At 38.5% G+C, this 144179-nt stretch overlaps 1 protein-coding gene and 2 long non-coding RNA genes across 6 annotated transcripts; 1 reads left to right on the top strand and 2 right to left on the bottom strand.

The window, feature by feature from the left end:
- Nucleotides 1–465: 465 nt before the first annotated feature.
- LOC120479380 (uncharacterized) lies at nucleotides 466–45553 on the bottom strand. Of its 4 annotated transcripts, XR_016145538.1 has the most exons (8): nucleotides 45440–45553; nucleotides 31005–31227; nucleotides 22872–23019; nucleotides 14033–14150; nucleotides 10108–10689; nucleotides 9913–9973; nucleotides 7572–9489; nucleotides 466–1805 (listed from the first exon to the last, which is right to left on the bottom strand). It is a non-coding gene; the product is annotated as an uncharacterized LOC120479380 (long non-coding RNA). The 4 variants fall into 4 exon arrangements; XR_016145537.1 differs by lacking the exons at nucleotides 22872–23019; nucleotides 31005–31227; nucleotides 45440–45553 and having other exon boundaries at nucleotides 7572–7656; nucleotides 14033–17348; XR_016145536.1 differs by lacking the exons at nucleotides 22872–23019; nucleotides 31005–31227; nucleotides 45440–45553 and having other exon boundaries at nucleotides 14033–17348.
- A 4722-nt stretch (nucleotides 45554–50275) lies between these two features.
- LOC148977159 (uncharacterized) lies at nucleotides 50276–58869 on the bottom strand. The gene is made up of 3 exons (XR_016145649.1): nucleotides 58679–58869; nucleotides 58397–58543; nucleotides 50276–51263 (listed from the first exon to the last, which is right to left on the bottom strand). It is a non-coding gene; the product is annotated as an uncharacterized LOC148977159 (long non-coding RNA).
- A 45838-nt stretch (nucleotides 58870–104707) lies between these two features.
- Nucleotides 104708–111041, top strand: osr1 (odd-skipped related transcription factor 1). The gene is made up of 3 exons (XM_039671670.2): nucleotides 104708–104952; nucleotides 108673–109353; nucleotides 110089–111041. Exons 2-3 carry the CDS (start codon nucleotides 108692–108694, stop codon nucleotides 110219–110221), a joined length of 795 nt encoding a protein of 264 aa, XP_039527604.1. The 5' UTR covers nucleotides 104708–104952; nucleotides 108673–108691; the 3' UTR covers nucleotides 110222–111041.
- The last annotated feature ends 33138 nt before the right edge of the window (nucleotides 111042–144179 follow it).

Genomic DNA, 144179 nt, shown 5'->3' on the forward strand with positions numbered 1-144179 from the left:
TACCAACTATTCATGTCCCTGCTGCACCTCCAGAAGAAGTGAGTGTAAAATTTTATCAGCCTTTATTTTAATCTCTGCAAATCGCTTGCACGCTTCATGATGAATGCAGCTAAGGTTTAGACTTGGGTACATTACGGCATGTTTTCCAAATACGAAGTTCTCAATATGTACGTATCTTGATCTTTCTCGTCAAGGCAACACTCCACGTGCGTTATGTCAAAACGCCTGAGGAACAGAGGGGGAGTGAGCGAAGCTCATTATCATTTAAAGGCATATGCACTGAAACGGTGTGGTAAAAACAGAGCTGTTTTTGACCAGGTAAAATGAGTGTTATCTTAAAATACTAATGAGAATTTTTAATAAAAGAATATTACAAACGTTTCATTTAGACCCTAAAGAATCAAATTATCTTGTAATAAAATGGCATTATATGACTCCTTTAAGAACATAACGAAGTTTCACCAGCCAATATATAATAATCTTTTTTATAGTGTTTTTTATTTGAACTGTGCCAAATGTTGCAATAGCGGACAGACACTTGATAGAAGCTGCCAACGGAATTGCAAAAAAAGAAATGCAATTTACCTGCAGAGGCGTGCCAGCCTGTCAGCAAATATGTGCAGACACACAGCAGACACACATTGTTCACTGATGAAAAGGGTATTGTCTGGTTTCTGAAAGACAGTGTTGTCTAATGGTTTGTGTTTCCTTGACTTTGGAATGAGACTTGAAGCTTCCTGATACACCCATTACATTACACTATTCTGAATGCACCTGTTTAAGACAAATGACATTGAAGCGGAAAAGTCATACTCAACAAATTGCAAACCAATCCTAATTTTAAAAGGTTTTTAGAAAAAAAAATGTCAATTTCTGTTTGTAAACTTTACTCTAAAGCAGTGGAATCAACCAGGGTCCAGGGCCCCCTAGGGGACCTTAGCAAACTTCCAAGATGTTTTAAGGTGACCTCAAATTATTTATTTAAATCCAAAACAAAATTTAAAATAAGCTAAAACAATTAAAAATCAAGATGTTTCTTATTTTCATTCATGTCCAAACTTCTGGAATTCTAAAAACAAATTAAAGTAATTTTAATTATAACTATTGTAGTTACTTATTTTAATCTTTCAATTTGTTGTGAACAGTGGGAGCATCGGAATCAAAAAAGACTTAATACACCATTGTTAGGCTGACTTCTGCAAATTCTGTCAATTTTTTTTTTTTGTTGAGAATTCCAACCAGCCCAACACAGCAACCGTGACTCAACCAATGGCATGAGTTTAGGGTGGGGCCAACCATTTGATTGACCAATGGCAAAAGGGGTGGGTGGGTGGGAAACTTGTTTGAAAACAATCATTTTTGCAGGTCTGTTTGGTGTCGAAACCACATACTTAATCTCTTGCACACACACATTGTTTCACTACATCAATATAAACTCTGCTTCTGGTCTCCCTTCTTCATTTCTAACCAAGAAATTGTTGAGTAAAAAAGTCAACACTCTACCTAAATTCTTCATTTATTTTCTCTGCTGGAACTCTGTTATCCAATCTCTTATTCGCTTTTCTTTCATCCAGCGTTGTTCTCTTGGGTGGAATCGGCATGTCCTTGTCAAAGTCTCTTTCCTTCTCTCCTCTCTTGCCCTCTTTGTCTCTCGCAGTGTCCTGAGGTGGTAGAACAGTAGGCCGTGTAGCAGCGCAGTAGGAACAGTTTGTGTTGAGCTCTCCGAGCTGTAGTTCTTTTATTCTTCTGTTTTTCATTTCACTTTATTTTCGTTCCCTTCATCATATTTCCCTGGGAAAGCAGGCCTGAGGGAACAGATGGAAAGACATGTTAAAGAAAAACGTTCACTTATTCGTCTTGAGTACCAGGTTCACAAGAGACCAAAGATTGTTCTGTGCCTGATTATAAATGATAGAAAAATGATTTACTGTGCATCTCATTTTAAAAGGGATGGTTCACTCCGAAAATTAGACTGGTCATCATTTACTAACCCTCATGTAGTTTCAAACCAGCATACTTTCTTCTGTGGAAGACACTCGCAAATTACATTGATAACACTTTAGAATACTGTTCCTTCATTAATAAATAACTACACAGAAACAAATGAGTAACACAGTATTATCATTCTAGTGACTTAACTAACTAGGACCTCTGATTAACAAATTAGTAAGTAATAGCGCTCAGTTAAATGCGGTAGTTCACAGTTAGCTAATCAGTAACTAGATTTGTTTCAAACCTCCCAGAGAACTACAGGTTTATAATTAACATGAATAATGCATAATTTATAATAAATGGTAATGCTAACCCAGTAGTAATGACTCAAGTGTTAATACATCCTTCTAAAATAACTACTAATTATTTGGATACTGTAAGTATTCTAAAGTATTAAAATTAATAGTTCACCCAAAAAAGAAAATAAGCTCATGACTTACTCACCCTGAAGCCAACATAGGTGTATATGACATTCTTTTTTTCAGACGAATATAATCAGAGTTCTCTTACGAGAGGTTTTCTCGTATTGCATAAGTACGGAGCCCCCCTAGTCCCACTTTGGCAAAAAAATAAATAAATAAATAATTATAACTATCTTGTGGCCTCAAGATAGTAACTCGTGGCCTCAAGATACTATCTCGTGGCCTCAAGATACTAACTCTTGGCCTCAAGATACTAACTCGTGGCCTCAAGATACTAACTCGTGGCCTCAAGATACTATCTCGTGGCCTCAGTGGCCTCACGAGTTACTATCTTGAGGCCATGAGTTAGTATCTTGAGGCCACGAGTTACTACCTTGAGGCCACGAGTTACTATCTTGAGGCCACAAGTTACTATCTTGAGGCCACGAGATAGTATCTTGAGGCCACGAGTTACTATCTTGAGGCCACGAGTTACTATCTTGAGGCCACGAGTTACTATCTTGAGGCCACGAGTTACTATCTTGAGGCCACGAGTTACTATCTTGAGGCCACGAGTTACTATCTTGAGGCCACGAGATAGTTATAATTATTTTTTTTTTGCCAAAGTGGGACTAGGGGGGCTCTGTACATAAGTTAGCTTATGCTAGAGGAAAAATTCATCTTTTCGAGATATTGAAGCCAAAAAATTATCCTTATTTTTGTATTCATTGTCAATGCAGTGCAGCAGCTAGCAGACTTAGAGCAGGCAGTCTATCGTGCTCATAGGCTGCCCTGCGGGAAATGCAGCAGCCTACCACTGAGGCACGATGTGATGTCACGTCCAATGAAGGGCGCTTGTGCCTTCACACCGTCATATCCCGCCAGTATGAGCGTGGCTTAGCGTATATAAGTAGGGCTCGGAGGCTGATCCTCTGTTTTTCATCTCTTCAGCGAAGCTCTTCGCATCGCTGGATCCGAGAGAAGCCGAATCACCTTCTGAAGAAGCGAATAGCCAGCCTAGGATAGCCTTGGTCACCACCGCCTTCAGCCATCTGTGCGAGCCACGCTATCCGGCGATGTATCCTTGGCTCATCTCGAGACCTTCTACACCGAGGCTGTCACTCCGTCCTTTGCTGGTCCGTGCAGGAAGAAGTGCCGTTCCCAAAGGCCTCCGGAACCTGTGGCCAAAGCGAAACGCTCGCCGGAGTCCTTCCCTCGAGGTTCGTCCTCGCCTTCTCCACCCCCATTCATTGGTGCGCAGCCGCCGGCTTCAGCCCCTCGCTGTCGTCGCATGGAGCCCGCGCCTAACAGACTCAACGGCTGCGGATGGTCATGGTGTCCTTTGGGCATCAGGGCTCATTCTACTAGAGGCATGGCCTCATCGTGGGCATGGTCCAGTGGACACATCGATGGCTGTGCTTCAGATCTTCTTCATGAGTGGGACGAGACCTTTTCCTTTGCGCTACCAAGTCCGCAGCACAGGCTATAGGGAAATGCATTGTTGCATTGAAACGCAAATGGACTGTTACAGAGAGGCACCTCTAGATGATGCTTGCTGACATGAGGGAATTTGAAAGCACCACATTTCTCAACATGGCGCTCTCCCCCACTGGTCCCTTCGGCCCAGCGGTGAACGGGATCGTCGACCTCTTCTCCGAAGTACAGAAGACCACGCAGGCCATGAACTTGTTCCTGCCGCGACGCTCTAGTTCCACTGCAGGCTGCTAACATGACCAACTTCCTGCACGAGCCACTTCACAGCGTCCAGCTCAGCCTAGCCAGCTTTCGCAATGACGCCAGCAGATAGTTCTGAACACTGGCTGGTCATGTATTTTGGATATTTTTTTTTACCCAAAAAAAGCTACGGACTGCAGCTTTAATTCATGTCTTTTAAATTATATTACGGAATCTAAAAATGGTCAAATTAAAGATTTCACTTTCTATTTGTCAGTTTGACTTTGCTAGCAGGCTATATGCTTAAACTACTAGCTTAGCATAGTGCTAACTGTTAAAAAAAGCTCTTTTGATTGGCTTGAACAACATATACTCTAAGGCTCCAGTCAACAGAATCAATTTTCAACACCTGCTATTGAACGGTTCCTCGCGCCATTTTGGCACAAATTCTAAAAAAAAATAAAGTTTTAGCCCACATCTCCAAGCTGTGTTTATAGATTTAAGAGGTGTTCACTACATGATACAAAACTGGACCATACGTTAATTTCCTCTGTAATACCATCCCTCTTTTTGGAAAGTCTGAGTCAGACAGGAGTGTGCAAATGTCGACATGCATGTTTTAGACTTTCATATGTTTTCAATCGCACAAACATGATTATGTGTCTGACATATCACTGCTCTAGCCTGTGTTTCATTCCCACCTATTTATCAAATATCAGGCCCTGGTAACCTGGTATCCATGACGACCCGATTGTCACGGTGATTGCATCTGTTCAATTAGTTGTGGTTCATTACTGAGGGATCTCAGCCACGGGACTGAAACAGACCTGATTAGAGCTGAGAAAGGAGGGCCAAAGCTCTGCTGTACAGGGAGAGATGGGCAAGAGACCCCCAGGAGACTCACTCCATCAAGGACACAACAAGGTCAACAGGAGGTTCTCAGCTCAATCATAGACTGTCATCTCCTCTGAACGTCAATGGTGTAATCAGTGAAGGCAGCATCAAACTATCCTCACAGAACAGAGTCATGATGGCCATGTTGTAATTTAATACCTAGTATGCAGCTACTAAACTTTGCCATTTGACCCTGAAAGTGGGTGCACAAGCAAGGGAAGTTCCAGCACACGTCATCATCGATTTTATTGCTTGACAGGCTCTAGATAGGCTACAACCAACACAGTCTGTTAATTTCTTGCCCTCTCTCTCTCACACACACACACACACACGCGCCCACGAACACACGCGTTCCAATTGCCCCAATGAAGGGGTAATGAAAGGGATTCGTTAACTTGTGTTATTTCAAATTGTTTGACTAAAAATACATTTGGCTAATAACCAGAGATTTGAGACTCTAACATTTTCACCGTAGTTTCTAGACAGCTGTTTGCAATGTTGTTGTGACGTGACCGTTATGATGCTATTATCATAAAAAAAAAAATCAACTCAAGTTTGATTATATTGATTTAAATATATCATTTTAATAAATATGTATTGATTCATAATATACATTATTTAATACTGATGAAATGGATGGATACATTTATTAATTTATACTGTGTGAGTCAGGTGTTGTCTGTGTTTTATATGCAGAACTGTTTGCTTGCAAAAGTGTGTTGGAACGAACAAAATGTGGATGATTTCAGGCCTGAATCATTTTTCCCCTCATACTGGATTTCTCAGGAGATTAAACTTTTTTAACCGTCTATTTTATATGACTTAACACTGACCTTACTGTTCCGTCAACTTCTATCTTAAATATTTTCCCTAAATCTGTATTTCCAGTTTGGTCTCATTATTTTTGATCTTGGCAATACATTGCGAACTGTTCACAGCACACATAAATGTTGAGAGGAATCATAATCCAGAGTTTACATTAATTGGAATGGACAATGAAAAACAGAAACCTGTTATTATCATTGTACACGTGTGTATGATGGGGAAAAAAAACACATAGATGAAATCCACCATCAGGTTCTTGACAAAGTCATGACAAATCAATGTCTGCTTTGCAAAATCAATATTGACAGTTCTCAAATTTACACTCATCACCACTCTGTATGGTAGGGTGTGTTTCAGCTCCCTGCGGTAGAGCTTCAGTAAAAACAATAATAATGTCTTAAACAAAGGCTCTACTGTAAGTGTGTGAAACCTGCTCATCTGCTCTCTCCAAACTGCTGCCATGCTGTCCATCAAATCCTTGAGTTTATCTTAAGTAAACTCCATTACTCTTACTCACTGAAAAAAAAAGTCTCTCAGAAATTACTATAAATGAATTACAAAGAAACAGCAAGTAACACGTTGAATAACACAGACTGAACAAAAAAAGACAGAATAGTATTTCTTGTAAAATTTACTCCAATGACCTTTGTTTTATTAACACTTTGAATTTTATTACAAATGTAACTTAACTCTAGGTAGCGAATTACATAACGCAAGTAAGCTATTCAGACAATTTTTTTTTGTCTAAAATAAATGACTTTGTTTTCCCATTTATTGACTGACAGCTCTCCTGTCCGTCCCCATTTTGAGAAATAGCTAGAGGTGCAAAAGCATTGTGTAAGAATGATGGTTGTTTTCAGTATTCCTCAAAATCAATAAAGACGGTGAAATGCAAACTCAGAATAACACGCAAACCAAATAAAGCATTAAAATAACCCATATAATTTATGAATGAATTCAATCTCACTTTATTAACCTTACAGGTGTGAATTTGTATTTCCTACTTTGAATTTGGACTTTGGTTACAGCAACAATTAGTTACTTTTCTTGGGATTAATGCAATTATGTAATGCGTTACTTTTAAAAGGTACTTTTCCCAACATTACTTAAGGGATAGTTCATACCAAAATGAAAATTCTGTCATTAATTACTCACCCTCATGTCGTTCCAAACCCACAAGACATTGGTTCATCTTCGGAACACAAATTAAAATATTTTTGATGAAATCCGAGAGCTTTCTGATCCCTCCATAGACATTGCAACTTTGAAGGCCCAGAAATGTAGTAAAGACATCGTTAAAATTCCATGTCATTCTCCTATGCTGTTGACATAATGTAAACAGCGCAGCGCCATGTTGCTAGAATGTTACAGTGAGTTGTTTAACCGATCAATCAAAAATGGTCATAGATAAATTACCTCATTAAATATGAATGTGCAATGTAAAATGTCGACAGTGTTTACATTCAGCATCTATGGGAAGCGGTTAAAAAGAGGACGCAACTGTACTGGAGTTATGAAGGCATTATTATTTTTGTAGCATCTTTGAATATAATTAAAACAAACAGAACAGATATTTTGCGTACTGTACATCCATATTCAAATGAGAATGTTAACGTGTGTGGAATATCGAAAACCTGACAATCCAGGATTAATTAGGCCTACTAACTCACGACAAATTGAACAGTGTGAAACATATTAGGCTAATGTTAAAATTAAGAAACATCTTCTGATATTACTCTAAAGGAACCTATTCAAAACTTTTTGTCAAATGTTGTGGTGAATTACCTGTTTATTCCAGCAGAGGTCCTCGTAAGAATAATAACTTTATGAGAGCTCGAACATCCATCCCACGAAGTGATGACAAGCATACCTGCAACATTACATCTTTTCATAGTGTCATCGTTTTTTCTTTTCTTTAAACTACTTCTCTTTCCCTATCTCTCCATTTCCCCCCAATAATTCTCTCTTGGCCTTCATGTTTACGCTCTCTTTCTTTCTGTAGGCCTGTCTTTCCCTCTTTCTTTTGTTCGGTGCCCTTGCCAGATTGGGATTACTCTGCGATGTTATCTGAGTACTTGGGGTTTGTTCTGTTGTAATCTGGTTCTTTGCAGTAAGGTAAAAAGCAGAAATGTTTTCCCATAAATCAAAAATAGCATCCATCTGGGTCCGTCTCACTAACTCGTTCACTCTCTTTCCCCTCCCCTCCCCTCACATATCACATTTTTGTGGATAAAATCTCAAAACAAAAATCAAAACAAATCAAAACAAATCTCAATGAAATTAGTCTAGTGCGGCAGGCCGAGTCTGAGATGACTCTGAGGCTTCTGATTAGAGCTCCATCTGAAACTGTACATTATTCACATTTTCCATGATCCTATCAACAAAAACAACTCAGGACTCATGATGTCTGCGTCTCTTGTGACCAGAGATGAGATTTCTCAATCACCTACACCCTGCAGCTATGCCAAAACTGCGGAAGACATCAAAAGTTCAGCGCAAGATTTCCAGAAGTTGAGGCCGTCCAGGGAACAGGAAGTCAAAGGCTTCCACTGTGATGTCAGCGATAGAGAGATAGATAGATAGAGGAAAAGATGGAGAAAGCGGAGCGAAGGTCGGAGGCTTTCTCCCTGTTGTCTGATGGAAAACAATGAGAGTCTGCATTCGGCTGAGGTCAGTCATTTGTTTTAACAAGGGATTTCACTAATCTCAGAATTGAGTCTGATTAATACTACAATCTGAATGCTTCACTCCTCTGAAAATCATATTTCCAAGTCTCTCAGGAAAATAAGCTATGACTAAAACTCCAGAGGAGAGCACGATAACGAGAAAAGGAACAATTTAACAAGATTACGGCAGTATTAGAGGTCCAGCAGTGACAAGAAAAACAGGAACAGTAACACGTTCAGTTTCTTCTTAATGGGTTTCAACAGACGACGCCAAGTAGTTCTTCAGCTGGAGCTCTCTGGTTTCAGTGAAAGCCAATCAGTTTAGGTTCAAATCAGAGCTTTTTGATCAAAATTGTTGTCTCAGACAGTTTCACTGTACTTGAGGCCTGAACACCCAAATGTTCAGCCAAATACTCCCTTAGAGCAATGAAAGAAACCCATCCTCCTCCCAAACTGCTTAGTAACAAGGCCTGTCTATCAGTTTGTTCTGATTCGGCAGTCATAAAAAAAAGGTTCATTATTATTATTTTTTTAAATCAAAGTTTTTTTTTTACAGCTAGACATGCTGAATCAATAGACACAGAGAGATTTAATACAATATATTAATCAGTGTTAGGGAAAGTTACTCTTAAAAGAAATGCATGAAAATATTTAATTACTCTGAAAAAAGTAACTTTTTTATGGTAAGTAATGTGTTGCGTTACTTTTTCTCACTTGGGCTGGGCTTGCTTGTCTGTTTTTAATAACAAAAAAATAAAAACAAAATTTTTGGCAAATGTACTCAAATTTAATGTTTATCTAAAGTATTTTTTGCTTTGTATGGTTGAATTAGATCATCAACGGACAGCAGACAATGGTTAATAAAGTGATATTAAAAACAAATTATATTATACATTATATTACCAAATTTAATTATTTCTGGTTTGTACAAGTTTGCATTGCACTGTTTTCATTAATTTTGAGTGATACACATACAGCATACACAACGCCTCTGCACAGACTCCTGATTTCTCTCAACGTGGGGGCAGGAGAGGTGTCTATAATTGGGAAAACATAACTTTCATTACTTATTTTAAAAAAGTAACTTATTGTAAATTAAAAAGTAATGTTACAGTTACTTGAAAAAAAGTAATCTGATTACATAACTCATGCTATCTGCATTACCCCCAACTCAGAGTTTGATAAACAAGAAGTTAATATTGAGCAAAATGTTGCTTTAAAAAATATTACCAGCTTACTCCAGCCATCACACATAAGTGGTATTCCTGAATGAATCAGTGTTTTTGAAATGGTTTATTGAATGATTAACTCACATAAAAATAAAAAAAAAACATCACTTGGTAAATTAAAGACTGACTGACTGATTAATACAGTGAAAACAGTAATATTGTGAAATATTATTAACTCTTTTTAAAGGGATGGTTCACTTTGAAATTAATTTTTGATATGTTTCAGCTTACCTCAAGGGCATCCAAGATGTAGGTGTCTTTGTTACCACAGTATTTTCAACCCTAGGTTCACCTAAAAAAGCAGCCACAGAGAAGTCAAAATTAAACACGATTTAATGACTCGTAAATGTCAGTACACATTGATGGCCTAAGACACGAAACGAGCAGTTTGTGTGAGAAAACGAACAGTATTTATATTGTTTTTACCTTGTGTAACCACAGCCATGTCCAACTGATCTGAAGGCACGGGCGCTTCGGTCTGCGCATGCGCCGGAAGTCATCGCTTGCGCGTGTACGTCACTCATTGTTTACACAGAGATTTCGGAAGTTTTACCTTTAACTGTGAAGATCTAAACATATTTACTGTAGATATACAGGAAATCGCAATGAAAGACGATTTCGATATATCTAAATATGTTTAGTGACAGTCTTTGAGCCCAAACCTTTGAGTGGCATCGTAATGCATGTTACAGTAAGTTCAGGCACAGGTTCCTCTGTATCTACTGGAAGTTTTTCAGAAACAGACTCCCAGAGTGTGCAGTTCTTTTTCTTCTTCTGATAACCATTTGAAGATGAGTGATGAGCTTTCCCACACTGCAGTGGTTTATCAGAAACTTCAGCCAACTGGGTCTTTGTTCTTCTGTATGTGGGTGGGTGGGTGGGTGGTTGTGAGTCTCTAGCCAAATAAGACTTCATTCCTCTCTCCACTAACCGTCATTTTTATTTCTCCCTCACTAGGGATTCCCAGCGTTGCCAAACCATCCCGCTGCGAAAACATCTCCAGTCCGTCTACATAAATACAAACAGAAAATAGTTTACTTTATGATTTAGAAAGGTAACCAGATACAAGGACTCATCTTTCTGAAATTTTGCTCTGCTGATAGCAGTTGGCATGCGCATATCACTTTGTGCGATTGTAGGGTAATCAAGAAAATGTTTAGATGTTCATATTGCTGAAGTTAAGATATTTCAAAGCTGGAGCTAAAATCATCCAAAGAGTTTGAATAACATAGATAATGAAATGCAGAATGCTTTTAAAAAAGAATATATATATATATATATATATATATATATAGCTGGTGACGGCACCCTCAATGATCTGTCCAATTAGATGGCTAAATTGTTCCCACATTGAGACTGAAATGCGAATGGTCTGCCTTTCAGGGACAGAACTAATGAGCTTCGCTGGGTTACCACAGTGTTAGAGCTGAGGCGGCAGATATTACTGTACAGCTCTCCTCTAATCTGATCCATTAACTCTGTACACACCGACAATGTGAGTGTGCAGGAAGCCATGGACCTAATGAGGAATCTCAGTATGTATGTGTGTGTGTGTGACTGTGGGTTGGCAAGCGGCAGTGTACACCTCGAAAACTCCAAACAATCAACAACAAAATCTCCTTGACTTGATTAACCACAAAAATTCTCCAAAATACCAAAGTGAAACTGGAAAACAGAGAAAGATAGAATGAATGAGAGAGAAAGAGCTCCCAATGGCACAAACAGAGAACATTCCAGACTCAGGTGAGCGCTATGATGATACCTGTCTGAAACAGTGGAAAAACACGGACTGCATCTGAAATCACCATCTATACTCTCACTCACTATTCCATATTATTCACTACTAATATACCGAAGTCCACTTGAAGGAGTGAATGAAAACGAGTAAGTGAACTTAGACACTGTGGATACCAGCTTCGGCTAGACCCTCACCCTCACAGTGCATTGGTCCATTGGTCATACACTTATCATTGCGGTGCATTGTGGATTTAATGAGCGCACATGGTAACTTCCACTACAACATTACAAATGGTTGCCCTATAAGAGTATAAGGACGATTTCTGAAACAGCGTAAAACCGGTGTCTCTGCTGAAAAAATACCCCAAGTAAAGCTGTTTGCTGATCTCGGCTTGGTAGATTTTAGTTGTTTCACCAGAAAGTGGAGTTATGGAATTTAAATTAAAAATTCAGCGCAGTCTCATCCCAAGACGTCATTTAACTGACGTCTTGGGACGTCTTTTGACCATACGTCAACATCCGCCTTTTTAGGGTTCCCTTTAACGTCAATGAAGTTATCGGATCCTAACACTACCCCAGACCTAAACCTACCCCGTCACCTAACTGACGTTAAAGGTAAAGCGTCAGTTGTATGACGGCCCGGGATCGTCATGTAACCGACGTTTAAAGATGAACTGAACTGAAAAATATCGACGTTGAAAACGTGTTGTTTATGACAATTAAAAGTAAATTACACTAAACATTTAAAAAAAATATATATTAATATAGCTTTTTTAAGCAACGCAAAATTGCGCTTGTTAGCGCTGGCAGTTCCGATGACGTCACTGGCATGGTAGGACCCGCGGAACGCCATAGACAACAGCTGTAGGTCCTGTACACAGACGAAAATGAGCGCTTTTAACGGCATGGATTACGCATTTGAGCCCGTGAGGAACAGGCCGGTAGTGTCTAACTACCACCACATGGAGGACGATCAGTTTCAGGCTTCACTTGCAGTACAGGATCGTTTGGGGGAAAGTGACTGTGGGCGCGAGCGCTGTGGAGCATAGACACTGAACGGAGACGATCTGTTGCAGAGAGGTCAACATGGACATTTATTGATCGGCGAAAAATGCATCACCATGCACCGTTCATTTCGGATGCTGTTCGGTGAGAGAAACGTGTTGAAGGAGGCTATGCTGTCTCTAATGGATGTCCGAGCTGAGACGCTGGACCGCCCCATAAGTAACTAGCAGGGTATTTTACGAATAGGTGACGGCTGGGCTAACTTGTTAGACTTTTCTCAGATTGTTTAGATTAAAGTCCCCGTGAAATCAAAATTGAACCTATTTACTTTGTTAGCGCATATTACTAGTCTTGTGGTGAACAATTAATCCGTGCAAGTAAAAATATATTAAAAAAATGTTTTACCTTGGTAATCTTTAATCAAAATCTGAAAAGTTACTTCCGGTCTGGAACGGTTTCGTTTTCTGATGACGTAGGTTTCACAACTTGGGTGGGGAAACGCTTAACCACTCCCCTCAAACCGTTAGTTTGCTATGAGCGAGAGATGGAGAGGAGGAGCGCTAGAGTAAAACCCTGCCCTCTGTTCAATATTCCGTTTCACTTGGAAATACGTCACAGCACTGGAGAAAAATCGTTTGCAACTTCCGGTTCACGGGGACTTTAACAGCGGACTGGCAGTTCACTCTATGGGCGAGGGTGCATTTAGGAAGGAGAATCCCATTCTTTACAGTGAACTATAAATCAGGGATCTTTTCCCCCTCACCCGAATATCAAGGATTCGAGTAACGTTAACGTGATGCATTGAACTTGTAACTTGTGTAAATAAAACATTTCATGCATTGTCAGACGTTTCATGTACTCATTGACGAAAGTACACATCTCTAAATAGTGTGTCGCTAAAAAATCTGTTTCCTCAGCCATGTCAGCGCACCTCAGACTGTTTACAAGCTACGGCTGTTCTGCTGGTGCGGGTAGGCAACGGAGTGGCTTACCATGCCAGTGACGTAGTCGAACGTTGAAATCCAACATGGCGGCGCCCGTGTAACAAAAACAACACTTTCAATGTACCATTTTATCCCTTTTAACAAATTCTGCCATTTTAAAAATTGTACCAATGAGAATAAATAAAATACATCTGTTATATCACCTTTTCTCAAATTTCAGTTCAGTTCATCTTTAAGGGTACCCTAAAAAGGCGTATGTTGACGTATGGTCAAAAGACGTCCCAATACGTCAGTTATATGACTTCTTGGGATGAGACTGAGTTAAAAAATTACAAGTAAAAAAACAACAACAACTTAAACGAATCATTCACAATATTTCCATTTCATGCTGACCTTAAAGATGTAAATGAACTAGTACCGAGCTCTTACCATACTTGGTAAATGCTTGCCACCGTTACTATGTAAGATTTGCCTGTTTTGAAGGCAGCTCTGCACATTCAGAATGACATGCTGCTTCAGAAATGCAGAATGCTTTTTTCCCCACTTGTGGAGGGAAATCAGATCAGTCTAATCAGAGGGTGATTGCACACTTGGCCCTGATTCCCTTCACACTTAATACAGCCACCTTTACTCAGTCACCCCTTGAAAACGACTGTGCACATTACCTGAGGAGTTATTTCACCCTCGCCCACCACTGGGCTGCTCTGCAGATTTGTAGCTCTTGGTACCACTCCAAACAGACCGGGAGTGATAACGCTGCCGCAGCAAGCCTCTGTTTATTTCCTGTGAAAACAGTGAAGTGGGGGTCAGTGGAATGCGAACCAGTGTCCGAGCTTGCACCAGTAAAGCAAACATGCTCCAGATTTTAAAGCCAACATACTTGCAGGCCAGGGCTGGTGTTTTTCTTTGCACCTTAACCGAGCAGCAAATCAGTCCAGAGCTACTGCTAGCAGCTGCAATCTGTGGTCGCTTATCAGCCGATCCAGCCGCCTGGAGCACCAAGGTTCCTCCATGCACTTAAACAGCGTTAACGTCAGCCTTAATTCTTGGTACGATGATTGTAACTCCTCCTAAGGTTGACCTTACGTGACCATGTGCTAAATACATCTGGTTTATTGTTTCTTGTCTTATGTCTAAACATAGTCAATTAATCAGGCATAGTTTGATATACTGTGTGGTGTGCATCTGCTGCATGGTTTGTCAAAACATTTAACCAAGATTGATATATATTTATTGAGCATCAGCGTCAGTTCTGGCAGGCAAAGTAGTCACGATGCTTCTAACGCTATTGGCCGACAACACGGTCTCATCAGCTCATCTCATCTGCATCAGCGCATCTGCTGTTCATCTCCCCTCGGTGCTAATGATCACGATCAAATCAGGGCGTTCTATTTAAGCAGATTCAGTTTGCTCCCAACTGATTGTTGCTCGCTCTCTGCAACCCTTGTTGTGTATAACGCGGCATTTGCTATTCTGTCATTGTTGCTGCTCTGTTCATATGGGGGAATAGTTCAACTTTCCCAGTCCTAAACTGTGAGCGTTCCCTAATGCTGCTGCCCTCTGACTCTCTGATAGTTCATGGTGCTCACGAAAGGTCAGAGGACTCAGGGGCGGACTGGGACCAAAAAGTGGCCCTGGACTTTTTGGCCCACAGCAGCCCACCAAATCCCAAATCATAGCACATTGGCCCAGAAATGTGCAGAATATTTTTTAACACCACTTATAGCATAAAAATATAACACAATAGAAAAAAATGCTGTTTAAAATAAACAGAGGAACTTTAAGACACAACATTATTATTATAAAACTATCAAGACATTAAATCAGCTAGTCAGGGGGAACTAGAGCCATCAGAGCCTGTTGAACTGCTACTCTTCGTGCCAAATGTATAATCTGTTAATCTGAATCATTTCACAGCATCTACCTCTAACTGTACGTTCACACCGCCGCCAACTTGAGCTTCCAAAGCGGCATGAAATCATTCATTTTCAATGGAAGCTGGCTTTTCTCAGCTGCAAGGAGAATCAAATCCAAAGGAAGGACTGATGTAAAGAGAAGTTCGATGAAAAGGATCAATCACTCTCTCTGTAAATTAAGCTTGGAACACAGTTTTTGTGCATCGGCCGACTAAGTTTTCTCAGTCTGTTCCGTACCATCGGCTGAAATTGGTCACTGTCGGCTTTTTTCGGCCGATTCGCTGTTCAGCTTAGTGAACGAGTCAGTGCACTGCACGAGAATAATAGCAAAACAGCGAGCAAAAAAGTTAAAACAGCCCAGATAGAAGGCTGTTCTAATGTTACGTCAGATTACCCGAGTGTTCCTTGGTGAATATTAACATGAGAGTAGTGGAATAAAGAAAAGGTGTTTGGCAGGATTGATATTCAGAACGGTAAGCATGCGCTGCTTTGTTTACAGTGTGTATCTGCAGCCACCAGCGTTGGTTTCTCTTTTTGAATGACGAATATAGACGATTACGACGTGAAGCGATGCCTTCACTGACGAGATGGAAAAATCAAAGAACACCCTATCTGATCTCGGCTTATATAGGGATAAGCCACGCCAATTTCGACGGAATATGACACACAAGGGCGCCCGGGCCCTCATTAGCCCCTTTTCCACCAAAGCATTTTGAGAGCCGGTTTGGAGCCGGTGCCTGCGCGCGAACCAGTTCTTTGTGTTTCGACAGCCAAAGAACCGGTTCTCGGCCAGGACAATTGGTTCCAAAGCGGCACCAACTCTTTGCTGGACTAGAACGTTCTTTTACTACGTCATGCTTACGTCGGGAGCTGGGGCGGGTTTAGATGTGTTCTAAACATCTTTTCTGACCATAATAAAGGAGAAACATTTGCAGAAACACGATGGAGTCCGTCTTTGTAATTGTTATGCTTGAAGTTAACGCAAGCGTTTCTATTTTTGTAACTTTTTTATTGAAGACATTATAAGCAAAGAAGAAAAGTCACAATATAGAACAAATAAATGGAAAGAAAAAGACACAATTACAGGGGTACATAACTTATCCGAAAAAATTACATATCAAACGAAAAGATTAAAAGACTTACATATTTCAATTGTTTTTAAAGCTTTCTTGGTATACGAGTTAGAGATAATCCGAAAGTAATGATGTACTTGGAAGCGTTTCTAGCTAAGACGTATGGTGAAGTACACAGTGACGTAACGACATCGTTCCCTGGGCGCTCTAGTCACTGGAAAAACAAATAGGTTCTGAAGCGGTTCGCAAGTTGAACCAACTCCGAACCAACTTTGAACCAGCACCAGTTCCGAACCAGTTCTTTTTTTGGTGGAAAAGGGGTAATTGGTGCTTACGCCATGACCAGTCCACAGGTTGCAGCATTTGTCACAGAGCGACCAATAGGCACGCGAGCTGCCTCGCCTAGCTCTACTCTGTGCAGCAATGCGTTTTACATATTCGTTCGGGTCACTTGACGTCAATGTAGCTATGCGCCGTCATCTTTATGACCGACAGTCTCAGTAATGTCTGCAACATGTTGTGCAGTTAGCTGCACAAACAGCCTCATTGTTTTTTTTATTGTGCAATTAAATAATTTATTGACTATTGCGACAGGCCTAATCCAGATTAATGACAGCTAGCCGTGAGCCGTTACTAACAGCTGGCAAGCTACCAGCTGTTAGCCACTTAACTAGCTAACAATCCTACCTGGTCAGAGCAAACCACCTTTTCCTTCAAGCGATCCCCACTAGCCTATGGGGAGGGGTTATGCACAATTCATCATGGAAGGAAAATTGGGGCAAGACTTAAGTTTGAACAATGACACTTTTCTTTTAGAGCTGCTGTACAGTCGAATGAACTATGTTTTGCATCATTGAATAATTTTCCTGTTATCACTGTAAATCTGGATTGTTTAAAGTGCTGTATAAATAAGGGTGACTTGAATTGACTCCTCTCTATGATATACTATTACCTTGATATGTTAAAGGGTTATTTCACCCAAAAATGAAAATTCTGTGAGTATTTACTCACCCTCATGTTGTTCCAAACCTCTATGTGTTTATTTGTTCTTCTATACACAAAGGAAGATATTTGGAAGAATGTTGTAATCAAACAGATCTCAATCCCCATTGACTACCATAGTATGTATTTTTTCCTACTATGGTAGTCAATGGGGATTGAGATCTGTTTGATTACAACATTCTTCCAAATATCTTCCTTTGTGTTCAGCAGAACAAATAAACTCATAGAGGTTTGGAACAACTTGAGGGCGAGTAAATACTGACATAATTTTCATTTTTGGGTGAACTAACCTTTTAATAACAATAATAAAATATTAATAAGCAGTAAACCTATTGACTTAAATTATTATTTTAGGAAATAATAACAGAGATAATATCAAACTAATTCTAATACTAATTTCTTTCTTTTAATTTGACTTTTTTTCATTATGATATCAGGATGGCTGTATCACCCAAAATTAGTTTTACTTGTTTACACAAATGTCAAGATTAAATTTAATTTAGAAATAAATAACATGCTCTTCATATAAGAGGTTGTCTAGTCAATATTTACGTTAATTGCCTTTTTAATTTATTCTTGAATAAATGAATGTATAGGAAAACAAACAAGTGTCAAGTCACTGACCAAGACACATGTAGAGAAAAAAGCCTTGGTTAAAATGCTAACTGTTACATTGCCAGAAATGGGCCGAACTTCTGATATCACTCCTGAAATATCTCTAATAATAATAAAAACGTTAACTATGCTCCTTCATGGTGCCAAACAAATCATTAAAAGCTGTAAGTTTGAGATGGAGTCTCATGTAGCGGCTGCAGGACTTTTGGGACTTCATATCCTGTACTGAAATACAGTAACATTAACATACATGTTAACACAGTTTACAAGGCAATAACCTCCCTCAAGGGAACCAGTGACCCTGCCTACAGACTAAATCTATTAAAGCTCAGGAACAAACTGCTTTTGAACACAGCACACACTCGTAAAACAGACCACAGTTCTTAGTTTCTCAATAGAGGTTACGACTTTGTGTGGATTTGCTACAAATATGCATGACCTTTCCTCCCTCGGCATACTTACTGCTAACGTGAGAGCCTTCACAATATACCTTCTGCTCTGTTTAGTTTCAAAATTAATACAAACTTCTTGGAGCTTGTCCTGTGGTAACCCAAAAAATATTTGTGAGAGTATCATGTATCGTGGGTCTATCTCAAATATGACTCGATTTCCTTTGGCTTCGGATCTGCGCAGAGGGTTTATTTGGGTGAAGGTGCAGAGAACGAGCGAACGGAGAATCAAAAACGTGTTCACACATGGACAATGAACTTGAGGTGGGAGTCATGGGAAACTCAGAGATGAAGCAGAGAGTCTTCACATTTTGTGTGAGGCAGCAAAAATAGCCACAAACGAACCAAACGAATTGTGGTAGAATGCAGCTGATTCAGACATCGGATAATTCAGGCCTTATGGTGGATGTGGAGACGATTAGACACAGCGGAAATTACGAGTGTAGGAAGATTCGGCGTTTGTCATCATTCCCTGTGTGGTTGGGACAACACAGCTAGGTAACCAAATAAAACAACAGCATGTTCAAGATCTGCATTATGTCAGACGGAAAGTGAGTGACCCTCCAATAGCCCTTAACTGAAATTAAATCTTTCATTAGCGGAGCGTAGGTGCCAAAACCTGCCTCATTCTCACACAGGAGGGCAAGTCTTTGTGGTCACAGGGAAATGCCTTTCCAATGTCTCAAATCCCCCACATGCCATGAGCCAAACCTAAACCACAGCAGTGAGAAGGGAGCAGCGCTGTCTGGTGAAATCAGGGAGCCTCCAGTGCCAAGAGCTGCCATTACGCTCAGCTACTGTCGGCAAAAGCGATACCTCGTCAAGACCGCGTGGGTGGACCAAAATCACATGAGGTTTAGTACATCGACGCCTACACATACAGTACACACACCACTGCCTGTGTAATGTCAGGCCAGATTTAGGTCCCACTCTTTTAATGTCCCTGGGCATAAAGGGTCAGAGCAAGTACAGTTCTGTGAAGGCACTTAACATCTGCATTGCCTCTAATTCCAAAAAAGCCAAAGGGAGGGGTGAAGCAATTCTGCTCCTCGTGTCAAGCCAAAATCATCATCATCATTGGGCAGAACTTAGTGGAGTCAGAGCCACAGAAACAGGGCTGTTCTTATCCTAAAAGGTCAAAGGTGACTTGTTTAAGTCAATTCTAATTTGCAGTGCATTTGTAGTGTTTTCAAATGGGTTGCTATAGCGTCACCTACTCTAACCTCAAGTCAAACCTCTGAAAATCAGCCGATGCGAGTGCTGTAGGCAACTTTCGTCTGCAATAATCTGTGGTGGTGTTGAGCTGCTCCACTTATATGCTGCGAATTACACTGCAGATCCAAATATGGAGGTCTAATACATCTGTTTGGCATGTTTGTGTGCGTAGTCTCAAGAAAGAAAGTAACGTTTACTGCCCAACATCAGCCTTCTTGTCTCAAGGCAAGGAAATTTTATGTCTCCTGACTGGGTCAATAACAAATGGGATTTATTAATCCCGGTCTAGCAACTGGACTTCACACAGCCAAGGTGTCTTTATCAAACCCAGGCTATCTTTCTCAGCAGGTTCTGGTTTTAGACCAGACGTCTGACGGCAAAAAGGATTTGGGAGGCATCGAAACTCACATTTCTCAAAGCCGAAAGCCATTACCTGTTCCAGCAACACCTGTTCTGCAGTCCTCCTCTTGTCTTTTTTCATCCCTCCGCCCCCTCCTGCAACAGGTCCTTGTAAACAAAGTGCTGAAATCTCTCAGGGGGTTGAGTATTTTTACAAGCCAGCACATTGTGATGAATATATCAAAGCTCTACTGGAGGCTGCACAGGCTTTTATGGGCTAATAAATTAGTTCGGGCCCTGCTGGGGAACACACTGCTGCCCAGGGCCTAACCACAGAAGAGACCTGGCACAATATGACAAGCTAAGGGGAAACAGAATAGCGGATAACCGCGAGGAGCGTTGTTGGCCAGGTAGGAGATGCTTTCTCTTGTACAGGTGGGCTTTGTGCTGCTATGGGCTGTTTGGACTTATTGAAAACTGGCAATCCACAGAAAATGTAATCATCGTTTTTACTGGTATTAAACATTGCATGGTTGTAACTATAGTGGCCAAACACACCGCAATAAATAAATAATTTTTGTTTAATATTCTAAACTATTTCAATGGAACACTAATTAAAATGTTTGTGCTTGTGAAGAGTATCAATGAGTCCTCTACCACACAAATTTAAAATAAAAATAAAATACTTCTTGTAGTTTAACTGTTCCAACAGCATATGGGCAGTAAATCTCATTCACACTGATAATAAGCGCTGTTTTAGAAAATTGTACATGTGTGCCCAAGCGGTGGTTGTGTAGCATCTCATTTAAAGTGTGCTCAGAACAGAGCATACTCTACTGATGAAACACCAGCTCATTTGGCCGGCAGATGTTTGTAGGTTTCTCTCTCACATAAACTAACGCAAACAAAGCCGAACAATTAAACACAATGTACTTTCTGTTGGTCTGAAAATGGGTCAGCACTTCTCTAAACAAACAAAAAAAAAATCTTCCCCTTTTAAAATGTTGTGTGTTCTTCATCAGACAGAAAATAACACAGCTATGACCTAATTAATGTCTTCTGACATCAACCAACTGTCTTAGACCATTTCTTGTTAGCATTCCCCAGCTGTTGTTTTTTATGGATATACATAGTCACTTATAAACTTTGCATACGGATGGACATCATACAGAGCTGAGCAGGCTACAGGTGTTTATCTCAAAGAGGATTCAACAGGATTGCTTCTTTGATACTTAGCATAAACAAACAGAGCCATATAACAAAATGACGCACTGCAAATCCCAAAAGACAGAAAAAAAAAGAATCATTTTAGGAAAAAAGATTCCTATTTTTCGGCCAGTTCACACAGAAATGATTTTTGTCCTCCAATTTTTAAAATAGTTTTTCTATGTTAATGTAACGTATCAGCTAGTACAGTAAGAGCTTGCGCAGGTAAAGCCCACAAAAGTTCTAGTGATTGATATAATATAAAATTTGAAGGGACAAAAAAAAAAAATGTGTAAATGCTTTTATATTAATTTCCCTCGAGAAAGAGCAGAATGCTGATTTTTCTTGTCTCAGTGCAAATGCATTGAAAAATAAGAGTGCATCTCGATCAGTTCCCTACAGTAGTTCCCTATAGTTTGTGAATCAGTAGGCTATATCGTGTGCACAAATTCAGCCACTCGTAAGAACAGTAATTAGCCTGGATTACTATACATTAGGACAGTGATGGGGACATGACAACATCCTTGTTGTTCAATGTCACTGTTGGTATTTAAGAACAAGAACTTGTAATTATCTGGCACTGGTTTTGTTTTAATCGTATTATTATGATAAATACATTGATTGTTACATCCATAGATATCCATAATAAAGGCTAGATGTCTCGTCCACGCTGCTGGCCAATGGAGGTCGAAGTCTGCGCCTGGTGGCCATCTTGTCACAGGCAGCTCGCTCACTCATAACATTGCGTTTTAATGGCGCATGTACTTTTTAAATAACCATAACTTTTCAATTCTTTTCAAAAACTTTTCAACTTCTCAATTTTCTACTGATTTTCACAAGGTTTGGTTTGTTTTAAACATCAGAGATGTAGTTATGACACTGCATACGTATAATAAGTTTATAAATAAATAATCATCCAGAATTATAGCCAAGTTAATACCGTTTGTAAGAAACCAAACCGTTTGTAAATCTGTCAAGATTTCAACGAGATAAGAGTATTTGTGTTATATCAATCACACATCTTACATCAGTTTGCCTGTGACAAGATGGCCGCCGGTGATGATGCGTTTCTCCTGTATACATGGAATTGCAATTTCCCGATGTAAACAGCGATGCGCGGTTAGGTCAAAAGTGTCAGTTGTATGACGTCTTGGGATGAGACTGCGCTGGTTTTTGAACATGAGAGCTAGTCACGTTGGACAGCAAATTTTTAATTGATTGACATTAATGTAAATGTAAGAATCAGCCAACTTCAAACAGTTCCTTCCTCAGCTTTAGCCTGTTTGGATCGCAGTCATTTTAAATAGGTAAGTGGTGAATCACATCATTTGCTTATAGCCTGATATCCTGTATAGACTCGCTAAGGGAAGCGCCGTGATTTAGACTCTTAAATAAAAATACACAATGGAAAATGCAATGTTTACCTTTCAGCCAGCAGGTGCAGGGGCACAAAATACCTCCTGTTCAACAACAGCCGTGAGAATGAAGTTTCCATTGTAACTGATTGTTATTAGCCACAAATCTCTCCTTATTGCAAACACACACACACACACACACACACACACACACACACCTCTATCTAATGAAATCCACCTTTAATCAACTGCAGCTGCACATCTTATTAAACAAACCATGATCTGACTCAGGCTGTTTAGTGCTGTTAACACCAATCTCACATATATCTTTTACCTCTGGGCCATGCCGGAGTGCTGCTCGGCTCCCTAAATCACCCGCCCAGTGGTGCCAGCTCTCCTCCTGCTAAGAGAACAGATTAACTCAGACGCACCTGGTTCTCCTGAAGAACCACAGAAGGTGTTAAAGCTGCAGGAGTCTTTGTCTGAAAGAGACAGAGAGAGAAAAAAGAGTGGGATAGAAGAATCATTTAAAGACAGCCATATTAATGAACAGGTGCAAACTGAAAATTAAAGCAAGGTGTGTTGTTCCCCTTGTAAAGAGTTTTTATAGCTGGGTATTGCATATGTCCCAGCTTCAGATATGAGAGTAGCATATTTTCCAGTCTCTGTAACTCAGTGGTTTCTCATTCCTCTCAAATGTTGATTCTCAAATTTATCTGCTTACACTTACATTTATGAACAATGTATTGTTAAAATCTACCTCACTACGGAATGAATTGACATGCTTTTAACATTTTGTTAATGAAATTTTCCTGCATCACCTCCTCAACTTAAATCGATTTGTTTTTACTTTTATTCACCAAGGATGCATTAAATTGATCAAAAATTACAGTAAAGACATTTATAATGTTACAAACGAGTTCTCTTTTTAAATAATGTTCTTTTTAGCTTGTCATTCAAAGAATCCTCCACAAAAATATTAAGCAAAATATTTTTTTAAACATTGATGATATATTAAAACATTTATTGAAATCAAGTTCAGTGTTGGTGTCACAGGAATACATCATATTTTAAAATAGACTAAAATAGATTTTTTTTTTAAATTGTAATAATATTCACAATATTCATTTGTGTGTGTGTGTTTTTTTTTTAAATCAAATACATGCATTCTTGGTGAACAAGACATCTTTCAAAAAAATGTAAAAATCTTCTGAATGGAATAGTGGAAACTTAATTAACACAGGCTTCCATTGGTTATACATGATAGGCCTACTGTTTTTTTTTTCTTCTTTTTTTGTAGATGAAGATGAAAAACCATGTTTCATGTTATGTCAAATTAAGCAAAAATAATCCCCGGATTCATTTATACCAGTTCTGCCATTTAACATACTTTTACATGATCGCAAATCAAATTATAATTCAGCCGTGGAATTGCCTAACCTCAAAATTCACCTCGGGAGGTTGTTTGTGATTTCACACCTGTAGCTCATTTCTAATGGGTTTAAATTATGCTGCTACAATGTGTTACAAGTTTCAACACTCTTCACTTTTAAGTAGTGGAAGAATGAATCAGCCACAGAGCTGAAGCTGAGCTCTTTTAGGCCTCATCTGCAACAGTCTAATCAAGAATTTGAGAACAATGCTGTGAGGATGTTAATGAGATAAACATCCTTGAGAAGAAATGGAAAGGTCCAGCTTGAGTCCTGAAAAACTGGATTTGCGTTCTATTCCACTGTAATAAAGATGGAGGTGTTTCCACAGGGTTATACACTCAAACCATAAGACATATTTTCAGCAAATAAGACATAGTCAATATGCAACCTTATACCCAGTCAATCAACAACATACTATGTTCTATCTGCGTTCACAATTGATTTTTTGTGGGGGAAAATCAAACATTATATAGGCTAATGTGAAACTCAAATTAGCACAGCAGAAAGTTCTGCAGAAATGACAGGAAATGCGTTTACTGGAAATAAAATAATAAATGAGGTTTACTGTGAAGAGATGACTAGGGGTTTACATGTGTCACCACCCGCTGAGAGCCCATGCAGAGAAGAAGCAAAGACCCTGGTCCAAATGCTCTCTCTCTCTCTCTCTCTTCAGCTCTGCTTGTGGAAAATGGACCATTCGTCACGCTCATTGCTGCATTTGGAAATAACAGGGTATTTTTCCTCTCGTTGCTACTGTTGGATGAAATCTTTTGGGCATGTTGAACATCCCATGGGTGTTTGGATTTTTTATGCCTCCTTAAATTCTGGAGACTGACTGACTTCTCTTCCCCAAGCCAATATATGTATGTATATGTATGTATATATGTTACACAAAAGATAGATTGATATTTTTTTTCTTCAATTTTCCAAATGATTGTTTTACTGATATTTTGATTAATTTGACTATCTTGTACATTAATTATTAATAAGTATTATTCAAAAATCATTTACAGAGCACTCCAAGTCATGCCAGCAAAAAAAAAAAAGGAATTACCACCCATATCAAATAACTATCCCATCCAACAACTGACACACATGCAAAGCTCTGGCAGGGTTACAAATCAGCTGTCATTCAATCTGAGCCATTTGGAATTCCGCTAAGCATGCTTTGGAAAAGATGACAAACTGTCACACGACATTAGACGAATTAAAAGCCAACTGAAGCGTTCGACTAACTCTGAACAGTACTGACCAACTGGCATAAGTGATTTACCACAGTCTCTCGGTCTGATTTGGACATGTGTATCAAATCAAGACATTTAATACCTCAAAATGCTATTGATCATTGGGTAACTTGAGTAGAATAACTTGGCCTGCTCCTTTCTTCTGATTTAATAATAGCTATAGACTGTAATTAATACCAGGCTGGGATGAGATGGCACTGCGGGACAGAAGAAGATGAGGAGATGTTTTAATGACGACTCGAACGAACTGCATCTCGCACTCATCACGTTTAAAGATCTAACCTTGATCTAATCCTCCTGGATTAAAGATTTGATTTTATCCACTAGGGGGCACTGGAATATTGCTCAGGCCTCGAAATAACATCCATATGCCCATCACTACACATGACACATCCATTTCCACTAAAACCACTGAGAGGCAGACAGAGGGAGTGAGGGAGATGTCTTAGAGAGCCATAAATGCAACACTGCGTGTAAAAATGCGAAACACCTGTGAGCAACATGCTTAGCGCTGCGACCTGCCAGGATGTGATCAAACATGGCAGACCATGAGCTAACTGTAAGATGTAAGAGGCGAGTGAAAGCACCCTTGCCCCTCCTCACTCTCTTTTTATGAAGGCAGAAATGAGGGGTGTCCAAAAACATTAAACCGGCAGAAATCCTTTCGCAGCAAGCAGGTTATTTATATGTCTGATGTGATGTCATGAATGAACATCACTTTCTTTCTCTCAGTTTATAATGTAATCCGTTTCCCCGAGGATTTGAGCTACATGCTGGATCTTTAAAAGTAGCACTCAAAACTGCTTCAGATGAAGGATAGTAATAATAATCACATGCTATTTTGGAAGTAACAAGCATAAATAAATTTGATTCCTTCCAAAAGCCTCTGAAGGATGTTGAATTCATATTTCTTCTGTCTCACCTCAAGAAACCCTCCCATTTTTGTGACTTCAATGCAAGAAAAGAGAACGAACGAACGAAAGAAAGAGAGCTCGTAACTCACAGAGAGAGACGAAGAGATTACTCTAACATGTGTCTTCCCTTCATCTCTCCATTCCTCAGAATACTGCTGTTTCCCATCCAAGCACAGCTGCACACATTTACAGTTATATATATATAGAGAGAGAGAGAGAAAGAGAGAGAGATGGGGAAGTACCACACTCGTTTAGTGATCCAATCTTTCCTCTCTCTTGTGCCGTCTCTGTTGAGGGACTTCCCAAAAGAATTTTTTGGAGAAGTGGACACATGACGGTCAACAGAGTAGAGGAAAACGTCTAACTTGCTTTTGATTTACTTGTTCTGTTCGTGTTTAAAATGATCATTCACATACAAAGTAAGCACATACGATGGCTTCGGATCTATAGTGCGTGTGTGTTACTAAAGCATTCTGTCTCCAAGCAGCTGCAGCCAATAGACACTTTTCAAAGAGACTTTTGTTTTACATATCTGCTTTTCTTTTAACTATAGAATTTGAAAGGAACAGTTCAACCAAATAATGTAGTTCCAAACCCGAATGACTTTCACTTATATTTTCCACGCAACTACAATTTTTAAACACTTCTTTCCATGCAAATAATGTAATGTCTCGAGACTTCCATGCTTGAAAAAGAACACAAAACCCCATACAAGTATCATAACAGTATAGTCCACTTGACTTCATTTTGAAGCCATATGATTGTTTTGTGTGTAAAACAAAATCTTCACTGAAAGTCTTGATATCCATCTTTACACATACATTAGAGTTCATGAAATGTCCAATTCGTGAATGAATCTTTCTTTTCAGATTTTACCCAAACTCTAAACTTCTTCCATCCGTCAATTCAAATTTTTCTGTGTAACATTAAATGTATACAGTATATTTTATTGTGCATATAATGAAAGTTAATGGTCACCAAAACGGTTGGTTAAAATATCTATTTTTGTGTTAAGAAACAAAATCAAACTGGTCTGGAACAAAATCAGTAAATGAAGACGGAATTTTCAAAAGTCAATTTTAACTCACAAATTCAATTATCTGGTAACAGTTTCTTACTTTAAGCTATTGATTTGAATACTTGAAATATATGCACAGCACCCCTGGCCTCTCAAACAGCTTGTGAGTACATTTTTGTTTTCTTTTTCATGGTTTATTGCACTTAAACAGTCAAATACACACAGCATTATGTCAAAATGCCCTTCTTTGCAAGCATTTAGGTAAACTCAGTCAGTTTTGAAATATACATTTGTGAGAAAGAAAATCATTTTTTTTTGGAACAGTGTATTGGTGCATAAGCTCTTAAAGCCTAATAAACCTGCTATCTGTTAGCAGACCTGCTTCTGTCTATCAGAGAACAAAAGACAAAGAGAAAGTCAACATTTGCTCTTTACTGAATAAATGATGTAACTTTGATTTTAAGTTTTAATCTGTATTTATTTTTTACAATTAAGACTATGCAGTGTTATTTCCAACACATTCTCATCCTTTGGCATCATATAGGTGACGCCATATGACATTTCGTCGAAATACTACGCACATGGCACCCTCAATATAACATGCACTGTTATGAGTAGGTTTAGGTCTGGAGTAGTGTCTGTGTCTCATATTGATTCTAAAGGATGCCGCTCACCTGTATGACACCTTGGGTTCTGCGTGTTATATTGACGATAAAGGGTGCCATGGGTGTAGTATTTCGACGAAATGTCATATGGCGTCACCTATATGACGCCAAAGGATGAGAACGGGCTCGTTATTTCACATTTGACTAGTATTTCTTACATCAACAATATAAAATGTTGAAAAACTTGATCATGGGGTCTTAAAAATGTGGCAGTCATGGCACAAGATGCTAAAAACAGCAAGATGAGATTCAGTGGCCAAAGGTGTCTGTCTGATGCATGTGTACATTAGTAGTACAGACAAAACACATGACATCACATCTTCAAAACACATCTTCATTAAAATCCAGTTAATTGCTCATATGGACAATATGAATCTGACTCATAACATTTCACTATCTTATTCCCCTCTCTTCTCCATATCTTGCACTTAAATGTCCAGTTGTAAAATAAGAAATGTTCAAACAAGACCTTCACCCTCAGGTGCAGTTCTAGAGAAGAAAATCTCACATGTGTTGAGTAACTTAGAGTCAGGCTTTTGTCAGACAGACCTGGAGTCTTTACACTTTTACTGAAAGATAGTGGATGTAGCATTAGCGCCAGCCAGCTTCAATAGCGCTAAAGCACCTCTGTTCAGACAGCTGCACTTAAAGGATCAATTCTAATCTCTACATAAACTCCTTTCTCTTCCATACCCATCCAGTTTCGATTTGACACAACAAAAACGTCGCTTCTCATTACCACTGAGGTGCCAAACCTGGTTTTACAAGGTGAGCAAAGAGATTATGTGAATTTTCCAACAGCTTAAAACAACTCAATTGAGGCATTTCACGACCTCTTCACCCACGTTCTCTAGTTTAGGATCTGGATATCCATGGATTCGGTCACTCCCCAGAGATCTGTGGGCGATTCTAAACTGTTATTTTCCTCACTCCACCACCAGAAGAGAACGCAGAGCTGCCGTAACCGCTTGGGGTTTGGTTGGAGGCCTGGGTGGGATAGAGATGTCAGGACAAGAGATGCAGAGCAGTCCAGGGACCTGCTTGTTCCTGTGGTTTTGGGAAGTGAAGTGAGAACTGCCTGGCTCTACTGCTTGTGGATTTGGCAAATTGATTGTTGAAATATTTCGAACAGCAAAGCATCACAGATGCTGTTATCGTTTTACATGAGAAGTTTAGCAGAAGGTCAAAACCCTGTATGACCTCGAATGTTGCATTTATATGTCAACATGTCGGATGAATGAACTGTTTAGTTTTGGCGTTTACAAACTAATTTTCTGTTATTTATATTGAATAATAAAATGTGTGACATAAATCGGATGAGGGATGTCAGTTTTTTTTTTCCTTGTCCACAACCAGACTGATTTCGGTCTGACTAAAACATTCACATTTTTAAAAGGCCATTAATTGGTTTAGCTGGAATGAAATTATAGTTTGAGAGTGTGAGCATGACAGACATTTTTTTGTCTTGAAAAATGATGTGTGGTATATAAATCGGATGAGTTATCTCCGGTTTGTCGACTTAGCAAAAACGGTAACACTTTACAATACGGGTGCACTAATATGCGTTAATTCATGCTTAACTAATGCACAGATAATCACGAGTTAATGTATAACTAATGAAGAACTAAACTATTAATTAATGATTACTGCATCAGCAACTAATAAAGAGTCTATATGATTAATAGATTAAGTAATACATGAATTGCTATTAATTCAATGTGTCATTGTGTATTAATTCCTTAATAACATATTTTATTAACTAATAGTGTAAATTAATGTGTTAGTTACCACAATTAGTCAAAGCTATGCACTTCAACTTCAAGTTGTCTGCTTTAATTAATCATTAGCTAATGATTTGCAAAGGTATCATTATGTTATGACTTTACTTGTTGAGGCACATCATTATTAACTAGTCATTTAGTAATTGTAGTAATTTGCACATGAATTTGCACTAACAATGAAGTAATTAATCATGTATTAATGCATATTAGTGTACCTGTCATATTATCTGGAAGTTGAAATACAAAGCTTTGGCTCATTCTGGTAATTAACATTAATTAACACTATTAGTTAAAAAGGAGTTATTATCAAATTAATCCAAAATTACATATTAAAAACATTAGTTCCTAATGCGGTAATCAATCACTAAGGAATAGCTAAGATAATCATTAGTTACACATTAATTCAGTGTTATATGTGCATTAGTTAAACATGAATTAATGCTTATTAGTGCACCCGTATTGTAAAGTGTTACCGCAAAAACAGGACTGATTTCAGTAGGACTAAAGCATTTACATTTTCAAAAAGACGATTAATTGCTTTAGTCTGACTAAAATCTAACTTTTAACGTGCATGATAACACACTTAATTTGAAAGTCCAAGTCTATTTGACATGCTGTTGTACAATGCCTCTTGTTTTTGACCATTACTCGTCGTTTACAGGCTTACACCATCTTCCGAAACACAGACACACACACACCCATAACACTAGCACTCTCAAACCTCAGAGATGTCTCACTGTTCTAATGCACGTTAAAAACACATGTCCGCTGAGCCCGAGGGAGGATGACAGCAGATCTTAGTGATGTAATGTAAAGGATTTCCTGTCTCCTTAGAATTAATGAACATGCTAATTTTTCTAGGATTGAATCACACTAATATTAGGTCACCAACACAGTCACACTCATAAACAAATAACTATCACCCTAACATGGCTTACATTAACTACTCTGCATGCTCCACAGTCATTTTCTCTCTCTCTCAGAAGTCAAACTGCTTTGGGGAATCACACCCACAATGTTTCAAAACAACAACAACAGCAGTCCCTGTACTAGACCCCAGAGGCTTGTGCCAGAGTGTCTCATAAACGTGAACCTGCCTTTGAGGACGGGGCCAAATAATTCCACCAAAGCGAATGCAGAGATCTACTGCACCTCCAGCTTTCTCATTACGATGCAATTTAGACACTCAATGCCACAATCATTCTACCAGGGGGTGGAAAGAGACTGATTTAAACTAGAGGAAAGGAAGCATTACAAAGACGCTGGTAAAGATGAGTCAAGTGCATCAGTTCTATCAAAAGCATTTCGCTGTATTTTACAGGCATGAGTGATCTAACTGATGTGTACTACTTTTACACATCTGTCTGAGGACTAATGAGGTCCTAACACTCAGCATGCAAATGCAAAATCACCTCTTGCATCAGGAGACTGGAGTTTGATCTCACAGAGGCAATCCATTTCCCCCCCGCAGGCAGGCTGGCGCTTTTCATGTGGGATTGCTCAGCATAGTCGCTGTCATTCTGCACTCTTTTTGTTCTTGGCACGGCTTTGCTTTTCCCCTCAGGTCAGAACTGGAGTCCTTACTGTTCTCCGCCTATTCACAGTTAACTTTGCCGTGGCGTCTATTCACAGGATCTGTAATTTAAAATGAAAACACTTAAGAATAGCTTACGGTTCACCCGCGGCCCTCTGTAGTGTCACATGAAAACAATTGCCATTTTTTTACGGTTCCCCAGTAGAATTATTAATTAATTAGCTCTTTTTCTTGTTTTCGATTATTACAGTTTCTGGAAAATAACGTCAAAGTAAAAGGATGAAAGAAATGGCAGCCTTTAAAAGAGCCAAATGTAAAAGTTTATGTGGATCAGAGCTGCTGTGATGATATTAATAGGCAGAAGAGAAGAAAGAAAACGAGAAGGATAGAATGAATCCTGCTGTTGGGGCTGTGTTCAATGCCAAACAGTGAAATAAAATTGAAAATAAATACATAAAAAGGTACACAGGCAAAATACACCCCTATTAAAGCATAACGAATGAGCCTATTAGACGTGTATTGTAGCTTTTTTCTTAATCAAAATATTCTCATAGATTCACCTGTTCATGTTTATTATAGGACTTTGAAATATTTCCGCAAGTCAAAAGGTCATGGTTCGGCTTTTTAGCATGCTGGCAGATGCCGTAACTGTTCCATTAGGGTCCAAACACTTTTCTCCACCATTGAAGAATTTACAACACTATCCCACGACCAATTCGTACGAATTCGACGCATGATTAAAAAGAGTCTAATTCGTACGACCTCACTCGTACTAATTCGTACGATTTGTCTAAACCCACGTGATGGTTACAGTAGGTTTAGGGGCGGGGTAAGGGGTAGGTCATTCGTACGAATTCATACGAATTGGCCAATTCGTAAAATATGTACAACTTAGCAAAATCGTATTAATTCGTACGAGTGAGGTCGTATTAATTGTTACGAATTAGCCACTTTTTAATCATTCGTCGAAATCACTATGTAAACATTTGGTGTAAGTGAGACTTAAAAAATAACTTCATATTTTCATTCAGCAAGGAATGAATGTGATTAATTAATTAATTAATTAATTGACAGCTCTGCCATGGAACAGAAGAAAAGACTTCCGTGGATAAAGCAACAGGTTTAGCCTATTTAATGGCGAAATTCAAAAACAAACTGAGCAGGTGAGTCGATCAGAGACAACTGAGCATAGAAACTTAATTCACGAGTTCACACATACATATAATTAGAGTAAAGGATGTGTACGTATTTTGCATGCTGTCCGAGGGGAAGCCTCCGAGCTCGGAATTTGGCTTGAATCCAGAGTACTCCCCCTTCCCAGGTTTGGGATAGGACTAGTAAGTGAGGAGATGGGGTGGAGGATGGATGCTGGAAAACTGACACAGAACAGTGGTAAAACCTGCTGTATATAACACTTGATGTAAATTGAGTTGACTGGACGAGCTCCTCCCATAATGATTTGATTAATTATCTGAACGTGCTTTTAATAAAACATCATCTTGACAAACAGTCTTGTGAAAGGGGGCAGGTAAGCAATGGGCTGAATATCAGATGGGGCTGAGGAAGGAGAAGAATCGAATATTACAATGCATTCTCATTTTAGGGCATCATCTAACTGACACTTTTGACCATACGTCTAAATCCGACGCACATGGCAACCTTTAGCGTCAGTTAGATTAGGTAGGTTTATGTCTGGGGTTGGGTTAGACCACTAGGAGGCGCATCTCATATTGACGCTAAAGGGTGCCATGTGCGTCGGATGTTGACGCATGGTCAAAAGCGTCAGTTAGATGATGCCTTGGGATGAGAACGGGCTGAGGATTACTGTAGGTAAATTCAATGTAGCCAGGCAATTGAGCAGTAACACACTGTAGTGGTTGACGACCAGACGCTGAGTGTATGTGTCTGTTGTTTATGAGTGTGTATGTGTCTATTGGTGTGTTTATGAGTGGTATGAGGTGCAACAGGCGACGGTGATCATGTGGGAGGTGTTATGGGATCTGGAGCTGAAGGTGTAGCTGAGTCTGTGACAACCTCACAATCAATATTTGGTAACACTTTATTTCGGATTGTCCACTTTAGACATTCTACTAACAATAAGTAACTTTGCCGCAACATGTCAACTAATTGTCATAAGAGTATTAATAGACTGTCTGCAATCAATCAATCAATCAACACTTTATTTTTACGTAACATTCTACTGAATAAGTCATTACAAGTCAAATTATTCCACTAACCCGAACCCTAACGCCTAACCTACCAGTCTACTCATAGTCTACTACAGTCTACTAATACTCTAATGAGAGTTATTTGACATGTAGTGGAAAAGTTACTTATGGTTAGTAATATGTATAAATGACTAACAACAGGGAGATGTACCATACACACACACACACACACACACACACGTATCTTATATATATAAATATACATATGTGCTATTGGACGTCATCAGGGGTGATGGGTTTTTTAAATACATCTCGTCATCACACTCCACCCTGTTTAACATTTCTCCCTTTGACCACAAGTTGTTCAGATTAAGAAACACAGCACCACACATTTCCAGCTGAGACAGTGCACACATATTTCTGTAATTACGGAAAATTACAAAGGTTTAAATCATGGTTCACGAACAAAGTTTAGCAACTCCCCAACGAACGAAAGAATAACACCTTTTTAAACACACGCAAAGACACACCTCCAGTGAGAGCTGAGGAATAACACCTCAAGGTTTCTTCACTCTAAACTCCCAGCGGAGACATCAGAGTTCATCACCGTGGTTACACACACACAGGGTTGAGGGCGACAGAAAACACACTTCTCCACAGCTTGGAGATGGACGACCCTCAGGAGTGCTGTTATGACGTTTTAACTACAGTCAGGCATCTGGCATTGATGTGAGATTGGTGGTGATAAGGACTGATCCAGTGTAAGGCAATACACACACACACACTGGGAGATGCTTCAGACTCAGAGATGATTATTTGGTCATTGAAAGGGGGAAGATTGCAAGATCTCTGGTTGATATATAAACACACATCATGAAGAGCTGTACCCATAATGTGATTGATTTATTTTGTCCCAAGAATATATTACTTACACTTACTCTGAAAGACTTCATTTAGCTGACAAATGACCAGAAACATGGAGCACATCTAACCACTATCAACAATGTGTAACGGAATACAAATGTGAACTTATTTCAATGACAGATGTGGGAGAAAGTCGAATTGGCAGAATACAAACGGTTGCATCACAATTTTCTCATTCCCATATCACCCACACAAGGACACTTATTCAAGACTTGGTAAAACCTGAAAGTCAAAGAAAGAAAACATCAATATTGTTTATTTTCTTCAGACAATACACTCAATATTACTCAATGCCTATTATTAAATACTACATTGTGGTGGTAATACCGTAAATTAGTCCTACCTGTTGCGACATTCCCTACTCTGCCTTCTCCTAAAGGCCCACTGAAATTTCTTGAAATGCACAGCATTATTTAATGTGTTGATGTAATTTCAACTGAAACAGGAAGACAGTGCAGCCCCTCCCCTTTTTTAATAGTGTTTAGTTTATATCACAGCTCAGCATTGTCCATTTAACTATAGGCTATGTAAAATCTACATATTCCCAACGAAATGATTGTTTAATGTAAAACATGTTGAAGATTAGCGAACAGGCTGTTGATCAATAAATGATAAGCTATTTCATCACAAAAGCTGTTTATTCAGTGTAGTGAGGCCTCTCCTCCATTGACGTCCATTAAAAACGGCCACTTGTCTCCTTCCCTGCGTAATGCCAAAACTTTAGATTTAGCCGTTATGCTTTTTTGGCTGAAGGTTGCAGGCTTGACTTCCAGTGGCTTTGCATGAAGGTAAGGTCTTACGGATTTATGAATGACCTGCTCATTTTAAAATCTTTCCGGTCTATTTTCTATGGCATTGCTTACTCTTTGTCAGCGATGCCATAGAAATATTCCCAGTAGGGCTGTCAGTTAAACGCGTTATTAACTGCGTTAACGCAAACTAATTTTAACGGCGTTATTTTTTTTCTTGTTCTGGCATGTGCGGCGCTGCACTATGAAACCCATTCATTTCAATGGCTTGTGCCACACGAGGATGTTTTGTTGCGCAAGCAGATCTAGCTAGACCGGAAACAAAACAACAGGTATGACGCACACACTTGTTTGGATTTGCGAGCAGCCAAATACTTGTTTTTTTTGTTGTTGTTTTTTAGATGTTTTGCTGTCTTTTATAAAATTTGTATGTTTGTATGTAGGTTGAAGTAACTTAAATTGCCCTGTAAAGGGATAAATAAAGATTTTACTACTACTATTACTAACGCTACGGGTAACACTTTAGAATACGGTTCCTTCGTTAATGAATAACTACACAAGAACTAATGAGTAACACAATATTAACAATCTAGTAACTATTATTAACTAACAAGAAACTCTGATTAACGAACTAGTAAGTAATAGCGCACAGACGAAAGTGGTAGTTCACTATTAAGTAATCAATAACTACTATTTTTTAATACTTCCCAGAGACTACTGAAAAAGTTTATTAACAATCTAGTAACTACTATTAACTAAAAGAAACTCTTATTAACGAATTAGTAAGTAATAGCTCACAGATGAAAGTGTTACTAGATACTTCTGTGGGAATTACTAATTATTTGGATTCGTATTATAAAGTGAAGATCATTGGAACTAACTAGTAATTACTCAAATGTTACTAAAGACATTTTCTAAAAGTATACTAAAGTTCACCAAAAATCTCAAACATTTACACAAATCATGACTAGATCATGTAGTAACACTTGAGTAATTACTAGTTAAGTATCTAGTAACACTTTCATCTGTGAGCTATTACTTACTAATTCGTTTATAAGAGTTTCTTTTAGTTAATAGTAGTTACTAGATTGTTAATAAACTTTTTCAGTAGTCTCTGGGAAGTATTAAAAAATAGTAGTTATTGATTACTTAATAGTGAACTACCACTTTCGTCTGTGCGCTATTACTTACTAGTTCGTTAATTAGAGTTTCTTGTTAGTTAATAATAGTTACTATATTGTTAATATTGTGTTACTCATTAGTTCTTGTGTAGTTATTCATTAACGAAGGAACCGTATTCTAAAGTGTTACCACGCTACGTTTTGAGTGGATGGCGAGCACGAGACACCGAAATGGATGCAGATTCTAAATTGAAATTTTACTTTTAAAAGTTGCTAAATGGTTCCATTGACAAGACTAGATCGTACCTTTTGGGGAGCCAAGACATCTGGACCATAAGTCATTTGTTTGCGCATCACTTGTTGCGTTGCGTATCTGATTCACTAAAAGAACTGACTCAAAGAGTCATTTGTTTGTGCTCTTTCCCATGCAGCCAACTAGGACAATTCGGTAGAAACATGTATTCTCTTATCATTTATTTCCTGTACTAACACAGTCTCATCCCAAGACGTCATATAACTGACGCTTTTGACCGTACGTCAACATCCGCCTTTTTAGGGTACCCTTAAACGTCAGTTAGATGACGATCCTGGGGCGTCATCCAATTGACGTTTTACCTTTAACGTCAGTTAGGTGACGGGGTAGGTTTATGTCTGGGGTAGGGTTAGGATTAGATAACGTCATCTAACCGACGTTTAAGGGTACCCTAAAACGGCGGATGTTGACGAATGGTCAAAAGCGTCAGTTGTATGACGTCTTGGGATGAGACTGCGCTGCCTGTACACAGTCTTGTGCCCATATCAGATTCGATTTGAACTACAATCTATTATAGACTAGAAAGAAAAATACATAAAGTAGCCTACTTGCGAATATGGGTTCATGAAAACTCAGCAAGGGCTGAATTCATTCCAGGATGTCCCATATGCCAGTCAGAAAGAAAAAAAGATCAAAAGAGATCTTTTTTATTGCCTTCAAATCTAATGAAATAATTGCATTCCCATGGGCTATTTTAAATGCAGAATATTATTTGAATGAGAGAGGGTGTGTGGAAATCTGTTTGGTAAAAAAAAAAAAACGTCAAGGATGTTTGTGTTGCATTGTTCAGCTTTTGGGTCACTGGAGAGTGATTGTAGTGTAACATATGTTTGATTGGGGGCTTTAATCATTACATGAACCACTTCACCTTTTAGCTTGCCAGTGTTTGTAAATTGTGCCAATGCATTTTGATTGGAAATACTAACCATGCAAGTGCTTAGAATGTGTTTCTGCAAGCTGAGAGTGATTTATCTGGCGTATTGGAATTTGATTTGTAGATCTGCTTAGAACATAAATGCAATCTAAATGTAGAGGTGTTTCTTCAACTATGGGCATTTTTGGCCCTGTAGACAGACTCTTATCGACACTTTTCAAACGTATAGTTTATTTATCCTCCAACAATGGATGTACATAGTACATCACAGGAAAATTCTGATATTCTCATTTATCCTTCTCTATTTGAAAAGTAGCAGGAGGACACGGCCAATACACTGGTTAAAATGGCAGATTTCTCTGGATTTAAACATTGTTTGGGATAATGTAAGTATAGATGTAAGTCAACAAAATATATAACATTGTTTTAGTGAGTTTTGAATATTTTGTTGAATATATTGTGCCTTTAATGTAGATCATGCAGACTATTTGGAAAGACTGGGTTGCAAAAGAATACCGTCCTGGGTTGTGAAAATAGGAGTGAAATCTACTGGGACTTTTAATATGAGCTGTAAAGTAAACATGAGTATCAACGATCAAAATGAAAATAAGCTGTTTGGTGTTTTTTTTCCGTAATTGGTGAATCTGCAGGCAGGCCCTACCGACTGCAAATATTTGGTTCTTGGTGCTTTGGTTCCAAAATCACGCTGCGCTGGAACGGCCGCCAAACAGTGTTATGAAGGGTCGTTGCTTTTTCACCCAGGAAACGCTGATGGAAACACTTAGCGCCTGGCTGATCACGGCTCTAGTTTACAGTTTGTGACAAAAAGGGCCAAGAGGAAAAACAACTCTAAACACTTCATCACAGTGGCGTCCCAACAATAACTAGACCTCCTCTCGCCGTGCCATTCCCCCGAGAGCATTCGACCCGGGTGTTCCTCTCTCGCTTATCCTGAAGTGAACAAATGCGCCTTTTGGGAAACCAACGTTTCAGCGCACTTCTAATTTAGGGAGCACACCGTAAATTACAGCCTCTGCGAAGAGAGAAAGAGGGTGCAAAGCTTCAGCCTTATCTTTCAGGCATTTTGAATTACTATCAGAAGCAGGTTCCAGAGTATTGTTCTCAGGGTAGGTGAATCCCACTGAGGGACGCTGCTCCACGCCTGCAGAGCCAGCGCAGTGCACAGATTGTTCAAGATCCCTGAATAAAAACAGATGTGTGTCTGCTCTGCGGCCTGACGGGCAATCCAAATAATTCTCCGTAATCTGTACGTCCAACATCCTTCACGCAGGGCCTTGACATCTGGCTTGGCAGCTGAGCCACAGACTCCATTCAAATGCACGGACACATTGCTTTCCAACGCAGATTAGCTTTACGTCTAAAGCATAAACTTTTATTCATCTATTTGTCTTGCGGGGATATCCCTAAAGTGTCATTACTTTAGTTGTAAAGTTTCTGCTTGACAAGTTCTTCTTTTCCAATGAGAAATGAGGAAAATTGTTCTTGAATGGGACTTATCAAGGACATTTTGGCACAAACTCAAGCAACTTGTTTACCCGCCAGCCTGACGGAGGGCAGCAAGGGAAGGAAAGCACATAGCGTAGGTTACCCGGGTCCCAAGAGGAATAATTATCCAACACCGGTGGTATTACCAGTATGATTGGTTAGAGATTTGTGGAGAAACAGCCACCACAGAGGGGGACGGGTGGAGCGAGTCAGTCCAAAGACAAATGTCTTCGATTAACTCTTGCTAAGCACAGACCGAATGAGGTCACAAGTGCATCATGAAGTCCCTTGTCCAAGGGGGAATTCTCATCTGACTGGTGGCGATCACTCTTCAGCTAGACCTCTGTTTCACACTCTTCAACTAAGGAAGGTCCTCCAGAATTTGAGTTCAAGCCAGAGGTAAACCTAAAATAAACTTTCCTGGCAGCCAATATCAGTGTTTTGTCTTAGAGCAGATACAAGCAAGCATTATAATGATTTCCTTATTTGGAAAGGCACAGTGATTCAGTGCTTTTCCCAAATGCATACATTTTTATGGACACCCCATAGCATGCTTTAGCATGATAAATATTCCGATGAGTAGGAGCCTGGAGATGTAATTAAAAATTACAGAAAAATGTCAGCTGTGTTACATCACCATGCATGTGGTTTAAAACAGTAGGCGTGATGTGGAAAGAGTAGTATGTCCTTAGTATTAGAATTCATAAAATAGTAAGCAAAAGGTACCCAGTGAGATCGGACACTCGAATCCCATGAGGTTACAGGAGAGGATTTGCGAATGACAGTCAAGACATTCATTTTAGAACACACACTTTTAATAGTCGCAAAGTACTTACTCCTAGTACCTTCTCAGAAGCCCCTTTCACACAACGCGTTGATCCAGGGAAATTGCCGGGAAATTGCCAGAACGCCTTCCGTGTGAACGCAAACACGACCCGGGATTGATACCAGCATCGGGGGACCTAGTAACATTGCCGGAATCAGTCCCGGAACGTGCGCTGTGTGAACAAAAGCCAGGACCAATGCCGTAAGGGGTGTGTCATAGTGTTGACACTCGTGACATCGCGTGACTCTGTTGCTCTTAGAAGAAAGTTTGTGTTCGTCATCAACAAAGAAAGGACGATCAAATGTCTGCAAACTGGAACGAAGCAGAGACCAGGAGCTCCTCACTATCCGCGCTGAAGCTGAGATCGTTCACCAGCTTTGTGGAACGGTATGCGGCTGTACATGTTTTCGACACATACGTTACACATCTCATCCTGACGTCATGTGTCTTTCCGGGATCTTTTCGGATTGTGTGTGAACGCACTCACAGATTCTGGCAAATCACTGGCAGTGTGAATCAACCGAAATCAAACATTCTCGGGACAAATGCCGGGTGACATAATCCGTGTATTTTCCGGAATCTCTGTGTGAAAGGGGCTACAGAGTATCCGATTTTGAATGGAGTCATCATTTATTAGTGAGTCAAGTCAATAACTCAAACGTAAAACGTAAGTTACTCAATATTAATCTCTTGTATGTTGAATTGTTGTATAAAAGCAATGCCTTCGCTACCTTCCTTTTTTCCCCTCCAAACATCAGCACTATGCTTGTGTGATGTTGGTTAAATCCCATGTTACATTTTGAAACGTTAATGTTTTAAACCTTATTAACAACTAATATTTTAAGTTTCCAAGAATCTCTTGAGCTCCTTTTTCTTCTTTAAGGCTTGTAGTATAGTCATAATTTTATGAATCACTTCTGCTTTAATCCCTTCCCTGCCCACATCCAATTCTATCCGAACACAGATACAGATCATTTTGGGATTGCAACAGGTACAGATTCACGGAGAGATAACGGCTCGGCTGCACAGCCCTTGTATTCATTTCACAGAGCTTGTATACTGACATAATCAGGGTTTTCTCGCCGCAAGGCAGCGCTGTCCTCTGTTGGCCAGAGTGAGTCATCAAGCGGAGGTCAGCAGTGTCAGTTTGGAGAGGACAGGCCGAGCATGGGGAGCTCATGTTAGAGGTCCGTTCCACCCTTGGCAGGCCGCAGTGCGCCACCACAGAGCTGGCTGCAACTCCAGCTCATTTCCTCATAACTGAACTACATTAATACACATTTCAGCACCTTCCCTCTGCCTGTCAGGCCTGATGAATTACTAAAGCTAGCTTATCAGATAACATGAAAAATGAAAAACAGTCACATTAGCTGTGTTTTCTTTGAGATTTACTATTTTTCTCAGACCCAGAAATGCTATAATGAGCCATTATGAAAGTTTTCCCCTCAGGAGGAAAGCAATTCCTTATTGGGGATAAAACTTAGTGACCTAACATGTTTCCAACCATGCTGTGTGCCTACAGCAAATATAATATCCATAAGAAACACTGTCATTGTCCTACAATCGCAATGCTTTTCGTGATAAAGTTTGACATTTGTTCCCTAAACTTTCACGATGACCCCTTTTGTGTTCTGCACGGGCTCGAGTAAAACACACACCTCGAGTTGACCCAGGTGTAGCATTTTTAGGGCAACGCTTGGCTGCTGTACAAATCAGGTGGATGGTTAACCGTCGGGCTGACTGATTGGATGAGACAGGTGGCATCTGCTACAAATTTTCCCAGCTTGAAAACGTTCATGCAAAGGTAGCCTGGAAGCACAGACTCTGACAGAATGGGCTGTGTGTTTTGAACGCGATCCAAAGAAACAGAAACTTTGCGTTCTGGTTTTGGGGTTACAACTGTGCTTGGTATGATTTGCCCCCACAGCTGAGTACAAGTCAAAGTATGTATAAAACATCTTTTATAACCTGATCATTAAGGAGCCAAGTCACATTCTGGCTCATATACAGACTTGTGATGTGCATTTCTCAAATCGCACAACAAATCGCATCTAAAATGAGGTTAGAACGCACTAACAAAACTATGCTGATATCCAGAATTACAATTGCAAGATTATTGAAACAAAGTTTTTGATTGTCTGCAGGTGTCTCACTTTAAACATCCTGCACCTGATCTAACCAGACCCTTACAGTCTGCCAGAACGGACCTGATTTAGAATTCACGGACACAGAGTTAAACACCAGAGATTTTCCATGGAATTGCAGGAGTCTGACGACTCTCTGTGAGAAACCCAGGTGTCTGTTCTCTGCGTCCACACAGTGCCTACTGTATGTTGAGGGAGCGGTGACACAGAACAGGGGCCACGGGAAACACTAGGACATGGCTGAGGGATACTGTTAACTGCATGTGTATCCAAACTGACTGACACAGATCGTAATTTTTTTGTGCGCGGCCCAAAAAATGTTTGTTTTACAAATGTAAATTCTTGCTTCTTTTGGCTACATTCATAATTGTTCCATCATTTTGAATCTGTTGCAACCTGTTTTCTTGCTATATACATTTTTAACACAATGGGCTCTATGCACGGCGTTATTTCCGGTGAAGCATTAGGGATGCTCGATAACTTCCGCCGATCATAGAGTCCAATGCAATACCGAGAATTTATATTGAATTTTATACTCCATGGTTATACTAATGAAACGTTAGTCACAAAAACAGATAAAACAGACACCCCTCGTTGTGTTTATGCTTCTTTTTAAAATTATATTAAATAAACATAACTATATATAAAATTACATCTAAACGTATGTACGTTTCGTTTCAAAGACGGGAGGACAGTAAATATTGAAGACTCTGCCATAATCCCGTTTTCTCCGGTTTTCCTCCGCTTTAATCTACACAACCGGAAATGGTCGAGCATCCTTACGTCAAATGCGGAACTTATGCGTGCATATAGCCCATTACTTTAGTCACAAATCCCACTCGTTTTTCAAATTCATTTAAATTTCTTTTTAATATGTGACCAAAACTGGTTCATGATGCACAATTGCAGTCTTAACAGCTGGACAGTTTAACATGCAAAAGTTCATTTTCAAAATTATATCTCTTCAAACGATTTTGACACTCTGTCCAACATTCACATCATGCGAAATCCTGAGGTGATTTCACATTGAAAATGATTAAGGAATTGCCTGCAGGGAAAGGTCTCACTGAATAACAGCATTTTATGTGCATTCACCCCCCTTGAAATTGACTGCACACAATTCTACTCAGTAAATACGCTTCCTGGACTCTGGCTAATTTCATAATTGGTGGAAATGATGCATGTCACAAGATGCAATATTTGCCTCCAACATAAAGCTTTTAACATAAACATGATTCGTTGATGAACTGCCCTACTTTTTTTTTTTTTAATGAGTTCATGTGATCTCAGTGGTAGCCACATTTATTTTAAACAGACAAAATGGTCTCAGCTGCACCCAGTTAAGTAGATTGATGCGTTATATATTATAGTAAATAGTATAATGAGTATGTTAGGAGCCTGGAGATGTCATTAAAAACCACAGAATAATGTCAGATTTTTTTTTAATAACAATGAAAAAGTAAAATATTTTTATTGCTCAATTCACTGAAAAATGCTATTGATAAATGAAAGACCTGGCAGCAAAATGTTGCTAAAAAGACCCCGCTGATTGTTATAAATTTAGGGGCTGTTTACATGAGAGAGATGTCCCCTACTTGGCTCAATCAAGACGGTTGTCGTGCTGGTCCACTGGGGAGGCCACACAGTAGTTGCAGCCGTTGTGTGTGCTGACGCGCCAAGTAAACTACAGCTATTAACGCCGGACAGAAAGAGATTCAAATGACTGTATGGAAAGAAGCATAAATGGATGGAGAAGCATAGGTTACTGTAAAGCTACGTCTTAGTTTGTGCTTATCTTGGCGAAAACAGAGTACAAATCACTTTTGTTTTAACATCTACTCTCGTGTAATTGAAATCACAACATCGAATGTACATCGGTAAAAACAATTTTTAAAAACGTAAAAGTTTTTTTTATTCATTTATACATTTTGGCCATTCATTTACACGTTTTGGGTGGCTGAAAAAGCAAACTTTTGAAAACAGGTTTCATAATGCAAAAAGTTTTTTAAAAGGTCTCTGTGTAAACAACAAAATCTTAAAAAAAAAAAATTATGATGTCATGCACATGTATTACGTTAAATGTATAGAGTTTCATCGTCATCTATTGGCCTACGCAGCGTTTTTAGTCGTTTTCGCAGATGTGTGTGAATGGGACTCATTTTGACAATGGTGTTGTCGGTACGATGAAAACTCAAGGAAAAACTTCTCAGTTTTAAGCGTATGCCTATCGTTGTCGTGTAAACGTAGTCCTACCCTCAGTGGAGACAGAAAAGAGCTTTTGAGAGTCACAGTCACACACATACAAGTAAAAGAATCAACGGTGTTCGGCAGCCCATTCACATCCCAAGGTGTCATCTAACTGACGCTTTTGACCATGCGTCAACATCCGACGCACACCCTTTAGCGTCAATGTGAGACGCGCCTCCTAGTGGTCTAACCCTAACCCTACCCCATGGTCCTCAAGGTACAGCTTTGCTGGGCAGGGCACGTCTCCAGGATGGAGAACCACTGCCTACCTAAGATCGTGTTGTAAGGGGAACTGTCTTCTGGTTACCGCAACATCTGGGCATCGGCACAAATGCAAAGACTCCCTGAAGAAGTCCCTCAACGCTTGCTACATCGATCACAGTCAGTGGCCAGCACAAGCAGCTGATCGTGACTCCTGGCGGCGCACAGCCCATCAAGCCACCTCCCTCAGTGAAGATACCATCAGGGCCAGTATGGAGGACAAAAGAAGAAGAAGGAAGAACCGCGTCCCCCCAGAACCCATCCTGGATCAGACCTTAACCTGCAGCCTTTGTGACAGGACTTGCCAGTCCCGCATAGGCCTCGTCAGCCACCAGCGTGCCTGTAGTAGACATGGGTGTCCTTGTTCGTTCACAAAGCCAAGCCATGGACTCCTTTAAGGCCTGATTGGAGAGCGGTCCTGTGTTTGCACATGGTGTGGATTCACCTATATGCTCAATTACCTGGTTTCGTGTCCTCCTTCCCACTCATTTTTAAATCAGCCAGCCAAAATCTGCAATCAATTTCAGTCCGCTGTGATTGGCGTGCGGGTGAAGTAGCTGGAATTAGGCCCCAGTTTAAATGATTAATGTTTTTCTAAGGCCCTGTGTGTATATGTGAGCATGTATTTTTGTGGATGCATGTGTAGAGCAGCCAGGCAGAGTGGGAGGCATCTGCTCTGATATTGGGAATGTCCGCATTACACAAAGACGCCCAGAGAGTCTTACTGAACTCTAATAAAGTCTCGGGAGAGACTCATTACCTGCACTCACCCCGAACTGCCCTCCACTGGAGAATGAGAGAGCCAGCTTCAGAAAAACAATTGACCATACACACACACACATACATATGTGCATGCCAACACAAATACACACACAGAGACGAACATGTTAAATTTACCTCTCACGAGTGGGATGTACGTCATTATATGCTTGAAGCACATTTATTGATTTACAGTGGTTGGCAATTACAACAGCCATGTATAATTTTGAAGTAAGTGGTGTAGCTCCTCGCCACGTGTTTGCCTGAATATTACAAACCTGCCAGTGGTGTACAAAGAATATTTGTTTTTTTTACTAAAACGGTACATGAACGTAAACTTAAAAATAAGCACTGTGTTGCAAAGAAGAGTTAAAATCAAATCAAAAACATTAGATGTAACCGAATATGCATGATGCCTTACCTGACAGCAGTATTTCAGAAAGTCACGGGAAAGCCTGCAGTAAGATTGTGACATTTTGCTTCCATGTGTAAACATTAATCCCATCAGCTCTTGCCCACAGGTGCAGCTGGACAGTTTCCTGGCGGGTAGAGGAATAAGGTAATGTTTCTATGGAGAGTGTTAAGATGACAGCGCTAAGCTGTAAAACATTTACGCTTGATTATATTGCAGAACTAGAAACCTGATACAACGGTTTCTCTGGAGCTGTTTGTATACAAAAACATTTATGCAAGTCGGATTTCCCAGTTGTATCATTATTCAAATGGAGTCACAGTCCCTTTTTAGCATTCTATGTTCACACACATTATCAGCCCGAGGGCATTTCTGTAAAGGTGTAAAGGGTCAGGATTGTGTTGCCCTTAAACATTATTATACTTTTACAGGATAGTCATGGGAGCAGTTTCCTTATGTAAAACATGTTTATTGTTATTCCTTATGTTTGCTACCTCTGTTCAAATTCAATTTAAAACAAGGAATTTAATTATAGTGTTATACATGTACTGTGTATGATATCCTTTGTTTTGTTCAGTGTTCACTGACCTTTTGAACCTTTGTTTTTAGAGAAGCTAATCAGGGTTGTTTTCCCCATACAACGACGCAACTCGCTGCTTCACTACCATAGTATGGTGCATCACGAAGAAATCAACTTGCTACTCACAACTGTTTCCTGAATCCGTATTGTCGCACATTGATAGTTCAACCATGTTGGTTAACAGTGTTGTGCAAGTTACTTCCAAACTGTAATACATTAGGTATTACTTGTTACTGTTATTTAAAAGTAATTCATTACCTTACAATATTACTGTCCCAGAATTGTAATGCGTTACATTACTCATGTATTACTTTTGAGTTACTTTCACCAAAATAAATAAGTAGAACTTAACTTTGGGGCTATAACGATATGCAATATGAAACCGAAATCGCGATTCGCCACACGACTCAGATCCACGAACCTACAGAATCGCGACACACCTCTTCCAACTCCAGCGTTATTCTCCTTACCGTCCAGATCCAATGCTGCCTTATCTTTAAATTAGGCTATTAGTATTATTTGAAGTTAACATTATAAAATACGTAGACCTACACCACAAAACTAGTTGAGGATAAATTATTTAAAATTGGGGAAGTCCAGCATTATGGACATGACATTTGCAGTCAAAACTTGAAATAAAAATTCTCAGAAAATACATGTATTGAAACGTATAGGCTACTTCCTTAAAGGACTCCAGACATTAGACTAATATCAGTCTATGTTTTATTTTTAATATTAGGGAAAAGACACACATTCATGCGTGACAAAAAAATAGGAGGCAAAATATATTTTTTGTAATTCTGTTAATTACACTGCGCAAATCGGATGAGGAAGGGTTGGCTCTCCAGTCTCCATAGAACTTAAAATATTCATTTTATTTTAGTTTTCGTGTTCGCATTTATGAGGAAAAAACAATGTTACAGACGCGACCACTCTGGCACTGGCACTAAAAGACTGCTTTAAAACTTTCACATAGTCTGTTGCCTTTAAGAAGTAAAAGCAGACAATACACTGTAATACAAGCCTCACTGAACATGTAACGAGTAAAATATTACTGAAAATTGATTAGTAATGCCTTACACTACTGCGTTACAGCAAAAAGTAATATGTTACTGTAATGTATTACTTTTGCAATGCGTTACTCCCAACACTGTTGGTTAATGATGTCACTTTATGAGATGAGATTGAAGATGTTTTGCTATAAACATCATCTGAGGACTATCTCATATTTTTTCTGTTATTTGCTTTATTTTCAGATTCAATCTCATTCTTATACACACTAGAGCACTTCAAAAACGGTGCTTTAAAGTAGTAGTCCACTTTAAAAAAAAACTTTTGCTCATAATTTACTCATCGTCTGGAATCGTCTGAACTAATCCATAAGAACCATAACCATAAGAAGTATTTTCATTGACCGGATTACAAATGGACAATGCTAAATACAGGTGTAAATGTGGTCTAAAACATTGAGCTTTTCCACTTTAGACCACTTCCAGAGATAGTTGAAAACGCATTCGACAGGTTGCTTTTGTAGTGTAAATGCTCATGTGGATGAATGTGTTCGAACAGCCACAGAAGACTCTCTACCTACTGATGTAACATTAAACATTATCGGAAGCGCGCTAGCCAGACGGGATTTAAACTTTGTCGACTGAAGACCCAAGTTTGGTTTGAAGATTGAAAAAGTATTGAGCACAATGTTTTTCTCACCATTCCTGATTTCGAACACATACTCACACTCACAGCGTTCAGCATGATCTTGTGGCTATCAGAGCAGAAACTAAAGATATATATACACCCATAGACCCTGCCCTTAAAGATATCAGGACAGGTGTAAATGTGTGTCTCCCTCGTCTACTTGTGATCCGATCAAACAAAGTGTTGCATCCTAATACCATGTGTAAGGGCCTAAATCAACTACTGACTCCACGGTGTTTACAGATGTCTGCAAAGGAATAGCGCATTTCTTCCATGAATAATCAATGTTTGTCTTTGACTTTTACTGTGTAAGACCAGAGTTGGCATGTATGAGGTCACACTTGGGTCATATGGGACAAAGATCTGGTCTCTCTCTGCCTCTCTCTCATATGCTTTATGCACACAGAAGCCTATGACTTCAAAGTGGGCACTTTATAAGCCTAATAAAGTTTTATATGAATTTACAGACCAAAACCTATGTCTTTGAATCACCATAATAACAACGAACAAATCATCCAAAATAATTAGCATGCTTCTCTGAGCCACAGAACATTTAGGACATTGTCCCTGTGAGGTTTATTTATCATGCAAACGTTGTGGTGCTCACTTCTAACAGTGGCCTGACATCAATTATAGAGCGCTCCACAACATTGACTTTAAGAGCTCATATCACTGCTCTGGACCGTATTTCAAATCTAAAATAGCTGCCATGATATTTAATGAATAAGACTTGGAGTAGTCCAACAGTTAGGCCTATTTTATTAACGTCATTATTTGTAAACCTGAAATTGGTCCCAGTTTCTGATCTTGTTTTACTGTGCTGATTGTGTTTCAGCCCCTGGAGACATAATGCCCGTTCCCTTAATCCAACCCACAAATAAAACCAGAATCACAAACACACACAAGGTTATAAATACACATCACATTCCCTTTGCTTGCTGGGGGACCTTACAATAATCACTGATAAAACTATAAACTCTAAAATACTCCTCATAGCGCTAACCATCGCCAAGAAAACTATCCTCATGAACTGGAAAACCAGAAATAAATTACACATTAACATTTGGAAAAATCTTATTACAGACTTCATTGCAATGGAACTCGCATCTCCCCTTCATAATTACACATCTGAAACTGACCTCTACCGTCCAACACTTTCTGACCTCTTACAGCTATGAATCCCTTCTCTGTTCTTAACTCAGACTATAACCAACCCACGAATATTTGTGTATTTGTGCATTTTAGTTGTTCGAACTTGTTTTTGTCATCATTGTTATTGCTATCTTTACTGTCACTGTTATGATTACTATTTTCACTTTTATTTAATTTTTTGTTGTTTCATTGTTGTAATTGCTGTTGTTGCTGTCTTTTGCTCTCACCGTTGTGATCACCACTGCCATCATCATTGTCATTCATTATTATTATTATTACTACTACTATTATTATTATTATTATTATTATTATTATCATCATCAATATTGCCATTGTCAATGCTGTAGAATTAGAATGTAGAACTAGAATTAAGCGTCATTGTCATCACTAATGCAATAACTTCCCCCTTATCTCTTCATGGGTTTTTAATGCACCACAACATAGAAAAGGGAAAAAAAAAAAAAAAAAAAAAAAAAGAAAAAAAAAAAAAGAATAAGTATATTTGGATAAACATCGCAAACACCAAGGCAGGCAAGACAGGCGAGAAGTAGTTTCAACGGGACAGCATCTCTGGCCCAATTTGAGACATTCTCGCACTGTACTCCCTCTTTTAATGCACTTTAGACATTGCACATAACACACACACAAAAAAAAAGAAAAATATAGAAAAGATAGGGACTGATGAGATGTGGGGGAAGGTTGTCTTATATTATATTATATTATATTATTATATTATATTATTATATTATCATATTTTGTACAGGATTGACAATGGCAATTGTTACATAGGAGGAAGGATGGAAATAAAAATCTACAAAAACAATATGGGCAGTATGGTGGTAGTGGGGAGTGATGGTAATGACAATGGTAATAAATAATAAATGGTTACTTTGTGTACACACGCATACACATACCCACGCTCATACACGCTCACTTACACACTTAGATCAAACACTTAAATCACTCTTGCCACTGCTGGAATTATGGATTTACAAGATTGCTCACTACTGCACTATGTTGGTTTGTTTGTATGTATGTCTGACTGTTAAATAAAAAAAAAAAAAAAAAAAAAAAAAGATTCATAAAGAATAAAAAAAAAAAAAAATAAAAAAAAAAAAAAAAAAAAATAAATACACATCAGAATGTTTGGGTAATTTACAGAGTTTGTTTAATGCAACATTTGATCTCCACATTTTTTGAAAGGCAGTCTTGCATTAAATATGGCAAATGCATACTGTACACAAGCTGCATCATGACTCAAAGGGTCTCTATGCAATTCTCAGTGTACTTTATAAAGTGATGACAAATATTTCCATATTTAAATGGATATATGTAAATTAATCAAAATTATAAACACACGCACAGACGTGGCTTAAGTTTGCATTATTTTTGATGGGGACATTCCATGGACGTAATGATTTTTATACTGTACAACAGGGTTCCTCGAATCCAGCCCTAGATAGCCACTGTCCTGCAGATTTTTAGCTCAAACCATGATCAAACTCACTTACCTGAAATTTTCTAGAAACTAGGGTTGGAACATATTCTTGAGTGGCCCGAAAGGACCATATTTGACGAACCCTGCTGTACAAACTATGTTCTATCCTCTAATTAACTCACGTGTGCATCCTAAACTTGACACTTTCATCTATAGTTTTAGCTATAATTTCACAGGCTATTGGTCTCATTCACTAATACCTTCTAAAAATATTAATTTATTGAAATGTTAATAAAAAATACTTTTTAAAATCGAAATAATATTTCATAATCTTAATGAACCTAAATGCTTGAACAGTAGTAATAAAGCATAAACATAATCCATACATGAATTAGCTCTTATTTGTATATAAATATTAGTGTTAAACTTCTTCTCCCCTCTATTTGCGCCAATGCAACCCAATCCTACTGGCGACGGACGATGTTGATATTATGATAACTAGGCTGTTAATTATATGACCTCACCGGTTCATGAATTAGGGAGGGGTTTTTCAGACAAGAACCTCCATTTTTCTGTTATCATAGTCTTGGATTGCTCTGAAACAGGAGAGGATCTTATCGAGAATATATTACCGAACTGGGACACAACCTCCCAGGTCAAAGGAGATATGTTTGTGGCCCAGGAGTGCATGTGTGTCTATGTGTGTGTGTGTGTGCGCGCATGTGCACGTGTTTCGATTTGGGTCCGCTGGTCAGTTTAATGCATCTGGATGTAATCTTGCCCTTTGCTATAGGTTTACTCTTCACAGGTTAAAGTGAAACCAGTGTTTCACCTCATAAAACGTTATGGCGTTTCAAACAACTCGCCTCATAAAACGCTGCAGGGTCTCCCAAGGACACCTTTCTGCCTGGCGCTCGTTTTTCAGCCTGAGATCTATGCCCATCTCGCCTTTCGCAGATCAAGACCTAGGAATCAGAGAAGAAGGGAAGGGGCAAAAAAGAGTGGCTATCAATCAGGGGGTTGGAAATCAGGAAATAGGTAGGTCTGTTCTTTGGGAGAGAAACACAAACCACATGTGGCAGCAGCAGAAGCGGGAGCAAAGCAACAGGATTAATGCTGTTGGTGAAAATGAGATCAGGTCACTCAAAGCTTCTGGTTCGATGGGAACCTACTGAACATAGACTCGCGACGTCCTCAGCCCAAACCCACGCACATGAACAAATCTAAATCAACACAACCTCACGGGCATTCTCACACCGTGACTAACTAACACGAAGATTAGTCATCATCTCCTGCGCAGACACACTTGAACACACGCACTTAATGTTTTGAGTGACCTCGTGATCCTGTTGTCCCTCTTCGTAGTATTTATTAGGTGCTTGGGCTTGGATGTACGTGTAGAGTTGATAAAAGCATCTGGACTCATATTGGGGTTAAGACCCGAGGGATTGAAGTGGGTGTTTTCAGCTGGACCGTTCTGAATTGTTCTTTTAGTGTCTGCGCAGCAATGTTGTACCTCCCCACCCAAGCGCGCTTCGGCCAGCCAAACTACTGTCTTGTGAAATGTGTAGCATATTTTGTGAGCTTACGTAAACCATAGGAGAGATACTTTTTGGAAATAACATGCAATTTACTGCAGGTGAAAAAATTATTTAAGAAAGGACAAAGAATCTATAAGCATTCCAGATTTGATCTGCCAAGCTCCAGGGAATGCAGTCATTCGGAAAAGCAAGTTCAGCTTCCAACTCGCACACCATTCTGATGAACTGACAAACACGACACCGGGAGCTTAGTGTGACGAAATTAAGCATCAGACCGCGGCGCACGGAGCTTGTGATTCCGTCCGTTGAGCGCAGTGGCGGAAATCAGCACTATTTCTTCACAACCGAGTCTTGTTTGTTTTACATGCATCTGTGTTTGTTTAGTGAGTTTTCGTTGTAAGTGCGGACAGAGAGACGATTAGCTAGGGGCATTTTCTTGGCCGTTTTTCTGATATGGACAATGGAGAACTTTACTCACTCTGTCTCTCTCTTCCTCACAAAACAAAAGCAGTCAAGAGTCTTAACAATTGGGATAGAAACTCTATAAAGTCTTTTTTTATATGGTATTAAAAGCTGTCTTTTGTGATCTGATCACATGTGGCCAAACAAGACACATTTTTTTTTTTCAAAAGTCTCTTATGGTCACCAAGGCTGCATTAAAAGAAAATGTAAAACCAGTAATATTGTGAAATATTTAAAATAACCAATTTCTATTGTAAAATTTTCAGTCACACATTTAGAGTCTTCAATGTCACGCGATACTTTAGAAATCATTATATGCTGATTTGGTGCTAAAAAATTCTAATCATTAGCTACATGTTACAAATAGTTATGTTTAATATTTTGTGTGAAAAAAAAAATCTAAATTCTTTAAAAAGGCTCAAAAGACATTTGTCACATTAAAATGTTACTGTCTCCAAACTTTTGAATGGTAATGTTCAACACACATGTTTAACCGAATAAGAGTCATGCTACTACTCCTTGGGCAACTGTTAAATGCAAATGTAATTAAATTACTCATTTTAAATCTGAACTGTTGCTCTAATGCAATCAACCAAAAATAACCATCATAAAGTTCTTTCATTCCTCATTAGCTCAAGTTCATCGGGAGTTACCGATATTGCTGATGGAAAACAGAGAAATTAAGACTACTGATCTTTTTTTTAAAGAAATGAATTCAAACTATTAGTGAACACATATTTAGATAAATCATATTAGATTTTATTTCGGCCTAGCTGAGTGAGACTTACAAGTTCACTGTCAGACTGATTGTGTTTGTTCTCAGAGCATCTGGCTAAAATTAAAAACCATTAGAGAATGCTATGAACATTTAACCTGCATTTATTTATTTACTCATTTGATGTCTGCCATTACAATTTAGACAATCAAATTTATGAAAACCGAGAATAAAACCCACAATATTTGGCAATCCCAAAGTCTTGAAACTTGCCAAAAAGAAAGAAGCTGAACTTGTCTGACACCGTATGAACAATACCTATGCAATTGTGTTTGGAATTTTCCAATGAAAACACCTAGTTGTGCTTCATTCTTCCTTCTTTTCTAAACCAGAGCGCACTGCATTTCCCAGCATTCCTCAGAGGGGTGTTCATCCTGAACCACAGCCCAGTTGCATTATTGGGTGAAAATAGCCCTCTGGAGAAATTTAAGCGACTGATTGCTAAATCACGCCCTTTATATTTGATCTTAAAGCAATATATGTGCATATGGTTTGATTTAAGAGGCATGGGTGGTCCGGCATATATATATATATATATATATATATATATATATTTATTCAAATTTACTGTAAGTAATTGTACATTAAAGTATTGCTGGGTGTCTATTCACTCCAGGTGGCTGTGGGGGCTTTGGAATCGTTCAGAATAAAATAATAAGGTTACATAATCATATAAGCTTTCAACACCTGCAGTTTGCACAACTGAACTGGAAGATTTAAATAATGACATTTAACATTTTTATAGAATGGTTTCTAATGCCCACTGCAATAAAGTCTAGCCTGATTACATTTCAATTTGAAACACCTGCGGTTCTCAAACTGACTTTTGGATGCTTTTATCCAATTTGGATGCTATTTGTATCAACTTTGCAATTTCCAACCAGTTGTTGAGTCCATACTGGCATGAAACAAAAGCATGGCTGGAGGTTTGTGGTGGTCTGACTTAAAAGTGCTGACGTAATAAACACTTCATTGCATAAGACTACAGATGGCAGGCGATTCTGTGAAATCACCTGTTAATTGGAAGCCCGCTTACACTTTACACACTAAAAGCTGCAGTCCGTGGCTTTTTTGGGGTTAAAAATGATCCAAAATACACATTTGAGAAAATACATAACCAGCCAGTGTTCAGAACTATCTGCTTGCCTTCATAGCGGTAAGCTTGTAATGTTTATAATTCTAGTGGTACTGGTGGATTTCCGTGGGAGATTCGACTCGAGCATGTCTTTGCGTCATCACATCTGCACACATAAAGAAGAGTCTCAGCTAGAAGGCTATATTGAGTCATTACGTCACATCTGTACATATTATTAAGAGTCTCGGCTAGTCGGCTATATTGAGTCATTACGTCACATATGTACACATAAAGAAGAGTCTCCGCTAGTCAGCTATATTGCGAGTGAGGATGTTGTAGGTGGAGATTTATAGCCTTTTCTCACAGCACTTGATATAAATAAACTAATCAATTTGATGGCGGATCCAGAAAGGTTCAAACGACAATCACCAGTGACAACAGATTCACCCGCTGTTAAATGCAAAAGACTTCATTCGGACTTCGGAGTGGCTAAAGAAAAAAAAAAGATTGCAACTGGACCAATGCGAAAACAAGGATATAAATATTGGAAGGACATTACATGTAGTCACGCAATGCTGACATTGAACAAAAAAAAAAGAACAAAAGTGGATGTTACGGTAACGCTTCCTTTTACAGTACAGTACTTACAGTATACATACAGTGTACTTAGCTAGAAAGTACTCGCTAATATAAGGTAAGTACATGGAACAGGGGTAGGTTCAAGGCTAGTACTAGTTATTACCCAGTAATTGTAGTTACTAAAGTACATAGTATTTACATGGGTAACTACTGGACTGTAAAAGGAAGCGTTACCGATGTTACTTACCCAGATAGCAAACTGACATTGAATCAATGTGGAAATATGACATCGAAACAACGTTGATCTGACATTGTTTTGCTCATCGAATTAACGTTGAACCAACGTCAGATGCGTCATTCTTTCAAAACTAACGGAAAATCAACTTGAAATCAACGCGTTGTTTCAACGTTATGAAAGCAAACCAATTTTCGATTTCATTTAGCTTTGAAGAATGCCGCGTCTGACGTTGGTTCAACGTTAATTCGATGAGCAAATCAACGTTGTTTCAATGTCATGAGAGACGTCGTTTCCACGTTGATTCAATGTCAGTTTGCTGTCTGGGTACATGACATTTTCCGCAGAAAATTCTTATGTTGCTCATATACTTACAAGTTTTCCAACAAGTGTGGCATTAATTTATACATGGACATGTTGATGAATGATGGCCTTTCAAATTAAAAGCTATATTAAGTTTATCAAACGACGAGAACACTTTTTGTGCGCCAAAAACAACAAAAACAACGACTTTATTTCAACTATTCGTTCATTTCTCTCTCTGCCTCGAGTCAGGTTGCTAATTTAATAGCATAAGCTTCTGTTATTGTACGTCACACGCATCACACACATGACCAGCGTCGGCCAATAGTGAGCCTTCGTGTGACGTAGCTCTACGCTATCACACTACGTTAACTGACTACAGGCCCATAGAGAAGGAAGAACATATTTGAAATAAAGTCGTTATTTTTGTTTGTTTTGGCGCACAAAAAGTATTCTCGTCGTTTGATAAACTTAAGATTGAGCCACTGTAGTCACTTGGACTATTTTAACGATGTCTTTAATGACTTTTAGATGCCAGAAAGTGTCATTCCCTCAAGAAGCCTATGGACTAGTATGCAGGAGCGATCTTAATATCTAAAATATCTTAATTTGTGTTCCGAAGATGAACAAAGGTCTTACGGGGTTGGAACAACATGAGGGTGAGTAAATACTGACAGAATTTTCATTTTTGGGTGAACTAACCCTTTAAACATAGAAACATCTTCAAACAATAGTCAAATCAATTCAAGTTTGTATATGACTTTTCACAATACATGTTGTTTCAAAGCAGCTTTACAAAAATATATTGTAACAAAAAGGTGGAGTAGTAGCATCTATTGACTTTTATGTAATTAAAGAGCACCTATCATGGATTTTTGAAAATGACTGTTCATGTAGTGTGGACTATAGCTCTAAAGGAATGAAAACATCTTGCAAAGATTTATACCTGAAAGTGCACCTTATATAAAGTTATTGTTTATGAACTGTATACAACACTTGACAAACTATAATCCATGGTTATGGGCGTTCCGTTGCCGACAGTCTCTACCTACGGTTTACAAATAACAACTGACTAGGTCATTTGACCAATCGCCACAGATTCGCGTCACTCAAAGGAGGTGTTTGGGAAAATGAATCATCGAACGAATCATTTGGGAGTCGTTGAGCAAATCAGGTAAAAATAAATGCGTATTATAAGACAAATAATGTGTTTTTTTTTATCCTTGCATGCACGTTAAACTGTTTTTGGGAACTCCCAAAACAAAAATAGGAACATTTCAAATGCTTTAAGCATTCAAAAGTTGCTTGCTGTTCTGTTGTTAAACCGCGCAGTATACTGTACATCTTCTGTAACAACTAGTCGTTGTTTTGCACAATTTTACCCTCAATATGCAAACCCAATTTTTTTTTTTACATGTCTTGATGTGAAAATATTCCAACACCAGTCAATTTACAGCTGTCAATCAAACGCTGGTTCTTTGCTGTAATGAAAATCTGATATGGAACACATCAATTGTCTTCTACGCCAGCAATGATTCCACTATTAGATTATTTGCTTAAATGCATGTTTGTTGTATAACAGAGTTTAAGATGATGTCATTTTGTTCTGTGATTGGCAGTCAGAGAAATTCCGATATGGAACCCATTAAATCGCTGGCGTCTTTTGCGCTCAGCGGACTCCCGTATGTTTCAGCGTTTCATTTGCCTCTTTTTTTCTCCTACTCATTTTTAGCCTTTGTAGTGGTTGTCTTTCTCAAGGACAGGAATATAACTCTTGGAAAAATATATTTTGGCAGCTTAGGAATAGTCAGGACAGAAAAAAAGAGCATAATGTGACGCACTGAATTTGCGATGGGATTCTCGCCAAACGCATTGTCGCAAATGCGTTTAGTCTTCAAATGTACAGTTATGGATATAATGTGGACCTTTATGCTATCATTGGGATTATCATCCTGTCCGCTTTTAGAGTGGGTAATACCACAACAATCATTTCATCATCTGTGGATGCTCACACAGGAAATGATGTAATAGTGAAAGGCTTAAGACAACATATGAGCTTGTGCTTCCCTGGCAGTTACGATAACCAGTCTCATCAGAAACCACAGGATATTAAATCAGGATAATTAAGTGTCATGAGTTGTAATAATTTTGTTATAGGTTATAAAGTGTCAAGATGAGGATATACAGATACAAACACTGCGACCAGAGAAAAGGCTTCCGCAGATCCCACTGAGAAACCTGCAAACAGCCTTAATCCTGGAATCTGCTATATCAAATCACTTAACGTCCCGAGAGTGGGAAATATCTGTCAGTACGATCAACAGGAGTTTGATCGATCGCTCTGTTTCTCTCCTTCCAAACTCATAGAGAAGCAATTGATGGCTGTCCGTTTCTAGAGAGCCCTCTTAGATTTGTTGCACTTTCCCTATGCAACGCTTTGGGTTTTAACACCAAAGCGTCGGCCCTTGAATAAAAGGGAGATTTATAACCTTGCGCTTCACTATGTGGACTGCATAGCACGCACTTTCCTCTCGCTGTTTCCCTCTAAGTGGTAATAGTTTTTCCTCCATGCTGATGTGTGTGATGGGGACAGCAGGAGACCAGAAGACGCAAAACGCTGTCTGATCTGGACAAAACATTACAGCAGTGCAGCCCTCGTTGATGGATGCATTATTTGTTAAGCGCAGACTTTGAACGTGGGTCTGCAGGAAGATGAAAAGTCACGCTTGGGTGCCAGCATGCAGGAGCGACCAATCAAAACAAACACACGCGTCCAAACATAATCACTAACCATGATTTGTTCATGTTCAGGATGCTTAGCGATATCTGACTCGGAATATCTGCAGGTCATTTGAAAGATGAAGTGTCTTTAAAGATGCTAATTCAATGGACACATGTAGCAGCATGGAAATGTAATGCAAACCTAAAGCAGGTTCTGGTGCGTGTTAGAGGGGCTGTGGGTAGTATGTTTATGTAGGGGTCTTTCGGAGTTCTTAAAAGCAAAGTGGCATGTTTATGTACACGTTTCATGCGTATTTACATATGCTCAGACACACGCAGAGTTTTGAGCGTTCCTGTTGTGCTGTGGTCTGTCAGACCTGTGATTTACATTAAAGTCAATCACTCACTCTGAAGGGCTTCTGCCTGTAGCTCCCTGCTGATGTTCAACAGTGGCAGTATTACATTCTTTATGATGGAGGCCCCCTCTTTCTCTGTCTTCTGTCTCTCTCTCTCGCTCTTCTTCGAGCCAGCCTCCGTCTTCTCCATTTGCAACACTGTAAAATGGAGGGATGGAAACGATTATAGAAGAGAGAAGAAAAAAGACAGGCAGATGGGGATTCCAGCGATCTCTTTGGAATAGATAAATAGATTTTGAAATCATTCACAAATGATGTGCAAAATGTGCTCACCATCTGCTACAACCAGCGCTGAGAAAACCCTGCTCTCCCATCACACACTTTTTTTTCCCTGCTCTTTCTTTCATTCTCGCCTTTTCTCCTTCCTCTCTTCGAATTTGTCATTTTATAGCCATCGCGGCTGTGTCGCAGGTGTCATTTCTAGTGACTGTTCCAGGAGGCAGACTCACAGAAAGAGGGCTGGATTTCTGACTAGTAGTTTAGAAACAGGCTTTAGTGCAAGAAGGAAGAGAGAGAGAGAGAGAGAGAGAGAGAGAGAGAGAGAGAGAGAGAGAGAGAGAGAGAGAGAGAGAGAGAGTAATGTATGACACAAACCCCATTGCGTGAACAGTGTGAAATGAACATCCTGATTGTGTGGGTGTCATGCAAACCTCATTTCCCAGGGAGCATTGAGGGAAGCAAATGAAACACCTGATGGTGCTGGAATGGGATGTACGTAAGACCAGTGGGGCAATTAGAATAAATAAAGTCAGTCTTTCAGTTATTCTCCATCTATTCTAGGGAGAGATTTAATGGAAGAAACAGGGTGACCAGATTAATCTATATAAATAAATGCACATGTAATGCGAAATGTCAAGTGGGAGCTTGTGTCATTATTATACATGCAGTTTTAGACTAAAATAATTAATTTGAACTGCAAAAAAGTAAAGATCTACAGTGTTTATGTTTTTGAGTGTATTAAGGTGCGTCCACACCATGTTGAATTTACTGTAATAATTATATGAGATTCCGATTTGTAGTGTTTATGTCCTCGTAGAGCTCAGAATTACAGCTTGTAAACTTGGGAATTTCCTGAGAACTCCAACTTGTATCATGTGACCGCTGTTCGTTTGGGAGTGCAGGGACTCGTTCACAGGACGTTCACGTGAACGGCAGGACGGTGTATTGATATGCCTGACCATCGAAGGCGAATCTCAAGAATGGCCTGTGATTGGGTATTATCTGATTCTGAAATAAGGCATCTTTCAGATCGAGAGAGATAAACCAGTACCTCAGGCGAACGTGCACAAGGATTTTCCTGGTCGTAAGCATTGTGAATGATCTTTTCACAGGAACTTTTTCAAAATGTCTCAGATCTAAAATAGGTCTGAGGGCTCCGACCTTCTTGGGAACAAGAAAATAACGACTGTGAAAGCCTGACTCACTCAGAGAAGGAGTTCTATGGTTGTAACCAAACGCGACGCACTGTTTGAATGCTGAACGGAGAATGACTGCAGCCGCAGCGAAGGGAAAAGTTTATATTCATTTTAAGTCATTAAAATATAGACGAGCTAGTAGTATAGCTAAATAATCAACACTTTGCACTACGTTTGCCTCGCACTATGCGAACTATACTTGTTGATGATATGACGACAGATGAATCTTCAGAACTGATGGCCTTGAGTCTTCCGCTCTTACACACGCCACTCAAACTGTAACTGTTCCGTTGCTCAGACCAAAAGATGTAACACACGCAATAACTAAGAGCTAAAATGTTATTTCAACGCATTCCTAGGGTATCATATAGCGATGCTTTTAAAATTATGTCTGTATCCAACGCACAAGGCACCCTTTAGAGTCAATATAACATGCACAGAGATTTGTTTGGTTATGGGTAGGTTTAGGTCTGGGGTAGGGTTAGGGTTAGACCACTAGGAGGCGCCTTCTGGCCCATTTACAGTATATATATATATATATATATATATGCGTCTCATGTTGACGCTAAAAGGGTGCCATGTGCATTGGATGTAGACGTAATGTCAAAAGCATCAGTATACATTATGACGTCTTTGGATGAGAACCTGCTGGTTATTTACTGAATTATCGTACCGAAATCTCTGTCAGCATGGGACCTCTTCGAACGCTGGCATTCCTTTTTCCAACTCCCAACTTTTTTAGTCCCGCCCTCTCCTCTCATTTACCAGTGCACCCGCATGCAAGTCATTGATTGGCTGAGTCCATTTCCAAGTTCTTGTGTGCGATTGGTTGAGAATATTCTGGGGTAGGTTTCTTCATGTTTTCGTAGGAGCTACATATCAAAAAATATGTGCACACTCTGGGTGTACTCCTACACAAGACCCCTCTTTTCCCACTCACTCTGAGCCACAATATACAAGCCCTTTTTACCAGCTCTGACTGGGCCGAATAAACTCAATATCCTTAGGCATTTAATGAGCTTTTCCTGGTCTGCTTCGCTCCCATAGATGATCTGACATAGTGAGGGGAAAAGGAAGCTGGCATCATCCCACCAAAATCGAGGAGAAAAAAATGAGAGAGGAAAGGAAGAAGAAAAGAAAAACAAAAGTAGTCAGGATCTGATTAGTAACACTTACATGGCTAAATGAATCCCAGTAACATATCTGCCTCAACCACACATGCTTTCCATAACCCCCATAAACGTGCTGAGAAAGAAATGGACGGGAAGATAAAAATAAGTTGTTATCTTTTACTAAAAATAACATCAACGTCCGAATCATGTGGACACAGAAGAGATTACTCAACCTAATTTCTTATTTTGAGAGATTGTTGTATATTTATTTATCCGCATTTATAAAATTGCCCTTTCTGTTTCTTACATATTCTAATGAAACACAAAAGATCTTTCCTTCAGATTTTAGTAAAAGGTGTGACTTCATATAGAAACAAAAAAACGATGTAATTGCTCAAACCATGTACTAATGCAAAACCACAAGTTAGCAAGAGCCTTTTCTTACACCAACATCACCTTGAAATAAAAACAGGACACATCTGCCACATCTCCACATGTCTGAGTAGAAACAAGATGGAAACAAGACATTTTACCCACACACATACTCACGCAGAACTCTGGTACTTGTGTGATTGACATTTTTAACCCTAACAATAACAGATGACTGTAACTTGAAAAATGGCAATTAGAAGAAAATGTAGAACAGATGAGGAGGAAAAGAAAGAGAGAGAGAGAGTGAAATACACACATCCAGCGAGAGAAAAAGAGAATTCCTCCTTTGAATATAGACTCCGAGATGAATGTGAAGGACACAGAGATTATCCTGTGCTATTGTTCCAGAAAATAACTCAATCATGCTGTTGAAGTCTCTCAGGACACAGCCAAATACGGAGAAGAGTTGCCACCAGCATTTCTACAGAGGCAACCCTCCTCAATAATGTGTGTGGTCATATTCGTGATTCAGAGAAATGACAACCAAGGCCACATAAAGTAAATAAACCTAAATCAAAGAGTTAAAAGCTGCTGTTGGTTTCGGCAACTTATACATCCAGCGGTCTGAGCTTTAGAGATGAGAGATGTGCTCCAAACACGATTAAATAACGTCCACTGTTTATGACCACACATTACAGTGTTTACTCTTTTGAACAGTACACCCGCTCACACCTGCGGCCTTCAGCGCAGGGACTCCAGCATACGATAATGCGTATCAGATGTGCCATGGACACTTTCAGAATGAACCGGACTGCAAACGCTTCCAAAAGCTGTCTGGTCTGGTGCACCTTGTTACTGCTTCAAATTAGAAAAGAAACACATCGTGTTATTTCCTTCCTTAAAATGAAACATTTGCTGCTGCCCTTGGTTCTACGATGAAGTCAATGCACGAAAATACTTTTCCAATGAGATCTATCCAAAGCCTGTTGACATACCGGATGAAACTGTGGACGAAATAATGGGCACAGAGTGTTGTGTGAATGTTTTTAGAGGGAATGAGTGTCTGTACAGAATGTACAACAAACAGATTTTGTATGTTTGTGTAGCCTACATCAAACTGTGAACAGAACTGGGCTTGTAAGTGTGTTTGAGTATGTGTGTAGCTCTTAACACTGCAATGCTGATTGGTGTTGAAAGTAGCCCGGCAGAATCAGTTCAGTAAACTGTTTCCATTTGGAGCCCGGGCCTGTAACACAAACCTTCCTCACCATGCCTCCTTCTCTCCATCCTTTCGTCCTGTTTTCCTTAATATGTAAATATAATCTCTCTACAGCTGCTGCTTGGACATTTTAAATGAAGGGAAAGTACTTTTCTTTACTGTTGATCAAAGTATCAAGCTAACTGCATCTGACCCCCAGGTAGGTAGAATGGATTTTTCACCACTTTCTTTCTTGGCCCAATCCCAGTCATCTTGTCAAGGGACTATGTTTCGCTCTCTGCTCTTATTTTAAAAGCCATTGCTACTGGCACAAAGAGAGCAAAAAGTTTCCATCTTTATTTCATTGAGGTAAAATTAGATGAAAGTCATCTTTTTCCCGCCCGAAAAAGGAGAGTTACAGCATGTAATTTATGACTTCATTATGTTGGTGTTGTACCACTTTGAGCAGAGAAGAATTATAATAATATTCTATGAAAGCGAACTGATCTAAGTAATGATGAAACGCGTGCTTCCTCACCACACACATTCTCGCTGAAGTGGAATCTGGATCCTTTTTCCCACGAAAAGCGCAAGAGAAAAGCTGTTTCTCATAAAGAGAGACTTCACACAAGAAAAACATACGGGAATTGTCATCAGCACTACCAAGCTAGACTCTGCAGGGTTGACCTGCCCTGGGTGGCAAGTGTCACCAAATGCCAATCAGAGGGACTTTCCCTGCATCTGCGGTCAGCAGCTTCAATGGTGTTTACAAGTGTATTTTGAGGAGAAATGAATAAAGAGTATAATTCATTCATTCAAGTTTCTTCACTGTCTGTTTCATATTCCGCGTCTTCTAATCCACAACTAAGCAAAGACAAGCTCTCAGTACCAGACTATAAAACTCATACCAATAACTAGTTGCAGTTAGATCTTCCATTTTCATTAGATAATAAACATTCTTTCATGTAAAATCAATAAACATCAACATGTATCACTATACAACATAAATCATAGAAGGTGATTTTGCTAAACAACTGCACCAGTTTTCCACGTTGCCTTTACAGGAATACATTACAATCTAAAATATTGAAATAACAGGTATTTTAAATTGATTGCGATTTCACTTTTCAATTATAAATAGTGTGTAAAGTTGCTGTTGGTGCATGAACAGTATCTGCAAAGTTGCTGCGCTGAAAGTTCAACGTAAGCGATATTGTCTTTTAAAAATCAGGAAGTTTAATGCCTACAAAAACTTCTTGAATGGGACTACAACGAGATACTTCCCGGGTTTTATACATAATTAAAACTAATACATTTACATCAACCCTCCCTCCGGAATACGCAAAAAAGGGGGCATGGCCATATTTCTGCAGCTTTGTCGAAGAGGAAGAGTTATATTGGAGAGCTGTAGCCATGCCGTCAAAAGTGTGTTATTTTCACCCAGCTGTCAGGTTTTCTGTGTTAGGGTTAGGCTAGATTCCCCTTAATATTTACTAGGTTTTGTGTTAATAGATCAAGTTTACATACATGGGTCTAAAATGACCCATCTATACAAGCGTGATAAAACAAAATAATAAAGAAAACTTTTTGTTAAAATAACCAATGCCACAGTTGTTTGTGATGGCACAAGGCCATCGCCGCTAGATAGGCCATCGCCACTGGTTACACTGTTCATTTGTTACTTATTAGTTATTTTTCTTGAACCTTAATTAGTATAAATAGTAGTCGTTCTTCAGGAGGTATGACAGAATTCATTAGCCCTTGTATACAGTCAGTCACAATATCTATTTTTGAGTACAGTAAAACAGTAAGTGAAACATATTACAACTGCGAGTTTTGTTTAAATCATTGAGGTCTACTTTGCTGCTTATCATAAAGATGAGCTGATTACAGTTCAAAACACAGTATATGTTTAGTCCTTTCTGAAATTAGAAATTACCAGCTCTCAATTACCCCATATGAAAGCATGGTTAATACTGTCCCATGCGAATTACATGCCATAAAAGAAGAAAAAAGGAAGGGGAAAAAAAGCACAGAGAACAGAAAAGACAGTGAAAAAAGGGTAAGGAAAAAGAAAAAAGAAAAAAACACAAAGCAAAAGAGGAGAAACTTGGCACCTCAGCCACACACTGTCATGTAGGCAGGCTGACATCATCATTGTAAAATTGGGAGGCCGGTTTCGTCTTTCCTGCAGATGTGGAAGCCTGATCACATTCCGTGGGCCTGTGCCACTTTTCATCAACATCCCTCCTTCACCCCTCCCTCCTGTGAGGAGACACCAGCAGAGGGTTGTGGGTATGTCTTTGTGTGTTTGGGGGATACGTTGAAAGAAACAAAATAACACAAAAATGTGTGTTTGTGTGAATAAAAGAGTAAAAGGGAAACTTAAGGTTAGTACTAGATGTGATGGAACTTCCCCAAAATCTTTCAGCGTGTTGGCATCCCTCAGGGATCCAGCTTGGGTCCTCTGCACTTTAGTCTCTTCTGGTGTCCAGCACAGAGCTTGTATTCCCCAGGCCTGGCCCCCGAGCTGCCCCCTGGGCCTCCACCTGGGCCTGATTGGATCCTGCTGCTGCAGAAAGCCTTGATTTACGAGAGCGGAGCGCCAAGCCTCAGACACACAGCTGTGTGTCGGCAGGAAAGGGAAGTTGTGCATCACGCGGTGTGTGTTTTATGGGGGAGAGTCACGCCCTGATGAACCAAAGAGCACAAAATCAGACTCCATGATTGACAGGTGTCAGGGTGGCATCTCATATGAGCTGTTGCAATGTGGGACAGTTTTCAGCAAAAGACTGACTTTTCTTATGTCAGCAAAATGGATAATTTTAATATCAATGGATAATATCAAGATTTGTATGGATGAAAGTATCATGAAAACATACTGCAACTTTTGAACTCTGGTTCCAACTCAAAAAATAAATAAACTGTCCGCACACTTGAATCCTTTAAGCAAATTTAATAGCCAAGCTTTCGGTCACAAAACCATCCTCAGGGCAGAACTCTGGTTTCAAAACAAACTCCACGGTCCAAAAAAAAAAAAAAAAAATTACTGAAACTAAGCTAAAAAAACGCACCTAATTATCATTGATTCAGTGAATGATTGTCACTTGTTGTCACTTAAAAGTACAATATGTAAGAATTTTGTAATAAAACATCCAAAATTCACTTGCAGAGTGTGATATATTTCCTGCAGTTGTGTACTTACAATTTCCCAAAACAAAAGTCTGCAAAGATTTTTTATTTCAGAGAAATTCCAATTTTAAATAAGTGGCTGTCCTGGAAAAAAAAAAAAATGTCGCCTGTCATTGACGCAATATTCGCTCTATCCACGGTTTCCGTTCATACTGCCATAGCGACAGACGTGGACAACTGCATATTGCGTAACGTTTAGCGGCACGCATTTCTTTATCTTTCAAACATAGACCATGGCAAGCAGACTTTGGGACAAATTTGAAAAATTATACGAGTAAAATCTGACAAAACCTGTTCTGTTCCTGGCAGCAAACCACTGTATTTCGGTTCACATACATCTCAAAGGCACAGCAGCACAAAACAGCTTGTTTAATTCTAAGTATCTGAATGAAGGTTGAAAAAACAATTTGACCTTTTATAGTACATACGCACCAACAAACATTTGAAATGTTCCATATAACATTAAAATCAAACTGTTTGGATAGTTATAATGATCAAACAAATGCATACTTTTACCGTTTCATTTCTAAAGCCCTGCAAACTTCTTTGACACAAATACAGCCAAAGTATTTTGCGGTGACATACAGGTTTCATCTGACACATTGATCTGTACAGCATATGCTCCTTCAGACCAGGAGCAAGTGGGACGCACGTCCAGCAGAACCAATCCATTCGGTCAGGCCCTTTCAAATCCATTTCCTAATCGCATATCCCACAATTTCAACACATTGTCCACGTGCAGTTTCCGAGACAAGGGCTTCTTTAGCACAGCTAAACCTGCACGGATCATCATCCCCATATTTCACCGTGAGTTATGAGCCATGCTCATCTTAACATATTTTAAATATTCCACATGGATCTCAGTACTACGGTATGGCAAATTTAAAATTCATTCAATTTGGTGTGGTATTTTTGAGTCCCCATTGAGAGCTTCAGAAGCTCTGACTGATTCAGAGAATTAGAACGAACATGTCACTGCCAGTAAAAGTGCGTTCACGTCAAGACTGGGTTATGCATTAAACATGCATGCGAGCAGTTTTTCCTCTTTCCTGCAATAAAATCAATTAGCCATACGTTATAAATCTAAAGATTGACACACGATGCAGAAATAAACTTTCCATGTACAGGGACCCTTAAAGTCAAAAATCTAGCCTGCGCCCGAGACACATGTTTCAGTACTTCTCCGAGTGTCAGATAAAGAGTTTGTCTGGAATACTCTTCGGATGACTTACGAGCTCAGCAGTTTCCTTTCCTCCATGAGAGCTGTTGGCAAAATTTGCCCCGTGTTGCTAATCCGAAGCCAGCTTGTCACTTATAACTGCTCAGATTAAGATTTGGTAGGGGAAGTTTGATCCAAGCCAGCACGCAGGAACAATGGGCCTTCAAAGTTTCCTCCCTCAGTCTCTCTTCCACAGTATTTATGATGCTCAAATGTGAAGTAATTGGATAGGCAGAAGAAATACGATGTGCTCTGTCAATAGAAAAGTACGATGCATCGAAAGCTGTTGGAAAACTTCAGGACTCTATCTTTTAGCCCGGTGTAATAATGTGTTTCATCGTCCGCATTCTGATCCACACATCCTTCATGTGGTGAACCAGAGAACACTCCCGTGAGCCCCCCGAAAGATTAAGTCAGAGTCAAAGTAAGTCTTAAGTGGAGATGAGTCTAGTGGACATGAACCGTCCTCCAGAGTCAAATTCAAGAATATCATTCTGCAATAAGTCCTGGCTCCACACTTATTTGACTAATTCATAAAACTGCTGGATTCTCAGTAGAGCAGTGCCGGGTTGTGAAGAAGGGCCTGCATCTTGGGGGTTTCAGTTAAAGTTTGGCTTTTTGCATGCTGCCTAACCATAGCCATAGGCCCATCAGTGAGAGAAAAGCAGCAGAATCCACTGTGGGCTTCCCGTGGGAGACGGGAAACAAGTTCAAGATTGCGTCGTGAGCGGCGCTCGCTTCTCTTCACGAATCACTGCTGTTGTCGTTCAGGTCGTTTCTCAGGAAGCGCTATCCAGATGGGAGCTGGAAAATCACCTCTGTTATTATACTCTGAGTCTCTCCATGTTGTTCTCAGTATAAATACCGCTGTGTAAGACTAACACAAATCTTAAGAGGAAACTTACCTGTCTAAGAGTTTCGATCCACATATGCAATAAAGAAGTCCTACTTAGTGCTGTCTGCGGTGCTGAAACCTAATATGCATCAATGGCCATTGGCCTTTTTTTTTTTTTTTCGCCCGAGACACAAATCCTTCACTGTCAGAAAAAAATTGTACGAAAGCTGTCACTGGGGCGGTACCTTTTCAAAAAGTTATACTTTTGTACCTAAAGGGTGCATATTGGTACCATAATTGTACATATATGTACCATGAAGGTACCAATATGCACCCTTTAGGTACATACAAAAGTGTACCTTTTGAAAAGTGACAGCTTTCGTACCTTTTTTTCTGAGAGTGTTCTATAAACATTTATTTGGCATTAAACAACAACAACTTTATGCACACCAACAACATCTCATGGACATACACTCTGATTAAACAATTGAAAAACTGGTTCTTGGCTGTTGAAAATTCCACTTTGCCATCAGAAGAATAATTTACATTTAAAAAAATATTCAAGTAGAATGTATTAAATTGTAAGCATAAAAGAGTTGGTGAGCATAAGAGACTTATATTCATAAATAATAAAAAATCTGTTACAATACAATAAGATAAAACTTAAAAATACAACTTTTAAACAAGGCCTAAATTCTCTCAATCTCTGTTCAACAGTGGTAAACACCAGCAGTTTCCTTTAAATCCGTAAATCTATGGTGTAATTTCTTAAACTTGTTAATAGTCAACGCATTCTCACCCCAAGGCGTCACCTTTGACCATGCTTCAATTTTTGACGTTTTAGGCGCCCTTTAGCGTCACTTACATGACGCGATCCTACGGCGTCATCTAACTGACGCTAAAGGAAAGCGTCAGTAAGAGGACGCGGTTAGGTTTAGGTGTGGGGTGGGGGTAGGGTACACGCGATAGGGCGTCATCTAACTGACGCTAAAGGGCGCCTAAAGCGTCAGATATTGAAGCATGTCCAAATGCTTCCCAAGGCGTCAGTTAAGTGACGCCTTGGGGGTGAGAATGGGCTGTAATAGTACAACTGATATGCCAGTTCACCCCACAATTGCTCTGAAAACTAAAACAAACACATTAAAACAATATAATGTAATGTAGTCTAAACATCATAAACAAATAAGCTAAATTATAAATTACATTTATAGTCTATAGACATTAAACATGTATTATAAGTATACTTTATACAATTAATATTTAACTTTCATACTTGAAATATAAGAGAAGCATGTATTTATACCAAACAATTGGCACAAATATCCAGTAGCACCTCATTGCAGTACACAAGATCCAGGGGGCGGAGTTGTAACTCTGATCTGGGTCCAACTCCTCCCCCTGGATTTCGTGTTCTGCAGTGAGGACCATAAACAGTTTCTTTAAAATGGCTGTGTATTTGCAAAATGCTAATTTATTTTTACTTGCTAGCACAATTCACACGCACACAAACACACAGAGTCTATTTTGCCCCCTATAGGAGAAATTTGACAGCCTTCAAAAAGAAAAGAGAAAAATGTAAGCAATTTCAATCAGGAAACACAGCAAACACACTCATTTTTGAATAAAGCCTCACAGACTCCACCCACGGACAAAACAGCTTTTCTTTCCACACTGTGACGGAGACTAAAGCAGCAGACAGCTGGTGCTGTGAGGCTGGCCACATTCTCCAGCAGATCATTTTCACACGCATGCTTCAGCCTTTACGTTAACTGAGCCCAGCATCTCAGAGCCATGCCAAGAGGGGCCAACCACCTGCAGTGGCCAAGCAAACGCAGGCAAGATGATAATCAACACAAAACAAATGCAAAAGCTTTCCACAGAACGTCCGTAGGGATTCCACACTGACACCAGCTAGTGATGTAATAGCTATCTGTCCTGTCTCATTCATCACATTTGGAAATGAGTTTGGAGATATTTGCCCACAAAAACGTTTTGGTTTTGTGTAAGCTCTTTAAATCCTCAAACGTCCGTGCGTTAGCTTATAGGGTTTCTAAGTAGGGCTGCAACACAAATGATTATTATTTTATTTTTGTATCGATTAAACAGTGCCTCCCTCAATTATATATTACAATCGACCAATCTTTACATTTCTCAGATAAATTATAGTTGATTAATCCTTTGTTTAATTTGCAATACCAATCAAATGAAACTCGCAACTTCTGACATTCACTTTTCAACATTTTATTCAAACATTTTTGCATAAAAAAATAATCTTGTCTCAAGATGCACACCAGTTATGTGTTTTTTTGTTTTTGTTGTTTTTTTAAAGGCATGTTAACAAAATGCCTAATCTAAACCCTGTGCCTAATCTAAACCCTGTGCAACCAGGCATTAAGGTTTTTAAATAAAGTTCAGCTGGTTATATATTTTAATATTTCAAATAAATGTACCACAATGGCCATCAATGGTCATCCAGACATTAGATTAAGCCAGGATTAGGCCTTAGTTAGGATATTTAACCCCCAGGTGCTCTTTGTTTCGGAGTCACACTTGTCAAATTCCCGGTCAGAAGTGACCGGACACCTAAAAAATAAAAACTTTCGCCATCCCAGTAAAACCAATGCAATTTATTTTTGTTCAATAATATTTTTTTGTATTTAATTTTGTATTTTGAGATAATTTAATGTTACTTATTAATATGTATGCAATATTTATGGTCCATTTTTGCGATTGAAAATAATACAAAAATGTTTTATGATATGATTAATCAATGTTTTTCTAATTTAAAAAAAATATATTTTTCAATTATTGCAGTACATATTCAGATTAATAGAGACCAGACCTTTTAAATCCAATTTTTGAAGTCAGATTAGCGCCATCTGTTGAGAGAAACTAAAATAAAACATGTAATTTTATGGCGTAACCAGTAGATGCCTGCAGCTCTCTATGGAGAGGCTTGAGAATTATCTAGTTGTTTTTGGACAAAAAATACTTAATTTTAAGATGTGGATTTGAATATATTTTTTTGAAATTCTCAAATAATACTTTTTGCCATGGTTTATTAAAAAAAAGTGATGCGAAATTGTGAAGTGTACATGTTTTTGCACTACTACAGTCAAACCTGAATACAGAGAAAGCATTTTGTTACAGGTAACATTACAATTCAATTGTAATGAATTTGTGTTTGTCAATTTCCCATTCATTTCCTATGGTCGGTAACAATTCATTGGTGTGTGTATGTGTGTAAAAATGTGTTGTGTGTGGGTGAGTGTGTCTATTTTGCCCTCTTGGTGTTTTAGAGTGTCACCCCTTGATTGCTGAACACTTTTTTTCTGCATCATGGCCAATTTGTAGATCATACAATACAAAAAAACACTTAACCTGCTCGGATCATGACCTACATTTTTTTTGTGTGTGTATACACATTCCTAATTCCATAAAAGTCACCAAGTTTTGCAACATTCCAATGAAGCTGTGATTTTTAAAATTTCAAAACAAAAAATGTTTCGGTCATAAATGACCGAAGAGCACCTAGCTTTAATAAACATGCCTTACAGAAAAAAAGAGGAAAGAAAAAAAAGATAAAAAAAAACATTACTGGTGTACATCTTGAGACAAAACAATGGCACTGACATATTTTAAGATATGGAAGTTGCTTTCAGTTAAAACAGCTAAAGCATGCTTTTTATTCTGACTTGGCTTAAGCCTTGTCAGTGAAACCGGGGGTCAGTGTGAGAAAAAAAAAATCCCTAAATTTGACAGTTCTAATAAATTGTGTATATAACATCAGAAAACTGGAGTGTTTGCTTGCAAAAATTATAAATAAAATCACAGACCGCTCTTTCCATCTGAACTCTCGTGCTTCCTGGGATGGGATCTTCATTCTTATTCATTTCCACGTGGCTGCATGCAGCTGTCTATTCTCACAACATGCAGCCTTGCTAATTTTCCTACAGGGTGTGAGATTGATAGTGAACAGAAGAATGTCCGGTGAATGGAGCACGCTGTCTGAAAGAGCTCTGAGCATGCCTTAGGGTGATGAAGCTCCTGTTTTGGCCGGACAACTTGTGTTTGTCTCTCCCTAAAGCTTATGGCCCAACGCCAGACCAAGGCACCCTACATAGCACAGTTTGCTATGTCTAATGAGCGCATTTATCTCATTTTCGGGACAGGACGGCAAATCATTTACACTAGCAGATTCCTCTGACCACAGCTGGGCCAGAGTCTTAGAGCAACCCCCCCACTCGGTTTAATTCACTCATCCATATTCTCTCATATTATTACTCAGGGTGTCAAGTAGCAGTTAAGCTGCTTCTAGTTTTGAGACTAGACCTACTTTAAGGGTCATGGAGCAGTATTTTCAGGCTGGAAAAGTTTTCAAACACGTCTTTCTTTGAAAAAGGGAAGATCAAGACGGCTATTAGAACTCTTTAGAGTTCAAAAGAGGAGAACTGCATACCTCATGGAAAAACAGCACATAGAGAATAGGCACTTTTGAGTCCATGTTCTCACGGTCTTATTCATGTAAATACAAACTTTTGGACACATTTTTAAGTGTATTAATCTCCTTGCGTTGTTTAACAATTATTCAACCTGGTGGCATTCATTAAGTAAATATGTCATAAGCATGTAATAATTGAATAAAAGATTTTCAAGAAAAAATACATTTGTTAGCTTTCAATATATAACTCCAAATGACAGTCAGACATTAGTGGAACTTAATGTGATGAACTACTCCGGCGGTTGTTCTGTAGGACACCTGTGTGAACTCAAGAGGAACTGACTTCATTCATCCACTGAAACGGGACCTTGGGACGGGCTGATTAAAAGTAATTGCAAAAATGGCTCAGAAATGTGAGTCACTTTTTTTTCTCCTTTTCTTTTTGCAATTTCCATATGGTTTGATATTTTATTAATTTAATGCAAGGAAGTTTTTTTAAGGATGACGTAAGTGTCCAAAAATGTATCAAAATACCTTTTGGGGCCACTGTATGTTCTAAATAAACTGTTCATGGACATTTTAGGCTGTAAATATACTCATGGTGTACTTCTATAAATTCAGCTCTGTTTGAAATTATGGAGCAGATCTTCACTCAAAGGAGAAGAGAAGCACAGCGGCGTTTCACATGTTTCCCCAGAATGACATAAATCAGCAAGCACTTCGTTATGAAACGGTCATAATGAAAACTGTAGGAACGCCTTGAATTTAACCAGTGAATCTTCAGTGGGATCAGCAGTCAAATTAAGGCCGCATGGGGAAGAAAGGACACCACCTTGAAACCGTATATCCGCGAAAATTGAACACGACCACCTGAGTACTTCAATGAACAGCTCTAGTGAGCGCTAACAAGTGTTCACCAAAAGCCCATGAGTTTGACAGATGGCATGAATTATTACCACAAAAGTCATCTAAAATATTTCACTCTTTGTTTTGGTTACAACGATTTCATGCAACAATAAATAAATAATTCTGCCTTACTGCTTTAACATCTAGCTATCAATGCAAGATGTCAAATAACAATTAATGAATGAATAAATAACTAATTAACACAACATGTACACTGCAATGTGCCTTGCCAAACCACACTTACCAAGAGGATCAAAACATGTTTTTGAAAGAACGGTTTTGCGACCCTACAGAGGATAAGCGGTTTGGAGAATGGAAGGAAGATTTTTTTTTTCATCCTAAACTTATGTCTTATAAGTAAAAAAAAAAAAAGTGTATGCAAAGTATTGGCCAAAAAGTATTTGCATTTATCAATCAGCACATTATGTAATTAATTCAATAATTAAAAATAATTACTTCCCAGTCCAAAATGTAAACCTACAGCATGTACTCACACAGTCCACTATTTCAAAAGATACTGTTTAACATTAAGCGTTTCCCACCAAACCGCTACCAGCTCTGGAATCCTAGAGTGTCAGATTATTTTACACACTGCGGACGAGTCCAGTCCAACCACAGATCCCTGGCAATTCCTGTGGTAAAATCACTTCAAACAGAATTTTGCGATCAGAGGGCCACAGAAGCAGACCGCTGCTGAAGCCCTGAACATCAAGGATACACGCACATTTCAACAGGTGATCTGAACTGGAATGCAAACTCAAACTACTGATCAACAAGCAGACATTTTATCTTGCTTTTGCAACAGTGTGCTTGCGGGTGTGTGGTGTGATTTAAAACTCGCATAATCCAATCACGGCTTTCTCTTACTTTTGTTTTTTTTGGGAGTCTCATCCCTCTGAGGGTGTGCAAGAGAACAGCTTCGCCTTCAGCCAACACCACTGAAAGATCCAATCAGTCATCTGAGCTTCAGGGATCTGTAACGAATGAACAGTGAAGACAGCCAAAATGATATAAAAACAAATATAACAGGTATAAAGAAAGACGGTGTAGTTAAAGACAGCCGTTGAGGAGATTGGATCAAGAACAGCAAGTAGTCAAAATTGAAACTCGACTCGGATGAAAAGGACCGTGGGGATGCTGAGGAGCCCAGCTTCTAAGCGCCCACTCCATCTGTCTCATGTTACCACAATTTCTTTAATTGGCCCAATTGAAGCGCAGTCATTGATTGGGGCCATTCGCAGACAGGGCAAACATCTCAACCTCCTCAATTATCTCATTGATTACAATAATGCAGAAAATTGCCCGCGGAGAGCTGGACAGTAAGTCAAACACCTGGCCAGAGCATCAAACTCCACCGTTTAGATGCAGAAGTGTGGTGGAGATGAAAAGAGCGCAGCTGTCAAACCATGTTGCGGAAAAGAAATCCGAACAATTCATCACTTTTTTTCTCGCCGACTGGAAGAGCTCATTCTCGGTTGTGCGGGAAACATCATCTGTTTATCTCACTGTGTTGCATTTTGTTACGTTTCCAAAGCGCTCATTGCTAGTGTATTCAAATATTTAATGGAAGAATGCTGCTTCGTTTCCATTACAAACAGCTCTGTTTTGAACCGTTACCAGATTGACATTTTTGTTCAATTAGAACAGATAGTTTAGTAGGAAAAGGGTGACAGCAAAATGACCATGTGGTGATCTGAGTATTCATCGGTTGCTAAGCTCGCAGAGGGTCAATGTTTTATTGTATCAGAGATAAACTGCAACATCAGATGGAAGAATTTAGGCATTGTTTACATTAGCTGTGCCCTCCTAATCCCCATTACCATTGAGGAATTCACAAGATGGCTTCCAAGCACAACTCAAAACACATGGATCCGACAGGAGGAGCTCATAAATTAAGCAATGACTTCATTTTGTGCTTCTCAGAGCTGCTAAACTTAGAAAAGAGGTGGGGCTGTGGGCACGGACACTGTCATTTCAATATGTTTTATTCAAAACGAGACATGAGGGATGTATTGTTGTCTGGTCTTGTTCAAAATGAAAGAGAAGAGAAGAATGTGACCCTTCATCAGCATATGAAATCTTGTCTAAAAGACCGCTTTAACAAAACCATTGTATTTTCGGAAGATTTCCAGAAGAAGCTTAAAGTATCTCGTAGGCTACAGAGACAGTCACAAAATGTCTTCAAGATGTCTTCCATCAATCTACAACAAAACAATATTGGATCAACTTAAAGGAAAGAAAAATCACAAATGAGATCTTTAATATTGCAAAGACAGAAGATTTTTTTTTGTACTTATTGGCATTTTGTCTTGTTTTCCAGTTCAAATATCTAAACAATCTTGAATCAAGATAGAAAAAGTAAATGACTTAAGAAGTTCAAACATTCAAATTCAGTTTATGCTTGAAACATGACACAATACTGTATATGCAAACGGCATAAGAACTTCATTCAAAAGGAAAACAACATTATTTGTCTTAACAAAAAAATCACTTAATTTTGATATTCGTTTCAGAAAACAAGACGTAATATGTCAATGTATCTTGATTTAAGAATGTTTAGATATTTGTACTGGAAACAAGACAAAACAAAACGAGTAGGAAAATCATTATGTGTATTTCAGTTTTATCTCCAAGACTCCTCTCCTGGAGAACCATTGTCCTGGAGATTGCAGCTCCAACCAGCTCTAAAACACCTGCCGGGAAGTTTCTATTATCTACCGGTTCGTGTGTTCTATTAGGGTTGGAGCTAAAGTCTGCAGGACAGTGGCTCCCAAGACGAGATTCCAGAAAATACACGGATAATGTGACCCGGCATTTGTCCTGGGATTGTTTGATTTCGGTTCATTCACACTGCCAGTGATTTGCCGGGTTCTAGCAGTGCATTCACACACAACTCGTAAAGATCCCGGAAAGACACGTGACGTCAGGATGAGACGTGTATCGTACGCGTCGAAAACATGTCCATGCGCATACCGTTCCACAAAGCTGGTGAACGATCTCAGCTTCAGCGCGGATAGTGAGGAGCTCCTGGTCTCTGCTTCGTTCCAGTTTGCAGACATTTGTTCGTCCTTTTTTTGTTGATGACGAACACAAACTTTGGTAACACTTTACAATACGTGTGCACTAATAAGCATTAATTCATGCTTAACTAATGCACAGATAATACTGAATTAATGTGTAACTAATGATTATTTAAGCTATTCATTAATGATTACCACATTAGGAACTAATTAAGAGTCTGTAAGGTTAATGTATTAGTTCATACATGAATTGTTATTAATTAAATATGTAATTGTGGATTAATTCCATAATAACTCATTTTTTTAACTAATAGCGTTAATTAATATGTTAATTACCAGAATGAGCCAAAGCCTTGTATTTGACAGGTATATAATATGCATTAATACATGATTAATTACTTCATTGTTACTGCAAATTCATGTGCAAATTACTACAATTACTAAATGACTAGTTAATAATGATGTGCCTCATCAAGTAAAGTCATAGCATAATGATACCTTTGCAAATCATTAGCTAATGATTAATTAAAGCAGACAACTGGAAGTTGAAGTGCATAGCTTTGACTAATTGTGGTAATTAACACATTAATTTACACTATTAGTTAAGAAAATATGTTATTAAGGAATTAATACACAATGACACATTGAATTAATAGCAATTCATGTATTACTTAATCTATTAATCATATTGACTCTTTATTAGTTGCTGATGCAGTAATCATCAATTAATGGTTTAGTTCTTCATTAGTTATACATTAACTCATGATTATCTGTGATTTAGTTAAGGATGAATTAATGCACATTAGTGCACCCGTATTGTAAAGTGTTACCCAAACTTTCTTCTAAGAACAACAGAGTCACGCGATGTCACGAGAGTCATCTCTATACGGCATTGGTCCTCGCTTTTGCTCACACAGCGCCGTACCGGGACTGATTCCAGCAATGTCACTAGGTCCCCAACCTGGCATTCGATCACGGTATCAATCCCGAGTCGTGTTTGCGTTCACACAGAAGGCATTCTGGCAATTTCCCGGCAATTTCCTGGGATCAACGCGCTGTGTGAAAGGGGCTTGATATTATGGAGAGAATGAAGACTCGTGTCTCCTCTAGATTTCCAGAAGAGACCCAGATAGCAAACTGACATTGAATGAACGTGGAAATATGACATCGAAACAACGTTGATCTGACATTGTTTTGCTCATCGAATTAACATTGAACCAACGTCAGACGCGTCATTCTTTCAAAACTAACGGAAAATCAACTTGAAATCAACGCGTTGTTTCAACGTTATGAAAGCAAACCAATTTTCGATTTTCATTTAGCTTTGAAGAATGCCGCGTCTGACGTTGGTTCAACGTTAATTCGATGAGCAAAATCAACGTTGTTTCAATGTCATGAGAGACGTCGTTAGTTTGCTGTCTGGGGACCTTATCAATTTCAAACTAAAACATTTCTCAACATTTTCCAAGACCATATTACATAAGTAATCTACAAGAATCTCTATACTCTGACTGTGTCAACAATTATCTCATATGAGCGTACTTTTCTCCTTATAGGTGAAGCACCTGAGACAAAGTCGATACTAAAATGAAATATAATCGAGACTCCATTAAGTATACTTAAATATGAAAGGAGGAAACATCTGAGCAATACAATTTTCCTCAAGGCTCATTTTACAAATGATTTTAGTATAACAACCACATATGCCATGTACAAATGAAAACCACAAAATGCGATTGGATAAAGAATGTGTTAAACACCAATCAGAGAGCACATTACTGGCCAGGCAGCAGTGAGAGCATTCACATGTGTTAAAGATTTTAAAGACGCTGGCTCTGTGTATGTTTACAAAAGAGTAGGTCCTCATTAATGGATCATTAGTCATATACACAGTAGTTTGATTTGAATGTCCTCCATTTATCTGTGTCAACACTTTTTACTCTGAGAGGGCTCATGAGAACACAGGCATGTCATGTGTTGTGTGTTACTTTAGTGTGTACATTTACCTTGCATCTTTGTGCCTGGTAAAGATTTTAAAGACTCTGGCACATTTCATGTTTTTGTAGGTCATTCATCTGATCATTTGTTATGTGAAGTGGTTTAAGTGATGTTTGAACCAGTTGGTCTTTCCATTCGCACAGCAAGAGACGAAAAGTCAGTGTAAATATTTAAATGTCTTTAAATATAACTGTACTGCATCAATGCACTCTTATATAACAGAATTTCATTTGTGTTCTACAAGACAGCGATTCAATTCATCATCATTAGGGGAGCACAAATATTTTGAGAAATGTTTTTATGTAATACAATGATGTTGAAAAGTCCAATGTTGTTTTCAGTGTTGAGTTACAAAAACAATTGAAACATTCTTTAAAATATCTTCTTTTTGTGTTCAGCAGAAGATATACAATTATACAAGTATCGAAAAGCATGAGGTTAAGTGAATGATTTTTGGGGTGATCTAACCCTTTTTTAATGTTTTTGATCTGATGTGAATTTCTCTCAAATATTCTTAATTTGGGATAATACATATCCATACACAAATAGCCTATGAATTACACACACAATTTGATATATTTCTTTACTTTCTGAGATGCATTAACTCTCCCCCACAGCATGTGTGTAATGTGCATGACACTTTGTGTTCAGAAACACCTGCACTGGCCATCTCTGCCTGCTGAGTCCTCAATATACAATATGAATGCTCTGAATCTCCCTTTGGACTGTGCTCTAGAGACCACACACACACACACACACACACTTGTAAACAGACTGTTCTATTCCTCAGACAGGAAAAGCATACACAGTTTTATGATACTTGTGATGTCAGTCTGACACCAAACTTCAGCTGCTACTGCCTGGGAACAAGCAGAGTGAGCCAGAGTTCACAATAGGTCAGAACAACAGCACCGACACTCCTTAACACTCAATAGCAAACCAAGACAAAGCAGCAATTAGCTGTGGTCACAAAATGAGAGATGCATATCACATCAGAGTGATCAGAGTGTAATTATAATCTGAGTAATACATATTGCAGATAGTGTATTTTATTTTAATGTTTAATAATGTTTAATGTTTATCTAATTAAAAAATCTGTAAACGGTTATATACTGTTCAAAAGTTTGGGGTCTGTATGATTTATGCTTACCAATTGGCCGAAAATATATTAAAACATATTTTAACTATTTAAAATCAATTTTGTTCCTGTGATGAAATCTGAATTTTCAGTGTCATCTTCAGTGTCACATGATTCTTCAGAAATCATTCTAATATGTTGGTTTGGGGCTCAAGAAACATTAATTAGTATTATCATCAGTTGGGCTGCTTAATATTTTGTGAAAATCTTTTTTTTTTTTGGATTTTTGTTTTATTAATATGTACACTGACCTAAAGGATTATTTGGAACACCATCAATACTGTGTTTGACCCCCTTTCGCCTTCAGAACTGCCTTAATTCTACGTGGCACTGATTCAACAAGGTGCTGAAAGCATTCTTTCGAAATGTTGGCCCATATTGATAGGATAGCATCTTGCAGTTGATGGAGATTTGTGGGATGCACATCCAGGGCACAAAGCTCCCGTTCCACCACATCCCAAAGATGCTCTATTGGGTTGAGATCTGGTGACTGTGGGGGCCATTTTAGTACAGTGAACTTATTGTCATGTTCAAGAAACCAATTTGAAATGATTTGAGCTTTGTGACATGGTGCATTATCCTGCTGGAAGTAGACATCAGAGGATGGGTACATGGTGGCCATAAAGGGATGGACATGGTCAAAAACAATGCTCAGGTAGGCCATGGCATTTAAACAATGCCCAATTGGCACTAAGGGGCCTAAAGTGTGCCAAGAAAACATCTCCCACACCATTACACCACCAGGCTCCACCGTGGTAACAAGGCATGATGGATCCATGTTCTCATTCTGCTTACGCCAAATTCTGACTCTACCATCTGAATGTCTCAACAGAAATCAAGACTCATCAGACCAGGCAACATTTTTCCAGTTTTCAACATTCCAATTTTGGTGAGCTCTTGCAAATTGTAGCCTCTTTTTCCTATTTTTCCTAGTGGAGATGAGTGGTATCTGATGGGGTCTTCTGCTGTTGTAGCCCATCCGCCTCAAGGTTGTGCGTGTTGTGGCTTCACAAATGCTTTGCTGCATACCTGGTTATTTCAGTCAAAGTTGCTCTTCTATAAGCTTGAATCAGTCGGCCCATTCTCCTCTGACCTCTAGCATCATCAACATCCCCCCCCCCCGCGCCCCCAGGACTGCTGCATACCGGATGTTTTCCCCTTTTCACACCATTCTTTGTAAACTCTAGAATGGAGTTGTGTGTGGAAAATCCCAGTAACTGAGCAGATTGGGAAATACTCAGACCAACCTTTCTGACACCATCAACCATGCCACACTTAAAATTGCTTAAATCAACTTTCTTTCCCATTCTGACATTCAGTTTGGATTTCAGGAGATTGTCTTGACCAGGACCACACCCCAAAATGCAGTGAATCAACTGTCATGTGATTGGTTGATTAGATAATTGCTTTAATGAGAAATTGAACTGGTGTTCCTAATAATCCTTTAGGTGAGTGTACATGCCTGAAGAGAACACATTTCTTTTACATTAAGAGACTCAAATACAGTTTGTTCAAAATACTTCACACCATGTGGGGAAGTAATCCTCACACTGAATTACCTTGAAGGTCTCAAACATTCTGGCTATGGACCCATCTTTGCTGACAATTATTCTTGTCTCTGTGAAGGAGTTTGCATTTCGCATGCATAGACCCATGAGGGATGTGGATAGAGAGGTTTTCTGTTTTGTCACCACAGGAACTTCAAAACCTAAAAATTCTCAGATATTAAAATCAGTAAAGAACAATAGGATTGCTTAACATTTCCATTATGTGGATACTGAATCTGGATTGACAGATGCACCCAGTAACATTTTGTTTACAAACATATGTGCATATTCACCGGGGATGTTTTTGTACCTGTAGGCAAGAGGAGATACACAACCCCTTACCATACCAATTTGAATTTTAGTATGTGTATTGTTCTCCAGGCCAAACATTGCTGATGACAGATTTTCATAATAATCATGTAACCTAAGTCTAAATCTGTGATTCTAAGGCAAAGAGTTTCTCAATGGGTCCGGTATTAACATAACGGTTCTAAACTGAGGACCGCAAACTGAAAGTGGATCACAGGTCCAATTCCTGACAAAAAGGGGAAAAAATCTAAATGTAAGTCATAAAATGCAATTAAGCACATAATAAGGAAAGGGTATGATACAGGCAACATAAATAGACTTTCAACTTTTAAGAGGGAGTAGAAAACTCTTTATGCATCTTTTATTGTTGACTTCAAAGGTTTTGCAACGAAACAAATCCTGCAGTATTTTGGCACAATTTCATTCAGCCAGTTAAATTAGGCAGATGCCAACATGGAACGATTGCATAATGTGTCCTAATGCTTAGAAACCATTAACAAAACCATGAAACAAGATAATAAATATGGTTTGTGGTGACCACATAATTATTATTGGTGGCCAAAAGCACAAATTCATCGAAATTCAAGAGACATCTTGAAACACTGTCTAAAATGGTCAATTCTCATATTCAGCATATGTCATTTTGAAAATTTTGCATACTGTTGTGCCGATGCAGTTCATTCAAATTTCTTTTTTATTTTATTTTAAAGACTGTTTGTTTAATATGTTCGGATATGTCCTCCTGTGCAATTCCTTACCCTTTCCTGTTTTCAATTTGTATCGCTCCTTCCAAATCTCAAGCTCATCTTCTGTTTGCGTGTATAGGCATGTCTCTGTGTTTGTTAGGTACATGCTGTTCTCTCTTTGAAGCAAAACAATGGGAGAGGATTTACATGATTTCGTCTTGCTATTAATTAGTGAGCTCATTTATTTTGGAGATGGGAGGAATAACAGGCCTTCCACTCCGGCCTAGATTTACTGCATTCGCTTTCTATGTGCCACTCAGAAATCTGAATGAAATCCAAGTCTAGCCTTCGGCTTTCTGGGTCTGTTGTAACACAGAAGAAATTAAGGCAAAATGTGATCTGTTAGTTTTGGCAAAATCAGCCATTCCTAAATCACAGAATGTGTCTATTTTTTTTTTATTTAGCCCAGGTGTAAAAGTCCAGGATATGAAGATTCAACCCTACACATAAGGTTGGGCCAATATTAAATGCTGCGCTACATAACTCACAAGGTAGATAAATTACACGTCGAATACAAAATTAGGAAGTACTGTTCTCCTTGAAAAACCTCCATGAGAAGTGTCTCATTTCCAACTGAGTTAGAGGAAAGTTTGGGAAGAGTATGTTCATCTAATTCTGTCAATCGCTTACTGTGAGGGTCTTGGTCATCGTGCCTTTGTTTATTTTACAATAATGACCTGCTGACTCTACATTATCCTTATCATTGCAAAGCTACTGTGCAAATAAATAAAAATGTGGACTTTATAATTTAACCTATAATTGTCTATTTTCTAGAAACAAAATAATAGATTACAAAGTGTATACACTGCTTCAATATTAAAATAAAATATTTAAAGGAAAGGAAACAATAATTAGACGCAAGTTGCCACCAGTTGTGTTTGCGTTTTCTTTCAAGAGAGCATAAGTCTGCTGTGTCTTGCACTGCATGTATTTCCATGGATGACAGCGAATATTAGGAAAAAATTGACTACTGAATGTCACAACTGACCAATGTGGTTGATTTTTAATAGATAAGATTAAAGGGATAGTTCACTTTGAAATTAATTTTTGATATGTTTTAGCTTACCTCAAGGCCATCCTAGATGTAGGTGTCTTTGTTTCCACAGTATTTTCAATTGTGACATTTTTCAGTCAAACCGTTGTTGTATATCAGTCATACAGAAGTCAAAATTAAACATGATTTAATGACTCGTGAATGTAAGTACACATTGATGGCCTAAGACACGAAACGAGTGGTTTTTGTGAGAAAACGAACAGTATTTATATAGTTTTTATCTCGTGAAATCCAAGTGATCTGAATCAGTTGTGCAATGTCCAACTGAACCGAACTGAATCAGTTCAATGTTACGCCGGAAGTGATCGCTTGCGTGTGACGTCACTCAATACTTACACAGAGATTCCGGAAGTTTTACCTTTTACTAAACATATTTAGATATACCGAAATCGTCTTCTATTGCGGTTTCCCGTAAAAACTTCTGAAATCTCTGTATAAACAAAGAGTGACGTAGGCGCGCAAGCGATCACTTCCAGCGCATGCGCAGAACGAAGCGCCCGTGCCGTCAGATCATTTTGTCATGGCTATGATTACAAGAGGTAAAACGATATAAATACTGTTCGTTTTCTCACACAAACCGCTCGTTTCGTGTCTTAGGCCATCAATGGCTACGTTCACACTGCAGGCTGAAACGACCTAATTCCGATTTTTTTTTTGCCCCTATGCGACCTGTATCTGATTTTTTCATGACAGTCTGAATGACACAGATCCGATCATTTCAAATGCGACCCAGGCCACTTGGGTATGTGGTCCAAATCCGATATGTATCCGATCTTTTGAAATGCAACTTCAATCTGAACGGCCAGGTCACATATATCCGACCCGCACGTCATTGCACGCACCTGTAGCTAGCCAATACACGCTAACTCCAACGCGTTTCCGCACTGTTATGGGCCGCTGCAGACATGTCTCTTCCCCAGTGTTGTGCCTGAACGCGTTCAATGAACGATAGTGCAAAAACGAGTTCATATTACTGCCTGATGAACATTACTGTGAACACGTTCATTCTGGTGTCTGTGAACTTGCGCTCTCTGTCAGTTTAACTTCGTACAGTAGGGTGCCAGATTTCTATAGAGCCTTCCAGGCGAAAACCTGGCTAAAAAATGTAAACATGCCTTAAAATGTAGCGAAAAAACACCCAATATGGCAACACCAGCCACCAGTGTCGCACCGCGGCCGCCGGCCGCCGGTGACAAAGCAAGGAGCGCCGAGGACGCGCACTATCAAACGGGTTTTATGATGAGGTCGGTGAGGATCGGAAAAATCTTACATTTATGTGCAAACCTTGCCCGTCGATAAAATAATTGTTGTCTGTTTGTATATGGGCTGTGGCAATAATAAAACAAAAGCTCGCAACATATGGAAAAAAAGAACTATTCCGCAAACAACAAGTGACGTCGTTGACCGTTGATTACTCTTCTGCGCATGCGGGTCACTTCTGGGTCATTTCACGTTCACACAGGAGATCACAAAAGGTCGCATTTAATTGGAAATTTGAACGGCCTTGCAAAAAAAACCCCGAATTTTTTAAATAAATCGGAATTGAGCATTAAGCCCTGCAGTGTGAACGTAGCCAATGTGTAGTTTCGTGTCTTAGGCCATCAATGTGTACTTAGATGTACGAGTCATTAAATTATGTTTAATTTTGACTTCTCTGTGCATGCTCTTTAAGGTGAACCGATTGAGGACCCCCTTCACAGACAACAACGGTTTGACCAAAAAAGGTCAAAATTGAAAATGCTGTGGAAACAAAGACACCTACATCTTGGATCCCCTTGAGGTAAGCTAAAACATATCAAAAATTAATTTCAAAGTGAACTATCCCTTTAGTTATGTTACTAACCATAAAAATCCTCTGATGTTAGATGAAGCATCTTATGATAAACTTTTATCACACTTCCCATTTGTATGTCTGATGGTGACTACACTTTCCATTCTAGATCAAACAATAAACCAAAATAAATCTTACTTCCTTTCATTTAGGATGTAGCCACCAGACTTTCGAAATGACTAACCTTCTAACAAACTTTTGACTCAAAGTAACCTTGGTCAATGGAACTTTGAAAATGGACTGAACATTCCGTTCTTGTATTGTGAAATGATTGACTGAAATATTAATGTTTTTTGATGATACAGGATATTTTTTGCTGATGTCACTAACAGAAGGTAATGAAAAGAGGGGGGAGGGGCATGTGTGTGTGTGTGGGGGGGGATGCTTGCTTTAAACAATTTAAACAATCACATTGAAAGAATGTGACATTTTTAGTCATGATGATTCTATTTTGATGTATCTGGCTTTATTCTATAAAGTTTGTCGTATTATTCTTTTGGGTTGAGATTCTCTGATGTCAAGAATAAAAAGCAGAATCCTTTAATAACTCAAGTCTGTCTGATATTTAAGCTGCGCAGCAGGAAAACAAGTAAGTTAGAATTATCGACTCGGCTGTAGTCGACTGGAGACTCACTGGAGTGTGAACTTAGCTAACATACATAGAAGCGCAAGAGTATAAGTTATGGTAGTATAGTTACAACACCAATCAGAAGTCAAGTATTACATATAGCAGTGTAAAAAGGGTTTATAATGGCTGCTTTTTCTGGCAACATTTGAGACCTAGCTTGAGCTCAAGAGAAATCCATTTAGGTTTGTTTGGTTTGACAGCCAGTGTTGAGATGTGTAGGGTGGTGTCATCCTCAGATGGAGAGTTCACAATGTTCTTTCTTCTAATTAATCAACGTTATCTCTCTGTTCTTTTCAAAAGATAACAATCCACATAACTACACTTAATAGCATCCTGCATCACTCTCTGGGGCTTTCTGGACATTACTTTTGTAATATTTATATTTTGTTTAGCTGAAAATGTGAACATTCTGGAAAGACCACTGCTATAAATAACATATGAAGTAAATTCCATTTTCTTCCAGAGACACAGATGCTCTTTCTGTGATGGTAAACAAAGAGAGAGGCTGTAACAAATGCTGATACAAACATAAACGCAAAACAAAACAAAAAAAAAACAAAAAAAAATGCAGGAAAAGAGAGAGAGAGTCAGGGAGGAGGGCTGTTTTTGGATACATTTGTTTTATGTGTGGATGCGACACAGCATTGGAATGCATTGGACCAGAATACAGTTCTCCAGGGTTCGGCCGTAACACAGGAATGTTTCGGAGCATAGCTGCACTCATCCGTCAGCGCTGCAAGCCCACCCGCCTCCCCCCTCTACATTAGCTGCTACTTATTGCACTGGCATTAGCAGAGAACTGGAGAACACAGCTAATAAATTACTTTGCTTTCAATTATTTTCCCTCCCATATTTCAGCCCAAGGCATGTAAAGTAAACAGTGCGAGAACGAGAGGGGGAGAGAAAGAGGTTTTCTTAAATCGACCCCAGTAGCTGAGAGCCTCAGTGCAGTTGAGCTTGTAAGAGTTTATATGGCGGTGCTGCATACTGTCACTTTTATGAGTGTCTGTAGTCCATGAATTCTGCTCTAATGTAAACCCATAAACTCCCAGCACTCACAGTGGAGAGAACAGAACAAAAAAAAAAAGTTCAGGAAATATGCACTCATTGAGTTTCATAAAATTCGAAAACATTTGTTTATGCTTTTACGTTTTACATCTGAGGAGGAAAACAATGGAGAATCAATCGAGAAAGCAGGCAAAGTGAATGTTCTGAGTGCACTTTTATATGCTCTGCTCCCTCTGATAGTTAATTGTGGATGAGGAAACGTAGGGAACGTAATCTGATCTCAGGTCAGGGCTTTTGGGCAGCAGCCTCCCATTACAGTGGACGTTCCCACCGTAAAGCTGCTCGAACCTCTGCTCAACTGCGCATTCATCCCGCAAATATTCACTAATCTTTCAGATTAACCACAAAGCAATTATTCTCTCCTTCTTTTCCACATCCTGCTTTCTAGTCAGACCAGAAGGAATGCCTGAAAAGTCTTCTATAGCTTAATAAATTCACTCCTCACACATTTGGACACGAAACTCAAAACCCATAGAGCGGCCTTCGGGAAAGGATACCCTATGCGATTCAACAGCTCTACAATTATATCAGAGGGAAGAGAAAATAAATAGTTCTGTGTGGAAGAATATCTATAACCAGTAACAAAAAAGCTCTTTAGTAATGATGAAATCAGACAGATTGATGGTATTAGAAAACGGAAAGAATATTTACATGTATAATCCAGTGCTATGTATACAGTGGCCCCATTTATTGTATCCCACACACACACACACACACACACACTGTATCCAGAAAACACAACCTAATCAGCATATTAGAATGATTTCTGAAGGATCATGTGACACTGACTGCTGAAAATTCAGCTTTGCCGTTTCGGGATTAAATTACTTTTTACAATATATTAAAATAGTAAACAGTTAGTTTAAATTGTAATAACATTTCACAATATTTCTGTTTTACTGTATTTTTGATCAAATAAAAGCAGCCTTGTGAGCAAATACTACTTATTTTGAACGACAATGTATATTAACATATAGCACCCAATTGTCTTTAATTGTAAAGAAATATAGAAAACTTTTCTTTTTTTTCTCAAAAAATACATTTTTAGGTTTTAAAATATAAAACAATTAAGACAAAATTATTTGGACACTTTATGAAATGAATTTATGTAACTGCATTAAAGATAACAAAATTTCAATACAAATAATATTTTTTATTGTGAAGAAATATAGCACACTTTTACACAAAAAATAAAATCAAAGTTTAAATCGTTAAAACAAAAGCTATACTTGTACTACATGAGAGATATACTATACAATAGACTGTGCATATTCAGCATACTTGTAGAGCACTAAACGCACTAATACATATACAACAAAATGGTGAAATGAGACATGTCAAATGTGAAACATGTTTTATGTGATGAGCTACACCTGGAGTTCACTCTTCATGGACACTCAATGGAAACTGACTTTACTAAAAAATTACCCATAGACAAGCTGATTAAAAGTAATTGCAAAAATGTCTCAGAAAAGAAATGTTAGTTCTGAGAACACCTGCATTATTTAGATTTAGATTCAACTAGGTTTGACATTTTGTTATCTAATGCAATGACATTCAAACATTAAGTTTGATTAAGTGTCCACACTTTTAGGGGCCACTATATGCTACGTTGGCATTTTGGACATCACAGTACAGTCTTTATTATTATCAGGTGGTGTTTTTGTAGAAATAGCTAGAACCTTTGGTGTAATAAATTCAAATGAAGGATCACAGCTACCTCTGATGGTGCTTTACACATAGTGTCAACAAGTTCCTCCACACCCCAAGGCCTCTCTCTCTTTCATTTTATACAAATTCCACTCCTGTGTCATTACTCAGTGTTTCTGAATTTCAAGTTAAATGCCACTTTCCTCAGATAACTGATACCGATCTCCTGCACATGGGACCTGTTTACACTGGCGCAGATGGATCTTGTGCAGCCAATACACCTGTACACACACACACACGATCATGTACACCATTAAAGGTTTCATATTGTGTGTGTGTGTGTGTGTGTGTGTGTGTGTGTTCACTCCCTGACATCAATCTGGCTACTGGCTGAGTCGGAACAGATGGGACTGATTACTACACACACTCTCCACAGGTAGAACTCACTCTACATCAAACACCAGCAGAACACACACACATACATACATATGTACCGAGTGCACTACATCACATGGAACGACATACATATTATATGCTCTTCATCAAACTTTAAAGCATGCCAGCACACTTGCACATATGCGCAGATATTTTCATTGTGCTCTCCTTCAAAGGTGGAAAATGTGAGGTTTTCTTTTAGGAAGAGAATCAGCCAGGCTATTCCTTGAGAAAATATTTATTTTAAATAATAATTACACCTTACAAATAGGTTATATGTTTATATTAAAGCTAACAAGACATAACAATGAACAACACTTTTACACTGTTTAATCATCTTGGTTAATGTTAATATATCTTTTAATACTTTATGTTTTATGAATTAATATGAATTACTGACGAAGAATAGGATATTGATAAACCTATATAGATTGACAAGCTGTAAATATTGCTCATTGTTATTTAATGATGCCTAACACATTAGCTAATGTTAATGTAATTAACCTTATTGTAAATGGAAAAAAATAAAATAATAATAATAATAATAATTAAAAAAAAAATATGTACCAGTAGCATATCATTCAGTGTTTTACAGTTTTCTAATGCATAAGAAAACCATACCAAGCTCCGTTTCTCATCTGGTAACTGGATGCATAAGAGCATCCAAACAGCATGATTTACAAGCACTGTTACTGCCAGCAGTATAATCATTTATTATTCTCTGCATGCATGCCAAGATCCTCACACACACACACACACGCACACACACACACACAGAACACATACCACCAGTCCTTTGACGATCTGAGTGTTACACTTTTTTGGGGTGGTGTAGGCAAGTAGTTAAACATCTAACTGGCTAAATGTTTAAACTATGTAATGTAAAAATCTATGATCCAGACTTTTAAGTCATCAAGACAGAGAATAAAATGATGAGTATTATTTCTGTAAATAATTGATGACGTACAAATGAAATATCATCCCTTAATAAAAAATTATCAGGATTAAATTAAAGTTTAAACATGATTTATTTATTAAAAAAAAAAAAAATTGTGGATGGTTTGGGCTGCAGTGATTTATGCCAGATTTGAACACCAACTCTAAACATTCAACCAACAAACAGCTGGACAGCGTACTTATAGCCATTTCCAAATATATTCATATGCAAGTCAATTTGTAAAATAATTATTAGGATTTTAAATGGATTTTACCCAACAAGTCCAGAGAATTAATATATATATCAAACTCCCACTCTGTCTCTATATTTTTTTTTAATATTATACCACTTGCTTTTCATATTTATTACTTTAAACTGTCAGGTTTAACAGAACTAAAGAAAACAAAGAGAGCGAAGGACTGAAAAGGGAAATGGGAGAGTATGCCGTGAGAACTCAGCACTCCTGTCATTTACTCAGAGAGAGATTGTTAGGGTTTGTCTAATTCTTTTCTAAACGCCTATTAAAACCTAATACTTGCTGCTTAAAAACCTGTTAAAGAAACATCAACTTAGTGATCAGGTCATGTCCGCCTCTAAGACTATATAAAACTTTAAGTAGATGAAGATGTTAGAATAAATTACTTGACTGTTATCTTTCCAAACTAGCCATTGAGTACATGCATGCATCTTTTCTGCACGCATGCTTCTTTATTTTGGAACTACTGAACTGTTTAAATAGCATAGAAGGCCCTTTAAGGACTCTGTGATATTTTCCTTGACATAAGGTTTCTGATTTCCTGGTAAATTAAATCCTATTTGCTCTGAATCCCCACACCAACATGCACATGTAGGTTTCTAATGAGGTCTCATGATATCTTGCAATTTCCCATTTCAGACATCCTCCAGAGAAGCATTTTTTTGTCATTTCACAAGGGCCTCAGTACAACTGATGCAAACACCAATTTAATAAAACATAATTTAAAATGATGAATCTCAGGTTACTTTGAAACCCTGCCAATGTGACAAAGTAAAAGAGGAAGGAAAAGCGAAAATGAGAGAGAGAGATGTCTGTAATGTCTCAATAAAACGTATGTTCAGAGTTTAAAAGTCCCTTGTGCTTGTAGGTCATTTTGCTAAATAAAAGCAAAGAGGAAGAGAGAGTTTTCAATAGTACATAGGAGAATTCTCACATTTCGTGAGCTCACAGACATGCTACTCTGAGCAACGGAACTTTAACAAATCTGTGACAAATCTATTCAGTGAGTTTTAAACATGTATTTCACATGTCTGTTAATCCCACCAGCCTAAAACACAACACCCGAAAGAACAAGTGAGGGACCGGTCGTCAAACCAACCGAAATATATGTATTTAGCACTTGCTCTCTAAAACCGTGTCCTAACCAGGGCTGACATGATAAAAGAAAACTTAGCTATTTCTTTCATTTGAACCTTTTGTTTGGTTGTGTTTCCCAAAAGCATCGTTAGCCATCTATGATTGCAAGTTCCATTGTTTTCAGCATAGTTCAATGAGTGTGTGTTCGCCGAAACCATCGTTCCATCCATTCACAATCCAAATTGCATCGCAAAGTTCGCGACCTGTGGTAGACGCATAGTTTCTTGTTTACAAGACGTAGGCTTAATAAATCATTATCTTGAGAAAATAAGCAAGCTGACATTCAGTACAATCTATATCTTTTATTTAGAATAAAACTCATTAAAATCTTTTAGTTTGTCAAAAAATATAAAGAACCATTTTTGAATAGTATATGTGCAATTGCGAACGTGCTCTATGTAAGAATGAGCGAGCCTGTGATTAAATCTGGAAATAAAGCAAATATCTGAGAAAATGAGAATTAGTCCCCAGATGCCATGTCCGTAATTTATTGCAAATCATCTAAAATTAATTTGATCTCAAACGTATTCATTAAAAGAAGTTATTACTCCACCACCTGTGTGACATCATTACCAACATGGTTGAAAGACAAATTTGCGACAATATGGTTTCAGGAAACAGTCGTGACTAGCTAGTTAATTTCTTCAACGATGCACTGTACTACGGTAGTTAAACAGCGAGTTGCGTCGTTGTTCAGAAAACACAACCTGGGGTGCATTTCCCGAAAGCATCGTAAGCCAACTATGGTCGCAAGTTCCATCGTTATCAGCATAGTTCAACGAGCCAGTGTTTCCCGAAACAATCGTTCCAACGAACATCCGCAAATGGCATCGCAAAGTTGTGTGGTTTGAACGACAGCTCTCGAGTTGTGGTTAGAGGCATCGTTTCTATATTGCATGACATTTTGAGGTAATAAATCCTTATCTTGAGCAAAATAAGCAAGCTGACATTCAGTACAACCGGTGCCTTTTATCTAGTATAAATACAAATGTAATTTACGTCTTTTAGTTTGTCAAAAGATTTAAAGTAACGTGTTTGAAGAGTGTGCATGTGCGAACGTGCCCTACTATGTAAGAACGAGCCAAATTTTGAGTCTGGTAATAAAGCAAAATAACTGAGAACAACTAGAAATAGTCCTCAGATGACATGTCTGTAATTTATATTAAAAAATCTAGCGTTAATTGGATCTCAAATAGTTTCATTAAAAGCAGTTATTACTCCACCATGTGCGAAACCAACGTGGTTGAACGATACTTTGCGACAATGGGTTTCGGGAAACAATCGTGACAAGCTTTCTCCAACGATGCATCAAACTATGATAGTGAAGCAGTGAACTATGTCATTGTACGGGAAACGCACTCCTGGGCAGCTCCATCCATAGGGAAATCTTAAAGGGATAGTTCACCCCAAAATGAAGAAATTGTCATGAATTAATCACCCTCATGTCATTCCATGCTCGTAACTTTCGACTTTCGTTTATCTTCAAAACACAAAGGAAGAGATTTTAAATGATATATGAGCAATCCACACAACTAGCACTTTGTAGAACTTTATTGCAAAAGTTCACAAAGAGATTATAAAACTAATTACTAACTATTTAACGGTTTAGTCAACATTTTGGTAAGAGATTTGAGCAAATGTATTGTCTGTTTGAGGATAGGCTCATGTTGTTTTAAAATTCCTGCTGAATTTATTACATTTCTTGTTAAGATCTGGCTAACTCTGGTTTGTTTGCAGCAAGTAACTTGTTTGTTATCAATAAGCATTGTCCCTATCAAATAAAATAAATGAAATGGAAATGAAATGATGAACATATTGAATTTAGGCCTTTAATAAACCTCACTGGTTCTTGCAGAAACTCAAACCTGCTGCATAAAACGATAATGAACCTCATTGGTTTTTGCAGAATCTCAAACATGCTGCGTAACACGATAATGAACATCATTGATTCATGCAGAAGCTCAAATGAACTGTGTAACATGAAAACGAACGTCATTGGCTCTTGCAGAAGCTCAAATGCACTGTGTAACATGATAACGGACCTCATTGGCTCTTGCTGAAGCTCAAACATGCTACGTAACATGATGATGAACCTCATTGGTTTTTGCAGAATCTCAAATGTTCTGCGTAACACGAGAATGAATCTTATTGGTTCTCGCACTTCAAGCAAACATGCTTGAGCTGCCGTTTACCATAACTGATCTGTGATTTGACAAACGTTTATATGTGAATAAAAGCCTAATTTAAATCTGTTTATCATATAAAGTGATTGTGTCTCTTCACGGTGGACTAAACCACTCAATTCACATAGATTTGTTTCAAAGCGTCAAAGTGGTAGTTGTGTGGACAGTCAATGGAGGGACAGAAATGTTTCATATTTCATTAAAAAAATCTTAATTTGTGTTTAGAAGATAAACGAAAGTCTTACGAGTTTGGAACTACACAAGGGTTATTAATTGATGACAGAATTTTCATTTTTGGGTGAACCTTTAGTGTTTTTCATCGGACATGAAATTCTAATATCGCATCTTAGGCCAGATGTTCTTACTATTAACTGTGGATCACAGGGCAAAGTAACACTGACCAACCTGTTAACGGATTTCTGTGTGCCATAGAGATGTTGAAACCATTCAGGTTTATTATAAAAAGACATTGGACTGCTATCCCTGGTCTCACCCACAGCAGGGATTTTTAGAGGCAATTACACTGTCATAATATCAGAACAAAAATAATATTAAGTGTAGAAACAAATCTGCTGAAATGTAGCAGCCAAACCTCATAGCTAAATCAAACTTGCTGAGAGAGTCCTGGGTCTCATCAGATCTCGCTCATTGTTTACAGTGCTACAGGGCACCAAATGCTCAGTACTGTTACCAAAATGACCCTGACAGCTTTAAACCGGACCTCACATCTTTAAAAGGTCAAAGGCCAAATACTGTAAAATCATTTTTTACACAGCTCAAAACATGTCTCAGTCAACCAGGTCAAGTTTAAAGTGTTTCGCTCCTGGCTAAAGATGCAAATACTAGCGTTTTGAAGTTGTGACATCTGGAAAACATCAAGTCCTCATGCTGTTCATAAAAGGTAGGACTAATTTTAATTATACAAATTTTTAAACCTTTGCTCTGATGTTTGTGTTACTGTTGCCCGCTTTGTTTAACTTTTGCCGCCGCTTATATCGCCCTGCCATGAGTGCAGTGAACCCAGAGAGTGGCGGAGCGTCCGTCGGCAGATCTTAAATCATCAGCAGATTAAAGACCGAGCCGATCGGTACCTATAAACTCTGACTCTGGCAAAACACACTGGATTGTGGGACTCTAGGGTGAGAGCATTGGATTTGCTATGTTTTCCCAAGCACAGCTGAAAGGCTCATCAACAGCTCCCTGATGGTCTAAAGTAAAGCGTGTACACACACATACACACACTCCTGGCATTCTAAAGTGGAAGGTCCCACCAGGTCTTACCAACCCATTCCCAGATTCAGGCATACTCTATATAGAGACTTGGTTTCAAAATAGGTCAATCAGAAACCAAAACTCTCTTGAGGCTCTGTGGGTGGGCAGAACAGAAGTTGTAAAATGTTTCTGACCTTTAAACACGGACATATGCAGAAACGTTTTTATTTTCTGTATTTGTGTTTAAAAGAAGAATTAACAGTGTTCATATTCTTAACTCTGCCCTCTGACAGCTATTCACCCTGGATTCGAAATTGTACAGGCGACAGTATGAATGGAGTGACCCCTTAGGAGTGTGGGGCACAGTCATGACCTCTAAAGTCAATCACAAAATTTACACGTTTGTGTTTTGGGCATAATTATTTGACATTTCAGTAAAAAAAAAAGTTTCTGACCCAAATCTAAGATGTTTTTGATTGTTATGTTTAATGTCGACATGTAGTGGAAGAAGTGGGTCACTGTCCTGTAAAATTTTGATCCATCTTATCCCTACACACCTGTCTGGAAGTTTCTAGCATGCCTAGAAAGACCTTGATTAGTTGGTTCAGGAGTGTTTAATTAGGGTGGGAGGCTTGGAGCTAAACTCTGCAGGACAGTGGCTTTTCAGGAGCAGGACTGGACACCCCTGTGATATTTCCGAGTGAAAATGGCTTCTCAAACAAGAAAAAAATTTAGGCTGGGAAGAAGAGAAGAGAAGAGAAGAGAAGAGAAGAGAAGAGAAGAGAAGAGAAGAGAAGAGAAGGTTTTGATTTCATGGTGACTTTAAACATGATTTGTGTCGCTGCATGTGGGCCAAAACTATTTGCTCTTGAAATGTGATGTTTCATGAAACTTTTACGAGCGTCATTTGCATAAATTGGAGACTGGGAGTGTTTCGTTGAAAGCATCAGCTGTTTAATTTATCAAAACGCAGCTTCGTTCCTTCCCTCTGGTTTGCCTAAGATCTGATAACACTGTTATTTTACGACTTTATTGAAATGTTTTGCATTCAGCCATACTCGTTCTCTGGCGCAGAACATTCCCTCAGCTCACACGGAGCTTGACCCGTGCTGACACTTCTGCTCAGCCATGGTAAAAACATTTATCACTGGCCATACAGGGGTCAGAAGAGCGACTGACGGGTGTTACACATCTATCCTTAGAGCTCCCTCTCTCACTTGCTCTAGTTATCCCTCCCTCTCGCGCACTCTTTCGGGCTGGACATGAGGGAAAGAGACCTCAGCTGAAGAGAATTTGTTTTCATGAAGTCCTGCGGATATTTTTTTAAAAGGTCAAATGCTCCATCTGATGTTTTTTTCTGTTCTTTACATGGTCAGCAGAGATGGAGGATGAAACAGAGCAAGAAAGTGAGAAAGGGATGCTGACATACCACAGCAAAAATGAAGAACAGATATGTTGAATAGGAAACCGATTGAGACATGCTCTTTGGTCATCATGATATAAAAGCAATACATTTATTTAAAAAACTAAAACACTCACCTAAAGGATTATTAGGAACACTATAATAATACTGTGTTTGACCCCCTTTCGCCTTCAGAACTGCCTTAATTCTACGTGGCACTGATTCAACAAGGTGCTGAAAGCATTCTTTAGAAATGTTGGCCCATATTGATAGGATAGCATTTTGCAGTTGATGGAGATCTGTGGGATGGACATCCACGGCACAAAGCTCCCGTTCCGCCACATCCCAAAGATGCTCTATTGGGTTGAGATCTGGTGACTGTGGGGGCCATTTTAGTACAGTGAACTCATTGTCATGTTCAAGAAAACCAATTTGAAATGATTTGAGCTTTGTGACATGGTGCATTATCCTGCTGGAAGTAGCCATTAGAGGATGGGTACATGGTGGCCATAAGGGATGGACATGGTCAGAAACAATGCTCAGATAGGCCGTGGCATTTAAACGATGCCCAATTGGCACTAAGGGGCCTAAAGTGTGCCAAGAAAACATCTCCCACACCATTACACCACCAGGCTCCATCGTGGTAACAAGGCATGATGGATCCATGTTCTCATTCTGTTTACGCCAAATTCTGACTCTACCGTCTGAATGTCTCAACAGAAATGGAGACTCAGACCAGGCAACATTTTTCCTGTTCTTCAACTGTCCAATTTTGGTGAGCTCTTGCAAATTGTAGCCTCTTTTTCCTGTTTGTGATGGAGATGAGTGGTACCCGGGTGGGGTCTTCTGCTGTTGTAGACCATCCGCCTCAAGGTTGTGCGTGTTGTGGCTTCACAAATGCTTTGCTGCATACCTCGGTTGTAACGAATTGTTATTTCAGTCAAAGTTGCTCTTCTATCAGCTTGGATCAGTCGACCTATTGTTCTCTGACCTCTACCATCAACAAGGCATTTTCGCTCACAGGACTGACGCATACTGGATGTTTTTCCCTTTTCACACCATTCTTTGTAAACCCTAGAAATGGTTGTGTGTGAAAATCCCAGTTACTGAGCAGATTGTGAAATACTCAGACTGGCCCGTCTGGCACAAACAACCGTGTCACTCTCAAAATTTTCCCATTCTGACAATCAGTTTGGATTTCAGGAGATTGTCTTGACCAGGACCACATCCCTAACTGCCACTGCCATGTGATTGGTTGATTAGATCAGCGATTCCCAAACTGTGGTCCGCGGACCACTAGTGGTCCGTGAGGGTACTGCAGGTGGTCAGTGAAAATCAAAATAAAATATTTTACCAAGAAATTCCTATAAAAAAGTAAAAAGAATATGTACCCTATATTTATATAAAATGTCAATTAAATTGTCAAGCTATTTTGTGATTACTAAAATAGGCTAGTGGCGGTCGGCCATGACGTTCAAGCTCCGTTTCGTCAGAACCACAAGACTGGATCGGTGAATAGCCACAGTGAGCATTTATTTAGTTGTTTGTTTTTAATAGGTCTATATTAGACAGATGATACAAACAGGAAGGGAAAGATGTGGAGGGTGACAAAGGTGACAAAAATGACGTTCTATTATGACATTACGAAGCCTGTTGATCAAATGAACCTGATTATAATATGTAAAATATAATTTTTAATATCATAATATGTGTATTATGAGGTGGTCCGTGGAAATTCTTGATTACAAATAGTGGTCCACACACACAAAAAGTTTGAAAACCCCTGGATTAGATAATTGCATTAATGAGAAATTTAACTGGTGTTCCTAATAATCCTTTAGGTGAGTGTATAAGTATAACACTCTAAATCGCCTTCATTCGTTTTTAATTCCTTGCATGATTTTGTCAATATAACTGAATTTATAGTTTTTTTTCACTTCTAGAAAGACAAAAATGCACATACAGTAGGCCAACAAAAAATTGTTTACTAGTCATGAGCATCAGCAGCTCTTGAAAAGTGAAATTTTGGACAGAGTGACTTAGATTAATTAGAGGTTAAAATGATCATCAAAAACAGAATGAGGCTTTGCATTCATTAGTATTTTTGATGTATTTGAAGTTCAACTCGAAAGGCATTATTATAAAAGTATGATGCGTTTCGTAAATGTTGGCACAAAGAAACATACAGATTCCATAAAATGAGGTTGGACGACAAAAATAAGAAAATCTTTCTCAGGAATTTATGTCTGCTCAAACAAGTCCTTCTGTGGAAAGGAGGTTAAACATATTATGCAACAATCAAATTAAAACACTCCATGACTTTGCTCATGCTTAATCGATGTTCTAATGTTGGCTTTATCTCAGGGGTATGAAACTCAATAGGACGGGCTTAGGATAAGAGCATGAATTCGACCACAGGGTCTATGTTTGTAATTATTTAGCCAAGTCTTAGTAAATGCAGATACTGTCGAAACGAGTCCAACCAAGTGCCTTCGGTTCACAGCCTCTTCGGGAAAGTTGCCAACATGTTCTTAAAGAGAGTGTGGACTTTACACGGTGACGGCATAAATGAATTAACAAACATCTGACCCGTATTCATCAAGGATTTGAACACTAAACCTGTGCATATTCATTGCGAACATCATCATCAGCAGCAGCTGTAACACTTCCTATAAACGCATAATCATTTCCTTCATAAATACCATCCGGCGTGTGTCACCATTGAGAGGTCTGTCAAGAGATGATCCTTCCTAAGTCTAAACACGGCCTTTTACCCGTAAAAGTATTAGAAGCGCCTCTGAGCGCTTTCAATTATCTCAATCACCTCCAAAGCCATCTGAGCTAAAAACACAGCAGTTTCACGTAACCACGAGAGGTTCAGAGAAGCTACACCTCTGTTCTTCATTAGCCATTAAAAGCCTGTTGTTTTTGTAGAGGGAATAAGTGACCTAAAGGGGCATCGTTATGGCTTTGCGGTTTCAGTTTGAACGTAAAGCCGTGCTGGATTACCTCCCTGAGAAGCACCAAGCCCCATTCCATCCAGCTGACTCACAACCCAGCCCTATACATCTCTCCAGCTCTCTTTCTCTAATATATGAACAGCTGTGATTGCTTTTATTATAAGCTAATGCATAAGTTTCTTCCTGATTTTTGCATGCTAGTGAGACTGGTAAGATCATTACTGGGGGGAAAGAAAAAAAAAATGAAACCAGAAAGGTTTCCAGAAAGAAAAAATAATAACCTGACCACAATTGAATAAAACATACAAATTTTTCAAAACTATGAAAGTTTTGCCCAAAAAAATACTGAAATTTTGTTACTGAGCTATTTAATAGCTTGTGTTAAACAATAATAAATGGATGAAGCCTACTACAGTAATTTTGATTATATATATATATATATATATTTTTTTTTTCACAGAGAAATATGATATGAATATGACGTCAAAACCTGGAAATCTAATTCGCTGTTGGTTCCTTCAAGAATTTCCTAAAGGGGGTTTTATAATGGGTGTTTTCAATCTATGAGTAAGATAAAGCCTGTTGTAAATATAACTTGATGGTACTTTGATGTTTTGTTCAACAACGTACAATGCACACACTCACACCCTAAGCAGTCTTAGTAACTTATTAAAAACACACACTGTCAAAAAAAGTTGCTGCCTTTGATTTTAAGCGCAAGTAACTTTTCATTCATATGTTACACATGTCAGTGTTGTAGTACTCGAGACTCGGACTCGGTCTCGGTCTCGAGACCATATTTTAATGGTCTTGGTCTTGTCATGGACTCGTGTCCATTTGGACTCGGAATTGACTCGTACTCGAACATTTTTTTTTTTAGGACTCAGAATTATAACAGAGTCCACTCGAGTTCAATTCAAAATATTTTTCATGATTAGTAATGTATGTTAATAAAATATTTCTTTAAATTGATTGACACGCCCAGTGATTGGTGATTTTCTAGTGCGCATCTGTGCATGACAAATTGTAATAAAATTACTTTTAACACCACCTACTATGTGGCCTTTTTACCCTAAACTGATCATATTTTTTAAACTCTAAGTAAATTCAGTAAAAAAAAAAAAAAGGATTACTCTAAGTAAATAAAAGTAAATTAGGTAATCAACCCTTACTGGTCTTGGTCTCGACTCGACCGTCTCTGGTCTCGGACTCGACTCTCTATGGACTCGGTCTTGACTCGGACTCGACTCTCTCTGGTCTCGGTGTCGACTCGGACTCGAGTGAGGTGGTCTCGACTACAACACTGACACATGTTGTCATATACTAATCAGCTGTCTCACGAACGTAACCAGCACATTTCTCCCCACATAGCAAAGCCATAACACAGCGAGGGAGTACTAAGTTACATGAAACAATGAAACTATTACACCACTCACAAGGGAAAAGTCACTACTCACAGTGTTTATGGCTAGCTTCCAGCTTTCTGGTGCTTTTCTTTCAAGGTAGTGACGAAACGCGTTCTGTAGCGCTGTTTGTTCGCGTTTGGCTACGGTAGAAACATGACGTCACAATATGTCGACCTTCATAGAAGTGGATGCCCACGGTTGTGTAGATATACAGTCGTGCTCAGAATTAATGGCACCCCTGGTAAATATGATGCAAACTGGCTGTAAAAAATAATTTTGCATTGTTTATCCTTTTGATCTTGCATTGAAAAAATTGGCAAAAGTCTAACCTTTCATTGAAGCTAAAGAATTGAAAGTGGGGGTAAATCACACTATGAAATAAATGTTTTTCTCCAAAACACTCTGGCCATAATTATTGGCACCCTGTTATTAAAAACTTTTTGCAACCTCAGATCTGTAAACTTTTGCCAAGATAACAGATCTGAGTCTTCTCCTATAATGCCTGATGAGTTCGGAGAACACCTGACCAGAGATCAGAGACCATTCCTCCATACAGACTCTCTCCAGATCCTGCAGATTCCCAGACCCATGTTGGTGCTTCATCTCTTCAGTTCACTCCACTCATCAGGTCAGGGTCTGGGACAGTCATGGCAGAAGCTTCATTTTGTGCTCCGTAACTAATTTTTGTGTTGATTTTTGTTTTGGATCGTTGTCCTAATGGAAGATCCAACCACGGCCCATTATAAGATTTCTAGCAGAAGGCGTCAGGTTTTTGTTTTTTATCTTTTTGTACTGTATTTGATAGAATCCATAATACCATATATCGGAACAAGATGTCCAGGACCTCCAGCAAATAAATAGGCCCACAACATACAAGATCCAGCAGTATATTTAACCGTAGGCATGGGGTACTCTTCATCCCTGTTTGCACCAAACACATCTGCTGGGATTTCTGCCAAAAAGCCCCTTTTTTAGTTTCATCTGACCACAGAACCCTGTGCCGTTTGAAGATCCAGTCGTGTCTGACACCTGAATATGCTGGAGTTTGTTTTTGGATGAGCAAGGAGCATTTTTCTTGAAACCCTCTCAAACAACATGTGGGGATGTAGGGGTTGTCTGATTTTTTTTAATTTTTTTTTTAGGTTTTCTGACCCCAAGACTTAACTAATCTCTGCAATTCTCCATCTGTGATCCCTGAAGAGTCTTTGGACACTCAAACTTTCATCCTCACCGTCCATTAAGGCAAAATAGACACATGTCCTCTTCCTGGCATAATCATAACATCTTTAGTTGATTATAACTTCTTAATTATTGTCCTGATGGTCAAAATGGGGATTTTCAATTCTTTAGCAATTTTCTTACATCCACTTACTATTTTGTGAAGCTCAACAATCTTTTGATGCACATCAGAATGTTCTTTGGTTTTATTCATTGTGATGGATGATTCAGGGAATTTGACCTTTGTGCTTCCTCATATTTAAACTCCTTGAAACAAGAAGTCATAGCTGGACAATTTCATTTTCCTAGTCACCCTGATTTGCTTAAAAAATTAAATATTAATGGGAATGTACTTCAGAGATATTTTTGTCATAAAAAATTCTAGGGGTGCTAACAATTATGGCCAGAGTGTTTTGGAGAAAAACATTTATTTCATAGTGTGATTTACCCCCACTTTCAATTCTTTAGCTTCAATGAAAGGTTAGAATTTTGCCAATTTTTTGAATGGAAGATCAAAAGGATAAACAATGCAGAATTATTTTTACAGCCAGTTTTCATTATATTTACCAGGGGTGCCATTAATTCTGAGCATGACTGTAAATGTCACATTCTAAGGTAATAAAAACATTACGGTTTATTAAGTAAGTTCTTTATACACAACTTAAAAAAAATTGCATTTCTGTTAATAGATACTCAACATTTTTACACATTGCACCTTTAAAATTCGTGTATTCGCAATGGATGTGAGAACGTCAAAGTATTCAAGTTGTTTACCACATGCGTTATTTTTATACATAAGCCACAACTTCGGGAAGGGGACGCCAGGAGCGTTCCAAACTAAAGTGAACAACTGAATCCCTTCACAAAGGGCCCTTCCACAGGTCTGTCAGAGAAGGGAACATGCAATTGTCAGTTTAAGGAAATAAATTAATCATTATTGTTCATGAGTAGGGCATATGAGTAGCCTAGGGAATCTGAATTGAGATCCGCAACGAATTTCTTGCGACTGGCGGGAAAATCAGTAAAGCATTATGCAGAATTGAAATGGAACTGGTGACACCCAGGCTGTTTTGCCTTTAGCTTTTAACTCAGGTTCGCTTTGAAAAAATGTTAACGTGTAGCCTATCTATCAGGACTTTAAAGAGCGTGATAGACGCAGGCAGGGGGGCTGTATTTAGACAGCCGTCAGTAGTTCAGAATTTGAGAGCAGCTCTCTGACTTCACAGACTTTGAAATGTTAAACTTTCAGTGGCTGAAGTGTTTAGATTAGCGAAAGTGATGTAAATAGACGTGATGAAATATGTAAGTGAGCTGTAAACAGTTCTTTTTATCTTCAGGGAGCCGTGTGTGCGTTCGTGTGCATGTGCAGAGCGTATTGTGTGTGAGCCGTGCTTTAAACATGAGCAGCTCGAGCTCGCACCAAATCTATTCTTTACAGTTTGTTTTCTTTTTACCTCCAAAAATGTAAATGATGTCTAGCTGCTGTTTTTTATTATATGCAGCCGAAGAGTGGGCGCACGGCTTCCGTGGCAGGTTTTGCTGATTAATTTCCTGAGGTCAGGGCTATTGCGCTGTGCTCAGTGATGCAACATGGACACACAGACAGCCAGAATATTCTGATAAAACCAACAGAGCAAAATCAGCTGGAATAAACTGCCTTTGCACTCAGCATTACACTGTACGTATCTCTGTGTAGATGGTCAGTAAAATGGGCCAAAGAAAAGTTTGATAGGTTATGCATTTGAAATCAGATAAAAATGATTTCTAATCACAACTTTTTATCTTTTGTCAAAACAACTTAGATAATTAATGTGGTTCAGAATACATAATGTTTTGAGTTTCTATTTATTAAACCACTCTCCTTTGTTGTATTAACTCACATTTCTTATTTCAATGAACTCAAAATGTTAAGGCAACCAGGTTTTTTAAGTTAAACCAACAATATACAGTAGTTAACATTCCCTTCTTATGTGAGATGTGGAATTAAGCCAACACCTATAAGCTTTAAACAACACCTTCCTCACATGAATACACACTCCCATTAAATCAATCGATTGTTTAGTCTTTAGCCTACTCGTGACTGTTTTTGCACCAGGTTTTTCAAACAAGTTAAAAACAATGACTCGGAATATAAAGGGTCCCAAATTTACTTACAGCTCTCAGCAAACACACCTGAACCTGCTAAACTAAGTCTATGGATCACTTTAAAATTACAGATAGAACATGATTGGAACTAAATTCTGCACGAAGGTAGGCCTACAGTAGAGTGGGGCTGAGCGCCTCTGCAGTTGCTGGATTGCACTTTTACGCGCTCTCGCCACCAGGTGGCGCGTATTGAGCGCGCAACAGATGCGCACCAGCGTCCTTGTCCAGCTCTGATCCACTGAGAGTTTTTCTGTGCGTCTCACTCAAAGGAGCCTGCAACCTGCATCTCATCTTGTCTTATGTGGGGTGACGTCACAACAGAGTTCCCGAGTGAAAATGTAGCCTACTGTTTATTTCCACAAAGAAAGGAAAAATTAGAATTTGATATATTTTTAACATTTACCCTAAATCTTAAAAAGTTACATGCGTGCAGAAATGTTGAAATCGAAGCTACACATGTTATTTAAACCATTTTGTCTATTCTACTTTTAAACGAAATGATTTCTCTCTCTCTCTCTCTTATATACACAACTGTGAGATTACGTGATCTTTTTCCCTCATTCGCAGTTTTCGGTAACCTATGTGTGTTTGACCCCAAGAGGAAAGGCTTATACCAAGAATTTCCACCGCACTTCAGTTCATTTCAAAGAGAAGTGCTCGAACTTCTTGAATTCACCTTTTCAGTGGTACTAAAATGAAACTCGTGCTTTTAATCTGTCTTCATGGGGTCGGGGTGACAAATTGACTAATGGTTTTGGGACGTTTAAAACTGGTCTCTCATTTCTTTCTCGCAGAGAGCACAAGTTAAAGGTGACAGTTGTATATTTACCTTAATTAATACAAAGTGAAGCTTGATTTGTTGCCGCCCCCACCTCGCACAGAAGCTCACTTTAAACAAGAACGCTTCAACTTTATGCTTAATGACGAGAGCGTTTATTTAATTAGACATTTCAGTTTATAAGTGAACACTTCTATATAATAATAATAATGATACAATGTTTGTCATTGTAGCATATATTTAATGCAAAATTTTATCATAATTATTTATATTCTTTTCTCTATCCTTCTGCTGATTATCGCTCTTATCAGCGCGCAAGAGGTGGAAGACCTTTCCAACGTAAAAGTTTCAAAAGTTCCAGTGGAGTTCAGTTGAGTCCTCTAGCATGTATGCACTGGATAAAAGTCTTTATGTGTTTGGTACTTCAGCGTTGAGGGCTGCTGTACCAGTGGAGGAAACTTCACTTCAGTATTTTGGGGGTTTGGCTGTGTGACGTCGCGGGTTGGGTTACAATAAAGAGGCGGTTTGACTTTGGGACCGCAAGACACAGCTAGAGTAAGACACAGAGAGAGAGAGAGAGAGTTTCTACCCCGAGTAACCAAATACTCACAGCGCACAACCGCTGGACCACAGCTGTGCGAACTTCAGGGTTTTCCCGTGTCTCTGCTGCGAGAACATGCTGAGGAAGACGAACATTTCTCCGATGCGCCTGAGAGTTTTGCACTGCATTTAAAAACGCTGTGGGAAAACTAAGTGACTCTAAAACTTATTTTGGATCGCCCTGCTTCACCAAGACTTGGTAAATATTTTCTGGATTTTTGGAATATTTTTGACAAGCTTTTACTATTTGCATTGTCAATGATTTCCTGAACTACAAATGCGTAATGTTCAAGTGCTTTTAATAATGAATTAAAGCGAGAAATTGCTTGTAAAGCATGACGGGTACAACTTGTAACACTTAAGCTGTTTCAAGAAAATTCTTGGAACAGTTGTTGAATTCACTTCATTGCAATGTCAAAGTAATTTGTATAAAAAATCACAGCAACTAATTTGTAAATTATGGTCTTTAATGGGGATCGGGTCAGTGATCAACAGGTGGGATGCGCATTGTAAATTCTTATTGATTATAAATGGTGTTAATGCGTTTAAAATATAGTTGTGGGAATAGCCTACACTAACTCGTTTACACTAGGCTATACATGTTCCTAAAAAACAAAAACAAAAAACTCTAAAATTCACAAATGTCGTCTGCGGAAAGCCTTGAAGCTGCTCTCATGTCACCCAATGTTTTTCGTTCGAAAACTGTAACAAATTCGTTCAAGTAAATTGTAAACTTTAGATTGTATTATGCATGTGTAGAAAACATTCTTTTTTCGAAGCCATGCGAGGCCTTGTGGTTGGTGATCTCGAGTCGTGGTTCGCGTGTGGTTTGAATGGTTTTACAGTGATGCTCGGTGATGAGAAAATTAGCAGTTATTCGTTTGTTTCGGTTTATTTTAAGCGCTATTCGTTCACCTCACGTCTTGGGGAAGCATCAAAATGGTCAAAAATAAAGCAAAACATATTTTGTCTCCCATATAAATCCAGTAGGTACCTACAATTAATCATAAACGGTTGCGACCTTTATAATATTTTTTTTTTTAAACGAAACGTCATTCCTTTTAAAATAATATGGACTATAACCTAGTCTATATTTTTTTGTTTTATTTTTGTTTGTTTTAAATAATACGGGCACATTTTAAAATATGCAAATGTATAAATAAATGTTTTTCTTGCCCAAAAATTATTTTATTTTGCATTTAAAGTGTTCTACAATACATTTAAGCATAATCTAAATCCACCCAACAATTGAAACATTTTAGATATTAATAACGAATAACATTTTATCCTAAAATATTCATGTTATGGTTTTATAGTTCAATGGTTTTGTCACAAATAAATGACCCCATCTGTTGAATGCCCTCTGTCAGAAATGACTCCTAAAATATTTAGGGTATAGGCTATACAATTCGTTTAATTTCTACAGAGAAAATGCAACGAATTTCGATATATATCAGTTCAAAATTAAGCATTTACAATTAATAAGTAGCCTATTTTATAGGCTATTTGTACTGTGACTTTTTTCAGCTTTAATTGTTATATATTTTGATCTGATTACACAAAGTGCATCAGTATGAACCTGACAATATGCTCTAGCCATTATTCAGTATTAAAATATTACACTGTCAATTATTTTCCTTTTGATATAAGCTAGTAGGCTACAGTACAGGCACATGCGTTTTACATCAAACTGAAAACACAATAAAGCGCAAGGCCTTCTCCACAATACTTACATCTTTTTGTATATTTAGTCAACTGTTTGGCGGTGCTTAATGAATGGTGTGTTTCCCTCTCTCCAGGGTTAAGTGATCACATCCTCTCGGGGGGCTACGCGGAAAAAGGAAAACATACACTTACTTGATAATCGTTGGACAATTGACCAAAGACTCGTCGTTAACGCATGAACCTCGAGATCGTGATTAAATCCTGTAATACACGTCGAGATTTCTTTGTGATCTCCACACTCGCGACAGGCGCACATTCACACCTACCGAGAGATAAAAGACGTATGACCCCCGCGCGCTCAAAGCTGAGTAATCACAGTTATTAATAAGGAGGGTTGATGATGGACAGAGGCACTGGCCATCCGTCTGACAATATTCTTGCAGTATTTACCAGTCTGGTATTTACACACTGATGGGTGTTTGCAAATGCATGGATGTTTCAAACAAATTAGGCTTAAATCAGATTTTACTTTAGGCCTACAATTTGTTTTGATATGTAGCCTATATATATATATATATATATATATATATATATATATATATATATATATATGAAGAGTTCAGATGCAAAAGCCTCTAAATGCCATTTGAAATTTTCTTCTTTAATTATGATTTTTATCAAACTTGTATATTTAAGTTCAGTGATTTAACTTAAATGGCAATGATAATTACCTATTAGGCCTAATTGTTATTTAAGTGAAATTCACATCATTAAAGAAGAAAATTTCAAATGGCATTTAGAGGCTTTTGCATCTGAACTCTTCATATAGCCTATATATAACCACAATTTGAGGGGGAAGTGTCACATTTGATATCTGTATCCCAGGGTGGATGAGGGTAGCCGACCACGAGCTCAGCAAATTGCGGTGTGATTTTTTTGAGACTCTTTCACCACCTTGTCTGGGATAGACGTCTTTAGCTCCACATTACTGATGCTGCCTGGCGTGGGGGACAAAATCTGGGCGATTTATCCAGACACAGCGCGCAAATCCGACTAATTAGCCAACAATGTACCGGAAAAAATGTCCAAGCACTTGAGAAATCCCACAATTCAGAAATGTCTATTCCCCCCTCAAAACGTTCAACTGGCGTTAGATTTAGCGGTTAAGCAGATAGTTTCCTAACACATTCCCCTCCGTCAATCGTTTAAAGGTATGTAGACTTCAAAGGGTTAAGGGTACGAGCCTGTTCTCGGGAGCGAGTCCTGATCTCCTCTAATGACCTCCGTAAGTAAAAGTCAATTACTTCTGCGCCATGATCAGAGCGTCCAAATCCCCAGGGGAGCTTTGAGCTTCAGAAAGACTAATTAGGGCTATTTCACATTTTATTTACCGCAGATCAGACCCTCTCTGCATCACGACGAGTATAAGACAGAAATACACACAAGATAAACGTCATCATTTACATTTCAGACTTCTTAGCTAACAAAACGGTTGTAGAGATGTAACTTTCTTGAACTTTAGAAACATGACGCATAGGCTATGACTTAAAATAGTGTATACAACATTTGCAGCGCTTTGACTCCATCCATCAGAACCATATCTGGCACAGTCTCGTTTTGTATTCAGTAATATAACACACAACACACTGTTTCGTTTCACGTGGTACTTATAAAACTGTGTGAAAAAAAAAAAAAATCCTCCAGATATGAGTAACACTGTATACACACACCAAGCCTGTTTGTTTGAGTGTGTGTGTGCTTGTAGTTCCTGATGAGACAAAGAGGAGTTATTGTGCTTTGTCTGTTCTCATCCAACCTGATTAAACAGTTGAGGCAGGTATGTCACCTACTGTCTTTCGTCTTCATGGCCATAGGCATATTTTCGGCATTCAGAAGACGCCCACACCAAAATGTACATGCACACACACTCTGGCAGGCTTGAGCCTTGCTTTGTGTTCATGTTGGAGTGTGCTCTTTCAATATGTCAGACAAGGTGTCTCACTTGACATGTGCAGTTTATGTCTTGACATGAGTGTGTGCGCGTGTTTTTCTTTTTCTTTTTAGGGAAGTCCCTTCAGCCAGTAATGACCTAAAACTGTTTCCAAGTAATGCATAATACAGGCCCATACTATAACAGAAAATGTAAACATAGTGAGCAAATTCTCAATGGATGTCTGCAGGTGTATTCTTTTTTGAGACACTGAGTTAGTTGCTCTTACTTTACTAATTTTCTTTCTGTTTTTGTCTCCAAAAGAAACTTTCTGGAATCAGACATGGGCAGTAAGACACTCCCAGCACCAGTGCCTCTTCATCCCTCTCTGCAGCTGGCGAACTACCAGCTCCTTCATACCTCCAACGGGTTGCATTTGCCCGCCGACCACATGCCCAGCATCTATAGTTTCAGTGCCCTGCATGCCGTCCACCTGCACCAGTGGACTCTGGGCTACCCACCATTCTCTTTACCACGCTGTACCTTCTCCAAGCTGCCTGGCCTGGTGGACGCCCGCTTCCCTCTACCCTCAATCCCTCTGTTCCCCCATCTCGTCCAGCCCGCCAAGCAGGAATCCCCCGGGCCTGGTTCTGGAGCATCCAGCAAAAGCAAACCTCGTTTTGACTTTGCCAACCTCGCAGCGGCCGCCACGCAGGACGACGCCCTCAAGGCGGAAGATCTGAGCATTAACAACGGGCACGTTCGCTCGCCCTCGTTGGGCTGCCTGCTGGATGTGGCCAAGCTCTCCTCGCCAGAAAGAAAACCCAGCCGGGGACGACTTCCGTCCAAGACTAAAAAGGAGTTTGTGTGCAAGTTCTGTGGCCGCCACTTCACTAAGTCCTACAACCTGTTGATCCACGAGCGCACGCACACAGACGAACGGCCGTACACTTGTGACATCTGTCACAAGGCCTTCAGGAGGCAGGACCACCTGAGAGACCACAGGTAAGGATTTACAGCTGATCTAGAAACGCATACCTGTGCATTTATACATAAAGCGAACAGTAAAGTAAACTCCTGCCCACCCACAAACTCCCAACCTCCTGCAGATTCTGTTCCAATCATGACCTCATCAAGCATTACCGCACCTGGTAATACTCTCCCTCCCATCATTCCAGTTAGAAAATAACACAGGGTATAATATTAAGTACTTGTTATTTAAAAAAAAAAAAAGTTTATACAAACACATATAAATGCAAGTATTAAATGTTATGCAGATTCTTATATAAAATAACAATTTGAGCTTTGAGTTAATGTGGTTAAAGTTAAGCCTCAAGCACAACAGATGCAGAAAAAAACAGTTTTGTCTTAAACCACACCTGCTCTGGTGATTTATGACATTCGATATTCAAGTACTATAAGAATGATTTAAATTAGTTGAGACATGCTAAACAATCTCCTTCAGTTCTTCAGTAATGATCTTGGCTCTTTTCCTCACTGACAGTTATCGCTAGATATGCATCATTTATGAGATTTAATTAACATTTGCAGACCCAAAGATTTGTCATGACACGGCAGATATAACTACTGCGCTAGCTTCCATTTAAAACCACCATCATTTCAATAGTTCACATAATCCTAGAAAAATGCTCAGGCCACTTTAAGTGTGTTGCAAACATGTTTACATCCATTAACAAACTGCAACTATTCTCTCTCTCCCTCTCTCTTTTTTTTATAAAGGTACATCCATTCCAAAGAGAAGCCATTTAAATGCCAGGAGTGTGGAAAGGGTTTCTGTCAATCCAGAACTCTTGCTGTCCACAAAACATTACACATGCAGGTCAAGGAGCTCAAACCAGCCAAGATAAAGTGAGGGCATTTGCTTCAATCAATGGGGACACTATAAAACAAAACCTAGTGCCTCCAGCCAAAAACATTGTCATTGCAAGGCCACGGAGACTCCATCTGAGGGCCGTGGACCTCTGTGCACGGCTTCGCGCACCAAAGATGGATTAGGCTTGACCAAAGAGCTTCCTGAAAAGGCATCCTTCCATAACCTACAGCTATGATGCCTTAAGGTTTGACTGAAACAAAGGAATGGAGAACCACGGGACAGAGCAGAAGCTTTAACATGGATTTAAGACAATCCAACTGATTGATTTGTTTAAGAAAGAACAAATAAGCAAGAAGAGCGCCGACACCAAAGAGAACAGCTATAGTGAGATCTGTGATTTGAATCTGCACTGCTCCATTCCGAATGACCTGTTATTTTATTTTTGTACACAGTGATTTTTCTAGATATTGTTGACCTTGTCGTTGACGAAGGCAGACTCCTCGGACCTATGCAGTTAGTGAGAGTCCACCAAAGCTCTCGCATTTACAACCCAAAGTCAGTCGAGCAGTCATTCCTTCTCACCAAAGACCTTCAATCATGTAATTCCTCCTTTTGTACAGATTCCTTTTTGTATAACTGATATTTGGCACTTTAATCTGATTATTGTTTATTTACATGTATCACTGGATTCCTTAAACTTATTTTTTGAAAATAAATAGTCATTTCTGTATCAAATGCATGTTTGTCGTAATGCAAATCCTAACCCTATATAAAATCCTTCTCAGCACGTTTTTTTTAAATGTTAAATCTGGTGATACATGGGTACAACTGGCACAAATAAAGGGGGTTTGTCTTCACAGACTAATTCAACATTAAACTAAAAGCAGAGATCAACAATGTGCTCTACACTCGACTGAATAAATCAATAAATAATGATCTGTGATGATGTGTAGACATGGATTGACTCAAAGGCCCGGGGGACGACATCTGCTGCTGTCCTCGTGAGCATCTCTATTCTTTCTCTGAGCTTTAGATCAGAGGGCATGAAAGTTCATGTTTCATAGAGAAATCAGTGTAAACAGACACACCTGCAAACACAATTCAGAGGTTAAATGGGGAGTTTAGAGAGACAAAAAAAAGACTTGTTCTTGAATTATCAGGAGTGTTAGATCCTTGACGGCACAAACTCTAACTAAACAAGGTGAACTTGGGCGGATCTATATTTAAACTCCAGAATTAGCAGCAGGAAGCTTCAAAGAACAAGTCATTCTCACAGGCCCAGATGAATTGGCTCATCACAGAAACAGCGTTTCTCAAGCGGCGCTCAGACCCACGCACAATTTAAAAACACAAATGGGGAAGAATCTTTAAAAACTCACCATTCCAAATTCAGACCACAACATCAGATTTATTGCCTCTGCTATGGTGAGCAAAGTGCCAAACACTTTCACAACATCTGTGATACAGTTCTTGCTCTACACCCAGAGCTGGTCTCTTGAGTTTGTTCACAGGAATGGAAGTATGTGTCTGTGAGTGTGTAGCATATGTGTGTGTTTGTGTATGATGTGAGTTTCCGTGTACAGTCATGATTACTTTCGCCCTGACATCATCGCCCTTGGCTTGCAAGAAGTGGCCAATGAGCAGAGGAATCAGAATTCTTCTCAGAATCCTCTTACAACATGATGAGAACTGAAATGCTGCGCTATGAAGTAATTCTCAAACAAACAAACAAACAAACAAACAAACAAAGAGAAATTATTATTATTAATATATATATATATATATATATAATAGCATAAAATAAAATATCAGACTGATAATATGAATAATAATAGTATTATTCTGTACGTATGTATTATGTGAGTTGTTTTAGGGTATGTTTTACACGGTAACAATGCTCAAAAAATGTGAACGCTTTTCCTCTGCGTTTACTAAAAATACTGTATTATGTAGCCATGCTATTTGTTGGTGATGTCACTTTGTAAAGAAACACTATACGCGCTTATAGACTGAACACGTAATACGCATGCGCTTGACGTTACCGTGTTCACAAATTCACGTTTTTTTGTAGTTTACACGGGGAAAATAACAGTATCGTTTTTCGAAAAATAACACTTTGAAACACGTTTTAAAAAGTTTTCAGGCAATATCATGTAAATGAACGACCGAAGCACATAAAAAGTTTTGTGCAAATGGCCCCTTAGACTATAGGCTCTGAAAATTATGTTTTTTTTTTTAACTAATGATAATACAAAAATGCATCCTTCTGAGGAAGGATTATCCATAACTTTATGATTATATATATATATATATATATATATATATATATATATATATATATATATATATATATATATATTTATATATTAGGGCTGTCAAACGATTAATCGCGATTAATCGCATCCAAAATAAAAGTTTGTGTTTACATAATATATGTGGGTGCACTGTGTATAATTATTTTGTATATATATAAATACACACACATCCATGTATATTTATTAAGAAAAAAACATATTATTTATATATAAAATATTTATATTTATATATAATATAAATTATATATAAATCTATATACAGTATATACATGAAAATATTTCTTAAATATATACAAGCATGTGTGTGTATTTATATATAAAATAATTATACACAGTGCACCCACATATATTATGTAAACACAAACATTTATTTTGGATGCGATTAATCGCGATTAATCGTTGACAGCCCTTTATATATATATAGTTGGTTTAACTATATATATATATATATATATATATATATATATAAACTTGTTTTAGAAAAAAGTTGTTTTCATCTTTAGATGGGCATCATGAGAAAATGTTTCATTGTGTGTGAACACATATACCGCCTTGAAGTTCAATCTTTCTGACAGCAGGAAAAAAGGAAGATATGAAGAGAAAAAGCGCACTGTGAATGAATTCAAAATTAAAATTCGAAACTAAAATCCAACGCACCAATTGAGAGACTGAAACTGAAGAGCTAAGCCTGAGGGAAAAAAAAAAAAAAAAAAGATTCCTCCAAAGGAAAAGTCAATATGTTTTTCTTTATAATTATACACTTCCCAAGTTGACTACAATATCAAAACCACTGTAACAGTAAACGTTCACATAAAATCCGCTTTTCCCCAAAAAATTCTGAGGAAGAGCACTATTTAAAAATGAGATGGTTTTACCGCCAAAAACATTTCATGACCCATCAGGACTAATTCTCAGGTACTCTTGGATTCAAAAGCTTTGGGAAATCAAGACATAATTCTTAAAAACTCATTAAGGGAAGATCAGTCTGGAGCATAAAATAACTTCTGACAGAAGTGTTTCTCACATTTTTTAAACAAACACACTCTCTGCTGCTTCAGATATGGTATCTATTACAGCAGCATCAGTTTGTTAGATTTGCTGCAATCACTTTTTAGAGCAAGTCAACAAAGGGTTAGAAAGAAGGACAGAAGGAGGAGGAGGAGAGAGAGGGAGGTTACAGGATGGAGGTGTGCCCCGTCCTTCATTCTTCTGCCTGCCCGGAACACATCAGTCCATCAGCATCTCTAACTGACCCTCTGCCGAAAGAGAGCCAGGAACACACACACACAATTCAAACTATCCCCATTGCTTCGACTTCAAAACGTTTTACACCCCATGAGTGAGCGCTGATGCAACTGAATCAAATAACACCACCACCATATTCCTGTAAATCTAAACATCGCGCGCCGTGTTGCAACACCGAATACATCAGCTGGACACACAAGCAGGGAGAACATTCTCAGCATATGTTGTTGGTCGATGTATGATTTAGTGAGATGTTCGAGGAGGTCAACTGCTGTGACAGACAGTGGCTCTACGATGACACATTTAACACTCAGGAGCAGGTGACATACACACACACATGAGTGGGCCACAGTGCACATGCACAGGATGGGGTGAAGCGCAGGCCAACAGGATGGAGAGAGGACACACTGACAGACAGACGGACACACACAGGCCTCCTGAGTCTGTGGCTTCCTCAGACTGGAGGAAGAGGAAGTGAAGCCTGCAAGATGTGGCCATTAAAAAACACACACAAATGCAAACACACACACAATTACAAAGTTTAGACCATTTACTCTGAAAATGTTGTTAAACTTTGACCTCAAACATCTTTGACATATCAGTCAAAGATTTATAACTTTCAATTGAGTCGGTTTAAATTGAGCTCGAAGAACAGAAAACATTCTCAAAACACTATGAAACTCATGCTTTAAAGGGTTAGTTCACCCAAAAATGAAAATTAAGTCATTAATTACTCACCCCCATGCGGTACCAACCCTGTAAGAGCTTCGTTCATCTTAGGAACACAAATGATGATATTTTTGATTAAATCTGAGAGGTGGATCACTGCTACATAGGCTCCTAAGGGATTGAAACTTGACGGCCCAGTAAGTCAATGAAAAAAATGTTTTAATATTCCATGTGACTACAGTGGCTCAACTTTAAGTTTATCAAGCGACGAGAACACTTTTTGTGCGAAAAAAACAAACAAAAAGAACAGCTTTTATAGAGAGTTATTGAGAGTTCAAGAGATTTCCACGACGCATGCGCGAGAATTGCAATCTCCTTCAGTTCTCGCGCATGCGTCGTGGAAATCTATTGAACTCTCGTCTCAGACCCAGAAGGAAGAAAAGGAATAGTCGAATAAAGTCGTTTTTTTTGTTTGTTTTTTCCACACAAAAAGTATTCTCGTCGCTTGATAAACTTATAGTTGAGCCACTGTTGTCACATGGAATATTTAAACATTTTCTTCAATGACTTTCAGGGGCCGTCACATTTCGATCACTTAGGAGCCAATGTAGCAGTGATCCAGATCTCAAATTTAATTAAAAATATCTTCATTTGTGTTTCTAAGATGATCGAAGGTCTTACGCGGTTGGTACAGCGCGGGGGTGAGAAATTAATGACTTAATTTTCATTTTTGGGTGAACTAACCCTTTAATAATGACATTATATTTTTATGTATTCATGCCTATTTCCGAGCTGTTATATTCAAGCAGAAGACTTTTGGACAGGAGTCTTTTGATTTTTGTAATACAAAATCAGACTAGAAGACAATATGGCATTTTGAGAGATAACTGTGTAGACTATGTATAAATTTAATCACAGATTTGGTTTCTGAAAGCTACACTGTGTGATTTTTACCCCTATCCAGCGGTGAAAAGGTATATGACCATCCAGTGAATATTAGTTTCTTTTCCTCTCAATTCCGACTTTGTTTTAACTCCTACGGTGGCCATTGTAGTCCAAGATTAACATGGCTTCCAGTTCGACCTCGTCCATGAGTGTTAATTCAAACGTAAGCGCGAAAGGCGAAGCTTGAATTAACGGGTATGTCCCTCTTTGGCTAATGTACATTCAAGATGGAGGGGTAACATGGCGACCGACCCCTTACACGTATGTATTTTCAATGGCATATTATACACTCACGAGAATACTTTATTACTTGAACAAAGTAAATATACATTAATAAGCACATATATTTTTGAAAGAACTAAGTGTTTTTAGCTAAGAATAAACTAAAAGAGTTACACAGTGTAGCTTTAAAGAAGCTTATATTTTAATTCTCTAAGTTATTGCTGATAATAAATTTATTGAGCATTACAATTATCCATGCTCTCCCGTATAATGTATGCATTTACAACAAATTAAGGCACAGATAATACTTAAAACACAAATAAAGCATTCAAATATTCACTTTAAATGAACACAAACTTACAGTATGTAAAACATACTACAGTACCATTACTCACTAATGTAAACATGCAGACATGCACAAAGAGCTTGTAAAAGATGGTCCTGATGAAATGGACTGGTGAAAATGGTCAGTCTACGCTTGACCTGGGGCAGTCATGGCTTAATAGTTAGAGAGTCAGACTGGAAACTGAAGGTTGCGGGTTTGATTCTTAATACTGGCAGGAAACAACTGAGCTGTGTGTGTGTGTGTGTGTGTGTGTGTGTGTGTGTGGAAAAATTCCAAGTATGAGTTACCGTGCTTGGCCTTCACGTCATGTCACCTTTACACACAAACAGACACAATGTCACTGTCAACTGCACACTATACACATGAATCTTTCAGCCGTACAACAGGAAAGAGTGCCTGTGCAAGAGGTGAATTAGGGGGAAATCATTGCGTGAGTTTATGAGAGAAAAAGGACTGTGAAAGAGAGCGTAAGATTTAATGCATATTACTTAAAAGCAAATTGAACAACAAAAGAAGAATACATAAATTGTTGAGTTTTGGGAGACAATCAGTGCTTTTCAAAGGCCTTAATATGTCCACCCCACTTTTCAAATTGTTCCTGCGCCCCCTGGAATGACCTAAAGAATCAGTGACACACACATTCACACTTTATAAAGCTTTAAAGCCCAAATAAGCCATATATCATAATAGTACTATTAACATTGCGGAGTAAAATAAAAATCCGACTATGTAAGTGCCAGCTGCCGTAATGCACCTCAGCTCGGTCAGATATTTCTCTTAAATTTGATGTGACTTTTATTTTATGCAGAGGCGCAAGTGAAAGCTTAGCTCTCATTAGAGCTGACCGGGCTGGGAAACGTTCAGGCCCCGTAATAGCCCAACGATTTCAGAACAAACCTCAACATCTTTGTTTTTGGTTACAGACATAATTTAACTCGGCACGGATTGGGGGTCATGTCTGAGGTAAAAATTTAAACAACGGTATTTCGATCGGGTGTCATATTCAGTTCGGAGTTGATTTCATTCGGGGAGTGTCTTCTGAGGGTGATGTTTATTGGAGAAGCAATCGTCTAAATTAAGACAAATTACTCCGCTCTGAAATGAGGTTTGTGGCTCCGAGATGCACGGAACGGCTCAATGTGAGTGTACAAGTAAATGTAGACCGAATCTGAAACTTTTATTAACCAGAGACATTTCATCTCGCAAAAGATCGGACAGGAAAGGCAAGTGTAATTGCAGAACAGCACTCCAGTAATGATATACACCGAGTGTGTGGCTTCTGTAAGGGCAACCACATGATCACGACCATATTGTAAACCTCTGAAGTTTCTTTAGCCAGCAGAACATTTCACCTGCAGAAATCTGAATGCGGCCCTTTAATTACTGAGCTATCAATAGAGAGACTAAAATTACAAATCAGCCGGGATTGGTCTCAAATGTGCATTTGTGTGTTTGAGAGTGAAATTAGCAATAATAAGCAGGAAAATGCTTTTGGATCCCATGTGAGAGGTACATGAGCAGAGAAAACAGTGAGTAAAGCGGCTCCAGCTGAACTGAAGCAGTGGGTCAGTGTAACAAAACCATAAACACAGAAAACAGACCATCAATAGCGAATCAAATTAAAGACGAAAAAGCTTCAAATGCCTCTTTTTATCAAGCAATAAACTCTCATAAAGTGTATATCAAATTTGCAGTGATGGTGGAGGATGTTTGTCCAACACCGCACATTACCTCAGACCTGTCTGATCCCGACACAGAAGTGTTCCCATGCCCGAGGTTCGCTTTTATTTGATGAAATACAAATTTACAGCAATAAAACCAGTTTATGATATAATTTCAAGAAACAAGGGGGAATATAATTGAAGTATGATTTGACTGGGTGCGGAGCCTTGAGAAAAGTCAAAGCGTGCCAGAGAGAAGGAAAGCAATTACCCCTGGAGCGAAATCCAAGGCATTATTGGTCAAAGACTGCAGGGTAAAACAGCCCTGTTTGCAGTTTGCTTGGTAATTTCAGCTCGTTTAAAGACCATTGCGTCGGGCCTTTAATTTATCAAGCCTCCATATCAAAGCTGAAGGGCAGATACTGAACATTTGGACAATCAGAGTCTATTTGGTTCCAGTTTTAAATCCCCTAATGGAGCTCACCCCATATTCAACCAAGAACCTCTCATTTCACAATGCAAAAATAGAGACAGAGTGAATAAATAGTTTGATTTTTGCGCTACGGCACAAACTGTTTACAGTTAATCATTGCTGTTTGATTAAATTTAACCGTCGATATTATCAAACGCAAAACTTGTATGCAGTTTGTTTTGATTAAGCATATGTCCTTAGTGTCCAGTAGGTATAAAGTTTCATACAGTTGAAATCAGTGTGACCCCGTGATTCCCGATTCGGTTTGTTCCTGTTTAAAGGCACAAGCTGATGTCTTACGGCAAACCAATGGTTCACAAAAACCATCTGTGCATACACACCACAACTACTTCATAACACCCACTGAGGAAAGGTTATTTTTTTTTTTTCACACATGGGTTATTGACAGCACACAATGTACGTCATTAATAAAAAGTCCTTGTTGAAAAGGAAAAGTGTCATTTTCAATAAGCAAAGAGGAATTCCTCATTACGGACATCTTATATATTAGCTGTTGTATTGTGTGGTTCTATTTACCCTGCAGTTTTAATGGAAGAAACGACAAATAGCATTTAAACAGCACATTGAGTCCTCTCATAAAACTTTTTTTTTTTTTTTCCCCACTGGGACTAATGGGCAGAACGAGTCTTACTCTAGTCCAGTCTGATATTTGAAGAACTACTGCGCCAGCTTCACAGACCTTTGGAAGGACCCTTCGCTGTATGCGCAGCCTCAAACAAGTTATTACACCCCCGTACTCTCTGGCTCAACACATTACTGTTTGGCAGGTTGAGTTGAAATAAGGCAAACGATTAAATAAATCGCTAAATTGGTCATTAGGGACACTCTAACATGAACCCTGGCTCACCGGTGTCACATGTCGAAACTCCACCTGTAAATTTGCTCTGCAAACAAGAGAAACATTACTTTTTATTGCCTCTCAAGTGGCTGGATTCATGTTTAAAATAATCATTACTTGTGTATGAGACGAAAATGTAAATATCTCCGGCTTAAACAAATCTAGGGGACAAGAATCCAGCAGAGAGGGGCATGAGAACTGAAAACAGGGCTGGACAGAGACCAGAACAGTTTTTCATCTGCAAACAGATAAATAGATCTTTTCGACCAAAATTAGATCTTAGGGAAATCACTTAATTTACAACATTATATGCTCCACACCCTTGTTTGCTAAATATTAGATATTTGGGCTAAATTATATGCTTTGTATGGCCAATGGGATTATATTACTCTTACTCTTTCATTTAAAAGGGTGGTTGATTATGATTTCACTTTTTAAACTTTAGTTATTGTGTAATGTTGCTGTTTGAGCATTTAACATCTCTAAAGTTACAATACTAAAGCTACAGTGCTTTGAACATAAAAGACTAAAAGTAAAAAAAAAAAGAAAAAAAAAAAGAAATTGTGGTAAAATGCATCAGGTTAACTCAGTCTCATCCCAAGAAGTCATATAACTGACGTCTTGGGACGTCTTTTGACCATACGTCAACATCCGCCTTTTTAGGGTGCCCTTAAATGTCGGTTACATGACGATCACGGGCCGTCATACAACTGACGCTTTACCTTTAACATCAGTTAGGTGACGGGGTAGGTTTAGGTCTGGGATAGGGTTAGGATCCAATAACGTCATAACCGATGTTTAAGCGTACCCTAAAAGGGCGGATGTTGACGTATGGTCACAAGACCATATAACTGACGTCTTGGGATGAGACTGCGCTGGGCAGGTAAAATGTCACAATCTGTTGAATTTCTGCACTCTGTATTGGGAACACCAACTCATTTGCATCTAAAGAGACAAACACACACACACACACACAAAAACGATTTTGCTCAGTTAGATGACGCCTTGGGATGAGAACGGCTGTCAGTTTTGCAATTTTAACACGCTATATTAAAATAAATAAAGAAAGAAATCAAGCTCAAAAAGTGGGGCATTTTGAGCTAAAACTTCACATCCACACTCTGGGGACATCAAAGACTTATTTTACATCTTGTGAAAAGGCATTATACCACCCCTTTTAGATAGTTCAGCATAATTACTGATATAATGACCGATTTTCCCCACATAAAATGTGACAAAAAGGTTCAGCAAATTCTCTCTGGCCAGTCCAGATCTTCTGATAAATATCAGATTTGTAATGCTTTGATGTATATGAACTCTTTATCTGATGGTCATGTGTAAAGAGCTACTCTATGTTGTAACGTTACGCATGTAAAATGTGAATACACAGAGAAAAAAAGATAAAAGTAAAATAGGCCAGAAATCAAATGTTTGTCTAACTGATTGAGCAGACAAGCATATTACAAGAAAATGAGAGGAATAAACAAGTTTGCCAGTATCAGTTTGTGTTCAGTAGTAATGGAGTCAAAAGAAAGAAAGAAAAAAAAGCAGATATTCCACCGTTCAGGTCTCAGAGAGAATTACAGAACTCTGCTGGCCTCTTGTTAAGCAGTTGGGTCAATTTATCACAGTGGATCCTGTTACATGGTGTGCGCCGTCTACCGTACTGCAATCTGTTCATTAAACCTGAACACAATCACTCTCACCGTACTAATCAGAGGCTTGGCTGACCATAGAATACACACATGGTGGAGGTGAAGATGATACAATCATCGCGATTGATGGTTGGTTACGCTCTCACAAACTCATGAAGACAGATGTAATTATCATCTCTAAAGTGTGAGAAATTAGATAAGACCATATCTATCTATCTATCTATCTATCTATCCGTCCGTCCGTCCGTCCGTCCGTCCGTCCGTCCATCCATCCATCCATCTATCTATCTATCTATCTATCTATCTATCTATCTATCTATCTATCTATCTATCTATCTATCTATCTATCTATCTATCTATCTATCTATCTATCTATCTATCTATCTATCTATCTATCTATCTGTCTGGTTGTCTGTCTGTATAAAATATTGTCAAATATTTTTAAAATAACTGTTTTCTATTGTAATATATTTATAAAATAAATATATTTTTAATATATATAATATGTATAATAAATATTATAAATTTATAATATATAATTATAAAATGTAATAATATATTTTAAATTTATTTTTAATTTATTCATGTGATGGCAAAGCTGAATTTTCAGCATCATTACTTCAGTGACACGATCCTTCAGAAATCATTCTAACATGCTGATTTCCTGCTAAGGAAAAATTAATTATTATTATTGAAAACAGTTGTGCGGCTTATTATTTTTTGAAAGCCTGATACATTTTTTTTTCAGGATTCTTTGATGAATAGAACAAAAGAACAGTATTACTTTGAAAAAGAAATCTTTTGTAACATTATAAATGTCCTTACTGTCACTTTTGATCAGTTTAAAGCATCCTTTGCTGAATAAAAATATGAATTTCTTTAAAAAAAAAAAAAAAAAAATCGTATTGAGCCCAAACATTTGAACAGTAGTGTTTAAGGCATATGCATGAATAAAATCCTCAGGGTATTTGCAAGAGTGTTAACATGACACATCCTGCTGTATTCTAACACTTGGAGTTTCTTGTTCTGCATCAGCCCATAAATAACTGATATCAGTGTGGGTAGCATTTAACCGTCCTTGTTGTTTAGGCTTTCTGGGCCTGCCGAATGTTTAGCACATTGCTGAAGAATTCAAACTTCGGCTTGGCTGCCACTGATGGTTCATATTTTGGCCCTCTAATGCAGAGAGGAAGTACATATGGAGCCATAAAAATAAAAGCCAAAATAAATCAGAGCGGTTGCACAATAATGTAGGCGTTCATGCATTTTACAAGACAGCAGAGAGGCCGGAGATTTTCTTACTCTCAATTTTTTTCTCTCTCTTTGTATCAACACTTGTTGGCATGTGTTTGCCCTAATACGCAGAGATATTAGACCAAGCTGTGAGCAGCAATCCGTCTATCATAACAAAACAATACGAAACGAGTTATTTTGCTGGAATATGTTTTTGACTGTGACATGAAAGAATTTAAATCTTTCTGCCGCTTTAGAGGTGTAAACATCTCTTTCGCTTTCATTTCAATATCTTGAATGGACAAAACGGACACATATTTACTTTATAAAGAATGGTTGAAAAATGTAAGATTGTTGGGTTTGTTTCTTTGCAGACTGCCAAACAGGTGGGTTAAAAAAAAAAAGCGAGGGTCAATAAGGGTCGTCCTGAAACGGCTCTATTGAAATGTTTCCACTAAACACGGTGAGCTGTTGGAGTCCTGCGGGGTGATCTGAACAGGATTGAGCCTGACATTCTGCAGGTTTAGAAGTTGGCTAGCAGAGGACAGATTACTGCAATACCGACATGTTTGTTTAATTATGTTTAAAAGTACAGGAAGGCAATCTCTGCCAGGAATATGTGCTGTTTTTGAAACTAAAGAAGAAGAAAAAAAAAATACCAACAAATAAATACTTTCCCCTGAAAGCAGCTGATGCTCAGTAATACAAGAAGTCACAGCATCCCTCATCTGCAGAAGCTGTGTGTGTGTACGTCCAAATGGGTGTGCCTGTGTCTATGTGAGTCAGCATGCTCGATCTCAGAGCCGTAACGAAGATTTCCATCAACGCTTCTTGAGCACTGGCGCTGGTGGATAGTTTTACTTAGGCTGCGCCTACACAAATCAAGCATACTGACTGTATACCGTCAAAATGTATAGTTAATGATCTGTTGGTGTTTCTCTTGTAAAATCACGTATGTACAGAACGGTTTGCATTTTCATTTTCAAATTAGAAGCAGATTCAGTGAACAGACCCGGCCGCCCCATTGAACCACAGGGGAATGTTTTCCTTTCTCCTATTCACAGCGTGAGAGTTCTCCCTCCTAGAGGGACGTGTTTGCATGTTTTTGTAGGTACAGCTCAAATGTAAATATGACCCCTAGTGTTTGAGCGATACCTCTGGCTCCGAGTGTCTGCTTCTGTGTGTGTGTGTATGATTTAGGGCTTCTCTGTGATTTGCCTGATGAGGGTCAGCGGTAGGGATGCTTCCCCACTGACAGCCCCCCATCCGCCTCTGCTCCTGTAGAGTTTAAAGAGAGATTGAGGGAGCAAAGGTGTGAGCAATTACTGTCTGATTATCTCTGGATTACCAAAGATCCTTCCAGTAAATAAACAGCATTTCACATGTAGATCAAATTCAAAAATAAATCAATAAATCTTAAAGTATTATAATATATTTCCAAGACCCTTGTGATGGTACATCGACTTAAAATAGGTTAAATGACACGTCATTGGTCTGTATCGTTTTTACTTCCACTAACTCAAAACGTCATACGTCACTTCACCCACCACTTCCTCAAATTGTCGGTGACCACTGTTGATTCCAAAGCCAGTGCTAGATAAACATCGAGTGTGCGTGTGCGACAGTAGGCTGCGGTAGGCTAAATTATTTACGACAGTGGTAATGGACAATTCTGCTTCCAACCTGTAGGTCACACGCAGAGGAAAAGTTCCTTGGTGTTGCTTTAAAAATTTTTAACCAAACTAAAACTGCAATAGCATATTCACAGTTATTATACTAATAGTATTATACTAAATAACTGCAATATCATATTTTATAATTATTATATTATGTGATAACTATATTATATTATACTAAACAACAGCCAAACTAAAATTTCAATCTATTTGTAATAATTATTATGTTACATTAATTATATATTAATTATATCAAATAATATAACAGTCAAACTATGACGAGCTCTCAAGAAGCTTGACACGTGCGAAGGCGAACGTGACATCTATCGCCTCGATTGCTCTCACACATGCAGATCTTTGAACGGGTCCTGGATAAGCGAATTTGTAACATCGTTTGTCTCACAGTCAATCAAGCCGGATTCGTGAGGAACTGTGGGACAGTTGACGCAATTCATGCCGCCAGGCTCCTGTTTGAGAAGCATGGAGATAAACAAAAGCCCCTTTGTCGACCTTGAAAAGGCTTTCGACAGTGCAGTCTCATCCCAAGACGTCATACAATGACGCTTTTGACCATACGTCAACATCCGACATTTTAGGGTACCCTTTAACTTCAGTTAGATGACGCAATCTAATCCTAACCCTACCCCTAAACCTGAAGGTAAAGCGTCAGTTGGATGATGCCCCAGGATCGTCATCTAACTGACGTTAAAGGGTACCATAAAATGTCGGATGTTGGCGTATGGTCAAAAGCGTCAGTTAGTTAAAGTCTTGGGATGACACTGTGTTACTTTCGACCATGTTCCCCATAAAGCCATCTGGCAAGAACCAATGCAGTTCCTGAAGAAGTCATCGAATGGGTAAAGCCGCTGTACAATAAACCAAGTCAAGTGCAGGCAACTGCCGGAACAACCAAAGAGTTCCATTTACTGTGGGCGTCCACCATAGATCGGCTTTGTCACCTCTCCAATTCATTCTTGTGGCAGAAGTCGTCACACGACACGGTTGACCTACAGCAGCCAGCGCCAGACACTTCTCTATGCAGACAACGTTATGCTTTCTGCTAAGAGAAAGCCAGCCTCGGGCAGAATGTTCAGTGTGGAGCTGTTACGTTCCATGTGTGTTTTGGGTTTAGTTTTCATGTGCACGTTAGTGTACTTTGCACATGTAGGTTGTTGTGCTCATTATCTTCTCTCTGTTTCTAGCTCACTTTCTCTGCTCACAGGTTATTGTGATTGGCCAAGTCGGACGTCAGTCATCATTAAGGCGGCGCTTGAGAGCCAATCGGAGCCCGCCCAGCTGGTTTTATAAGGATGGCGTGTTCATTCATGCTTTCTCTCTGTACTCCAGAAATGTCCGGTAGTGAACCGAGTTCTTGTGTATGGAACTGATTGGTGTGCTATGTGTTTTGTTCTTTGTACTTTCAGTACTAGACATGTTCTAGTAAGTGAGGTTAGTTTTGATGTGTATGTCTACCTTTTCATTTGCCTGGAGATGTCGGTTAACAACTGACATTATGGGAAGAGAACGCAGGTTAATATATCGTGATATACACTGCACCTGTTACCTAATAATTATAATAAATATAATTAGGGTGCCGAATGCACCGAAGATATCGGTTTATTTTCTGCATTTTTCTTTGGTTAGATTCGGTTTAGATTAAGGATTGGTTTGTTATATTTTATTCTTTCCTCTGGCACCGCTTTTGTTCTTTTCCCATTTATTATTTGTCTGTTCACAAAAATTTTTTGTACATAGCCCAAATTATTATTGTTGCTTAGACTGGATTCAGTGGCTTCAGATTTTTGTAAATAAAGTCCAAATCTCACCTTCAACAGTACGTTATATATAAATGTTGCGTTATTTACCCTAGACCTTTCAAGGTTCGAAACAGGAGCAATCGGCTGGCAACTTTTGGCCAATGCCTTAATGTTAAAACGAAAGAGTACTTGACAACAGACCTGAGCCGGGTACAATCGATAGGAACAGTCAAAGATCTACCGCACTGTCATTCTGTACTGTACTGTCGCACTGTTGCTCTTTATGGGCTGAGTATTGGCCTGTGACGAAAGATGTTGAACGCAGTCTTTGCTGCAATGGATCTCTGGCATCACATGCTTCGACCACGTCTGTAATGACATTTGGCAATGGTGTTGCCTTAATATCTGACAAGCTACATGAAGCTTTCCAAAATGGGCAACCATCTGGAAGTCAGTGGAAAGCAACCGAAGGGACAACCGAAGCAGTGGTGGCGCGACACGCTGCACACCGATCTCAAGCTTAAAAGTTGGCATACTCCGATCAAGCCGACAAACACTAAAGAAAAAGAAGAATACAACAGCCAAACTAAAATTGCAATAACATGTATTTAAAAAAAATTATATTATAGTATATCATATTTACAATAATAATAATACAATTGCCAGATTTACAAGTATATATATATATATATATATATATTGTTACATTTGACATTTCCACTTAAAGGGGAGATGAACTGAGAAATGAAATTACTTTGACATCTAAGAGGTCATCATATTATAAGAATATCCTGTACACTCAAAAAAAAAATGCTGGGTTGTTTTAACCCATTTTTGGGTAAAATATGGACAAACCCAGCCATTGGGTTACATTTTTAAATTATATTTTTAACCCAATGGCTGGGTTATTTTACCCAAAATTGGGTTAAAACAACCCAGCATTTTTTAGAGTGTAAGTTTCAGAACTGAAAACGTTCTTGTTAGTCCAATAAAAGCTTTTATTGACACCAGCCCCAGCAAATGACTCGTTTTTCAAAGTGGGGAACTATGACGTCAAAGAGGATAAAACACCACCCCCGCAGAAGAAGATCAACGACTACTACAACATGGCCGGTTAAGCCCCGCCCACCGATTCTCGCATTACACGCATAGCTAAATAACATAGATGCCTACCTCATGATGACAAACCGGATCGAGCTACCGAGCAATACAAAATATTTGTGCAGTGCCTGGTTGTGGAAGAAGACAGTGGCTGCATAAGCTTCCTCTGGATTCCAATAGGACTGCATGGATACATTTTATTTTTAATGACGTTCCAGCTGATGAGGTAAAACATTGTCTGTCTGTTCGCTTCATTTCACTGAGGATTGTTTTGTAAAGACTGGATTTGCAGACCGATTAAGAGTAAAGAACGGTGCTCTGCCGTCTATATTGGATCTGACAGGAATGGTGCAACACACAGACCATGTATCGAACATGGCGAATCCTTCCGGTTGCCATTTTACAACATTGGACGTTTTCAAAACAATTTCCCCCAAGTGCATCGACAGGTGAGTTGAAACTCAACATAATAATATGCAAAACTGTTATCCACTCACAGCAGTGGGCGTTTACTTCCAAGTCTTCAGTGCGAGACGGCCATAAATACCAAGCGTTTTTCAGCTAGGCTCAAAACTAGGGTACAAAAAAGCCTATTACTTATTCATTTTGATGTTTTTGAATGCAAAAACCAAGCGAACGTCATAAATTGACCTCAGACAACAATAGAATAAAATTTAAAAAGCCAGTTCTTTACCCCTTTAAAGTGGCGAACAACACTACCTTTTTTGGGCAATGATGGAAGAAATGGTGATTTAAAAAAAAAAGAAGCTTTTCATAGCCCAGACTTTCAGAAATTGACCTAAAAGTGTGAGAGCTGGCCCCAGTAACCACTATTGATATTCAAATTGAGAAACTGTTTGAATTGAGGAAAGCATCAAATTCTCATCTGAACACTTTTTTTTGGGACACACAGAGATTATGGCCGCATCTGTTCAATGAGAAAGATGATAAAGTGTTCCATTTTTGTTAGAGTTATATCTTCACCGCTTTGCCAAATCCCAGCTCTAGAACAAACCAAAGAGCAGGAAGGGAGAGACCCATTAAAAGAAGGAAGATGGGAATAAAAAAGGTGGAAGGGAGATAAAAACAGTTTACTTATTGAGGGAGAGAGATTGAGAGAGGGGATGTGTAGAAAAGAGAGCGCAGTAAAAGATCAAAGGAAGCAAAATGTAGACCACAGAACAGAAGGACAGAGAGAGCTAAAGAAGATCATGTAGCAAGAGATAGATTAAACAAGAGCAAGAGAATCATTCAAGCAGCAGAACACAAATCAAATTTTAATAACCACATAATTGCTATTACAATTTTTATTATTATTACTACAAGTTTACATTATTATACACATTCTCACTCTTCTCTCTCTTCAGTGAAGTCTATCTGGCACCACTCTGGCCAAGCTGGCACACTTCCCAACAACAGGAACTGGAGATAGAAAGACCAGAAAAAAAGAGTGTGGGAAAAGGTCTGGACAGGTCTACCAGAGATAGAAGACAGGATCTATGTTTAGCCAGAACATACCTTACATGCTAACAGTCCTGCGACACAGAGAAAAGGGGACGATTTCATTCGCTCCAACCATCGGTTTCTGTTTAGCGATTTCAAACTTTGCAATTGATCATCCACCCAGAACTTCCCGAGATCTGAGAAGTCACAGGCAGGCTGCTCCCATCAGAAGCTGCTCTGGCGTTCCTCAGCCCATAAATCTCTGCAGCTTTTATATTTCTCTGTTCATCAGAGCTCTGAAACTGTTCCGTATGTCTCTTTTCCTCTCCGCTGTTTAATGCCATGGGCCTATGCTATTCGTGCTGAGACGTCCAGTTTGTGTTGTGTGAATGCAAGACAGCTGGACGGGGTTACACACATAATAGCAAGCAGGGCACTTTGGGTGGAGGACACTTGCCGAGTGGAGATGCCTTTAGTTTGGACATCTTGGATGAAGAGACAGAGAACGTTGGAAAGCTCTTTTGCGGACAAAAAAAAAAGGTATCTAAAAGCATTTTTCTCAAACTGCTTTTGAATTTGATGATAAAGAACTTTTTGCAAGTCTTCTAAATGTCTTGAATATAAATGCATCACATCATATTCTGGACACATAGTACCACGAGGTATAGTATAAAAAAAGGTCTAAACAGATCAGTTGAAAAGACGTTTTTTGTATTGGACATGAACAAAAAAAAAACAATAGTGTTATTTTAGGTATTATGGGATGGCAGTTTGGTGCCTGTTTTTATTTTTTATTTCATAAAATTGCTTTTAATTAACTGATATCCTATTAATATACCAAACTACAATTTAAACTATACCTATTTTGTACCTAAAAAAGTTTGCCTTTTGGTTACATTTTATTTCGATGATCCACTTTAAACATTCTTGTAACTATTACATGTCAACTAACTGTCATTGGAGAAATAATCTGTAGACTGTAGTAAACTGTTAGGCTATAGGTTTAAAGGTAACACTTTATTTTGATCGTACCTTGTGATAGGGTTCGGGTTAGTTAGAATAAGTTGACGTACTTGCAAAGTTACTTATAGGTATGTCTGTTGGGTGAGCATCAAAATAAAGCAGATATTCCAATAATAAACATGCAACACAATATGGAAAAAAAAAACATTCCAATTAAGATGAAAATATTATATGATTCATCACACAGGGACTTCTGGGAGTGCTCTTGTAGTGTTATGTATCAGTTTAACTGGATTTTTTTTTTCTTTACACCATTTTGCCCTTTAAAGTTGCAAACATATTAACAACCTTATCTAAGTGACATTCTCTCCTAAATGAAGGAATTTGGAACTGGTGCTACAATATGCTTTTCAGGTAGTCAGTTGCACCAATGAATATGTGACAACTTGCCCCAACAATTTGTGTTGCTGGAAAAAGATACAACACCTCATGTGGCAAGTTCTATCCTGTATATATTCTCTGATTTTCTGCTTGAATTCCTGGTTTTAATAAACAGTTACTGCTCTCTTGCTGTGTATATGAAAACCAACTTTCCATTGGCTAACATTTCGTTAATAGGTTTTTTCAAAAAAAAAAAAAAAAAAAATACTAATGAAGATTTGGCTTCAGATTTCTTTGGCTTGTGGGTTTTTTTTTTTAATCTCTTTTTGTGGTGCAGGTGATGTTGTTCACAGTAATGAGTTCTGAGGAGAGACCGTATGAATATCGTCCTCCATCAGACACCCGATACAAACAAATGCTATTTTAAAGAGGAAACATTTGTTACAGGAGAAAGGCCTCTGGGACTGCAGCGCACGCAGGAAGCCGAGCCTTACTTCTGTTGCTTGAGTGGAGACAGTAATTTGTAAGATGGGGGCAGAGTTGGGAGAGTGTTCTCAGGATGTCCCATAAAGTGCTGCAGTATCAGTCATTCTAATCTAAGTTCTGATGTTTAGGTTGGTTTGACCTGGGGTCGTCTTCACCCCTCAATAAAGTAAATAGAGACCCGTAGAGTCAACATGCTTCAGGGAAACAGACTGCATTACATAAAAGTTTTGACTTTAAGTTCATCCGAACTTCAAAAATAGTAGTAGGCCAGAGGAACTGAATAGAGTCCTTAGCAGTGTTTTGATTAAACATCAACATTGATTTGGACACTTCTCCAACAACTTCTAAGGAGAATAAAAATAAAAATAGACAGCAAGGTACTGATCATTTAGCCTTTCAGAATTGGCTGAGAAATGTTTGTGTTCAAATTGAAATTGAACTTACAGAATAATTATCTAATCAGATCTGTGACATCACAAGGAAAAACAATCATGATGTTGAAGTTTTCATGAAGAGATCTAAATTTCGATGTTTCTCTCATGCACAGGTAAGAAAAAAGACTTTTCTTTCCAAAGTATTTGAATACTTGACTTTTTAAACATTATTAAACAAATGTAAATTTGTTCAATGGACAAATGGCTTTTTCTTTGGATGCTAATGTTTTATCGGAATCAAGGAAGGCTGACAATTGACTTGTGGGACGGCTTGCCACATCTGAATGCTACCAACATGTCTGGCTACTGATTAGCCATCCAACTTTAGTGCTAATGCTCTTCCATTATCATAATATGCTACCAGACTAACTCTTCGGTTAATACCTGGACTATAAGTGCAGGAAAATCTTAATGCTGTCTCTTTCAGAATGAGATAATGGCTTCTCTGTAATCTCCTATGCTTAGTGAGAATTACCCTTCCAGACATACAAACACAGAAGCCCTATTGGCTACTAGCAGTGACAGAGATCAAGTATGGCTGATGGTTGAAGACCTGGCAATCCATGTGGCCTGTTTCTGATTCGGTGCTTTGTAATTTTAAAAGGCCGTTCCTCAGGCGAATGGTCGCTGAGGAACGGCCAGACAGTTATGGACATGCTTGAGAGGGTTTTGGATTTCCTCCGGTTTGATCAAAATGTTGGACGCTGCCCTAATTTTGAGTCATCTCAGATCTCTTTTCTCCTGCTGGACTAAAAATAGGCGCTGTCGAGGTGAACCTGTCCCCGCTGCTACTGATCAGAGGAAATACCATTGGTTTAGTTCAAGGCCTTTAAATGAACAGGAACGTCTCAAAAGTGAAAAGAGCGACCGACCGACAGACAGACAGACAGACTCGACCGACGGATAGATCATTTTGTTTAAATTAACTTTACAGCACAAAACATCAACAAGAGAGCAGTCTGCAGAGTGTGAAATTGCAATGACAAGGGTCCTGTAGCCCAGCAGGTGAGCTGATAAGCAAAACCATTGAGATGATGTTCTGATGACGGTAAAGATGAAACACTTTGATGTCAGCAGAGTTCACAAGTTCCTGCTCTACTCTGGATTGGTACCATTCAGATAACAAGAAACATGGGGGTTTTTTCCTTGTCAAATCTATGGCTGCAATACTAAAACGATTCAACCAAAAGGGTAGTTCTCTGCATAAACGAGTCTGATCATTCGCACATACTTGAAACTTTTCTTTTCAGTGCTTACAACTAATAAATACATATATAGAATGTATTTATATAAACAGAATTCACACAGAATGAGTATGGAGCAGTTCAAATGATCTGATGTTTTGAATTCAAAATAGCTAGACAGACCACAACTGAAGGGAGCAAAACAAAAACATCTCAAGATGTGTTTGTAATAATACTGGAAGACACTGCAAAGCCAGTGTATGATGCAGTGACTACAGATGTTCGTCTGATCCACATGTACATTTAAAAAGTAGCACTGACGGAATGCAAGAATACTCATTTTCCTTTTACAGATTGACAAACTTGATTGCAAAGCAGACTACAGACTAGTGATATACTCAAGTTAAAAGTATTTGACTTCTAAAACCATCTTCCACAATGATCTTAATTTATCTTGGATTTGCATTATATTGGGGGATATGTGATTATTGCAATTATTTTGATTAAGCAGCATTTTAATTCAATTATTTTCTTCTTTGGCAGCAATAATGATAGCACTTTATTTCAGTGTCCTCGTTACATGTAGTTATAACTATAAATTATGCATGACTACATGTAACTAACCCTAAACCAAATGCTAACCAAACAGTAAAAGTACATGTAGATAATTCATATTACTCAGTGCTCAAATGTATAGTTAAACTGTAACAAGGACACAAAACAAGGCTTTGTGATCTTGTCACCATATCACTTTCAGATTTCAGACACTCAAAGTCATGTCTTTACATCATGTTCACTGAAAATAAATTGGTAGAATTTCCTTTAAAAAAGAAATTTCAAGTTCGTATCACAAATAACAATACATTTTTTAATATATATAAAAAAAATAATCTTTGTTTTTATCTGAACTTCGAAAGAAAAAAAACATTTTTTAGAGTGAAGTTTCACTCAAAATTTCATGTTTTTATGCGAGTAATGGAAAACAGACTAATCATTAAAAAAAGAGAGAAGGTTTTGGATAACTTTGCACACTATTAAGGTGGACTAAATGTTTCCCTCCATAGCTCTTTGACCAATGGAATGCAGTCCTTTCATAGCTTCAGGGGTTACCATGCTTCAGTGACCATGAGCATACGCACAGGAAGTTTCTCCACATGTCCACTTCTGATCCACACTTCCTATTTATTGGTTCTGTCAGCTTGTAAGAGTCCATACATGTGTGTGTGCGGTATTTACTGTTATTTGAGAAGCGTGCCCTCTCTCCCTTCAGCAGTCAGTTTCAACTGATAAGGCAGAGGTGAGGGAAGAGTCAGCCAGACTCAAAGCGTTTGGTACAGACCACCCCAAAATCCACACATGTGTCCAGCAAAACCACATGCCCCTCCAGGGGTCCGTGAGAGACGAGGTGGGTCGACCCAGCCTGGCATGAGCATAAACACACACAAACACATATACAAACACAATAATCCCGTACCCCGGACTACACATCCATAACTGATCTCTTTACCAAAGGATTCAATTATTCTATTACAGCACAACAAATTGTTGGAAAAAAAACTCAGAGCAGTTCGGAGAGGCAAAGTTTAGTAAGAAAGCAATTAGTGAACGTAATTTGTGTGTTAATTTGAGTCAATGTACACTGTCGCTGCTGGGTAAAGCTAATATGGGGGGTTAGCGGTGTAAATTAGGGGTAGTTTGTTAAGTGCTGACCTGGAGAGGTGTGAGGTCCCAGGGGATCGTAGTCTGGCTCTGGACCCCCTGATGGTTCCTCAAGAAAGGAGGAGGTGTTTGTTTATACAACTTTCATTACAGGACCGTCCCTCCATCCCCCGAAAACAAATGAATGTCCTACAATCCACTTACCCCCCCTTGCAACCTATGTACTCATATTACTGCTGCTGTTTCTGATTGTTCTCTCTCGCTGTTAACACTGCGTCAGATCTAATTAGTTTGCCATAGACATATGAACGCAAAGTGAGATAAACCCAACCAAACTAAAAATCATTTCAGACACAAATAAGCTAAATGAAAATTTAATAACCACTAGTTATTCTGCAAATCACACACACACACCCAACACTCTCACATTTGGTTATTTTTTTTTTAGGAATGACCAATACTGATTATTTAATATTTGGAGGCTATGTTGTTTTAATCAGTATTTTACACTGTATATATACACAGTGTGTATATATATATCATTTTAATAATATACTGGCCATTGGCCACTATTTTTATTACACTCTAAAAATTGCTGGGTTGTTTTAGCCCAACTTTGGGTCAAATATGGACAAACCCAGCAATTGGGTTACATTTTTAAATTGAATTTTTAACCCAGCGTTTGGGTTTGTCCATATTTAACCCAAAGTTGGGTTAAAACAACCCAAAACTTTTAGAGTGTATAATGAAAGCAAATTATCATGATTAATCCGTACTTTAAGGAAATTTCTCTGTTACTTTTGAAGATTAAAAGTGTCAGTCCTTCACTAATTGCATGTAAGGGAGTGTGTTTCCCAAAAGTTAACTATGGTCGCAAGTTCCAGTTCGATGGAACTTGCGACCATAGTTGCTTTTGGGAAATGCACCCCAGGTTTGGATCAACAAGAGGGTGAACAGACGATGACAGAACTGCCGCTTTTGGGTGAACTATCCCTTTAAGTAGATTTGATTCACCATCAGAAAAAGTGAGAGAAAGAGAAAAAGAGGAGAGTGGGAGCTGTGTTTTCCTTCTTTTCTCTCAGATACATGAGATATCTGCTCTCCACAAGAGCCCTTCACACTGTCTTCACTTGGAATCTCTCTTTCTTTCTCTTTCTCACTCTCTCCACCATCTCGTTCAAAAGAAAAGAAACCCCATTGACTTAGAACTGAGTGACCTGGAACTAGGTGGGGGTTCATATACTGTACTGTGTAAGTGTGCATTCCTATATATGTAAATAAATATTCATGTGTCTGTGTACCCATGTCTGTGGGTGGATATGAGAGAGGGGTACTGGAACATACAGGCAAGCATCCCCAGAATCCTTCAGCTTGGCCAAAGTTAACAGACAGGAGGGATTCGGTATCAAAGCGCTGATATTTCATTCCACACACACACACATTCTGGCAGGGTCATGAGGAGAGGGTCTCCCACAGACTATTTGAACACAGAAATGTTTAATTGAGAGCAACAGGGAACACAGGTTACGAGGCCAGGATATACATATAGATATGTAAAGAAAAAAAAATCTCTCATTTTTCTCTACAAACTCTCTCATGTACATCAGTTCAAACTACTAATGTCTTGGTCCAGTATCCCCTCAATTTCTTTTTCTATACCTGCCCTTGACCGTCTTTAGGGCTGTCTGAAATTTGCTTTCTCTCGCAGCCTGTTTGGCTTGTGTTTAATAGTGACATAAAGCTGCATCAGAATACAAAATGAAACGCCCTTGGGTGTTTTATTAACATGAATAAGTGCACATCTGCGTGCAGTGTGGAGTGTACAGGGACCTGCGAGGATCTCTTGTGCTCCAAGTTTGACGTTCGCAGAAGTGAGAGTGATAATATACTGAGTTCTCAAGGTCATGAAACCAAACAGATTAATTGAGCACATTCAAAGAAATCCAGAATATATAGAATATGATTTATAGATGTATGTGCTTTCCATTCCCCTGTTATGTGGATGTTTTGTCTTGCCAGGTGGGTGAGTTTGGTTGCCCTTACTGCCAGCCGTTATACACATACATTAATCAGCTTATGAGAGCCTCAGGCCTGACTATTCATCAAGAAGCCCTGCTCTCATACAGCATGAGAGCTGATTTAGGCATTGTTAACTTTCTGTTTAATAGAAAATGACAGTGAAGTAAATCTACATGCTTGAATGCAAATACAATGTTTATGTCCTTAAACCGCATAAGTTGAACCGTAACACCATGAGGAAGAAACATGGTCTCCCGGGGTCAACATTAATAAGAGGAAAAGGGACTTCAACTTTATATAAGGAGTCTGAATGCTTGCACACCCTTATTCTTCTCTTACATCACAATGTAAGGACAGAAGAACGAACATTATTTTATTCCATTTCCATTTGAAACGAGGTTCTACTTTTTCACTTTTTTTTTTTTTTGGTTTAAATTCAAAGCTTGTGAATGAAAGGCCTCCAGCAAAAACTTTAAACATCTCCTGTTAAATCCTTTTAAATTTAGCTGTTTTTAAGTGCTCCGGACGGTCTGTTTCTGATTTCAGCTGACGGAGTTTGAATCACAAAGGGTTAGAGTGGGTAATGCTGATGGCACAAGTGCTGATGGCCATTTTCTTCAAGAGGGATCTTTTTTCACTACTTGCTTTTTTGTCCTTTCCTCTCAATTTTTTATTGTTTTTTTTTTTTTTTTTCGTAAAAGAGACAGTTAGATTCTTCACAAGGTCAAATTACTGATGACATGTTATGTTAATAGAACAAAGAACAAGGCAAATGGGACATAGCAAGAAACACACATAGGCACACACAAACACATTAACATCTCGCACACGCACGCACGCACACACACACAGGGGTCTGTGCTCTCCTTTGATCTGAACGGTTCCTGGGCCTGGTGCTCAGAAGAACAAACGAAACAGAAGACTAAGTTTCTCCATCCTGCTTCATCAAATGATTCAGCCCAAAATTCAGAAGAACTTCCTCTGCTACAGACCCACAAAACACAGTCACTAAGGGTGTGTCACGAAAAAAAATAAAAATCATAAATCCACTTCAACAATCCCAAACATAATTCAAAGACGTGGGTCGGTTATGACAGGTTTCAGTGTAATTACACACATTTTTCTTATAAATGTAAAATGGAACAATCTCTGCAATCCCTTACGTGAGATTTAATGTTATTTTCCGAGTAGTATTTTATTTAGCTTATTACGGACTATGAGAGCAGGGTGTGAGTAATCATATGGATTTACTTTGTCATGAACACTTGCAGAACATAAAAATAACCCATGGCTTGGGAATGACCTCCGACTTTCATTCTGTTACAGTAAACTAATTCTATGCCCGGCTTATTCACTCATTTTATGTCACAGACTCATGCTAAACCTTTTTTTTTTCTTTGCTCTCTAGACACACACGTGTGATCCTTGACCACAAAACCAGTCACAAGTGGCACAGGTATATCTGTGGCTATAGCCAACAATATTGTATGGGTCAAAACTATCGATTTTTCTCAAAAGGATTTTAAGGATTTTCTTTCTTAAGGATTTTAATTAAAAATCATGTTCCATGAAGATATTTTGTACATATCCTACCGTAAAAATATATATATTTTTTGAGCGTGGATGCAGCAAAATCACAAACATGAATGGACAACTTTAAAGGCAATTTTCTCATTTTTTAGATTTTCTACACCCTCAGATTCCAGATTTTTCCCAGACACCTCGACCAAATATTGTCCTATCCTAACAAACCATGCATCAATGGACATCTTATTTATTCAGCTTTCAAGTGATGTATAAATCTCAATTTCAAAAAATTGACCCTTGTGACTGGTTTTGTGATCAACAAATTCAATGTTTCCGTCACAGGGATATATTTTATTTTAAGTTTATTAAAATATATTAAAACCAGTTTATAAATTATAATAATAGTTACATTTTTTTAATAAATAAATAAATAAATAAATAACCTTGATAAATATAAAAAAAAAAAACGTTTTTTTGTTCTACCGAAACTTTACTATACCGTTCTGTATATCATGCTGATCATAATTCATATATTATTTATATGTGTGTGTGGTTTTCAGGTAAACCCTACATTATGGGGTCAAAACCTCCCCACAAAGTTGGCAATATCCGAAATCCTTGTCCTTATGGGGACTTTTTTTTTTGGTTCCCATGAGAAAAACAGCTTATAAATCAAACTAAGATGCTTTTTTTTAATGCAGGAAGTTTTCTTTGATGATTTGGTTTTGGTTTAGGCTGAATAATACAGTTTGTACAGTATAAAAATCATGTCTATGGAATACCGCTATAAAACCCAACATGTGAGCACACATACACACACTACAGTTAGATCCGTTTGGCCTGAAGATGTGGAATAAGGTCACGTTTTCTCTCAAACAACACAAATCCTAGCCGGTCTACTCCTAAAGGAAGAGGCTCTAAATTAACCGGCTGAGTAGACGGAGTTTGGGTGTCACCTGTCTGCTGAACATTAAACAGGAAGTCGAACAGAGGCCTGCAAGGTGTGCTGGGCTTGTTCTGGTTTTCGTCCTTCAGTAGAAGCAGGAACTTCTGTTTTGAATGATCGCCCCATTCTCTTACGACAGATTTCAGGATACAGCTCAGGATAAAAGATGTCCAGCAGACGGGTTTATGTCTTGGTGAGCTCAAACAGTCACAGAGACACATTTTTTTTCTGTAAATGTTCAGAAAGCTCGTCCTGCGCTATCCATCATATCCATAACTTCCTGTGAAACGAAGCGCAGCGGACAGAAGTTATTGCAGGATACAGTGACACCTTTTCATCCTCCACTGAAAAGAAAAAAAAAAAATCTTTAAACGTCTTGAAAGTGTATACGGTAAAAGCACACAGTTAATCACACAACACGAGGGCCCCGGATTTTGGTGCGTTTCTGGATTTGTACCTGAATTCTCTCTAATCCATTCTCAAATACCTCAAAACAGTTTGGTGTTATTCTTTCAGCTTAAGACTTGGCAGATGTGTAACTGGACCCACGTTAACAGTCTGACAGATTATTCCATTTCTCCGCAAAACCATTTTTAAAGGGAGGATGATAGAGGGAGCAAGAGGAGGAGGAGGACGGGAGGATTTGGCAGTTGAGTGTACTCTGCAGGTGTTGGGTAATTGGATTAACACAAAGCAGGAGAAAAGGAATTCCTCTCCTCTTTTTTGGAGAGTGAGAGCACAAAAATACTTTTTTTTAAAGCAAAGACAAAGAAAGACATTATTTGGTTTATAAAAAATATGATCCGATACAGGTGAGATTAAATGCATATCTGCTTACATTCAACGTTTGGAAGCACTAAACATCCCCATTTTAGGTCTCCGTATTGCTCAATGCCTCTCAAAGCCTCGAGAGGCCGCAGAGGAATGCATGATGACAGAATAAAACCTTCTTTCTATCTCCCGTCCCTTCTAACTCTCCTCTACTCCGTTTGAAAGTCTTTCAAAAGATACATCAGAGAGTAAATAAAGAAAAAAACCGTCACAGCGAGGAGTCGCCCCTCTGCCGGCCCGGGAGTTTATCTTAAACTCTAACCACAATAAAACTGGCGGGTTGAACAGAACGACAATGAAGACCACTGACGATTCACGCCAGTTTGATTGTCCTCCAAAACCAACACCCCTCTGAGAAACACACACACACACTTGGAAAGACCCCTTCAGTCAAGGTGTCTGAGTGAAATGACAACTCTGTGAAGCTCTAGCTCTAGACAAAACACTTGTCAGCATGTTGTTTTGTCAGAGGCAGGGTTTTTTTTTGTTTTGTCAGAGTTCGGCTCTTTATTGTGGTTGCGTTGCGCCCTGGAAATGTTTTTGTTTAGCTCGGTTCACACGGAGCTGTCAACCCGAAGAACTGAGATGGAAACATCCAGCTGTATTATTTAAACAAGAGATGGGAAATCTGGATACAGGTGTCTGAAATGGCAGTCCACCTTTCCAAAGCTGCCTAAATGTACCGAGTTTGAAAATTTTCCCCCGTAAAGAGCCATATTTCAATCCAATATGCATTTGGAAATTTTTACTCGCTGACCTCCCTCATGACGAACCGTAAAAATCCCTGTCAGACATCTAATTACATGAGTCTCTATGTGCACTGTGCGGGAAATAACATTTGCAGATATTCCATCCACCTATAAAAACAAAGGGAATGATGAGCTTCCTCGTGTTTAATAGGAAAATTAAACAGCCCGGTTTTATTGACTCCATGGTCAAACGGTCAAGATACCAGCCAAAGATCTAAGGGAATGCTTTAAATAAAGTGAAAACAAACATAAACCAATGGATTCATGGAGATCTAGGACAAAGGGAACATCCGTTGTAAAATGTTTCATTATTTTTAATGAATATGTGGTGGATAAAATGTTAAGATCCCACAATTAGGTGCAAATTAAGTCTTATATCCAATGTCAAGCCTGTGTTAAATAGTGCAGAGCTAAACTTCTGTTTTACAGTTATATCTATCAAATAATAATAATAATAATAATAAAAATGTATTTGTAACTCTTTACATTAATGGCACCAAATTGTAAAAACTTTCAGTCTAAATAAATTGACTAACAAATAACAACAAAGTTAAAGTTGTCCTTACAACAACGAGTTGCAGTCGATTAATATCTTGATGGAATCAATGTCTCTGTAAAAAAATATATATTTTCAAGATTTGTTATCACAACATTTTTCTTTTGTCAAAAATCAACTTAAATAATTTATTTAGTTCAGATAACTTATTATTTTGAGTTTCGAATGATTAAATCTATCATTGTTTTAACTCACTTTTTCCAGTTCAATCAACTTAAAATTTTAAGGCAACCATTCTTGTGACAGCATGCACTTCTAAAAAATTAAATGTCAATATGAACAGCCATTCGCAGCCCATTTTACTTACGTAACATAATGCATTTCCAAGTGAAACAAAATGTAGAATGTTCAAAAACATAGGGTGGGAATCAAACGGACAGTGTAAAGTGGCTGCTACATACAAGAATTGTGCCAGATTGAATGAGACTTTCCTAAAAAATATGTCTAAAGTGACATCAGCAAAATATAATGAAAATAGAACTATGGGGATTTCAGAGGAAAAGGAAGGAACACGTTCCGATTTAAAATGACGAAGACAAACTATTTTTGTCATTCAAATATCAAGCACTGACCAATCATTCAAGAAGATGCATTCATTAAAAGGGTGGATTTTGATTTCATGTTGACTTTAAATGAATTATATTGTTACAGCTGGATTTTATCTACAAAAAAACTTTGGTAATTTGCTTTTAAAAGAAAAGACGGATACCATGGCAAAAATATGAGCGATGTTCACGAGACAGGTTTCTGTTTCCATTGCAAGTATAAGGCAAATCTGTATCTATCAGGATAATGCACCTTGATTTCCACACACTCTAATGTTTTTTTTCATCAGCTGTAAAAATAGTCCAAGAAACATTCTTTTGCACACCCACACTCAAGCTTCATCTGCCATAGTGTACATGCCTGTGGTCTAATCACTTAAACGTTTTACTTTTGAAATGTTCAACAGTTATCACGCTGAAAATTTTACTTGGATTCCGACGACTGCTAAAAAAAAGGCCTCTTTTAATTAATCACGCTTTCATTTCTTAACAGAAGCTCCTAGGCCACGAGGGAACGAAGAGAAATGTTCCGCTTTGACTATGCAAGAGTATATTTTACAAGAATTACTCCAAAAATTCGAGGCTATTTTTACAGTGATAACTTTGGTATTTGATATTATTAAATTATCATGGCCCCTCAATGGATGTATTGTATGTATACATATGGAAACAGGACACTCAAATCCCATCACAGACGAAATAAATAAAAAAAGCTTCAGTTCTAAATGTTTGGAAATTTCATCAGGCTTCGAAGCTGATGAAGGATTAAAGTGCTGAGAAGTTTAGTCCAAAGAAAAGACAGTCATCAAAATAAACCACGAGGTTTGAATCTTTAACATTTTCCTCATACCAGATTGAAACAGTACTACAGTGATACAAGAAAATTAAATGACTCAAGGACACACAACCGTACACTAACAGGAACTTATTTATGACAGAACATGGGTGTGTGTGAGAGAGAGACAGCATGCCTGCAAACTCACATGTTTCATCTAATGTTTTGATTGACAGCTAGGCCTATAAATGCAATGACGCTTTCTCAAACATCACCACTCCTAGTAATGCAATCAATGAATGAGATATATTTGACAGCGACACTATATATATCTTCAAACTGGTATTTCATTGAACAAAAAGAGGCCTTTGTGCCGTCTAAATGCATGAATACTGCATTATGTGTACTTGTGTGTAATTGTTTTGTGGTGCTGCGTGTAGTAGCACATTCTTGTTTTTATGGTGTATATTATAGCAACATGTAATATGAGTGACATGGACAATTTGCTGGTGGGGTCTCATTTTTTAGCCCTGTTATTTGAGTAATATTAGAGAGTAGGATCACTACACAGAAGTCATTACAACTCAGTTATGTGTTGTCTGGCTAGAGACATTTGAGAGTGTGGCACGCAGCAGGGACTGACACTGACATTTGGGTAACAAATTGTACAGACTGCTAATTTATCAGCGGTTGGTCCGGAAACTGCTGCTCTGTTTCCGAAGGCCTTTGAAATTCACATCCAAATGTACGGTGAGGTTTATAAAAGGAGACTGGACGATTTCATAGCCAAATGTGGTTGTAGTTGCACCTAAAAATAGACATCTTGGTTAGTTTACATTACAGAGGACAACTTCAGAGAATAAAAAAAAAAATCATCATAAACCTTTAAAGATAAAATCTGCTAAATGTAAAATGTCAAGTTGGTAGGTAAAGTAACCCTAACCCAGTCTGATGATAAAGAGATATTTGTGGATGTTCAATATTTATATAGAGATAAAAGTGCAATATTGGCTAATATTAGACATTGTATAATGTTTTGGTATTGACTGATGGTCGATTTTCATAGTTTTGAGTACCATAATTTTTGAATACCTTTCAAAAGTGTGGGTAAAAGGTTAAATCTATCAAAAGTGACAGTAAAGATATTTATAATATTAAAAAAATATTTAAATTTAAAATAAATGCTGTTCTTGTGGTACTTTCTTTGCATCACAGATTGACCAACAAAAAAAAAATACTAACCAGCACAACGGTTTTCCGCATATATAATAAGAAGTTAATCTTTGAAAACATTAATAATTTAAATCAAATAATCTGAATAATAATTTGATTATAATAATTTAATGAACACTAAGAATTGTAATCTTTTGCAAATCTCAAAATTATGTAATTCTGTGATGCCTTAATTCTATTTATTTATGGATTTTAGTTTGTTTTAATGTTTTATTTTTTTTAATTTAGAACAAAATAGCATTGAATTTTTAATATCACCTGAGCCATATAACATAAATCAATTATTGCCTTGTATATATATATATATATATATATATAAGCAAGGATTTAACTTGCGGTATACATTTTAAGTGGCTATCGAAATACTTTTTGAAAATAGGCTCATTTTACAAACGAGTTTTACCGTTTTAAAATGTTCCATTCAGCCGATTTTCTGATATTTAGAAGAATGTCAGTAACCAGACAGTTTCTGGTCTCATTGACTTCCATAGTAGGAAAAAAATATATATACTATGGAAGTCAATGAGACCAGAAACTGTGTCTGAATTGATTCGAAAATGGTAAAACTCAACTGTTTAACTCTGGGGGAGTTGTAAAATGAACCTATTTCCAAAAAAAAGTGGAGTATCCCTTTAAAACAACACGACAGTTTAACCAGAGACGGTTAACACTATAGGTTAGTAACAGTAATGCTATTAGTCTGTTGGCTCTTTACAGAAGCGGCTGGCGTGAGAAGGTGTCACCTTGACATGTTGTTTGTCATTTTCCTGTGTGAGGTCGCACACCTGAGGTGTGACCCACTTGTGTGTTCAACCACTTAGAGGAACCACGGTAACAGCCAGGCTTTGATCTGAATGGATAATTAGATCATGATTTTGAAAACCATAAAAGGTCAGGTTAGGGTTAGGCTAACCCTAACTGCAAGCATTCTTTTTGTTTTATTAAATGTACAAAATTACTTTTTCTTGCTTCATTTTCATTTATGTCTGATTTTATATGAAAGCTGAAGAGCATCATTTAAGTTTACTGTTTATTGTACCACATGAGAGCACCATCTGGACTCTGGAGTTTATTGTTTAAAAAAGAAAAAGAAAAAAAAAAGCCCACTGGTCTCTGTCTCCTTTAAATAATTTGGACCATAATATGCTCTGACACAAAGTTTGCTTTAAAAACCAAAGAGGCATTTGATGAGCATTGAGTAAAATGAACCTGTTCATTAAAAGAGAGAGCCAGAGAGCGCAGAAACCTGATCTTATAATGCCGGCCAGATTGGCTTACAGTGGCCCCCATATCATATACAAGCTTTCATCTTCCCTTCGCGCTACGCCATAGTTCTCTCTCCACACTGCTGCCTCTGCAGGCAGGCCTGATTAATAAATTGTCCTTGATAAATATTGCATTTCGTTCCATACCCACATCTGGAAGTGATAACCCTTCCTTGAAAACGTACAGCAAACGAAGGCCCTGCAGAGGTTATACGTTAGAGCATCAATAGTTGTAAAGAACGGCAATGTTCAAGCGTGTTATCGGACAGGCTAAGAATTTGTCTTTTGGAAATTCGAAACAGGCTTGAAAGTGGGGGAGCGATTGTGGTTCGCAGAAAACTTAATCATCATTTCAGACAGGTTCGTTCTTCCAGGCCTTTGTTCCAACCTCTCATGTGGCAATAACTTTTTGTGTGTTTTCATTGCACAAGGGAATACGATTTGCTGCATTCCATCTCGAAAAGTTTCCGCCACGCTGTGTACGGTTTCAACCGTCGTGTGCATGGACGTTCATAAGTGCATCTGTTCTCGGACCGTCGACGCGTATATCCACCGTCTCCTCCCTTCTGTACTCATTAGCCTATCTGAGACCGGAAAATCGAATGAATCTGAATAAAAATACCAACGCTAATGTCATTAATTGTGACGAATGACTTAGATAACACAGCTTGCCTGGAAACATAAATAAATAAACAAAACGCAACACTTTCCTCTATGCAAAAATGATCTTTGTGCTGAAAGGACAACATGTCACATGTGTGCTAAATGAATACAAAGGCAAAAATAAAAAGGATAAAATACAAAAGACAAATAAACAAGACAAAAAAAACTGCGAGGACAGAAAG

The sequence above is a fragment of the Pimephales promelas genome, chromosome 11, assembly GCF_988280905.1.
Source record: "Pimephales promelas chromosome 11, fPimPro1.hap1.1, whole genome shotgun sequence".
Lineage (NCBI taxonomy): Eukaryota > Metazoa > Chordata > Actinopteri > Cypriniformes > Leuciscidae > Pimephales > Pimephales promelas.

What these genes read in the sequence shown, in the direction of transcription:
- osr1 (XM_039671670.2), top strand. Translation starts at nt 108,692, where the DNA reads ATGGGCAGTAAGACACTCCCAGCACCAGTGCCTCTTCATCCCTCTCTG. An exon ending in GACCACCTGAGAGACCACAG is followed by an intron (nt 109,354 to 110,088) that starts GTAAGGATTTAC and finishes TTTTTTATAAAG; the next exon opens with GTACATCCATTCCAAAGAGA.